The 143,979-nt window shown below is 39.9% G+C and overlaps 5 protein-coding genes across 14 annotated transcripts; 4 read left to right on the forward strand and 1 right to left on the reverse strand.

Annotated features, from left to right (window-relative positions):
- Nucleotides 1-16,249: 16,249 nt before the first annotated feature.
- On the reverse strand, nt 16,250-59,892 carry NNT (nicotinamide nucleotide transhydrogenase). 5 transcript variants are annotated; one of them, XM_052670324.1, is made up of 22 exons: nt 59,816-59,892; nt 58,857-59,051; nt 52,524-52,753; nt 50,481-50,698; nt 50,016-50,103; nt 49,246-49,334; nt 45,182-45,369; nt 44,487-44,620; nt 42,658-42,849; nt 41,353-41,506; nt 40,303-40,464; nt 39,351-39,461; nt 38,825-38,970; nt 37,946-38,141; nt 36,113-36,346; nt 34,253-34,413; nt 33,649-33,828; nt 28,183-28,342; nt 27,342-27,423; nt 19,153-19,271; nt 18,857-18,972; nt 16,250-18,069 (listed from the first exon to the last, which is right to left on the reverse strand). In XM_052670324.1, exons 2-22 carry the CDS (start codon nt 59,005-59,007, stop codon nt 17,920-17,922), a joined length of 3,261 nt encoding a protein of 1,086 aa, XP_052526284.1. In that variant the 5' UTR covers nt 59,008-59,051; nt 59,816-59,892; the 3' UTR covers nt 16,250-17,919. The 5 variants fall into 5 exon arrangements, with proteins under 5 accessions (XP_052526284.1, XP_052526285.1, XP_052526283.1 ...); XM_052670325.1 differs by lacking the exon at nt 59,816-59,892 and adding an exon at nt 59,288-59,419; XM_052670323.1 differs by lacking the exon at nt 59,816-59,892 and having other exon boundaries at nt 58,857-59,419.
- A 2,579-nt stretch (nt 59,893-62,471) lies between these two features.
- PAIP1 (poly(A) binding protein interacting protein 1) lies at nt 62,472-85,919 on the forward strand. 3 transcript variants are annotated; one of them, XR_008203207.1, is made up of 12 exons: nt 62,472-62,804; nt 63,883-64,058; nt 67,077-67,265; nt 69,807-69,919; nt 71,719-71,830; nt 74,451-74,576; nt 75,945-76,051; nt 77,093-77,210; nt 77,338-77,392; nt 78,017-78,110; nt 82,312-84,524; nt 84,661-85,919. XR_008203207.1 is itself a non-coding variant. In XM_052670372.1 (11 exons), the coding sequence occupies exons 1-11, from the start codon at nt 62,579-62,581 to the stop codon at nt 82,403-82,405; spliced, it is 1,410 nt and encodes a 469-aa protein (XP_052526332.1). In that variant the 5' UTR covers nt 62,472-62,578; the 3' UTR covers nt 82,406-85,919. The 3 variants fall into 3 exon arrangements, 2 of the variants coding, with proteins under 2 accessions (XP_052526332.1, XP_052526333.1); XM_052670372.1 differs by having other exon boundaries at nt 82,312-85,919; XM_052670373.1 differs by lacking the exon at nt 62,472-62,804 and adding an exon at nt 63,176-63,314 and having other exon boundaries at nt 82,312-85,919.
- A 1,859-nt stretch (nt 85,920-87,778) lies between these two features.
- On the forward strand, nt 87,779-100,764 carry CUNH5orf34 (chromosome unknown C5orf34 homolog). 2 transcript variants are annotated; one of them, XM_052670353.1, is made up of 12 exons: nt 87,785-88,221; nt 88,471-88,560; nt 91,166-91,809; nt 92,800-92,901; nt 94,137-94,260; nt 95,843-95,934; nt 96,139-96,208; nt 96,488-96,658; nt 97,668-97,756; nt 98,512-98,604; nt 99,405-99,445; nt 100,158-100,764. In XM_052670353.1, exons 1-12 carry the CDS (start codon nt 87,805-87,807, stop codon nt 100,340-100,342), a joined length of 2,118 nt encoding a protein of 705 aa, XP_052526313.1. In that variant the 5' UTR covers nt 87,785-87,804; the 3' UTR covers nt 100,343-100,764. The 2 variants fall into 2 exon arrangements, 1 of the variants encoding a protein (XP_052526313.1); XR_008203205.1 differs by lacking the exon at nt 97,668-97,756 and having other exon boundaries at nt 87,779-88,221; nt 100,158-100,237.
- Nucleotides 100,765-100,935: 171 nt separating this feature from the next.
- On the forward strand, nt 100,936-112,740 carry TMEM267 (transmembrane protein 267). Of its 3 annotated transcripts, none has more exons than XM_052670390.1 (5): nt 100,936-101,040; nt 101,509-101,619; nt 102,682-102,808; nt 104,806-105,190; nt 111,788-112,740. In XM_052670390.1, the coding sequence occupies exons 4-5, from the start codon at nt 104,867-104,869 to the stop codon at nt 112,121-112,123; spliced, it is 660 nt and encodes a 219-aa protein (XP_052526350.1). In that variant the 5' UTR covers nt 100,936-101,040; nt 101,509-101,619; nt 102,682-102,808; nt 104,806-104,866; the 3' UTR covers nt 112,124-112,740. The 3 variants fall into 3 exon arrangements, with proteins under 3 accessions (XP_052526350.1, XP_052526352.1, XP_052526351.1); XM_052670392.1 differs by lacking the exon at nt 100,936-101,040 and adding an exon at nt 101,147-101,261; XM_052670391.1 differs by lacking the exon at nt 100,936-101,040 and having other exon boundaries at nt 101,278-101,619.
- Nucleotides 112,741-128,452: 15,712 nt separating this feature from the next.
- CCL28 (C-C motif chemokine ligand 28) lies at nt 128,453-142,543 on the forward strand. Its single transcript, XM_052670396.1, has 3 exons — nt 128,453-128,573; nt 137,788-137,914; nt 138,669-142,543. Exons 1-3 carry the CDS (start codon nt 128,495-128,497, stop codon nt 138,817-138,819), a joined length of 357 nt encoding a protein of 118 aa, XP_052526356.1. The 5' UTR covers nt 128,453-128,494; the 3' UTR covers nt 138,820-142,543.
- Nucleotides 142,544-143,979: the final 1,436 nt, after the last annotated feature.

The following is a 143,979-nucleotide window of genomic DNA, read 5'->3' on the forward strand; positions in this document are numbered from 1 at the left end:
ACTATATGCTGACATGCTCTTAAAGGGGCAGTGTCTAAATAACTTCGGTGTGCATTCTGGGTTTAATAAAGCTTTTTAAACAAAACGTAAATTTAACACAAATTTTAAGACGTTTTTAAACTGTCTTGGTGAAAAGAGCAGTTCATATGTTAAGAGGCCCCTAATGCTGTTGCGCTTCTAAGAAATGTCTCACTCTATAAAAGCTAATGATTGAAATCAAACAGATTTTTACCAATTCTGACACACCGGCCTGCTCTTATTGCCTGAGCAGATTTCACTTTTAACATTTTACATTAATCACTCAGTGCACAGGTATTAGTTTTTATTACAGCACATACAGCCCAGTAATCAATATCCCTTTAAAGCAAAATACGTGTTTCGTCCTAACACTTAAGTTACAATTGGTAATGAAAACAATAGTATATCTTCCATTTCTACTAGCCAAAAGTCTATCTGCTTTTCCTATCGCCACCCACAACAAATGCTTCAAGAGTATTTCAAAATAGGAAACATTAACTAAATTCTTCTGTAAAATAAAAAGCTGAAATATGTTCATAAAGTGACACTTTGGTACAAGAATGTTTTGATTTGATTTTACAAATCCCATTTTATACATTTAGTTTCTACGAGGTTGTATCTTGCTTTAAAGCATAGGACAACATTTAAAAAATTGTTACAAATTCTACATGGTGTTCAGAAAACGCAGTTCATCAGAATAACAATATGCTCTTCCTACCTAACACCTAACAAGTGTTCTGCAAATTACATCTCACCTGTCACAAATACAATGTCAAAAAAAAAAAAAAAAATGCCACCAGACTCTCGTAAATGATACATCATTCCCAGTAGGAGAGGAAATGCTTTGCAACAAAAGATTTTTGAAAACAGATTTTTAAATTAAAAGGTATTGTCAATAGTAAAAACCAATCTGTAGCTGATAGCCTCCAAGGCAAGGGCGATTCAAAGCAAGTAATGCTTAATCCCCGTGATATGTAAAGTATTTTAAAGATTTGCAATTGGGAGTATCTGTGCAGTTATGAATTTCAGTAATGCTGTTTTGTTTTATTAGGAATTCTTGGTGGAGACAATGCACCTGTGTGATGTTAGTCCAAAAATAACAGCTTGTGACCACTTGCTGGGGGCCAGGGCATATCTTTCTGAGAGGATGGGTTACAGAGGGCCTGAGGTGCTTTCCTTGGTCATCTGCTGGCATCTCAGAATCTGCCTTTAGCACCTACTGCAGACAAACAAATTGGCAGGAAATGAACATTGGGCCTTTAGATGACCAGCAGAGGTAAACAAACTCCCTGCCTGGAGCTCTGCACAGCAGAGTATTAAAAAAAGAGGGGTTGCAGTCCTATAGAGTCCTAGTGCAAAACACAAAGGTCACAGTATGTGGAAGCCCTCTCCACTGCTGCACTACACCTGAGTTATTTGGACAAATGGCTAAGGGTTAGATCTCCAAGGATTTTTATGTCACTGAATCCAGCCTACCTCTGAATGGATTTATGCTTACAGGCACGTGCACGGCCAGAAAATATTCAAAACCTGGACTCATTCCAGATTGGCATATCTCCATTCAAGTCTCACAGTTAGCATTATAGATGCTTTGTGGTGTCAAATCAGTTTGGGAAATCTCCAGATGCAGTCAACAGAAAGAATAAATGCCATTACAGCACCATACTTACAAAAGGAGAAAATACAGTTCCTTCCTCTCAGCTCTGAGCATCCATCCCTTTTCTATAAGTTTATGCCAGTTAACAGTTTAAGAATAATTAAAAGCAAAACAAAAGCATAAGAAGCTATGGAGGGCCTGTATGTATAATCTGAGAAGAAAGGCTCAGATTTTTATATCAAAAAAGCAGTCTCTCATGAGATTAGACACAGTGTTTTGGAGCAGTCAAGTGATCTACTTTGGATGGAGTTGGACTGCTTTGGAATTTGGTTCTCTGTTACTAGCTCTACATCTCTAAATGACGGACAGCAGAAGAAAGACTCTAGACCAGATGTTGTGAAATACTAAGCAGTGCTTTTGGCCATTATAGCAGAGGATGATCCATAACCTTGAGCACACTCCTACCTCCATGTTTTTCTGGTAACCCCCAGATATCCCGCCAAGCTATAAGAATTACTGAAGAGGTATTATAAATCCCATTCAGGAGCTGAAGGATGTAGCATTTTTGTCTGACTGATTGATTTTTTGCTCTGTTTTGGTTTTTCCATTGCAGAGGGTTTAAAGAAGATTATATTCAATGAATGCAGTGGTGGGTAGTAAGAGAATTCTTGGCACAAGTGAAACTTGCTTTTAGTGCAGTATGCTTCTAAACACTGTTATATGGGTACTCAAAAGATTTTAAGACATTTCATTTCATGGACCTGATGGTCCCACAATCACATCAAGCCTGATCTCCTAGTTCCTGTTCTCATCTCCTCTTCTAATACCAATGCAATAAAACTTTTCCTCTGACAAGACTTGCTCCGCTCCTGTTTAGTCAAGTACTTTTCATAATGTCTGTGGGTTATCACCTAATAGTGCTTTGGCTTGCATAAGCACAGGACCATGATAAAAAGGTCACAGCTTGCATATGAGGGAAAAGAAAAACATGTAAGTGTTACTGCAGTTTTTCTAAAGTGAAGTTCTGGAAAAATTCATGTAAACTGTGCAGAGCTGTAATGTGAAAGGGGACATTTGTTTCTTCAGAAGGAATTATTATGGTGCAAGAACTGTCTTGGCAGATAAACAGAACATATTTGCCCAGTGTGTAAATAACTTTTTCTTCTATAAAACTTCAAGTGAATAAGTAACTTTTTGAAAGGCAAAAAAATCCATCTCTTTACCTTCTCTACTGATACACATACCTGTTCCTTTAAAAAAAAAAAAAAAAAAAAAAAAAAGGACATGGGAGAAAAAGGGAGAAAAAGCAGCTTTTTAATCCTACCTTTTGACCTTAGTGGTTTTGTTTGGTTTACTGATCAGCACAAGTTTCAAATGTCAAACCAAACACTATTGCTCATGAAAAGAAATCTGTTGGCAAAGGTGACTCCCCTATTGAGGTCACATTCTAGAGTTCGAAGTATGGGAAAATTGATAGTTTTTCCCCATTTTCCTAAGAGATTAGTCATATAAATATTTTCTAATTGCAGAAAACACTACACATGACTTTGTCCATTGAAATGTATTCGTTTGAGTGTCTATTGCGCAGTTTCTCTAGATGGAATGCTTTCCTTTCCCAAATTGCGTGCAAATGGGTCCATCCTTATTGGCTGACCTAGGGAGGAATGAAACCTTTCCAAACCATTGCAGCTGACAGAAATTCCTCTTCAGCTCAATACATGGGGGTTTGTGCTCTTGGAGGTGCTGCATGAAAATCTAGCATTATGTACAGTTCAGCCATGAACTTTTCATCCTTACGCAGTAGCATGCTAACCATGTTAACACTGAACATTAATGCCAAGCTGAAGCTCTTAGTTGGACCAGCTCTGTTGAGACCAGAGTCACTGTTTTCTGCTGGAAAGGGATCTTTAAGACAAACTGCACACAGTGACTGCGCGATTCTCTTATACAGTAAGCTATGGCTGTGTCACCAGCCTTAATCATTGCAAGACTTAGAGAGAGGTTGCTCTGCTCTAGGTACAGATTTTTTTCCAGATTAATGGGGAGCGTATCCACAGAACCCAGAGCTTTAGCATAGAACATAAGTGTGCCCACTGTTATACCACAAGTCACCCTGCATTTTGACACAACTCAGAAAAAAAGTCACATCTTTTCACTTATATTCTTTAGACTATCCACACTATTTCACCTAGATTTTTTTCTCTCTATTTACTTTTTAAGTTGTCAGTTGCAAAACTTCATTATTTTCTGTACAAGAAAGGAAAAAAGATTTAAATCTTATACTTTAAATCTTATCAGGATTTAAAATATACAGACCCATGTTTTCAAAGGATTGAACAAAACAAAACGACTTATTTCTCATCAAAATTCATTTTAAATGGATTTTAACATCCAGCAGGTTGGAACTACTTAGTGTTTTTTCATGATTCCCAAGCAGGTCTATCATATACTTTAAAAGAATTAATGAATATATCACCCTGCAGAACACTAATGCATGCATTATTCATTCTGCTTCAGCTTGTTTGAAATGTTTGCTTGAAGAGGAACTCTAGTAGGTACTGTTTCATTTCATCACTTACAGTGCCTGCAACCAGACTGCAGTAAAATTTACAACACTGGGCTCTTGTATGATTAATATACTACTGCCCTAAGAATCTGCTGTACGTTCAGTACCATTACACACATGGGTCTCTGTTGGATACCACTCTTCATGACTTCACATATCATGAATTTAAAGCTAGTAAATGTTTCCTTAAAGCATGTTTTTAATAGCAAATATCAGACATAGGAGGCATTCTATGAGACAGTAGAAAAGCTCCTTTAGAAGAAATGGATAGAACTCTACCTAAGAAAGCAGGCAAAAATTAATCTGGTCATGTCAGCTCATCTGCAGTTTAGACCTAGGTGCCTCAAGCATAAAAAGACCCAGAGGACTTCTTTGCCTCAGTCTCTATCAGCAAGACTGGCCTTCAGGAATCCCATGTTCCAGAGGCCAGGCTGAGAGGCTGGAGCAAGGAAGATGTATCAGGTCAGGGAATACTTGAGGAAACTGAACATTCTTAAGTCCATGGGCCTGACAGGATGCACCCATGACCGCTGAGGAATCTGGCAGACATGATTGCAAAACCACTATCTTTTCTCAATCATGACAAGAGGGAGAAGTGTCCCAAGTCTGGAGGAAAGGAAATGACACACCTTTCTTCAAGAAGGATAAGAAGGAGAAGCCTGGGAGCTACTGGACAATCAGGCTCCAATCAACAGCTAGTCGTGAAAACTGTTTCCAGGCAAATAAAGGGAAAACAGTCATCAGGACTCATCATCATGAGTTCACCAGGGGAAAACCATGCCTCATCAACACAATAGACTTCTATAGTGAAATAATCCACCTGATGGATGAACAGGGAATAGTGGACATTGTCTTCCTAACTTCAGTAAGGTTTTGACACTTCTTCCCATAAGATCCTCACAGGGAAGCTACTGAAGCATGGGTTAGATGAGTGGATAGGTGGACTGAAAACTAGGTGAACAACTGGGCCCAGAGAATAGTGGTCAATAATGAAAAGTCTAGTTGGAGGCCAGTACCACAGAGTACCGCAAGGGTCAGATTATTACAGTGCTATTTTACATATTCATTAATGATCTGGATGATGGGGCTGAGTACACTCTCAGTAAATTCATGGATGACACACAATGAGGGGAGTGGTTGACTCAGAAAAGGGCCATACTGCCATCCAGAGGAATGTGGATGTGGCCTGCTTTAGCAGAGTGGTTGGGTTGGGTGACCTCCCAACATCCATTTCAACTTCACCTGTCCTGTGACTCTGTCACTCCAAATAGAGAAGGCAAATAAGAAACCAGCATGTGAAGCCATTATACATGCCGCTGCCTAGCACTTCTCAAATATAAAATAAAATGTATATCAAATACTAGTAGAGTCATAATGGAAAGTGATGAATTGTGAATATGGCTTCCTCTGAAAAATGGGATGGAGGTCTAGCATATGCACACTTATCTTCATTCACAGACACAGGGAAAAGAACAGTCACCTTCTTTCTACAGATTCCGTTAGACCATTCGAAATTTCATGCTATGTCTCCTAGAAGAAAATTTTGCCCAGGGGCATAACAAGTTAATGGTGAATTCTTTATTTCTTTGTATTTTTCCATTCATCCCTTGTGCGATTACAAGAGTTGCATTCATATTTTTAATTAGAATATTCAGTGCCAGAAAGCAGTTACACTTCATAAGACAAAATGTTTTAGTTCTTATAACCTGTAGCACAGACCTTTAAGGGCATCATTTACGAAATTTGTCCAATATGTTTAACTATTAAAATAAAATTAGCAAAGGTATGTACCATACACTGTTTGAATTGTATGTAATTAAGCCTAAACAAGCTTAGTTGTCTCCTCAATATCTTATATTGTTTTATAATAATCAGACTGAGGCACCCTGTCCTGATTGAAAATTAATGCTGTATACAGTAATTAAAGACTGGGACTGAAAACCTCGTTAGAGTTTTAAGATACAACAAAACTGAATATATATATATTTATTTTTTTAAAAAAATATGGGATCAAAAAGCAGACATGAAATACTTGCATTGACTGAAAGAACCTTGGAACAAGATGAGAAGAAGTCTGCAGATTTGGTAAGTCATTCACCTGAGTGAGAGCAGATGCCTGACACCATATCATCCAGTGACTTCTACCTGAGTCTGAATAGAAGATGACACCAAATTATGGGGAGGGGAGAGTGGGAGAGCTAGAAGGAAAAAATATTATTTCATTTTTAAATCCACTAATGAGATACCACTTCAAAAGCTAAAAAAATTTTATAGAACACTAAATAAATGTTAAAGATATTAATTAACCATAAATAAATGAAATATATGGACTTCTCTAACGCCTTTAACATGGTTTCCCATAACATCCTTCTCTCCAAATTGGAAAGATACAGATTTGACTGGTGGACCATTCAAGGGATGACGAATTTGCAAGATTCTATCCAGAGCTCAGAAAATGGCTCAGTGTCTGGATGGAGATCAGTGATGAATGGTGTACCTCAGGGGTCAGTACTGGGAATTATGCTCTTTAATATCTTCATCAATTACATTGAATGTAGGGTTGAGTGCACCATCAGCAAGTCTGTGGATGACACCAAGCTGTGGTGTGCAGTCAACACTCCCAAGGGATGGGATGCCATCCAGAGGGACCAAGACAGGTTTGAGCAGTGGGCCTAGGTGAATCTCATGAGGTTCAACAGATCAAGTGCAAGATCTTGCATCTGGGTTGTGGCAACTACCACTACCAACTACCAACAGAAGCTGGGGGATGTAAAAAATGGAACACAGCCCCGATGGAAAGGACTTGGGGTACCAGTGGATGGCAAGCTGATTACGATCCAGCAAATTGCCCTTACAGCACAGAAAGCCAAACGTATCCTGGGCTGCATCAAAAGAAGCACGGCCAGCAAGTCAAGGGAAGTGACCTTGCCCCTCTACTCTACTGTGGTGAGACCTCACGTGGAGTATGCATCCAGATGTGGAGTCCTCAGTACAGGAGATACATAGACCTGTTGGAGCGTGTCCAGAGCCACAAAAATGATCCAAGGGATGGAACACCTCTCCTGCAAGAATGGGCTGACAGCTGGGGTTGTTCAGCCTGGAGAAGAGAAGGCTCTGAGGTGACCTGAGAGTGGACCTGAGAGTATCGAAAGAGAGGCTGTAAGAAAGGAGGGGACAGACACTTTAGCAGGGTCAGCTGTGACAGGACAAGGGAAATGGTTTCAAACTAAACTATGATAAATATCATTGCAATCCACAAACATATTAAAAATGTATTTACATACTTTGCACAGACTCCACAACTGATGTCTTTACATCACAAGTCCCAGGGAAATGGTATGTAGATGCAAAACTAAAAATGCTGTTTGTTAGAGTGGACATATAAAAACTTCTATTTTTCAGAATCAAATACTGAGAATTTTGTGGGATATAGCAAGATGTCTTTTTATTCTGAACAAGAACATTTGGTTGAAATGAATTCAGTGTTCATTTTTGTGAAGGAAGACTTTCAATTTTTTTTTCCCACATGATCAATGAAGAAAATTCTGTTTTGTTTTGTTTTTGTCATTGTTGTTGCTTTTTCTTGATGCATATCCAAAAAAAAAAAAAAAAAAAAAAAAAAAAAAAAAAACCATCTCTTTATGGATGGGAAAAATCTACACAAAATGAATTCATTAAAAGAGGTACAACTCACTTCACCAAAACCAAGATGTCACTGCATCCTGAATACCAGCAAAATTTTAAAAGCAGACAATCACACCTAAGCAGAAAATACTGCAGTTGAACAGAACATTCTGACACTATAGAAAGCCTGTCTTATTAATATTGGAACTATAATAATAGTGATATTAATATCATAAACTAGGAATACTTGATAAACATATATTGTAGCTTATATTATCTGTTTATATAGTTATTATATATTATTCATAGATTTATAAAAATAATTTTATTTTGTTATTTTAGATATTTACCAGAAAGATTAAAAATTAGCCAGGAATGGAAAAGAAGTGATGGGACATTTCTGTTAACTCAGTCTTGTGGTGCAAGTCAGTGCTAACAGCAGGGATCAGCACGGCAGTGGCAGGAATGGGACCTTCCTGTTGACTGCCTCATTACAGGAAAAGCCAACATCTACACCCTGCTTTAAGCATGGCGTAACCCAAGCAATAGCTACAAGCATCTTGCACTCCAAGACAACGAGATGCTATTAAAATAAAAAAAAAACTTATCTTAATTCTCAGATGAAAAAGCACAAAGAAAATAATAATAATTTAAAAACTATATGTCTGCAATTTGTGCTCATCTAGACAGCAATTCAGCAGGCACACACTTATTTGACATCGGAATAACTCCTTACATGTGTATATGTGGAAGAAGTGACATCTAGTGGCTGCTACAGCCAATTACTATTCAGCTCTCAAGCCTATACCTTTTCTGCCAGGTGTTCCATCATCTCAATCTTTCTCCTTTCCTTCTTCTGTTCCCCACTTAATCCAAGTGCCCATAGCAAGTCAACCAGCTTTTCTGTCTGAAGATGATTCCTTCAGGACAAAAATCAGACGGGAGAATTATACAAGGATTAGGACTGTAGATGGGAAGCCCACATCTCACTTAACTTAAAAAATTGATGTTTAGGCTTGCAGTAGCATTTGGTCACAGAGCCATTTATGATAAAGTTTATCCTAATTCTCAGAAAAGCAAAATTAAATCTGACTTTCCAAAGGTATTCTAACTAAATTTTTTACCTGACTTTGGTATACATTAAAACTGAAAATGCTGTACAGAGTACTCTCAAAAATCTCAAGTTGCTGCAGGAAGTAGATATATTTATTTATTTTCCAACAAAAATCCCAACAATACACTACTAGGCCTAAGAAAAGGAACTCAGAAGTGTTATATATTTTGCCTGAGGAAAAATTGTCTAAATATCCAACATCTCAAGGTATTTTTATACGTATAGACTGCTTTCAAATTCATTTTCATTAGCTCAAAAAGCAAGTATTTCCATACTAAATGGCTCTGCATAGATAATTTTAAATAAGGACTTAGAAAATCTCCCCCTTAATCTGCTTGATTGGAACATTTCTCAAAATAACATCACATGGGCAGAATGCATACACCAGGAAGGACTGAGCTGGGCAGATCTCCAACCTGGTAACTCTGGAATGATCCCAGGAAAATGGGATCCTACAGCAGACTCAGGAATAAGGCCTGGTCACAGTAACAGGGTCTTCCCACAGCTTGCCGCTCTTACTACTTACACCAGAACTCACTGTAAAAAAGCACAGCTCAGAAAAGAAGTGAAAGTCCCATTAGAAAGTATCTGCACAAAAAAGCATTTGTTTTTAGAACACAAAAATACTTTGCCTTTCTTTTCTAACTTGAAATAACTTGTTTACAGGGCATGCACAGCTTCCAATATTTCCTATGACTGATAGTTAGAGGAGGTGTTTTCAATTTTGCTGCAGTAATATTACTATGCACTTCATTTTAAATTCTAATCTTGTAATGTTCAAGATGTTAGGATTAAAAATAGGAAACTAGTACATACTGATACCAGATAAAAATACAAACATGCAAGGTCATAAATGCCAAAAAAAATTCCATGAAACTATAATACCACCTTAATATTTAATAATTTTAGAACCTGTGTCACTAAGAAATGTTAGAAGGTTTGCCTGACATAGCAAAGTTAAGTTTTGTAAGAAGAAATAATGTAAGATACAGTTGGGATACAATATAGCGGGGAAAAGAGCTGGACAGGCTTTCAGCCTGAAACACCATTCAAAGCTCAGAAAAAGGCCATTTAGAACTAGAAGAGAATGAGGTCTGAAGAATGTGTTTGTTTATTTCTCAGCTACATCAGTTGTCTAATAAAAGATGTCAATTCTCATTTTCAATCTGTTTTGACAGAAACAAGTCACCAAACAATAGCAACAACAAACTAACCCAAGAAGGAACGATCCTTTTGAGAAGACTATGTCATGGCTATCCCACTACACAGTCTGATTCAGTATCATTTCTTAGTGGTAATGGGAAGCCAGGGAGCTGACTTCAACGTCTCTGGAAAAACCTTTCAAAAAAAAATCCCTAAACATGCAACCAGGAGGAAGGTATACATACATATCATAACTGAGCAAAATGCATTTTTAGAGATAAGTATTAGCTGAAGTCTACTATGTAACTCACATTTATACATATATATATACGTATATATATGTATATATATACATATTTATACATGTACATGTTGCATCATTGGTATTTTCTGCAAAGAACGTAAGTCTTCAGGTATGGTAAATTTAATGTCCTAACTACAACTTCTTATCCTAATGTAAAGAATTATTAGGTAAATCTGGCTGAGAAACATCTATATATTTTGGAAATAATATATTTGCATGCAGAACATGTTGCTAAGTCTACTACCTAATGTAACTTAAAAGACAGTGGTTGTCTCTAAGTCACTGTACTGAGATAAAATGATGTAACACAATCAAACAGAAATTTAACCCAAAACACAGAATTTTAAGACCAAAGCCATAGGGTTCGTCCCTCAGTGAAATAGAAAATAATTTGCTGGTTAAAAAAGTTAAACTCACTCCTCTTGAAAACTTCCTCACTGCTCCTGTCATCAGCTGAGAATCCAAAACTTCAGAATATAAAATTCCTTATCCAGAGGGGTCATTGTAATTCATATGGGAAACCAACTGAGCACATCTGCAGGACCATCAGTGTGGGTCTTTTTATCTCATATGTTATGCTATTTGTTACACTGAGCATTATGAACTACATCCTTGTCTTCCCCATCACATCAGCTCAGTGCCATATTGTTCAGTCATTTAATAAAATCTATTTAATAACTTGAGAAATTGTAGTGTGTGTCCAAGACGAGGACTACAGAAATCCAAAAGTAATGAGTGCATTTCCCATATGAATGAAAAGTTTCTGAAGTTCCTTATTCATATCGCTTCCCAGTCAGTCACATTCACACATCTTTAATAATTTACAGCTGTATTAAGGACCAAGCGAGCAATTTTATGATTGAAATGATGTACTAGAAAGGGCAACATAGTTTAGAACCAAATGCAACAGGCAGCCTACACTCAAGGTGGGAATCCGCTTCTCTTTTCTGGTGTGGCAAAGGTAAGACTACGTTATGGCTTCCTGTAAGATAAACTCTGCAAAAAAAAAAAAAAAGCAGTATTTTTTTGGATAACTGAAATTAGATACTTCTCAATGCTAACTGTTGCAAATATCAAAGACCATTATGATTTCACACACAAAAGGAAAAGGAACAGGTATGTAAAAAAGTAACTGATCCCTACCTTTGCCACATTGCCCTGCAGAAAAACACAGTTCTGAGGTCTACAGACAAAATTCAGCATCTTCATGAGCAATGTTAACACAGTGTTCTCAGCCATATTTGGACAAGTAGGAAACCTACTGAAAGGTACCTCTGAAAGTCCAAAAATTAATGAAATTGATTTTACTTTAAGGATTCATCCGCTGCCAGATTCATGAAGACCCAAAAAGCCTCTTCTCAAACTGAGACTGAACCCCATTCTACAATTACCAAATCTCTCAGAAGCAGAAAATGTAGAACAGTGAGGCCAAATAAAATGTCTTGATAACTGTGCTATTTCACTATACTGCAGCTCAAGGTTGACTGCCATGGCCACAGTTGTATGAAGCTTCTGAATAGCAAACAGGACCAGCAGAGAAAATGTCCTGCTGAATGCAATTAAAGCCACAAATCATTTCTTTGACGAAGCGTAGATAAGCTCTGAATTCATGTAAAACTAATTTCAAGTCTAAGAAATAAATTCCCACTGACGACCAAAATAACAATGCAACATGAATACTAGAGCAATGCTAACACATTGCTCTATGTAGATTACACACCTTTGGTTCCAAAATTCAGACATAATCAGATCCCTTTATATCTTATGCCTTACCAAGTGGATCTGTGCTTTACTCAGTGGATACCTTTGGAAACAGAACATTGATGACAAACAAGGCAAATGAACTGGAGGAGTCAACTTCCTGTGCTGTGCACACACATTAACAAACCCACCACAAAGCACTTAAAAACTTCAGCTCATTGTGACAACAGTGAGCTCTGACAATGCGCAATCAGAAAACCAAATGGTTCTTCCTATCCACATCTGTAATATTTTAATAGAGAGTAGGGGCAACTGCTAGTTATTACTGCATGAGACAGCTTCAACATCTGCTTGATCTTTTTTATGTTCACTAGCTATTATTTTCCATTCTTCCATTCTGCTCAGGATTTCTTAAATTATGGGTTAGAATGACCATGTAATAGAATAACTTAATTTCATGCTGCGCTAATGTTCAACCACAATCTTCCTTTCGAAGACACTTCTTACTGGGTGTGAACCTCCTCACTCCTGTCCTCCATCTCTGCTGTTGGTTTCTTCCTTTAACAGGGAAAGGTTTGGAAATAACCCATTTCACAGGTTCTATCAGCAAGGAACAGTAAAAGCGAGTCAAAAGACACACACAGCCTCTTTCTGGTCAGATACCTAATTGCAAAACATGAGAAAGGAAGCAGCTGTCATAATCAGCCATTTAACAAGTGTTTTGTGTATTCCTTTTCAAGGCTGTTTTTAATATACAAAGAAAAGATCTGATCTTTGCAGCATGGTTACTCCTCTGACACAAAACTTATATCTGTATTCTATACAGATAAATATATTTATGCATATATTCTCTGGGCAGCTACAAAGAAAGGTGTAATATTTAAGTCATTATCATTTCTTATTTAAGATTTTTTTAAACAGACTTTTTTAAAAACCACTCCACTGGTGATATTGTTGGAAATACACACACTGCAAGTCCCATTAAGGGAGCATCTGAATTGCACTTCAGTACAGAATAGACCTCCCAGTATTTAGACCCTTCATTGTAAAATTTTCCTGCAGAACGTGGAAGCTTATGTTAAAGCATGTATGTGTCAGCAAACCAAAACACTGCAGTGTTTCTGTTTTAATAAATATATTCTTCATGAATCTGGCAGCGGATGAATCCTTAAAGTAAAATCAATTTCATTAATTTTTGGACTTTCAGAGGTACCTTTCAGTAGGTTTCCTACTTGTCCAAATAATCAAACCCTGGAACAGAAGGAAGTAAATTAAGTCACATATTTCTTTTATTACAGAATTGTAGAGCTTGGGATGGACCTCTTAAAGACCACTGAGTCCAACGCCCTGCTAAAACAGGTTCCCTAGTGCAGATTACATAGGTAAGCGTCCAGGTGGGTTCTGAATATTTACAGAGTAGACTCCACAGCTTCTTGGGGAGCCTGCTCCAGTGCTCTGCATCCTTCAGAGAAAAGAAGTTATCTCTCATGCCTCGGTTTGTGCCCACTGCCCTTGTACTGCTGCTGGGCAGCACTGAAAAGACCTTGCCCCATCACGTAACTTTGCCTCTTAGATAAGCACCAGTAACATCTCCTCTCAACCTTCTCTGGGCTGAACAGTCCCAGGTTCCTCAGCCTTTCGTCATGTGGGAGATGCTCTAGGCCCCTCATGGTCTTTGTTGTCCTTTGCTGTACTTTCTCTAGATGATCCTTGTCTTTCTTGAACTGGAATTGGATCCAGTATTCCAGATGCAGCCTCACCAGGGCAGAGTACAGGGGTAGGATCACCTCCCTCAAATTTTAGCAAACTGCTGGCAGTGTGTTACACCAGATGGTGTTACTGCCAGAGAGCCTTCAGGGGGCTGAAGAAACACGTAGATAGGCATCTCATTAAGTGCAGTCAAATAGAAAATGCGCTATTTAGGACAGAATACCCCATAAAACAGTGCAGACTACAGCTTTACTGGAAAATAGCTCTGCAGAAAACAAGCTGAACATGAACTTTGCAGCAAGGGCCAGCTGGTAAGCATATAGCCAACAGGTGAGGGAAGTGATCATTTCTGTGTACTTGGTCCTTGAGATACTGCATTTGGATTAGTGCAGCCAGTACAACAAACCAACAACATTCTGGAGTGACCCAAACCAGAAGCCACTGTGCACGCATGCCATACCTGTTTTTCTTTGTAAGAAAATGACAGCTTATCTACCAAGAAGGATGAGGGAAGAATCTTCCTGTTTTTGACAGGAGGGTGAGGAAAGGCTGACAGGTACAGTAAAAGGACTAGGCTCAGTAATGCACACAATAAAAAAAATTTAAGGTAAATAAAATGTAAGGTAAATTAAAAAAAAAAAGGAAAGGTAACAGGCTATGGAATTTCCAGAGACTTCAGTGATATTCACATCAAAGTCTGTAACAATCTTATCTAAGATTGAATCTGCTTTGACCAGAGGGTTGGACTACCTAAATTCTTCTGAAACTTCAATAGCGCAGAGACAGTTAAAACAGAAAAGTTCTGCCAAGTGAACAGTGCCCTTCATGCTTTCCTTCATTCTTGCTGCACTGCTTTGCCATGACTGATCAGAACGGATTTTCATAGTTTGCTTGATGCAGGCTAGCGTAAATAACTCTTAGGTGATAATAAGCAGCAGCAGAGGGCAAAGGAAAACAACTGAACTAGCAGTCAGATCCACATAAAGCAAAGGCCCAACTGCAAATCTTATATGTTGGTACATGCTCCCCAAGGGACACTACTCAAAGCAAAGGGAGAGATAATTTCATGAATCAACTCTAGGCTGCAGCTTCTAAAAGATACGTCAAGCTGGAAGAAATCATGAAAGCTGCACAACAGACTTGTGCAACTAAAAACTAGATTATCAGATGGCTAACATGGGTCCACATTAAACTAATGAGGTTAAACAAGGCCAAGTGCAAGGTCCTGCACCTGAGTCGAAGCCATCCCAGATACGAGTACAAACTGGGAGAAGTCATCCCTGGTCATTGAAAAGCTGGATGTGAGGCAGCAGTGTGTGAAGTACCACAGGCTGCTCAAAAGACAGGGCAGCCAGCGGGAAGAGGGAGGTGATTCCCTCTCTCTGCTCTGCACTCATGATGACCCACCTGGAGTACTGAGAAAGATGTGGACCTGCTGGGGAGGGTCCAGAGGAAGGACATGGAGACGTTCAGATGGCTGAAGCGCCTCATTCAGGTCTCCCAATACTTAAAGAGAGTTTATAAGCAGGAGGAAAATGAACCTTTTTTTACATGGGTAGATAGCAATAGGACAAGGGAGAATGGTTTAAAATGAAAATGGGAGAAATAAAGACGTCAGGGAAGTTTTTCACTGAAAGGGTGATGCAGTCCTAACAACATGCTGCCCAGAGAATCTGTGGATGCCCCATACGTGGAGGCATTCAAGGCCAGGTTGGATGGGGCCCTGGTCTCAGGAGTGGCAGCCCTGCCTACAGCAACTAGAACTGAAGGACCCAAGCCACTCCATAATCCTATTAACATTACTCATTTATAATTAATTTCAAAGTTAGATACTGAAACCAGCACAACCACCTTGATCACCCTGTTAAACTAACAATTGATATCAACTGCTGTAGGTTGTCTAAACTTCTACATTTACTAGAGTAGGTTAAAGACAAGTTTATAAGGTCAAGTGATATCATCCATACTTCATATAAATATTTTAAGAATCATCCAGATTTAAAGGGGAATATACATATGCATCTCTATAGACGTATATATATATATACACACATTACACTACATTTTTGATCTTCAGACTACCTACTTCAGAGAACACAATGAGACAGAAATGAAACAGTGATCAACAGAAAAATAACTGATTTTTTATTAGTACTTCAACAACTACCTGACTTTCCATGTTAAAGCACAGTTTTAATGATCAGACTTGTACCTCTAATCCAACTGTACATTTTTGTCTTCAAATAAAAAGGAAAAGAGAATTTTCTCCATCTCCCCACTTTTTTGTTTTAATACAAAAGCTGAATCTTGTATTAAATAGTTATAAGCAAAGACATGTTGTATACTACAGTTAGATATCTGAAGTTTAGCAAGACAAAAAAAAACCCAATGCTTTAAGATGCTAAAACTCTTCAAATTCTTTTTTCCTTAACTGTGAAAGAGACAGAGGATCGTTTCTTATTATTCCCCCCCTTCTCTTTTTTTTTTTTTTTGCATACCTTAAAGGAAAGTTGAATATAATGATATTAAGATATCACACTCTACATTCAAACAAAGCTGCTGCAATGTTTTAAGTAATGATTTAATTACAAGTACTTTCCTGCAGTGTACAACATGTTAATGCCTATGTGATAATTTTTATTTTCAAATTATACAAAAAAGATTTGCAAAAGGGTAGCTTTTACATACTGTTACATTTCTTCCTACATTACCTGTTTAAAGTCTGTGTTTTAAGTGATCTTCACATAAAAATAGAGGTAGCTACGTGGAAACACTATATTTTATATGAGGTCTCAATACATGGCATAATACAAAGATGTTTGTTCTGTCAGTACAGATGGACTAATTTCAACACTTACTTGATCGTAAGTTATTATCCCCAAATAATAATGCTTTCTACACAAGTAAAACTATTTCTATTTAGCCTTTGTCGCCATGGACAGTTGCTACATCATTATGCAAACATGATAAATGCATTTCATTAAGCAAATATTTGAGTTCCACTCAAGTACACTTAGCATAATAAAAATAAAACAGCAATCTATGTCATAATTTAATTCTTTGCTGAATTTATTGTGGGAATTTAAACAGTGCTTTAAATTGGATTAAGGAGAAGTCAAATAATCAAAACACTGGATTTTAAGTTTGGTACGTTTCTGTGCTGTCCAAACAATAGCTTATTAAAAAAAAAAAAAATCTAATAAACTCCAGCATCTTAAATATGTTTAAAAGTGCCTTCTTCAGCATCACAAAAATATTGATTAAGGAAGCATTACTAAATTTTAAAACAGTAAATACATTTAAATATCTAAGTGAATAAAAACTGAAACAGTGCAGTCCAGATTCTGTTAACAGTCTGGATATGCAATGTGTTTTGGCTGTACAGGACAGGACCGTGTATTCTCCTAAGATTTAAAAAGGCAACAACTAGAAAAGATGGAGAATCTAAGAGCTGCTGCAAATAGTTAAGCAGTGCAGGTGTATACTTCCTTGTCAGGATTGAAGATCACTCGGTAGGTCCCTGAAATCCCAGTTTTATTCTTAAAGAAGAGTAACTATTCTATGCTCCTGATTCACAGCACCCATACAATCCACAAAAAGAAACAGTTCATCTCTTTATAGCGATTTAACATAATATTAAGATTGGAATCTCAAATTATGTAAGCATTTATTTGCATCTGTTCACATCTGGCTGTAATGTTACTTTATGTTTTGATGAAATAAATAGCTATTTTTGTTCATACTGGCCAAAAGACAGCTTTAATGATAAGACAGAATGAATCTTGGCACAGTAATTTTCAGTGAATTTCCATGACAGAAGTATAGATAGCAGAAAGAAGCCAATAACCACTTAAGGATAATAAAAAGTAATTACCTTCTGCTTCCAACAGCTCAATGTTAACCTTAGAAAGCATATTTTCATTCAAATGCATTGTCTCATAGGAGATTTAGTTTGATGGGCTGATATACCCTCCTTTCATAAGGACCTGCGTCTCTCACTCAACTATATCTCCTAGGAGTCAATGCTGTCTTCTGCAAACATTGGCTGCATTATGACAGTAAGAGACACTTCCAAATCTTGTTATCCATGACTTCTGTGACAAAAATGTAGTCATTATTGTGACTTGAACAGAAACTGGTATTTAGCTCTGATATGATTCCCTGGCTTTGGCTTGCAAGGCATCACAAGTCTTCTTAGCATCTCCCAACAGCATGGCAGTATTAGGTTTGTAGAAGATTGGATTGTCCACAGCTGCATATCCAACTCCCAAAGATCTCTTCATAACAATGACCTGCATATAAGGAGATCACGTTTGACGTAGCAAAAAATATCCATCACTCTCCCCTCAAATGCAGGAAACACAAAACCAATATACTTGATATGATGATTTCTGCTACTTTTCCGGAGTACAACTCCAGATTAATTCACATATACTTTATAAAAAAAATTCTAAAAAAGTTTTAGCTATGAAATAGCAAATCAGTAAATCACTGCACTTTCAGGAAAAACAATGAACCTGTATCAACATTTACAGTTTAGGTCTCAAATTGCAACACATAGCTATGGACAAAACACAGACTAATCTATGTCTCTGACAATGAGTACTTTGTATTTCAAGAATATGTGAGGTCGAATGAGGCTGGGCAAAATTGGTGAAGTAACTGTTAGATCAATCTTAACAGACTAAGTTGTCTACTCAACCCAGCCATTCTTATTTGTATCAGTATTGAAGTTGCCATCAAATTTCCTGCAAACTTTACATAAACACCTCACGGCTGCATATGTGAGCAGAATATCATTCATTCCAACCACATCCCATGGGCAGAAGTACACTCATTGGTCTTTCTGACTGAAGTCACAGAATCTCACTAAAGCATTCACTGATCATAAAATCATGAACACTGCATCATAATTGCAGAGTACTGACATTCATTGGTCAAAACCAACAAAAATTGCAGAAAAAAAACACAAATCAGAACAGTAATAAAATCTCGTTAGCTTCTCATATAAACAATTTTTTTTTTTTTTTAATGAATCTATAGGTAGGAAGGTGCTGACATAACATGGTTATATCTCACCTGTTTGGACTTCCAGACTTCAAGAACTGGCATTCCAGCTATGATGGAGTTTGGATCTTCCTGAGCTGCTGAATTAACTGTATCATTTGCACCAATTACAAGGACCAAGTCAGTGTCTGCAGCCAGAAAAAAAAAGGTGAATAAAATTACCTGAAAGTTGAACACTGAAGCTGATGTACGTCCTGAGAAACTGTATGGCTTCACTGAGATTTTGATTTTAAAAAGCTTGTACAATGTAAAAACAAAATCAAATAAAAATTTGGAATCTACTAGAAACTTATAGCTTGCATACTAACCTGGGAAGTCTTCATTGATCTCATCCATTTCCAGAACAATATCATAGGGAACACCAGCTTCTGCTAGGAGTACATTAAGCTGTCCAGGCATACGACCTGCCACAGGATGAATGCCAAATCTAAAAGGAAAGTAAGCCCAGATCCATTAACAAAGATTGGCCACTCAGTTTTATATACTGAAATTATCACCTGTGACCTCAAAGGCCAATGAATTCTTAAAGCGTAAGCATACGTGAATCAACAGAAGGAAATGGTTAAAAGCATTTCATCTTCCAGTGGAGCAGGGAACTGAGTGGGTGGGAAAAGCAACAAGGTCATCTGATCTGACTCTTTACCTAGACAGCAGTTGCTCCTTTTCAGGAAACTCAGAAGCATGACTGACACAACAGCTAGGCAAAGAAAAAAATTACACTGAATTTCCAGTAAAACTGAAGAGACTAGGAGAACATTTTTAATCTTTTCGTCATAAGACTCTCTTAGAAATCTACCACAGCTGCAGGAACAGCTCTCTTTGGAGAGCCGGCCGCAATAGCAACAGCACACACATTTCTAAAAACAACACAGAAGGATCCAGTGGCCACAAATATCAAGAAACATTGCTGCAGGATGGAACAACAATTTAAGTTTTCCACCCAGCAGTAGCTTATAAAAAAACAAACTTGGTGGGTTTTCTTCAACTACTTCTAAAATAACAGGTCTACTTTGCCACTTTTTTTCTGGCTACAGCCACCACCCTGAGCCGCACTGCACACAGCAAGCACTTGCATTCACCTATCAAGTAGTAACACATTTATCTTGCAACTGACATCTTTTAATCTTAATGAATAAGTTTATGTGGGGCAAATCCAACCCTTGCATTAATATGCTTCCCAGGTCCCTCACATCACTAAAAAGTGAACATACTGCAAAGTGAACAGGCCACAATATAAACACCCCTCATGAAAAGGCTAAAAGACTGTAAGCCCTCCTGAAATAAAAGCATTGAAAATAGTAAACCCTTGGATTTCTGAAGATATATTTCTGAGCAGAAATCTAAGAGAGTCAGGAATGCAATAATACAGACAGATATCTTCAGAAAAATATGAGACTAATAAATCAGCTTCCCATGTCTGAAGGACTGCCTCTCATTTTTGTTTTCAGCTTCACTGTGACTGAGGTGGACAATACATGACTGGGGGTCTACAAGTCACAGTACAAATATATCCTTAAAAGGACAACTGAATGTTCCATCACATTAACACAGTGTAAAGATGAGACAATTAGAAATCCAGAAACAAAATTAAGGACGTATGATTAATCCACATAACACTACATTATACACTCAATTTTAAGCAGTCAAAGAGAAGGATAGCAGCTAGCTTAAAATGAACACTTTATTTAAAGAAAGAGAATAGACTGCAATTCAGTTGATAAACATCATGATTCCTGATGCAAAGGATAATACCTAGAATCAGAAAAAGGAGAGCACATACACTGGATAAGACACAATTAAAGCTTTGCACCAATCACTCAGTAATATAAGCCACATGTAGTTACTGCAATCAGTCCTACGCTAAAAATAATTCAATCACTTGCAATACAGTAGAACTCTTATTTTGAAGTACACTCTAAAAAAAAAAAAAAGCTATCACTTCTTTGGCAGTGAAAAGCGATTTTCCAACAAAATTCTCTTTTGTTTCTAATAAAATGATTTGAGCTTCTTTGTGAAGAAAACTGCTTTGGCAATACACTAAACAAAATATCCGTGAGGTTTCTATTAAGTACTATATACATATACAATCTTATTTCAAAGGCTAGAAAGCCAAAATTTAAGCTGCCAAGAGAATGAATTTCACCTTTGACTTTACCATTCCTGGCAAGAGGCAGAGAAAAAAAAAAAACAGCAAGGGACAAATGATCTTCGTTCAGGAAGTTATGGCACGAACGATCAGCAGTTAAAAGACTTCTGACAGACCCTGCGTAAAACCACACACTGTGTATTCACGAAGTTTGAGAAAGCCACTCATACAAATGCTTTCCGGACAAATATTGAAATTATTCCCATAAGCCTGTTCTGAAGGCCTGCTAACCAAATAGAGACAGTACTCTGCCAGTACCTCTTGAAACTGGACGTGCAAGCGTGTCAAAAAGATTCATTAGAAATAGATCCTTATCTTACGGTTTTATAACATCAAAAGACAAGATATACAGACACAGAGGAAAAAAATTAGCCAGTCCCATCATAAGTAGAATTTAGAGAAGGATGGAAAAGAAAGCTAAAACCTCTAACGTGCTGCAGAACGTCTAACAAAAGCTGCATATCTTGCTTCTGACTCACAGGATCAGCAGTTCTTCAAAGCTACCTGCTCTATGGCAAAAACATTGTCACATATGCTCTTTTCAACATTGAAAATATGAACCTTATTGTATTTAAAAATTTAAAACATGAATGACTTTATAAAGAGGTACATTGCACCGTGAAAAATCACTGAATTTCTTTGGTCTGTTTTTATTATCAGTGATACAATAATTCCCTTAGCTATTTTTTCTTCTTTTTTTTTTTTTTTTTTTTTTTTTTTTACATTCTTGACTTCTGTTTATCTGACATTAAGTTTCCAGTCTACATTTACTTTATCCAGAACAAAGATGCAAAATCCTGCTGTGTCTGACTTCAAACACTGTTCTGGTAGCTCACCGAAGCACAGATCTACTGTGAATTTTCAGTCTCAGCCCTGACTGAGGGGTTTACTTACCACTCCCGCTGTCAGATAAACTGAAGTTAGCACACACATGTATGCCAGTGATCGATTTCACACCTAGCAGTATGGGTACCAAATAAGGATATATAGCCTTTTTTCAGTCTCTTTCAGAGTCTTCAGCTTCATAAAAACAACACATCACATTGAACACAAATATATACTTTGAAGCTTTTCTTATATTTCCTTTTATTTAGACTAAAGATCTAAAACTTCTCACATGCATGGCATATTTAGAATCACAGAATCAGAATCACTCAGCTGGGAAAAGACCTTCAAGATCATCGAGTCCAACCACAATATCACCATACTACCCTAACAACCCTCTGCTAAATTATGTCCTGAGCACCACATCCAAATGGCTTTTAAACACATCCAGGGATGGTGATTCAACCACCTCCTTGAGAAGCCTATACCAGTGCTTAACAACCCTTTCTGTAAAGAAGTGTTTCCTGATATCCAACCTAAACTTACCCTGGCTCAACTTGAAGCCATTTCCCCTCATCCTGTCACCAGTGAGAAGAGACCAACCCCACTCTTGCTGTAAGCTCCTTTCAGATATTGAAAGAGAGCAACAGGTCTCCCCTCAGACTCCTTTCCCCCAGACTGAACAGCCCCAGTTCCTTCAGTCTCTCCTCATAGACCATATTCTCCAAGCCCTTCACAAGCCTTGCTGCCCTTCTTTGGACCTGCTCCAGCACCTCCGTGTCCTTTCTGTACTGAGGTGCCCCAAACTGAACACAGTACTCGAGGTGAGGCCTCACCAATACTGAGTACAGGAGCAGGATGACTTCCCTAGTCCTGCTCACCACATCATTCCTGATACAAGCCCTTCGTAGCACAGAAAGCATTTAAAATCAAAACTATTACATTCAAATTACTGAAAAACCTCAAGATGAAAACACAATTTTCTACAGTGAAAGTGACCAGATAATATTATTGTAACTAATACTGAAAGGGCAAGTGTACCTAAACCAACGTAGAAGTGTGTCAGCTACGTGAAGTCAGGATTCCTGTCATCACCATTCAGATATTCCACAGTTTGAATCTTGACATATATTACCATCTTCAGTGCAGCACGGTTTTAAGTACCAAGATATGATTCTCCCATCCCACATCATAGATGACTATGGAGATTACTAGCATCAAAGTACACTACTAGCTCAAGTAAAGCTTATATACCTCGGCTACTGGATATCCCCACAAACAGTACTTGAGAATGGACAAACTCAGAGACTCTGATGGAGTCAGGTTTGCTAAACAGAAGCTGTATTTAGCATACTTAAGTGAAGGCTAGTACCAGCTTTGTACTTTCAGCCACTAATGCTGAAAGTTGTTTAACACAGCAGGGGCAAGATCCGAATACATGGCACAGACCTCCGTTAGTGAAACAGACCCGCAGTAGGAAATAATGAACATATCTCCAAAAAGCCTCACAGACTGACAGGAAAGTGATTTCAAGCTGAGCTGATCCATTGGCATACCTAAAACATACCTACAGAAGCATGCAGCTACAGCTACATCCTTGCAGAAGCAGATCATACAGTAAGGTTTGATGGTTCTCTCTAGCTACACAGATACATTATTTGTGATAACAGATGTACTAGACAAACTTTGTTTGTCCCTCCATCAGCAGTATTAATAATTCAGAACCTGCCTGGTTAATATGTCTGAGACACAGACTGAGAACTGACATATAACCTACCCAGGGTCTTCCTAGTAAGACTATTTCTGCTTCCACGAAATTTGAGTCAGCACACACTGTTCTTAAATTGCCATTCAGCACCATGGAAGCAGTTTCTATTTCACGTATACCAGAGTTATGCAATATGTAAAGTCTGTTTAAGACAGCATCTTCACTGCTCAGTCTTTACAATTCCACCAGTTTTTCTTGCAAAGGAACAAAAGAACGGCAACTTGAAATTAAATGATTTTTGTTTATCAGTCGAATGTTATAAATAGAAATGTGCAAGTCGTACCCATCAACATTTTATTACTCAGAAACATACAGCACCATTGAGGAAAAATATATATCTGACTAGAGATCAGCAACAGACGTTACAATAAAAATTCAAAAATGCAGATTCAACACTAAATCCATCCTGACACATTTTTAAATAAGTAAGAAACCCATAAGTATTTCCATGTGTTTAAAAAAATCAGATTCTCCAGCATCACAGAACAGAAACTGAAGCTCTGTAAAACATCTACTTATAAAAAGGTTAAAAAAAAAGAAAGAAAAAACAGTATTTTAACAGCTAGCCCTAAAGAAGTCATCTGCATTTCCCAACAACTATTAAAGTTTAAAAAAAAAAAAAAAAAAAAGATACCTTAATTATGAATTAGTCTTAGAAAGACCATACAAAACAATTTTAAGAATTCTTTCACTCTGAAATTTGATTCTTTTCAGAAGCTCTATATTCAGGAAGTTAAAATACATTTATAGAAAAATTCTTAAGGATGCAATGCTGAGGAAAAAGCTAAGCTTTTTAGAATGTGTACAATTTTTAAGCATATTTTAATCAAAAAAATTAAGAAACTTTAAAAAATTAAATAGTCTGCATAGGAATTTTTTTTATAGAATATAATTTATTTATATACTAATAACAAATTATTAAGAATGTTATATTAAAAAAAAAAAAAACAGAATTTCACAAGTAGGAACCTATACACATAGCACGTAGTCAAAGAAACATGCTATGGTGGGAGCTTTCCACAATTTACTCAGTTGCAATTTAGTGGAAACAGAACTAGTTATAGAACAAGCATTTTCTCTCTAAGTTCAATGAACTTAGCCTATGAAAAGTTTTGTTGTTTTGCCCATCCATAGCAAGGAAAATCTATACTGAAGGCTCACCGATTTTCAATGTGATCCTATGTATTAATGCATTAAAGATGTGATCTACTGCAAGATCATCTCAAGTAAGCGATGATATTAGCTATGCAATGTAATGACTAGAACCATCTGAGGTTTCCAAACTCTCCTGTATTTCTAAATTTAAACCCCAGTCATAAAAGTGTTTGCATCATATTATATAATCTGCACTCTTCACCGAGTATGTTGTGACCATATGCATGGTAAATGAAAACAACAGTGCGTCTGGACCAATTGTGAGACATGATGCAAAAAAAGACCATATGACAGATGCAGTTTTTCTTGGCACAGTACGGGCACTGCAAATTGATGACAATCGTATGTCCACGCTGGCACCTTTCCACAGTGGATATGTGAGAGTGTCACTACATCTGGATGGTGAGTGTACTGGGGTCCCGAGGCACTTCAACCCTATTGCAACCAGAGGGACAGCAGCTGCACTCAATGAACACCGTGGGAGCTCCACAAAGTGATGAAAGGCCTAAATTACCACAAACTATAAATACAGATTTATTTCATTAAAATACTAGGTAACCACTACAATGATCCTTTCCTGAAACAGACTCACTTCAAGTATAAGCTGGTTAATTCAAGGATTCATTCTTGCTTTTCCCTTGCAAGGCCAACATAAGAAGGCAAAAAACCAACAATTTTCTATATCACCAAGATTAATTAAAAAAAAAAAAAAAAAAAAAAAAGAAAAGCTAGCCCACACAGGAGCTCAGAAAGGAAAGCCAAAAGCATACGACACCACCGCTGTGCTCGCCAAAAAGGTTTTTCTATGTTCTGTTTGCACACCGTTAACAGGTCTTTAAAAAATTTAATGCAGTTTGGACACACAGTTTTTGCTAAACCTAGAAACATAAGGAATTAAAGTAAGTCCTGTAAGAAGCATACAGATCAGCATGAACCCTCACTTTTCATGAATAGATGTGCAAGTACTTCTTTAAAGCTATTCTACATGCAGAATTCCAATAATCTGGATAAACACCTACAGAGTTGTTGCTAAACTCTACGACAGCTTTGTTCTTATTCTCCACAAGAAGTGCTGTAAAATACTGTGACAACCTATACAAATATTTTCAATGAAAAAACAGTGAAAGAAAAAAAAAACGCAAAAAAAAACAATATTTACTCAAGTACTGATTCCAAAGGAGTCACCAGTTAATTGAAATTAACACATGCAAATCAGAGAATGAGTTTTTCTATAACCAGCATGCACCAAAATATATTGTTTCAGGTGAAAGCTGAACTTTAACTAATTTAAAAATATTGAATTACTATAATTAGAGAATATTTTACCAGACACATTGCAAGGCAGGCATAACACTAGCTTTCCCGTATTTTCAATACTTTAAGATGCATGAGAATTTGAAGAAGCAAAGAACTTGTGGCCATACCATTACCTAAAAATGCTCTCTGCTTTTTGGAGCCACACATCAGCAGAATAAATAAATCCATGGCAATGGCCACAGCCACTTCAAAAATCCTTCCATGCTATAATCAAAGACTAATTAGTCTGATTTGCAATAACAAAAACCCAGTAAAAGTAAGTCTGAGATGCTTATGGATCTGAGATATCTGTCATGACAAAAACGCTGAGCAAGATGGGATTCCTCAGCCTGGAGAAGAGAATGCTTTTGAGGCCATCACTTTATCACAGTGATTCTGTGAAAAATTACATTACATTAAAATAGTGATAGATGTTTACAGACATTTCTATCTCCACTGGCTGCCTTCTAAACCAATTAGACTGTAGAAATCTCAGATGTGTGTGAAATTAGACACCACAGCCCTAATGCTTGGAAAAAGTCAAGGGAAATCAAGCAGTACATCCTTTGGAAGTTCTGCCGCAAAAGACAACCTGGATTGATCCTTGAGGATTCTGGAAGAACATAACAGGGTAGGTATCTACTTTTAACAGGGGGACTGTTTGCAAAACATCCTACTCCAAATACAGGTGCCACTCTTGAGCATCTGCATGACAGCCCTCATCAGTAATGACTGAATCATTAGCTATTTCAGAGCACAGACAACTGCCAGTGGAAGACAAGAAAACAGAGGCAAGTTAGACTGGATTTTTTTTTTTTTTTAACCTCAGAAAGGAGTCTACATAAACATTCCAGTACAAATTGATTATTTATTTTTTTTTTTACATCCATGTAGTTTGCTATTGCTGCTCTGTAGTAGTAAGAATTGCAAATAAGTTAGCCCAGGAAATAAAGTCCTACATTATTGGTATCAGCTTGCTGTCTGCTTGCCATCAGCTTGCTACCTGATACACTTTTCTACTAGCTGAACTAGCTAGTAGACTAGCTGAAGCAAACATCTTCTCCATATTGCAAAAGGTCTGTATTTCCTGCCAAGGATCCCTTACCATCCCCACTACAGCTCTTCAGCTAATCCCCAACAGCATAACAGTCAGAGGAGATTGAATTCCTTCAGGAAGTTCTCTTAGACTAGCTTAAGAATAACTGATGAAAGAAAAAAAAAAAAAACAAAAAAAACAATGTATATGCTTGCAGATTATTTTGAAGGAATGAAAAACCTTAATAGTTTTCATATAGAAAAGTACTTACCTAACATTTTTCCCTTGTTCTCTCAACATCTTCACTAGATCAGCTATGGGGTACTGAGCTTTTGCTGCACACAAACCGTAGCCTGAAAGAATTCCAAAGTTTTACGCTAATTTGTCATTTCAGTGTAGACAGAAAATTATAGTAAGTATACTTTCCACACAAAAATGGCTATCATAATTAAAATTTTACATATAATGCATATGAAAAAAAAATATATACATACATATACATACCTATATATGTGTGAGTGTGTGTGTGTATTTAAAATACATTCTCAAGGAAATCTGCAGTCTGAGCACTACGATTTATCTCTTCTTTTTGGGGGTACTGACCATTTACAGTACAACAACTAGGCGAGCCACATTACGTAGTAAGTTCTTTCAGCTTCACAGAAACATTCTTTGCTCAAACAGAAAGGAAGCTTTATTTCTAGCATTCTTATCATTCCAGTGCTAAAATATAATTTAACATCATAGCTGTGGCCACTCAGCTGAAGAAAGCATGTCTTGAACTACTTACTACTCACCTGACATCCCTAACAACTCCTAACAGGAAAAGCACCACTGAATCATATGCATCTATGACCTACGCAGGAGTTACACAGAACTCAGGCTTTTTTTTTTTTTTTTTTTACTTTAATTCCAGTATTTATTGGATACAACTTAGATTTAGATGTTTGTTTTCAGGTTTTTCAACAATTGCAATACAGAGTTGAGCAAGTAAGGCATAAAAAACACTGTCAGTAACTTAAGTGATATTTATTTTCAAGACAACAGGGTGTTTTGGTTTTAAGGCTTTGTTTTAACAATACAGCTTCTGGTATGAATCAAGAATGTCCCACCTGGAGTAATAATAATGCTGTTTGCTTCTTTTATCATTTCAATTGCATTGTCCACATTAATTTCTGTGTGGGTTCCAGTTATTTCCATAGGCTTTCCACCAGCTGTTGACGTGGTGCCATAGCCCCCCAGAATCACATTTGCAAGGGAACGATTCATAGCCTGAAATACAAGAGGTTTTTGATCAGCTAAAGATGAAACCCAAAAACAAAACAGAGAAGACATCCACAAAGGAAATGTCTAGAATTACTAAAGCTTTCCTGACAATAGCCTTTATGTGCCAGTTTTACTTGCTGACATCTTAAAACTTACAATAAGCTCCTTAAAATTGGCATCCAAATTAAATCAAAATTAGCCAAAGATCCGTTTTTAGCATGTAATACTACACAGATAATGACAGATAATCAGCATTTCACTATGGCAAAAAACAAAACAACAAAACTCTTTCTGTTCTTGAAGTTGATAGATATAAAAGGATACATATTTACGACAGAATTTTTATACACACACACATAGAGAGGTTCCTCCAAAAGTAATGCCTCATATATTTGCATGGAAAATAAAACAGATTACAAAAAGCACAATAGCAATATTTCATTGAGAAAAATCTCAGCTACAAAATACTATTTTTCAAAACAGTCACCAACAATAGCTATGCATTTTCACCACGGATGAACAAGAGCCTGCAGGCCATGCTCATAAAAATCAGGAATCAGGGGAGGTGACCCACAGTTTCACAGCTGTTATTATAGCACTGTTGCTAGGAAAGTGTTGCCCACACGGTGAGTCCATGTTTCACCAGCCCAAACAGATGGAAGTCATAAGGCACCAAACCTGGACTCCACAGTGGGTGCATTAGGACAGTCCAGCCAAGACTGTCAGTTTGCTCCACAATCTTCAGAGCATATTAAGCCTGACAGCATCATCATGCAAAGGCTGCCTTCTTCTCTGGCCTGACTCTAGAAGAGTGAGCCTTCAGTTTGTCAGAGTTGATGGTTTGTCCAGGTTACAGAAAATCTATTACCACCTTTTCCCTACCCCTCAGGACAGTACACATCACTTTATCTGCTAAATGCTGCATCTTTTTCTTCTATGGAGAATTTACATATTGCTATAGTGGACTGCTGCTTTGACTCCAGCTCAGAGCAGTGACACCACATTGCATCAGAAACAATGGGATCCAGGAAACTGTCACTTTCTCATATCGATTCAATAGGTTCTGACAAACATACATACAGTATTCTTTCTGTTCCTGTGTAAGCATTCATGGGATCCACTTGGCACAATTTAAGTGACATTTCAACACGTACCACCACCATTTCCAATGCACTGAAGCCAATACGCAGCACCATACACAGCTCCCTGGTCGTAACCCACTAATTATGTGGAGGATTTGATCAAGATGCTCTTCCTTTAGTAGTGTGACAGCTGTGCAGCACAACCTGGAGCATGGGTTCTTTACGTCACTGTTATCACCACTGAAACGCACCACCCACCACCTCTCTGTGCTTGCATCCACTGTTTGGTTTTCGTCAACGTTCAGCAAGTATCAATGAATGTCAATGGATGCCATTTTTTCCGTACAGAGGAATTCAGTGACACACCTTTGTGTTATATGCTCCTCCATGTCAGATGCCATTTTGTCAAACTGCCCCTCTGCTGCCATCTGTCACACAGCAACAAAATGCAAATGGAACACTGGTGGTAAGGTTCAGCTTCTACTGCTGTACCACCTGTATCTGCTTCTCTAGTGTCGTGGGCCAACATAACCAAACAGGAGGCATTACTTTTGGAGCAGCTCTCAGATATACACACACCACTTTTTTTTTTTTTTTTTTTTTTTTTTGAGTTTTTTTTTTTAAAGTTCTTAAGCAATTCAAGATGCAAGCACAGAATTCCATGTAAACCATATGACTCTTACAGGCAGTACAGAAGCAAATCACAACAGAACAAAGCTAAGTAGCCACACAAAACTAACCAAATGCTAACTCAAAACAAACTTTAATGAGCTGAAGGGCCGTTAAACTTACTCACAGAGCACCAATGGGGGAACAAGAGATCTTATAATAGGAGCTTTAAGAGAATACATCCTGAAAACTCATCTCTGAAGATACACAGCCAGGAAAAGACACTGGCTGTATGCTTTCACTGGCATGCCTCTTCGTGATTGCGGTCCCAAATACATATCTGGAAGTAGGCAAAACTTGTAACTACAGTAAACAATAGTTTAGATGCAAGAATGGAACAGGCATAAATTGCTTCTTTAATTAAACGTGTGTTGTACACTTGCTGCACTAGCTCATAAACCACAGCAAAATTTAAGAACGGATCTAGGGAGACACACATATAAGCAAGAGGAAAAACCTCACACAGAAGTATGCTTCCACTGACAGATAAAATCATGCAAGCCCACAGATTTTTGCTATAGCCTGAGAAATATTCCATTCTTTGAAATGCAGCATCTAGCAAATAAGCACAAGAAAGACGCTAGAAGAGCTTCTGTTTATTTTTACACATTATCACTGTTCCAGCTATTGCAACAATGATGCACAACAGGCCCAAACACAGGCTTTGTGAAATTAGCATTTTGTACTGGCTGCAGTTGGTAGCAGTTCATATCCTTTAAGAACACCTTTGATGCGTATCACAATATTAAACTTTTAAGCAGGAAAACAGACTAGTGTACTATAGCAGTTTTAACTGGTAAGACTGTTAAGGCAGAAGAATACACTTTTCAGATGTTGCACACCAAACTTACAAGAACAAAAGCACTTTCAATTCTTATCTAAACTAAAAGGCCACAGCAGTGCCACTCCAATTAAAAAAAAAGTTCAAATATTATTACAAGTCTGAGAAATCACATAAAGCAGGCATGAAATCAACGCACCCTTGCTTGGCTCTGAACCACAGAAGGCTTCGAAGTGAGCCAAGACCTCATTAAGCACAATTAACCAAAGTAGCAAAGACCTACTCGGCACAGGAACAGCGTTTTAAGTCTTCAGTAGCCTTATTCACATTCTTTACCACCACAGATCACACACATATAGTAACAAAGCATGGGCTTCAACATTGCAGTTATTCACAGATAACAGAACTACCAGCAAAAAAAGCCCTATGTCTGCATACAAAGAAGATAATACTGATCGGAGCTTCCTCACCAAGAAAAACCAAGCCCTTGAGATCTCTGAAAACTGCAAGTTCTTCCACATCAAACTGTACCCACATAAAGAGCAGAGCTGGAATGCATAGAGGTGCAGCACACAATGTGTAAAATTAACAGTCTGACCCTTGTCTTGCTCTGTTTCAACCCCAATTAATGGTTCCTCTTCTATCCCTAAGCATAAACACCAACTATTCCCAACAAAAACAGGGAGAAAGGTTAACTGAAACAACTGTTGTGAAAAAAGGCATGTTTGCACTAGCGTTTAAAAAGTGGTCAGAATCCACAAAAAGAGGAGCAAAGCCTTTGCTTTCTTATTCAAAAGCTGAATTCTTTGTCTTTTTTAACTCATCCTAAATATACGTACAAAGGGGGAATGGCCAGAAAAATCGATCAGTAAGATATAAGTGCAAAGATTTTAAAGGATTATAGAATAGATTTGGTGAGTTTTACCAACTCAGTCATAAGAGATTATCTGAACAAGTTTGGGATTAATGAACTACAGTTTTTTTCTTGTGTTTTTTTGTTTGTTTGTTTTGGTTTTCCTTTATAAAAACAAACAAAAAGCAACCAGAAGAGTTGTAAGAAGAAGCTTTCAGCTATTAAGATGTTTCTACAAAAACCTTCTCACTTGCACTAGGCGAGTCTCACTTCATTGCTTCATCAGCACAGGTTACAGTAGCCTAAAGCAGAAACCTTTATTGGAACTATTGGAATTCTGAAACATATTTTCCTTCTGGAATACAGCTTACGGAAGGCAGTATTACTGAATTCCTTGATTGTAACGATGCCTTTAAAAGTTATGACTTCCTTTAAGGGAAGCAAAACACAAAATAAAAATGCTGGAGATAAACAAATTATTCTGTTTATTGTGCAAAGTTATACAAACTGATTTTAATTTTTACCAGCTAATGAACTTTGGTTGTCTAAGCCTGGGTGAAGCAGCACAAGACATCTAGAATGTTATCTCAAAAACTAAATTTCCCAAAGGTTGAGAAATACACAGAGAAATACACAGAGAAAAAGCCCTCTGTCACTGAATTTTTTTTTTAATTTTTTTTTTTTTTTTTAATTAAATCCCTGGGTTTCCTAGGGAAATATGACAAAACTCTCTGCTAGCAATAAAAGACCGAAGAGAAAAAATATTGTTATAAAACGACCACACCTGGGGGAAAATACATCTCCAGTAGATCCTGTTTTCACCAGGACTTATAAAAATCTGATATTTACTTTAAAGAACATACTTTTCAAATCTGTGTTGCCCTGTAAGCAATATCTTTCAATTGATATGATCTAAACTCTTGACTGAATGCAGGTATTTAAATTTAAACAGATGTTCCATGAGCCACATAATTTTATTTCCTTTTGATAAGTAGATACAAAACATTTAGGAAAGCAAGCTTCTTTAAAATTCATATCTGGGACTGTCTACTTGATCTCTCCTCCATGAAGATGCACAAATAATATTTTATAAGCTCTTCTGAAACTATTCCTCACCCTTAACATGGTAACAGTATTGTTTTACTGGTAGAGACAGTAGTAAAAGAAGATGGCCAGGACTGACCATCAGAAAGCTTTAAGAGAGCACAACAGCAACAATTATCACACAGGAATGCAAAAGAATTGAAACAGATTTAAAAAAAAAAAAAAAAAAAAAAGAATAAAAAGAATCAGAAGATTGGTGGCTGCTGCAGTTTCCTTGCTCTGTATTGAAAAACACAAGGGGAAAAAAAATACAAGTAGAGAAAAAGGATCTGTGTGTAAATTATTCAGAAAAAAAAAAAGTCTATTAATAATAACACATCATGATTACACCAAAAATGGGAGTTCAAGTTTGCTCTGATACATGTTAGTATTCACAACAAATGAGCGTAAGCTTGCTGCCACCCAGTGCTACTTCAAAGTAACTGTTTTCTGAAGAAAGTACACTGTCCCACACTCCAGAAAACAAACTTTAAATCACTCTCTAACCACTTTTATTTATTTATTTATTTTAAGAAGGCACTATGCAAAATACCTTCTGCAGATAAAGTTAAATTTAATTTTAACAACACTGTAAAGTGACACAACTACAAAGACAAGAAAACAAGTAATCATACCTATGTGAGTTTAGATTCAAATTGCAGATGCCCAAGTTAACGCAATGGCTTTCCTTTTTAGGATTTGAATTAGGACTTTATCCAGACCAAGGGGTATTACTTCTAAGTATTTAGCACCCCTCTCTTCCAATTACTTATCTTTCTAGAAAACATTCTGAATTAGGTTTTTCAGTACCTGGAAAAAAGCACAGTTTCTGCTCAATGCTTACCACACACATGATGTAAGAGAGGATGGCCCCAGAGGATCCAATGAGTGCACCAACAATGGTCAGCAAGTTGTTGTTCAGTAGGAAGCCCTCAGCACACAAGGCCCATCCAGAATAACTGTTCAGAACTGTAATAACTACAGGCATGTCAGCACCTCCAATAGCTGCTGTTAAAGTGACACCCTGGAAAAGAAAAACAAACTAAGACTAAAGAGAACATGCAGAAAGGAGAGCCTGCCTCCAGCTTTCAAAAAAATAAATATGAAGGTACTTAATAATGAATTCATGTATTTTTCAATATAGAAGACATCTAGCTTATGCTGGAGCTCCACTGTCCTTATCTGTGTTTATTTAGGTATCTTTGCTTGCAAAATTAATGCTTCAGTTCCACGGATTTTTAAAGATGAACATTCTGAAAGTATTTTAAAATACCAGTTTGTCATATGAGTCATATGCTACTATTTACTACTGGAAGTTAACACACAGGCACTACATAAGACAACAGTGACTCAGGATGGTAAAATACAATCGTTACACAGAAACCTGCAAAGCTAAACAACAAACTGCTTGTTTTATCTGTTCTACTTTCTGTAATTCCCCAACTTACCATTATGGCTGAGAGAGCTGACACAGAACCGAGACAAGTAATCCCTGTAGTGTAGCTAGGATCAATCATGTATGGAATCATTCCGCCAAAGCTGGCAGCCAGTAAACCTGCATTCAGTGCATGTCGACCAGGCAAGAGCAGAGGCGCAGAATTCAGGATACCTGCAATCAGATGAATGCGCAGAGATCAACAAACACATGTGGCAGTCTTGTCTCTTGCCTCAGAGAAGCCTGAACAGCTCAACAAAAATAAAATAAGGGAGTGGAGGGTGCAGAGGAAGTGGAAAGAAACTAGGGAAAAGAAAAGCTGAAACTCAGACCCTGTGCTGACTCAGTATCACAACACATTCAGGCTTATTGTAGATTCTCAAATACTCCTGTTTAAACTCTTGCTGTGTTTCCTATCCTTTACTGTTTCAGAAAAAAAAAAAAAAAAAAAAAAAAAAATCAATCTTAAAATATATTTTCCTCTCAAAAATACTTTATTCTGTGGCTTTGATCTCTTTCTAGCCCCAAGCCTGTGCATGCCATACATTACAGAGCTTCCTGTGAAGCTCCTACCTAAAATTTCTTACTACAGGTATAATCAGTCTCTCCAGAGCTGTGTGCTTACAAACAAATGACCACACATAATCCTGCTTTCAATTGCTTTAAATTCACCAATATCCTCAGCTACATAGACTTCCCACAGCTTCCCACGCTGACAGAGACTTGAAAGGAAAAAAGGCTGGGGTATTTCTGTGATTCAGTTCAAAATGACAAACGTATCCTTATTTTTACCATAGTTTGTGTTTTGTTTCTCAGTTGTTTTTTAGCTTCTGTTTTTGTGACTTTTTTTTTTTTTTTCCTTTTTTTTAAATACCAAAGCAAAGACTAAAAATAACGCAAGTTACTTCTGCTTTCCATAATTACTTACCAAGTGTCTCAAGAAAAAAAGAACTGACGCATTCAGGACTAGGAAGCACCTATGACACGACCTATGACACCTAGTTTAATTGTACAGAAAAGCTTATTGTGATGATGTTGATTTATTCAGCTTGAAAATAGAAGGCAAAAAAAAAAAAAAAAAGGCAGTGAAGTCACCAAGGACATATGTACCATCAGTGGGAGCATGTGAAGACGGGACAGAGATGGAGAAGAGGAAGAATTCAGAATAAATTAGTAAGTATTCAGGATTAGCAATAGGAAGCTCTTGGCTGGAAGCTTTTAGGTACAATCATTATCCATCTCTCAAAAGCTGTGTCTTTATAAAACAAAAAATAAATATAACAAACACACACGAATCAGAAGTTAGTGTGTGTTTAATTTAAAACACTAAAACATTAAAAGGCATGGAGTATGGAATTGGCATGGTAGATAAATAGTGAAGTCTTACATTGCAAAACTACCTAACTAAATGAAGACTGCAATGCTAAGAACAAAATTTCATAAATATTACAATTGCATCCTAAATCAAGAAACATAAAATGAAATTATCCATGCAGAAAGGCAAAGTTGTGATTATATAACATTTTTAATGGCCATTCTGGATTGAAAAGAGAACTTCAAGAGAACAACAAATTACTTCAGGTACAGCTGTTTTAACACTCTGAAGTAACACTTTGTTTCCAGACAAGATGAAGTGATGAAAGCTTGTAAGAACTGGAAATTAATACAGGTAACATGCCCAAGCACTGAAAGGAAACCATTCATAAATAAAGTTGTAAACAAGCAACAATTGAATTAAAAAGAAAACAGCACATCCAACATAAATAAACAAGCTTTCTTTCCAGTTACACACTGATCTATGTCAAAGCTAAATCCAGATGGAAAAAAAAAAAAACTCTTTAACAAATACTTAGCTCTGAATGGAGAGTCTCACCTTGCAGCTTTCCATAAGCAATAAGAGAGCCACTGAAAGTCACTCCTCCAATGTACGTTCCAAGGTACGCCACAATCTTGGTAAGGTTTGCAGCTGGATCCGTAGCAAAGTGAGGATACTCAATCATGTATTCTGCTACACAGGTGAGCACAGCAGCCAAACCAACCAAACTATGAAAAGCAGCTACCAGCTGAGGCAGATCTGAAATCTGGATGCGTTTAGCAATTGTCAAACCTATTGAGAGTTAAAAACATAAGGGAACTCTTAAGAACACAATCTGTGAAGTTAGAAGTTGATGCATCACTGCACTGTGCAATAAATACACAGTAAATACACATTTGTTATCGTGAAAAAAACTACTGCTGAGTGTGACAGTTGAAAGCTGTACGCATTTACACTGCAGAGTAAGTACACTGTGTAAGCTGGAAGATGATTAAATCACATGTTCTAGATGCTTCATTAAGTACTGAGAAACTCAGTATTTTCTGAAACTCAGTATTTTCTGAAAAAAGCTCAGTTTGAAAAAGGTAATCTGGCAGCATTCAGTCAGCAACTGACTGTTCACCCACTACTTACTGCATGCTCACATTCCCTAACACAAATGACACTCTTCTGCTTTCCACAAGTCTCCCCATTCTTTATCATATCTCAGCATTAATAAATGCCCTGGGACTTGTAATTTTCTATTCAAATAATTGCAAAATAACATGAACAAGTAATAGATGTAAGATAGTGAATTGGACTTACGTAGCAATGTTTAGCCAGCAGTGTTCTACAGGTACACGCTCACAGCTGCCTCATGTCAGATCAGAGCCACAGAATCATAGGTGTTGGAAGAGACCTCCAAAGACCATGTACATCCAATCCCCCTGCTAAAGCTGTCTCCTCCCCACACTAGACAGAGCCAAGCCATGAACAACACTGGGTTTGATCTTGGAGAACAACTGTAGCAAAGGGAAAAACTACTACGCATCAGCAGCTGGGAGATTAGCTGAGAGAAGCAGCCCTGCAGATACCAGGTCAGTGCAGAAGGAGGGCAGGAAGTACTTCAGGCACGGAGCTTTACATCCCTCAAGCCAAAAGAGGCCTCCAGTGGAGCAGCATGGCCCCGTGCCCCACAGGCATCACACGGAGCAAATCTCCAACTGCAGCCACAGTGCAGCAGCAGATGTAGCCTGAAGGAGACCACAGCCTGTGAAGAGCCCACAAAGGAGTAGCCCCAGGCCAGAGCTGCAGCTTGCAGCAGAGCAGGTGGGCTGGGGGAGCTGCCACTGTGCATTGCCATGCTGGAGCAGGGCCTAATGGATAGGCCCTAAGATACGGAGCCATAGTGGGGCAGCGCTTGGAGAGCTGCAGTTTGTGGGAAGCCCATGAGGTTCTGTTCCGGATGGGTGACATCCAGTGGGAGGGAGACTGCTTGCAGCAAGAGCAAAGAGTGACCACGGGGGAATAGCAGAAATGAAGTGTTATGGGCTGACTGCAGCCCCCATTCCCTGTAGCACTCAGGAGGAGAAGTGGAGTGTTTTAGTTTTAGTTCTCACTGGTCTGCTAGCAATAGGCAATAAATTACATTAATCTCTCTGTGCTGCATCTGTTTTGCCTGTGACAATAACAGGTGAGTGATCTCTGTCCTTATCTCAGTGCTTGAGTCCTCCAGTGTATTTCCTTCTCCTGTTCTTTTGAGGAGGCGTAAGAGAGCCCTGTGGTGGAGCTCAGTTATCCATGAAAGTGAAACAACCACAGTCAGTCAATTCACCTGACCTACACAAAGTATGTTATATCTGGAGCTCATGTAAATGGCAAGTACTGTATTCATGAGAATAACATACGTACCTATGGTGCCACCAAGTGCCATTGCACCTGACATCTGAGCCAGCAATTCAGGTGAGGGTTTAAGGCCTCCTAGAGTTGCTGCTAAACCTCCTGCAACACCAATCATTCCCAAAGCATTTCCAAGACGAGCTGTTCCTTGGGTGGACAGACCAGCCAGGGCACCAACACAGCATAAGCCTGAGCCCAGATACATCATCTTTAAAACAAGAACATTGATATGCATGCATCAAGTAGAGGCACAAAGTGTATAACATTATCAGGAACTTTCTTATTACTATAAAGCATGGCAGTTTTCTATAGAACATCAGATGGCTTGTGCCTAACTGAAAGTCTTGACTGAAAATGTGTTGAAGAGATGTGATTTTGACCAATTAAAATGTGTTGTTTATTAAAATTTTCTCTGTGTCTTACAAGTTTATGTGCCCCTCTGCTTCCCTCATGAGGAAGCTGGAGGCCACCATGAGACCTCCACTCATTTTGCTCTTCTCTGGGCTGAACAAAGCAAGAGACCTCAGCCCCTCCTCTCACACCTTGCCCTCCAGACTCCTCACCATCTTCATATTCCTCCATTGGATGCTCTTTAATAGTTTTATGTCCTTGCAGTAAAGTGCTCAAAACTGTACTCAATGCTAGAGCACAGAGTAGATTTCAGTAGTCACCCAATGAATAACAAGTTACTTGCAGCTCCTGAGAAAATAATAAGCCTTTAAAATCAGTAGAATCAGTAATTAAAAGTTGATCAACTTCAGATGGGCCTTCTGAAAATATGGAACTGGTAAAAATCTGATAACTAATTTCCAATTTATATCTCTACAGAGTAAGTACTGAAGAAGATATCACACTGGGAACAGGGAGCTAAGCCTCAGGTAATCTTCTTACCTGTTCAATGCTATAGCCACCACTGAGAGCAGCTGCATAGCCTCCTACAAATACACCACCAGGAAGTAGGTACAAGTAATTGTACTCAGGAGGATCTGTGGGACGTTTGAACATATCCAGCATTCTCTGTGTAACTAGAAACCCACCTAGCCAAAAAAGAAATCAACAATTTAAAAAAAAAAAAAAAAAATCGAATCTGACACTCAGTATGTGCCAAGCTACAAGAGAAGTACTTGGTTAAATCATATTACCACACAAAGCTATTAATTTCCGAAAGTAAGTAGACTGGAAATAAAGGTGCAATCAGGGTTAGATGCTGTTGTCTTTTTTAATGTTTGGAGGGAATTCATAAAAAAAGAAGTCTGAAAGCTTGGAGGACTTGCTCTGTCTTCATACTCCATGCTGACGATAGCCTACAGTCTAGCTTACATTTCCATCCCAAGTTTACCCACTTAAAGGTAAAAAGAAACAGAAGAATTACAGGAGTGCTGCAAGTTATCCTTAAAAAAAAGGTTATAACTCATACCTGCAATATTCACTGAAGAGATAAAGGCTGAAAGAACTGCTAGACTTTGTGGAGCATTTTCAGGGAGATAGGTTCCTCCCATCAATACCAGCCCACCAACTGCAGTTAGTCCTGTTCAAAAGAATAAAAAAAAAAAACTTTACTGAAATTTATAAGATTCTATATCTATAGAAAGCTTCCCTTCGGCTGTCATATGCCAATGAACTGAAATTCTAACCCTTATTCTACATATTAGCATTTAAACAAAGACTGCCATCTTTAAATTAAACAATGATCTTAAATTAACAATGATCTTCTATTAAAAAATACAAACATATTTCTAAAAAAAATAATTAGCATGTGAACATAGTTTTGAGATACAGTGAGACAAGTGTACAGTCAGCTTCTGAGTATGGGTTCAATAAAGAAACTGCTTTCAAAGGTCGAAGTAGATCAGATTTGGGGTCTGTCACGAAGACACAGATAGCTTCTCTCCCTCTCCTTATCTGAAATATTTATAACGTCACCAATCCTACAGATCCCCATTAGAAATTTTCATTCAGCTCTAAAGTACATATTTCGAGAAGAGGAAATGAAGAAAAGCAGAAAATAAGAAAGATAAGTTATTTTCAGGGCAACACTATGGAGATAAGAAGGAAAAGAAATGTTGCATGGAAGGGGAGATTGCAGCACCCCAAGATGACTTAACAATTAAAAGTTTGTTACAACAACAGCAAAAAAAAAAAAGGACTAGAACATGACATTTGTTTTTCTTTTGAGAAAGAAAAAAGTAAGTATTTTTGGGAATTGTATATTTCAGTCATCCTTGCAATTCATATAAGTAAAGAGATGCAAAGCAGTACTATACTCTTTGGCATTTCAAAAGGCAAATCAACACACTTCTGTCTGAAGTTCACAAAGGAGTTGTTCCTATTTCAAATAGAGAACGAGTAGCTGTATGACTGCTACTTACCTGAGATGGCATTAGTCACTGACATGAGTGGAGAGTGAAGAGCAGGAGTCACACCCCATACTGTATGGTATCCCACTATTCCAGCTAGGCCAAATGTTGTCACCATTTGAGTGAAAGCATTATTAGGAGAAACAATACCAAGTCCTAACATGCTAGCCAGACCTAGAAGAGAAGCACAGTAAAACTTTTCAATAACTTTCAAATGGTTTCCTACGCGTAAACGCTGCACAACAGGAGTCCAGTCTTTAGCTAAAAGCAAAATGAAGTTCTGTGCACAGACTTCATTCAGTATATGCTGGATTATCTTCGACAAGACTCTTCAGCTTTCTTCTGAAAGAGAAAATAACAAACATAACATGGATGTTTGTGTTATCAATGCAGATGAGGATGCTGGGATAAGGTTCTACCTTAACACTCTTGTTTATCCACTGTTTCACACAAAAATAGTAATAATCATGCTGAGAGCATTACTACTCATTAGGCACAAAACATGAAGAACAGAGGTAAAATTTAAGAATAATCAATTCATTAATTACCTTACATAGAAATTCTGATGAGCACAAGATAAAGACACTTAATGACAGGAACAGCTAATATTTGCCTGTCAAGACAGTGTCCTATGCCCAATACTTAAAGGAAGACTGTTGATATTGAAGATTTACACAATACATTATAGACTAAAGAAAATAATGATATTAAAGTTTATTCTGCTGAAAAAAAAAAATATATATATAATCCCAAGCAAGAGACCTTCAGAAATTTAACTGCTTCACTGATATTTAAATAAGAAAGCAACACACACGCACACAGCATGAAGTCAATGTCGTTTGAAGTGTTAATACTTCTGGTTAAGTTTCTAGAATGTTATTCTCCTCTCAAAAAAGATAATCACACATTACTAACTTTCCACTAGATACACCAGCCAACCAAAATGCTCTCTGAGTCAATTATTAAATTCAATGAGTAAGGTGATGAGTCACTTAAAAATATTAGCCAAATCTACTCTACAATGTACTCTACAGTGATTCTCCAACTCCAGAAATTGCCTACCTGTTGTGTATACAGACGCACTAGTCATAGTTTTTCTGAAAGGTGTAATAGTAGCTGCTTTTTCTGCTTCCAGCTCCGCTACAGTCTTCGGCTTCACAGGGGCTCCTTGGGGAATGTTATTTGGTGGAGGTGCTGGAAAAATCACCTTGCCATCCTGATAACAGATATTTATAGTTAACTCTAACATACTGGATGCTCTATAGATAGAAGAGTCTACTGTTCTTAATTCCGTAACTCTGTGAAGGCTTAACGACTCAGAGCCATGACACGGAAATATTTTCCATTTTCTACATTAGAAGTTTACAAAGCTGGAGGAATAGCACATCCTGACTAAATTAACCATGCTGGTTCAAATATTTTTCAACATGCTTTAGTAATGGCGGCCATGGACGCCAGATGGACACAAAGCTTATGTCTTGAAAGCAGTAACCAAAATAAAGAGGGAAAGCTCCTTAAATGGAAAATTCTTAACCAAAATAAAATGGAGTCTAGCAAATTCTGCTACAGATCAGGACTGTAATCACAATCTGCCTAGAGCTCAGAAAGGTCACATACATATGTCTTACATTTCTTCCTGTTCTCATGTCCTTGGAAGAGCAATTATTGAAGCTGTCAGATCTAAAAGTTCTACACATCCCCTCAATGGTCTGAGAGTTGACAGCAACATAAGCTTCTTCTAAAGCAGATATTTATATGCAAGGCAAAATCTTGGTAATCTCATAAAAGAAAAGCTCAACAGAAATGGATACCTCTTACATACCTAACAGAGCTTAATGTGTTCTGCATACCATAAGGAGAGCCCGTACTAGCCCATGTGCAGTTTTTATTATTTCCTAATTGACCTGAAAGTATCCTGAATATTCTAGTTCCTCCCCTAGTTCAACCTCTACTGAGGTTCTCCTGATGTGTTTTTGTTCTTTTAATTCTGAAGTTATATGAAGAAAATACACGTATTTAAGAAAAAAAAAAGTCTTCTGGTTCTGTAGTAATGTTACAAAAATGTTTTAAATAATTGTTTGGGTTTTTTTTTTAAACCACATGAAAACAAATTTAACAGTTTTCCTATTTTCCAACAGAAGATTAGTTAGGAATCTGCTTTAACAAGAAAAGAAGCAAAGAGGTTTGTTCACAAAAAAAATACAAGAGGAATATTCAACTGAATACAAACATGACTAACTATGCTGTCCAGCAAACCACCTCTGAAGGTTATCAGTATGCATTATCTCTGAATGCATTCTAAGGAAACAGGACACATAAACAAAAATACATATTCACAAGCTAAAATAGGAACGTTTACTGACTTACCTTCATTACTACAGTGCCTCTAATTACATGATCCAGAGTACCATAATCAAACTGATCTTTTGGATCAAAGTAGAAGTTCTCTTTGTCAGGACTAATAGCCTTTAGAAGTTTGATAATATTATTGGAATACAGAGTACTGGCCTGAGTAGCCATTCTGCTCGGCAAGTCTGTGTAGCCAATGTGTGTAACACCCTGAAAGAGATTCAAGCAAAATACTAAGCACTAGTTCAGTCTCTAAAGCAGCAGTATCTCTTCCAACACAGCCTTCTGGAAATATCCATATTTTCATTTCCATATCCATAGTTCATTAGTTCACAGTTCATTTCACATATCCATAGTTCCATTTCTTCTGCATTATTTGCAAATCTAACATAATTAGTTTAACGAAAGTTATTTAGGCAATTCAATGAGATTAAATCCAACACATTAAATGCTATTAGCAACAAGCCTTCAAAGAGAGGAGGACATACTGGTAAAAGAGCTTATCTTCTCCGTACTCCTACCACTCTTTGCCTCTTAAATCAACCTGATAACAGATTAATCCTACCCAACATTTGGCATTATCTCAGTCCTTATTGAAGGCATACTGGAGGCATGCTTATAGCTAACAAAGAAGCAAAAGGAGGTTTCTCAGAGCTACTAAACTGTGCAGGAAATATGCTTAAGTTCGCATTTATGTAATTGTGCAGTGTATCCACAACTATTCAAGAGCAAACTTGAGTATATTTGGCTGTCAGGCTCTTGAGCTTTTGGAAGACATGGAGAATGGAAGCTAGCATAAATCCCTCGTGCTTAAAATACTGCTTGTGCAAGCTACAGCTAAGATTCATATGTACTTCCAAGAACTCTAGCCCTTGATGCAATGCTCTGCACATTGCTTGTAGTTCTGCACTGCTGCTCTTTTCCACAGCTCAGTGCTAGTGTACTGTACTTCTGATTAAAAGTGCCCCATATAAATTCTTCATGCAAGTATCTTTTTATTTCTATCCTACACACTATAAGTTCACTTCTTAAGCAACAACTTCAAAAGTCATAGAAAATCAAAAGCCAAATACAATGTGTTATTCATGTTATACCCATACAGGCCTGTACAGATACAGCACAAAACAGTATTATGCCTTTATATTAACAAATAACAAACTTGGAAGTGTGCTACTTTAAGCTTTAACACATGTATCTGTAAGTAGATTTCTTGCATGTACTAAACAACAAAACAGAAAAAAAACATATGAATAGAAAACATGCACTCAGAGGCAAAGAATATTGGAGCTAAACCAAAAAAAAAGTAGTTAATTCAGTTTAGGTCAAAATTACTTAATTTAATGCTACTTTTGTTTGGGTAACAAGTCGTTCGGATACTTTAAGAGAGATACATTCATGCTAGTGAGACTTCCTGAAGTTTAAATTATGTTAAGCTAAGCCAGAGACTGCACTGATATAAACACTGACAAAGTCCGAATCTGTTTAGCTGTACCAGTTACAACCTCTAGTTATACAAAGCAATGAACAAGTGCAAAAAGCTATTGCTACTGCTGTCTCTAGGTAGATGAAGACAAAGATAGTTGACCACACTCTCAGATAAGCAGAGACAAACCATTGGTCTTGGAAAACTAACTCTTCTTTACTTACCAGCCTAATTACTACTACACAACTGCATTTGTTTCTTTAAAAATCTTCAAGTTATTAAAGAAATAGATGACTCACAATCAAATGCAAGCATAAAGGACTACTTAAGTCTAGACAGCAGCTACTCGTTTTCAGCATACACTTCATCAAATAGTACAAATGTGAATTCACACAACAGAGAATGATGCACACATGATGCTCACCTTATGAACATACAGTTCTCCAGGCTTTGTTGTCTCAATGTTTCCCCCAGCTTCTGCAGCTAAATCCACAACAACTGAACCTTCTTTCATAGATTCAATCATATCTTTCTTAAACAAGACAGGAGCTTTTTTACCTGATTAGACAGGATGACAATAAAAAAAATACAGCTTTTATTTGTAAAGCTCAGGAGCAGGTTCTCCTGTGCTATCTCTATAAACTTGAAACAACATTTTTAATTAATACCTACAATGAAATGTCAGAAGATTTGTTTATATAAATATCTTGCTCCCTAGCATATAAATAAAGTAAGTACTCAGTAAACAGACAACATCTAATCCTACAATTCAAGTCAGAGGGTGGAGAGGGAGAGAAGGAAATAACACATCATAAGCTATTAAAAGACTGACATTACATAATGTAGAGCATTGAAACCTAAGCACTGTCTCACTGCATTTTAATCATAAAAGACACTGCTGCTTCAACTGGACTTGTTTCAGTGCACAGAAGCAGGTGAGATGTAGTAAACAAGAGAGTTTCATCTATTTACATTATTACTATCTACTCTCTACAAATAAGAAAACATGATGTTGTTGAGCCAAAGACTGAGTTTGTGAGAAAAAAATAGTTCCTTTAAACACAGGTATTCATCAGAGAAAAGGTACGTTCACATAGAGAATACATAAGTCTTCCATACCTGGAATAAGTGCTGTAGTGATGATAATATCAACATCTTGGCACTGTTTGGCAAAGAGTTTCATTTCAGCTTCAATAAACTCCTTAGACATTTCTTTTGCATAACCACCCTGACCCTCTCCAGATTCCTTTATGTCTACTTCCAAGGGCTCAGCACCAAGAGACTTAAACTGTTCCAGAGCTGCAGCCCTAAGAAGAAAAAATTGAGAGGGGAAAAAAAAAATGCATATATATAAAACACAAAAATGGAAATCCATTTTTAGAAGTAGCTCAATCCACGACATTTCTGATCTGTTTCAGTGCACAGAAGCAGTAGTACAGTTCAGACAAGAAATCTAAAGCTTATTCTAGGTAATTTGCATCAGTAAATTTAGATCCCTAATGATGACTCTTGGTTGAGGAATGAAGGCAGTCAAACAGGCAGGCTTTCTGTACTACCAGCAGAGTTCTCCAAAAATAGAATCAGAGCTGGGAACTTAACTGTTGACTGCATCTGTTCACTCATTTCTCTTGCCTCAATTGTACTAGCTTATAGACCAAAGTTAGATGTGTAAGATAGAATCATAGAATCACAAGGTTGGAAATGACCAATAAGATCATCTAGTCCAACCGCCTCCTCATCACCATTTGCCACCACAAGCACTCAACCACGTTATGCAGCACATCATCCAGACGCCTCTTGAACATTGCCAGGGACGGCGACTCCACCACCTCCCTGGGCAGCCATTCCAGTGCCTGACCACTCTCTGAGAGGAAAAGTTCTTCTTTATGTCTAACCTAAACCTCCTCTGATACAACTTGTGGCCCTTTCCTCGGATCCTGTTTGCTGCCTGGGAGAAGAGGCCAAACCCCTCCTCATCACAGTCTCCCTTTAGGAAGTTGTAGAGTGCAATGAGGTCTCCCCTGAGCCTCCTCTTCTCCAGACTGAACAATCCCAGCTCCCTCAGCCACTCCTCATAAGATTTGTGCTCCAGTTCCCTCACCACTTTTGTTGCCCTTCTCTGGAAACGCTCCAGGGCCTCAATGTCTTTTTTGTAGTGAGGTGCTCAAAACTGAACACAATACTCGAGGTGCGGCCTCACCAGTGCTGAGTACAGGGGGATGATCACCTCCCTGCTCCTGCTGGCCACACTATTTCTAATGCAGGCCAGGATGCCGTTGGCCCTCTTGGCTACCCTGGGCACACTGTCAGCTTATGTTCAGCTGAGCATCCACCAACACCAGGTCCCTTTCCTCTTCACACTCATCCAGCCACTTGTCCCCAAGCCTATAACACTGCATGGGGTTGTTGTGCCCAAAGTGCAGGATCCAGCACTTGGCCTTGTTGAACCTCATCCCATTCACCTCAGCCCAGCGATCTAGCTTGTCTAAATTCCTCTGAAGGGCTTCCCTACCCTCAGGCAGATCAACACCACCTCCCAGCTTGGTGTCATCTGCAAACTTGCTGAGGGTGCACTCAATCCCTCATCTAGGTCATCAATAAAGATATTGAACAAGATGGACCCCAGTACCGACCCCTGGGGGACACTACTTGAAATGGGTTGCCAGCTGGACTTAACTCCATTCACCACGACCCGTTGGGCACAGCTGTCTAGCCAGTTCCTTACCCAAAGGAGTGTATACCTGTTCAGACCACGGGTAGATAGTTTCCCCAGAAGAAGCCTGTGAGAGACCGTGTCAAAGGTTTTGATGAAGTCTAGGTGGACCACATCAACAGCCCTTCCTTCATCTACCAGACTGGTCACCCAGTCATAGAAGGAGACAAGGTTGGTCAAGCACGACCTGCCTTTCACGAACCTGTGCTGGCTGGGTCTGATCCCCTGGACACCATGCACATGACATGCAATCTCATCCAAGATGATTTGTTCCATAACTTCTCCTGGTACCGTGGTCAGGCTAACAGGCCTATAGTTCCCTGGATCCTTCTTACAGCCCTTCTTGAAGATGGGAGTCGCATCAGCAAGCCTCCAATCCTCTGGGACCTCACCAGTTAACCAGGAGCGCTGATAGATGGCCGAGAGCGGCTCGGCAATCACCCCCTCCAGCTCCCTTAGCACACGAGGGTGCAGCCCATCCGGTCCCATGGACTTGTGACAGTCCAGATGGAGGAGCTCTCTGACTGTCTCCACCTGAATTGTTGGGGGCATATTATGAGCAGCATCCCAGACTTCCAGATTGGGGCATAAAAAGCCCAGAGGATAACTGATCTGGCTATTAAGGGCAGACATGAAGAAGGCATTGAGGACCTCAGTCCTCTCCTTGTCCTCAGTGGCCACATTCCCTGCTGCATCAAGTATAGGATGAGAATTATCTTTGGTTCTTCTTTTGATGTTGATATATTTATAAAAGGATTTTTTATGTCTTTTACTGCAGTGGCCAACCTGAGTTCACATTGGGCTTTCGCCTTCCTAACTTCCTCCCTGCATACCTTAGCTACTTCTCTGTAATCTCCCCAAGTAGCCTGTCCCTTCTTCCAGAGGACAAAGACTCTTTTTCTCCCTAAGTCTCAACAGTAATTCCCGGCTCATCCACACCAGTCATCTTCCCCTACGGCTCGCCTTGGGGCACTCAGGGACAGTTTGTTCTTGTGCCTTTAAGATTTCCATCTTGAGGAGCGTCCAGGCTTCCTGGGCCCCTTTACCCTTGAGAAGCGACTCCCAAGGGACCCGTGCTACAAGTGCCCTGAACAGATCAAAGTCAGCCTTCTGAAAGTTCAAGAAGGTAGGTTTGCTGGTCACTCTTTTGACCACTCTTTCTCCCCAAGAATGGAGAATTCTACAATTCTGTGGTCACTCTGCCCAAGATGGTCCCCAGCTTTCACTTCTCCCACCACTCGTTCCCTGTTAGCAAAGACCAGGTCCAGCAGGGCACCGCCCCGATAGGTTCTCCTACCAGTTATGTAAGGAAGCAATCTTCCATGCAGTCTAGAAACCTCCTGGACTGCTTCCTCTGCACTATATTATATTTCCAACATATATCAGGGAAGTCTCCCATGAGAACAAGTGCTGGCGATCGCATGACTTCTGCAAGCTGCTCATAGAATGCCTCATCCAACTCTTCGTCCTGATTAGGCGGTCTATAACAGACCCCCAAGATGCCACCCCTACAGGCCTTCCCCCTGATCTTTACCCATAGACACTCCACTCTATCATTCCCAGCCCCAACCTCTTCAACCTTGAAACAGTCTTTAATATAAAGGGCCACACCACCACCCTCCTTTCCTCCTCTATCCCTTCTGAAGTGCTTATAGCCATCTATCACAGCACTCCAGTCATGGGAGTGGTCCCACCATGTTTCGGAAATAGCAACAAGGTCACAATTAGCCTGACTCCCAATCGCTTCCAACTCTTACTGCTTGTTGCTCATGCTGCGTGCATTGGTATAGACATTTCAGACGAGTCATCTGCCTCACCCCCAGCTCAAGCATCGTTCCCCTAGAATGCTCATTCCCCTAGAGAGGCTCATCTCTTGAGAGCCCTTCCCCCTTCATAGCTAGTTTAAAGCTCTTTCAATACGCCTCGCTAGTTCCTGCGCTAGTATTCGTTGCCCCCTTTGAGATAGGTGGGTTCCATAGACAGACAACAGGCCAGGGGCCGAGTAAACTGCCCCATGATCAAAGAACCCAAACTCTCTGGCTCGACACCAGCCTCCAAGCCAATTATTCATCACTTGTGCTTTCTGAAAGATAGGTGGCATACATTCCATAGCTCATGACTCTGTATTTAATCTGTGAAGGGGAAAATACCAAAAAGTCTGTTTTTCATAAGGAAAATTGTTTTTAAGAGTTATCCTGTACAACTGTAATTTATGTTACATTACATGATAGCCTTATCATTTCCATAAAGCAACAACTTTTGATTCATAAAGCGCTGAATGATTTAATGAGATCTTTGAAAGTTTTGATCTTTGGAGGAATAAAAAGATTAATAAACAATGTAGGAATAAAAAACATTAGGATAAGAATTGTCATTCAATGCAGAACAACTGCTTCCACTTAATACTGCTTCACAATGCTTTAACTTAGAATAGTTTTAGATTACTGTTACTTTTCTCACAAACACCCACCTGGTATCAAAACCACGAACCACTGCACCCATTGATTTAGCTGCTCCTGCAGAAGCCAGGCCAGCAACTCCTCCTCCAATGATCAAAACCTAAAATGACAACATTATCCAGATTAAAGCAAAACCTAGAAGTAGAACTGGTTAGAAAAGAAGCAACAATGTGCCACTTTCATAACAGCAGATAAACTCCGTTATACGCAGTCATTTCAAGGATTTACCTTAAGACATAGAACCAAGAATTGCTTCAGTAAAGTTGCCCTGTAAATGTTAAGTTTAAAAGATTTAACTCCTAGCTTCAGTTATCTGGGAGTCAACTCATTTGTGGCTAATAATTCATGTAACTAGATGGTTTCCCCCATTCCTCCTCTAAGTTTTTTAATTTAATGTATCTTCATCCCACAGTCTACCTACAATTCCAATGAAACTGGAATTTGAGCAAAGACTTCAGCACACCAAACATCTCAACATCTCTGATTACTCCTACCTGCATACTTGCCTTTTCCAATCTGTCAAAAAAAAAAAACAAAACAAAACATGTATATCTAGTCTGAAGTTCAAAACTAAGCAAACGTGAATAAAATTTGAATTATTCTATTCTTTCCCCACAAAAAACCCACTATAATCAATCAGCAAAAACCTAAATGGAAATAGTAACACAGGTTTTCTGAAGTTTCTACAGTTAGTCTCAATGAAAGAAAAAAGACTCTCACAATTTTCAGCAGTGGTTAACTGTGTTCACAAACATCATACTAGTACAGCATCTGCACATACCTTGGCTGGAGGAACTTTACCAGCAGCTGTGATCTGACCCGTGAAAAACCGACCAAAGTGATTTGCTGCCAGTACAACAGCTTTGTAACTGTTGAATAAGGAAGAACACATTTCAGTATTTTCTCAGGCTAACTACAGTTCCATTCACAACAGCCATCAAAAGGACACACATTTGCCTACAGCATGCACAGAATGAAGAAAATTTACTACTTTGCAGAAAGCTCACTTAAGCAAGCAAGCACACATTCAGAAAAAAGATGATCTAACTCTTTGGATATACACAGCTCAGTGCAAAGTGCTTAACCTTGCTATTTCTTTCATCACATCTGCTTTTATATCCGTCCTGGAATGGGTGACTGGACACCAAGTTAACATCAGCAGAGTTACCTGAAAATACACATCATTCTGCAATTATGTCTTCTATTAACAACAGTAACAACAACAACAAAATAAAACGTTTCATACCCAGCAATGTTCGCCATGGAGCTAAGTGCATCGTATCCCTGAGCAATGGTGACCCGTGGAACTTGATCCATAGCCAAGACAGTAGTTCTTTTTTCTGCAAGTTTTTTCAGGAGGTCTGGATTTTGTGCTGGGTAGATAAAACTAATCAGGGTAGGTGCTGTCTTAAAAAGGTCTGCCTCGTGTACACCTAAGGCTGGATTATGCATAGGAGCTCTCACCTAAAAAAAAAAAAGAGAGAAGTTTCCAAACTAACCAGTGCACAATTCACTTCTTTTCTTCTAGCTTGCAGTTTGTTCATCCCTGTCCACAATGTACACAAGGAGGGAAGTGTATCAAAGACTGTTCACACAACTAATCTGAGTAACTGTACTTATTAGCTGCAGTACATTTAGTGGGAACATTAGAATTTAATGAGGTTTGACAAAGCAATCCCAAATATGAGTACCAACTCATTGACTACAGCACTGCAGAGAAGGACTTGCAGGTCCTAATGAACTCAAAGCTGGACATGAGCCAGCACTGTGCTCTTGTAGGCATGGATACAGCAGGCCTTCTGGGCAGAATCAAAGGAGGGATGGGCAGCAGAGACAGCTGCCCAACTCTCCTTCTGCTCTGTTCTTGTGAGGCTCCATCTGAAGTCCTGCATCCAATTCTCAGACCCACAGTATAGGAACGATGCAGAGCAGTTAGAGTGGGTCCAGAGGGGAGCCACAAAGATTATCAGAGGGCTGGAGCATCTCTCCTACAAAGGCAGGTTGATGGAGTTGGGCATTTTGAGCTTAGAGAAGAGAAGGCTCCAGGGAGACCTCACTGCAACCTTACAGCACTTGAGGGGAGTTTACAAGCAGGAGCAGACTGATTTTTCACACAGTCTGATAGGAACAAGACAATGAAAAATGGCTATAAACTAAAAGAGGAGAGACTTAGATTAGATGTTAGGAAGACATTTTTTACTCAGAGGGTGATGAGGTGCTAAACTGGTTGCCCAGAGAAGCTGCGTGTGCCCCATGTGTGGAGTTCAAGGCCAGGCTGCGGCCCTGGGCAACCTGATCAGGTGAGTGGCAGCCCTGCCTGTGGCAGGGGGTTGGAACTAGATGACCTTGAAGATCCCCCCAACCTAAGCCATTCTGTGACTTATTAGAATTAGCTCCAGGCAAATGGATGATAGAGCAACAACAGTCAGGACATACTTTCAAAAACCAATGCACCCATTGCTTCTAACCAGCAATTACACGCAGCTGTTATAAAAACAGCCATTTTCAAACAAAATGTCTAAATATAGGTTTTAATTAAGCTCAACCGGCTATTCTGAGCTGGTCACTAACATATCAGATATAGGAAATTTCAAGCGTGAAGTCCAGCAGATAATTACCTTGATCTGTTTATATTTAATTACCACTTACGTTTAATTTACCACTTTTCTTATAAACAAACCTACTTAAGATAGCTGTTCACAAACTGTGAGAAACACCATATTCATTCCTGACAGTACAACTTCGAATACAACTTTAAAGAAAGCCTCAATGTGATTAAGATCTATTTTTTCTCTCAGGACTCTGCAAAGCCTAACACATCTGAAGCAACTTCACTTGTAGCAGTCGTCCTTGACACTCTAGTTAGAAATGCTTCTAAAATACACTGCTTCTGAGTGATTGTTGGACTTAGACACCCGCATCTGCAAAATTCTAAGCAACTCTCTTTGAAGAGTAATTTGGAGTTATATGTTGATAATCTCAGTGCAGAAGTATTTTAGAGCATGAATCTTGTCCGATTAGTATGTTGAACTAGTAAACCTTTCTATATAAAACACAAATTCTCCAAGTTAAAACTTGGTAAGAAATTTTTCAGTGCTGCTGTTTACCAATTTTGTATCGTAACTGTACAAGCAAGATATAGAGGCAGAATTAAATTAGAATAAATAAATAAATAAAATGAAAAGATTTTGAAGGAATTTATATACTGAGCTTTCAGAAGTCCATTAGAAAGGTTTGACCTGTGAGTTTCACAATACAAATGCAAGAAATATACAAACAAAGCACTTACTTTTACAATCACATCAGAGGCCAAGACTTCCTTCGTCCCCTGGATTTTTGCTCCAACTTCTCTGTAATGATCATCAGAAAATTTGGAGGCTTCTCCAGCACCAGACTCCACCACAACATTGAAGCCCTGCTTAATCAAGGCTTGAACTCCAGCCGGCGACAGAGCCACTCTCTTCTCATTCTCAAAAATTTCCTTGGGTACACCTACAGTCAGCTGTTTGTAAGGGATTCCTTTGAGAGTGGATAGGATAAGATAAGATAGCGTCAGCTGCACAGAAAATAACTGAATAGCTATTAATGGCATTCTTCACTATTGTACAGAGACATGCAGACACATCACACGTAGTCCATCTCCTCAGGGATGGCAAAAAAGAATTACTGTTTTCTAGTGGTGCAGTTTACATTTCCTCAAATAAAACTGACTTTCTAGACATCCTTTTTATTTCAGGCACCAGCAAGTAAGTACAATCCACCCAGTGCTAACAACAGTTTACTGTGGTTCAAAACCATCAGACTTCATACAGTTCTACAGTTACAGAACATGTGTTATCCCGGTGATCATTCATTCTAACCGGGCTAAGACAATGTGACTACAGAGGGTTTTAGAGGGTTTTTAACTTCACTGTGGAGAGGTAAATAAATGAGTTAAAGCAGCTGAAATACATTCTAATTTAACTTTTTTTTACACGTATACCAAAACCATCTTTCAGTTGTCTTCAGTCATTATTTAAAATGTGACAAACGTAACACAAAAGATCATTGAAAGGCTGATGTACAACTCTAAAAGTTGCTACAGAAAATTAAAAATGTGAATTTAGCACTAGCTTAAGAACCATGGAATAACAGCCAACTGGTTTGTTCAACTGCACTTCTCTTCAATGTTATCTCCTCCTTTAATGCTCTTGCAAGTTTTACTAAATATGATCAGAAAATTGCAGAAGCTTGCATCTGTTGCTTCTAGCTTAAGGTTTCAAACTGCAAACATCTACCTTTGTTCATGAACAATCTGTACTCTCCCGCCTGACAGCTAAACTCTTCAGATTCCCATCGTGGTTTATATGGCTTATATACATTATTCATAACTACAGTCTCAGGCAGGATAATCAGATATCACACTGCCGCATGTTTGTGTTAGATAGTATGCACCCAGGTCCTGTTTGTAACAGCTTTCACAAATATCTCAGAGAATTTAAACCTAGGTTTATACAAAACAGGCCTACAGTGAATACGCATTAATGAAAAGTAGCTCCAGCAACCTAAGTAGGCACTCATACTAGAAGTCAAATGTGCAAGACTCAAATTACAAATACACTTTTAAATTGGCCACCAATACTCTGCATGTTATCACATCAGTTGTACCAGACTAGTAAGTAACATGTTGCAAGTTTTAGTAAGGCTTGCTTTTTGCTTTTTTGTTTGAGATTGAAACAACCAAAACAAAATCAAAACCACTTCATGCTATGAGAACATTGAGGAAATTAATTATTTTGATGTTTCTGATATGTCACTGATGGGTTTAGAATAATTAGGACTGCAAAGGCTGAAAGTGTAATATAAAAATTTCAGTTGTTAAAAATCCTCTCGATAGTACAGTTTGTAACATTTTGAAAATACTAAATGATCTAAGAAAGAATTTTTAGCAATTATCTGTACTTCTCATCCATTAGGAAAAAGAAAGTTAATAAATCAATATAATCAATAAGACTACACCATGGAAGACAACCATACAACGAGCTGCTTTACTTCCCTTTTTTTTTTTTTTTTTTTTTTTTAAAACCAATAACTGCCTCACTGGCCGCTTGAAAGATACAGTAACCTTGAATGACAGTTCAACTATGAATGACTAGTAATAATTATGAATGACAGTTGCTGTCATTCATACAAATTATTCTTGCCTCTGAAGAGAACTTTTCCCTCATCTTTTTTCCTCAGTATTCAACAATTAAACGCCCTGCTCATGATTTTCACTAAATCATCTCAATGAAAGTAAACTCTCGTCTTTTAAAAGCAGAAGTGAAACTATTGGAATTTACTGAAATAACAAAAAAAATAATGATTTCAGAAAATAAATAGCTCCAGGACTGAAGGCAAAAAGCTTTTCATGAAGCCCTGAGAATATATGAACTAAAACGCTACCTTCCTGTTCACCTGTTTTAAGTTTTGCAGTGAACAAATATGCATGGAGGAAGAAATAAATAACAGCATACAGAGAACAGAAGGATGGTTATAAATTTAAAGACACACAAACATTCAGTAAAAGCTTATACACTTCTCAAAAATGTGTGTACGTATTTTCTTAGCTGCTAAGACTCAAGGCTGAATGAGAAGTGATACTTACATTCTATTTTTGTTCACTTGTATTTATGTGGAATAGCAGAGCAGAAAAGCAAATGGCTCAGAAGGATGGGACACAAATACATACTATGAGACAAATGTGTTTCCTCATTTCCTTCTTTAACATTATGATGGGTTGCATCCAATAAACACAGGTAAAGATTTTTCACATTTGCACCCTCTCCATTAAGAAGAACAACCACAGACCAGCACTGAAGACTACATCCTCCTCCAGGCCTTTCAGAGACAAACATTCAATAAGTGCCATTCTTCTGTCCTATTTTCTACTCTGTCTCACTACCAAATATCTAGCAACCAGAACAATGAACCAACCAGACATCAGTTTGCTTTCTCTAGAGAAGGAATAGGATACTTTTCAAGGAGATTCCTCTGATCTACTACATCATTGAACAACAAAAATGAGCAGACATCTACAACTGCAAAGCAAAGATCTGTGCTAAAACTTCAGGTGAGGGTATGATGAATAAAGTATCTGAAGGAATCTCAACTATCAACACAAAACACAGATTTGAATTTAGCAGTTTCATTTAAGTCATCAGTTCCAAAAGGCTGAAGTCTGCAATTTATAAACTTAGGATCTTGATTTAGTTTTCACCTCAAGAAATTACTTCTGTTAGCTTTGTTGCAGATTAAAGCTGAATGAATGAAGCTTCCAAGTTTCCAGGCCTCTACATGAGATAACCTTTTTAAGAGCCATTTAAAATATGTTTTAATAACTTACTGCTTTATGACACCCTTAACATTTTCCATAGGCAAATGGAGTTACAGATTCCTTGACCAATTTTTGACTTGTATGAAAATTATAAATTTGTTGTTAATTGAGTAAGAGATGCACATACTTTTTTCGATAAGAAGAATCTATGCAAAAAGGATGTTGCCAATTGCAAAAGTAGAATCATTAACTTTCACAGGCCTTAGAAACTTAGTATCCCATATATGTGTTGGAATTTAAGAAAATCAACAAGAATAAAGTAATTTTAAGTAAGTTGCTCTTATTACTATACCTTTTCATCCTCTTAATAAAATCTCCATTGAGTAAAGAGAAGAGGTGCAAAGCACAGATTCAACTTTGGGTAAATAAAATCTAGATCTCCAAGTTTCAAAAGGCAAACAATTAAGATGAATTATAAAAGAATCTTCTCCACTTAGATTATTCCATATCCAAATCAAGTGTTAAAAGAAGATCCTAAATTAAAACTATCAAGAAAGTTCAGAATATTTTGTGAAGAAAATGAAAAAAAAATCCTTTTTTTTTTTTTTTTTTTTTTAAATCTTCATAACCTGATTTCAGGAAGTAGCATGTAAGAAAACAGGATCAAAAAATACCAGAGACTGTCCCAGAGAAAAGAGAAAGGAGAAATAAGCTACATTTTCTGAGATAGCAAAATGAAACCTGCCTAAATGCTAAATTTATTCCCCCGTCAGCTTTAAACAAAGCATCTCACCTGTTCTGAAGACGAGGACAAATTCCGAAGAACAGCAATATGATGTAGGCAAAAAAAAAAAAAGAATGATACAGAAGATTAAACAAACACTTGAGCCCTGCTCTTACACAAGTATCGAGACTTTTTAAAAAATGCTAGGAGAATGTATGTGGTTTATGAATAATGTGTACCTTATCTACAGAATTAATAATGAACTGTTGTGGTTAAAAAGATACTCAAGACTTAGAAAAAAATAGAAAATTTTAAGAAGGAAACATCGAAATTGAAAGGACATCAATAATCCCAAGATAGATAGAGTGAAACCAATCTGGAAGTGCAAGAAATATGAGAGCCAGTTACTCCATAAGCACCTATTACCAGGGTTTGGAAAAGTTCTGCATCTGTTTCTGAAGCATCTGATGCTGGCAACTGGAATACTTGCTTACTCCTGCATTAAAATCCCTATGTTTCCGAGAAAGAAAGAAGATAGTAGCAAAGTAAATAATAATGAGACATATCCATGCTCCAAAGTCTACTATTCAACTGACTCCACATCTCCTCATTGCAAAGGCAGCTGTTACTCCTGTACATAAGATATCGGGGACAAAATGAAAGCATACCTGAGAAACTGGAATGAATAGCTACAGGCTCAACAAGAATTACAGTTTGCTATTCTTTTACAAGAAATTAACCTACTTAATATTACGTCAATTTTCCCAAGTGTCAGTTTAAGCAAACGTAATTTCTAAAATTAAGAAAAAATGTAGCTACTTCATATGCTATCGGAGTTTGTTTCAAAAGCATGTAGAAGTTTACACAGGCTACATTACTGCTAGTCATTTGTCATTCAATTACTGTTTTATCCTTGATTTGCCCTCTACTGAATGACAAATCTCATGTTACCAAAATGAAACATAAGGACAGCTTAATTATCAACCAGAAGACTTATCAACCCTCATAATTCTCAGCATTGAACAACTGCATTGAAATATTATAAACAGTACACAATGAAGCTTCTACAAGAGGTCAAAAATGACAGCACTGAGTGTTTAAAGATATTACACCATTAGATTTCTCACTCCATTTTGTGAAATCAGTTCCTAAAAACTAGAGAATAACCCCATAGACACACTCAAAAAAACTGAAGAGATATTTCAATTTCACAATCAAATTTGTTGTTAAAGCCATCCCAAAACAAGAGCTCCTTCCTGGGACGTTTGAGAAAGAACTCTGAACTTCATTCCCTACATCCCAGGTTAATATGCTCAACCAAGAGACAATTTACAATGATAAGATGGACAGACACCTCTCACATTTAAATACTGAATTGGAAGAAGAGGGGTGTGGGAGAAGCATTACACATTAATGGGATATAATCCTATGTTCTGATCAGTTTTGATAGATTCCAGATTGCTACACTGTCAGTCAGATGGAAAAAAAAATTACCACACAACTTTAATAAAAAGGTATGCAATACTGACTATCAGGAGCTGACAGAATAAACAAACAATCTTCTCTCAACACATTTTTTTCAGAAGCCCCAAACGCCATGTCACTTATTTGAAAGGACTCCAAACACAACACCCACTGTCAGAATTGGCAGATACCTGAGTTCTATGGCATGAGATCTATGGTATGGTTCTTACACCCTTCGCTGTCAAAACAGAAAACACCTCTACTTTTCTGTGCCTCCAAAAGACCTGATAATGCAGCACCTATGGTGCACTGCATGCACAATCAGCCTAGCTCTCCACCTTATCTGCTTCAGACTGAGGACCCTGGACTAGCACTGAAGAAAGGTCCCCACTGTCTTTCAGGGATACATGACCTGTACAAGATAATGGTCAAAAATACCATTAAAGCTGTCTTACATAACCTCCAGTCTTCTGCTTATCAGACTACATATAGGATAGGACAGAGAAGAAAAAAAAAGAAGAAATAGATTTTCATACACCACGCTCACTTCAAAAACTAGAACCAAGGACTCCCCAATCCTACCCTCCTTCTTTTCTTTTTCTGAGAACATCTGAACTTGTCCATTACCAACACTAAGTTGAATTTATTTAATCTATTTAAACATACCAACAAACCCTAACCATAAAGATGCAGTCCAGAAATTCCTCAGAGTGCTGCAACATAAAGCAGTTTCATGGAAAAAACAAGTCATGATTTTTCTTAAGACTTTATATGTACATGCAGCTATGCTTTCAGATGCTCCCTTTGTGAGGGATGTATTTCCCCCTACATTCACACAAAGAGCCACACTACCAAAACTCATGAGGAACTCAGGCTGGTAATAAAGAAATACATTCATTTAATTGTGCTTGAGAGAAACATTGTGTCAGCAGAAGTTCTGACCACCTACCTCTGACGAGTATTTGAATCCACTGCACTCAAAATAAAGACAAATACCTTGGATATAAAGCCTTGTAAACTAGCATAAAATTGAACTGCCAGCCACTAGCATGGCTTAAGTGTGTCCTTATTAAGGTTTTTCTGCGCTAACATATCTAAATGAATTTTAAGACAAGGGATTATTTGCAACAGCCATTTACCTGGCTTCAGGGCTGCCTGGGACCAGAGTGCCTGGTGGGTTCCAAACATTCGCAAACACGGCATCTTTGTGGAGTGTACCTTGGGTGGAAGCACAGCACCAAGAGCAGGCACTGAGCACCCAGTGACAGCAACGCGCAGAAGGCTCGCCATGTCGCCCCGACCTCCCAGCCGACTCCTTGCCACGTATGGAATCCCTGCTGCGCACGGGGAAACAAAGCGACAGTTAATAATGACAGGAGGCAGAAGGTATGTAAACTCAGCAGCTGAAGTCCGAAGGACTGCCGCCCGCCATAAAGCAGTCATTTTTCTCTACCTTTTCTTGCCAGCTGGAACACAAAATCAACTTTTTCGAAGTGAGGTAACAGAGTAAAGCTGGGGAGGAGGAAGCGAGTAAAACTATCGAGCTAAACAAGGACACGACAGAACTGACCTTGCAAGCTGACCCACACGTTGGCATGCCGCGGCTTAGGACCGCATTCTCTTCAGACCATCGCTCTAAACAAGGAGCTCCGACCGCCCCCGGGACCCAGACCGAGCCGGGCCGCCGCCCGAGCCCCCGAAGGGCCGCAGCCCCCCGCGCAGGAGCCGCGCCCGACCCGGACAGGGCCGTGAACAGCGCTTCGCTCCCAGACCCACCGCGCGCCCTTGCAAAGGCAGCGAATCAGCCAAGTCAGCGTCCCGCCGCCTCAGTGGCACCTCCCGCCGACATTTTATACCCGGCGGCCCCCGGCTGACCTCGGCCCAGCCGCTCGCTCCGCGCCGCAGTCCCGGCTCCCGCGCAGGGCGCGCCCCCAGCCCGCCAGTCACGGCCTTCCTCCCGATCTCCTCCCGCTCCCGCTGCCCTTCCTCGACTACGGGAGCGCACCGCCTCCTCCCACACCGCCCACGCTCCTCGCGGGAACGAAGCGGAGGTCTCGCGGCGCCGTTCCCGGCCTCAGCTCCTCCGCTCCGCACCCACCGGCCGTGCCGCCGGCGCCGGCCCCGCCGCGGCACTGACCGACCTTGGGGTGAGGCGGCGCAGCGGGCCCGGAGAAGGCGGAGCGGGGGTCGGGGGGACGACCCGGAAGGAGCGAGGGGAACGCGGGAGCCAGTCACGCGGTGGACCCGGCCTCGCGCGCGGACGGGGCGTGTGTCACGTGACCGCGCTGAAGTCGGGCGCGGGGCGGCGGTGAGGCGTTCAAGGGCGCGCGCGCCGCGCCGCGCCCCGCCCCGCCCCGCCCCGCCCCGCCCGGCGCTGAGGAGAAGCCTGCAGGACGTGGCGGTGGCCCCGGGGTGGCCGTTGGGCCGGCTGTTTATAAACACGTTTCTGTGAAAAAAATCCTTTTAGAGCTCATCTTACGTGCTGCTGCGCCCTCTGTGTCTTGGGCCCTGCTGACCGCGGCGGCGGCGAGGTACCTCACGGGTGTCACTTCCTGGGGATCACTGTCATGCCAGTTATTGAAGCCAGTCCTTCTTTAAAACCAAAGAGCGAGTGCCCCATCTTCTCCCTAATTAGAAATAACGTCAAAAAAAAAGAAAAACAAAAAAACAGCAGGTCCGTGCAGACCTGCGGAGCTCCGTGTGAGGCTGCCACGGCGCGGCTGGGCGCTCCAGGACAGGGAGTTGCAACGCGGTTGGTGCGCCCAGCCTGGGACACGCAGGTGGAACTGTGGGCACTGCTTAAAGAGGCTGACGATTACGGGTAGTATCCGGAAATTACAGTTTTGGCTTTCATTATTATCAGTTTTGTTTTTTAGTTTTCTGGGGGTTTTTTTAAGATTCCTGCTTTGGGATGAAAACTTGGATTCCCACTCACTCTGACGCAGATTTTGGTTGTGTCTGTAAAGGAAAGATGAATCTGAGATTACATTTTGCTCTGCAGTGTAAGTAGCTGTCAAACACTCCTTATAGTAAAGTGAAGGGAATGTCTGTTAAGTGTAAAGAACTCACGTTTGTGACCAAAGGTAAAAAGTTGTCTGGCATAGTAATGATAACCCAAGGAGCTTAATTCCTCATGGATACACATCTTAATTCATGAGATTTGCTTTACTGAAAGATGGGTGCATTGAACAGTGGTGGTGCCTGTACTATTATGTTTCTTAAAGCCTCTGCATTCTGAAACCAAAGATTGAGAGTCTGACTTCTCTTTTCACATTGATCTAAGCTTTTCTCTCTTCCCAGATTTCCAACTGTGACCAGAAGTCACACACAGACCTTAAAACTAGGACTGAAAAACAAACAGAAAAAGAAAACAAAACAAAACAAAACAAAAAAAAAAAAAAAAAAAAAAAAAAAAGCACTGAATAAACTTAGTTATTTTAGTAGCTTTTTTTTTTTTCTTGAAAAGTTTGGCAATTCTGCTCACGTCTGCTTTTGTCAGTTATTTACAAAAGTGAAGTCTAATGCTTTGAAAAATCAAAACTTCCAATACTTGTTCTGGTTTCAGTTGTTCAGTTTAGATTGATTTCTTTGTCAGACTTCACTTTCAGCAGTAGTTGCATAGGGTCAGCTTTTCCATGTACCCAATTAATTGTAAATGTGTCACCTTCACTATCTGGCCAAGTTTGTCTTGACAAAAATCAGTCCAGTACATACCTTGGGGAAATAATATATCTTAACTGTGCTTTATACTCTATAACCTACATTCAAAATAGTAAGGTGTAACAATAAACAGGGACATACCGTCTGAGATGTCACAGTAATTATATTTTGAAAACGGGACAGTGCTATTTTGATTTCCTACAGGTTTTCATACGGGCTCACATATTTTCCATCTTTATGAATCATCACCTGAGCTGGAACCAGCATGTGAACCTTTGGATTGGGCTTTGGAAACACCAGGTGGGAAGGTCAGGGTCAGGCTGTTCTGGGAACCAAACTACAAACACTGCTGGGCTGCCAGCGGCGGCATGTGCTGGACAGCCCAGTGCAACTGCTCTCCCTGAGTGCAAAAATCACAGAGCAAACACAGCAGAATTCTGAACAAAAATAGGGGTGTGTGAATTGAATCATTTGCAGTTAGTGAGATAATATAAGAAAAATGCATTACATAGCCTGTCTTGTAGAGTGAGTTCTTGCTGGCATTGAAGGCTGTAAAACTAAACTTGTTTGTTGTCACATCTGATGTAGAAATTATACACAGAAATTCACCATTCACCAACACGGTTTTATTGTCACACTGGAGGCCTAACTGTTGGCTAAATTCTACCTTCCAGTTCAGCCTGCAGCTTTTCCCCACGCCGCAATTTTCGAGGAAAACAGCCATCTGTGCAGGTGGTGGCGTGACGCTTCAAATGAGGCGCCTGCAGGTGCGGTTTGCTATCGTACTGCCTCCCGCTGCGCTGTCATAGAAATCGATAATTTCTGAATCGAGATTTCCGGAGCGCTGCTGGAGCGCCCCGTGCGAGCCGCTACGACAGTAAACCCGCACTTGTCGGCCGGCGGCGGTCAGCCTCGCGCTGGGCCGGCTGCCCGCCCCACGCCAGAGCGCTGTGCCGGGCGAGGCGGCCGGCCGCCAGGCGGCGCCATTCTCGGCGCGCTGCTACTTGCTGCGGGGCGGCGCCGCGGCGGCGCTGGGGTCGCTATGGCGACGTGCGGCCTGCTGGCGGCCGGCAGAGGGCGCTGCGGGCGGGGTGAAACTGAAAGTGGAGGGCTTGGGCCGCGGCTAGGCGGGACCCGGCGCCGCGCCGCTCCGGCTCGCATCCCCGCCCCGTTCGAAGCGCTTGAGCGTCCCGGGCCGAGTATGGCCGAGAATTTCGACCGAGCTCCCGGTGCCGGTCGAGGTCGGGGCCGCGGAGGTAGCGTTCTCGCCGGCGCGTCGGAGAGCAGCGGCGGGGCCTGCCCCGGAGGCGGTGGTTCGCACGGCCCCGGCGCGGTCGATCAGCAGCAGAACAAAACGAGCGGCTTCCTCCCCCAGCAGGAGCCCCTGCGGCCTCCGAGGACGGCGCCGCTGGGCACTGGAAGCGCAGGTACCGGGCCGCCGCGCCGCGCGACGGGCCCCCGCCCCCGACCTCGGCGCCGCGGGAGCCGGGAGCCAAGCCCTGGCGGGCCGCACTCGCCCCTCTTCCCCGTCCCGCCGAGACCGGGGCTTCCCCCGCCCCGCTGCTCGGCCCGGCTCGGCCAGCAGAACGGCGCGGCCTGAGCTGAGGGCCTGCTTTCCGCGGCCCGAGCTCCTGGCGAGTCCGGGCCGGGAGGGGGCCTGTCCCTGCACCTCTCGGCCCCTGTCGCGTTTCTGGGTTGTGGGCCTGCACCCGGGGAAAGGCGTAATGCTGCATCGTAGTCTGCACGACGCCCCCTGCCCCCCTTTTGTGCGCGCACATCTGTGCGTGCGTGTTATCCGTCTATTAATCCGACCGCAGATGGTCTCATCCTTCCTTGCATCGAAGAAGTCTGAACTCCGGCCTACAGGTTTGAGAAAACATAAACCCAAGGCAAATGCAGTCCGAGGCATTGTTGATTGGTTAACTTTTAAGGTCCAGGTATCAGATTTCCTTTTCAATAAACTTGGGAGCTATTCTAATTTGCACATCTGGAAATGAGCAAAAATATGGTTTTAAAAAATATGATTTTTATGCGTTTGTTTTGTTTTGTTTTTGCAAATTATTTATAAGAAGGACATAATAGCTTTGAGGAATGTGCTAAAAATTAGTGTTGTCTGCTGTTTATTGATCTTTGAAATCTTTCTTTTTCATTTAGAAGCTTTGAAAAATCCACTAGGAAAGCAGACATACCAGAAGTAGATTTACTGGTTTCTTGTTAGCGCTCAGAAAATGTGTTTGCGAGGGAGGGGGTCGTCCCTCTTTTTATTTGCTTTTCTTTTTTTGTCACTGTCACGTGAAATCAGAGTGTAATGTGAAAAGGCATCAGTTTCCAAAATTGAAAACTTAACCTATTTTTCAGAAAAGCAATAAAAATATCTAAGTAAGATTAAGTATGCTTGCAAGTATGTACTCCAAGTATATTCAAGGTTGAAAAAGTTGCATATTATGTGGGAGCACACAGCAATCAAGCAATGTCTGAGAGAAGCTGTTAATGAAACCTTTCCAGAGCACCTGCAACAGACAAGAATCCCGTCTGGATCACGAGTTTCAGTTCCTACTGCTGGACCAGAAATGGCAAAACCTCAGGTGGCTGTGACTCCTGTGGCAATGTCAAAGTTGTCAGTTAAAGCACCTGAGTTTTATCCATCAGGATACAACCCAAACTTCAATCAGAACTTGGCAGTAAGTGTTAATCTTCTGTTCTTAGCTTATTGCAATTTACTTCTATGCCTTCTTGATATCTTCAAGGCTACATTTGCCTAAAAAAATTCCAGAAATTCAGATGATAACCTCCGGAGTCAAGGTAGTGATAGTGATGGTGGGTATTGTGGTGTACATGAGTTAGTGTGGGGTGTTTTTCTGAAGTTTGCAGTAGATAACCACATTCCTTGTTGATTACACCAGACATTGACTCCAGAAACATCTGAATAAGCTATCTTTGTGGAGTCTGCATTGCATTTATGTCTACAGTGTTTTTTAAGTAAAAGCTTGCTTGTGCTTTTATGCAGATTTCTCAAGTGTTTGAAGCAGAGATGAAGGCTTAATTTAAACTTTAAAAATATACGAAAACAGTGATGTGATAATAAGCAACTACACTGAGACTAGATTTTGAGTAACTAATAGGAAAAAAAAACTTACGTTGGATACTAAGCATGGAGTTAGGTGTTTTCAATTCTTTTTTTTCTTATGAGCAAAATCATGTTGCTTGATATTACCTGCTTTGCCAGCTTACTGAATAAAGTGGCTCCCCTGGATAGTACAAGCTTATGGCCAATATACAACTGTAAGCAAAAAGCCAACACAGCGCTCTTCACTTAATGGCTGAGACAAGGGAAAGAGTATTACATTGCCCCAGTACATTGCATATTTTCTGTGAATACTACATTTCAGTTTCAGGACCCAAAAATAAATGCCATTTAAATTGTCATGCATTTGCATGTGTATAATTGCAAACTCCTGGGGCCGGCAGTGTTGCTTTTCAGCTATTCTGCAAAAGCATGTAGGCATGTGGGAGCTCCTCATTGCTGTGTTGTGGGAATATATTATAAGTGATCCAGCTTTTAATAAAAATAACTTCAAAATCCTAGCAGAACCTAGACTGCTTATTTGAATATGTTTGATATGTTGCAGGAACCCTAATCAGTGTATACTGTGCATGGAATAGTGATCTTTTGTACTGAATTAACTTCATAAACTGAGTTAATCTGCAGTAACATGTAAGTTTAGAGCACCTTGTTTCTGCGCAGGTTTTACTCACGAGTTTTAAAATTGAAATCAAAACAAAGTTTTGAGAAACTTTGATTTCTTTGAACTAGAATTAATACAATTCAAATTACAAATCACCTTTGTAATGTTCCCAGGAGTTTCTAGACCTGAAAATTCACATTCCTCTTATAAAGTACACAGTGCTTTTGCTATTATGTGTTAACTTAAGAATAATCTGTTGATTTCTTGTGTTTTAGTAAATTATGGTAATAGCTATGTGTGTCTATATAAAATTCAGTCATTCTGTTTGTCTCCAGTTAGGTGATGCTTCTGTGCCCCTTCACCTCATACAAACAACTCAAATATGCGATCTTGTACATGCAACATTTCTTATACTTAATTTTTCACTAACTTTGTTGTAAGCTTGATATATGTATATAATCTGAAGGAGAAAAGGCTTATTCCTAAAAAGTCTGAAGAGAAATCAAAACAATGATAAATTGTAATTGTCTGAATGGAAATGTTGTGAATACATGTTACGTATGGGAAAACGGCATTTGGCCTACTAGTTGAAACAGCCTGAGAGCAGGTTTGGCTAATGGATCTTCCCTATCGACTTCCTGATTTTTAAAGTTATGTAAATCAGAGGGTTATTTGCCGTCTGCCTAGCTTGTGCATTGTTAGTTCTTTAAGTTTATGAACTGACTCCTAATAGAAGAGAGGCAAACTGCTGATTTTTGGATTAGTTGCGCATCCTTTTTCATTGTGAATAATAACATAAAGGGAAGGAATTAGACTGAGAAATCACTGAAATTAATGGAAAGCTTCTATTTGACTTTCAGGGCTTTGAAGCATAAATTTGTAATGAATGTGTAAATAAGTGTACAGCCTTCTGTTTGCCTTCTTGGTTATTTAAAAATAACCAAGAGGAATTTGCTTTATTTTCATTTAGTTGATATAGTATGTGGTGCTGTATTCTCTGTTAAACCTTAAAGTCTGCCAGTAAGAAATGTGACTTACATCTAGAAGTTACTGAACTAAATCTGTTCAGTTTTTAAAGTATATGTTATTACTAGTGAGTTACATCACAAAATACATTCTTCCTATGCTGTTCCTCTCATGTACTTGCACTGTAATCATTCGTAACTGTATTAAAATGCTGCATTCATTTTTTAGCGAACAAAATTAGCAGTCTTCTGTTTCATCACTGAGAGCATAAACATTGGTTAAGTATTATTGTGCTTGCTCCTTCTTTCTTTAGGGAGCAGGTGTGTTTACTGTCTGCTTTTTAACTCAGTAACTGCAAATTAATGCAATACCACTTAAGAAGACATGAAACAGAACTATTTATCTTTGATCCGTTGCCAAAAAAAATGCAGCTTAACTAGCTTTAGAAAATCAGTTTTCCTGGCCTAAGTTTATGCATAGGAATACTATACTGTATTTATTATATTTCTGCATTTTCTCCCTCTCTTGCTTATTTTGGAGCACAGTGGCACTCTCTGTAAGTGCAAAATATTTTGTTTCCAATTTCCAGTTACTTTTCCTTCTACAGTTCATTTATCTGCAGCACAGTATGTGTACACAGGAAGAAAGGTTTTGAGGTCTCAATTAGGTAGTTTCTATTCTTAGAAGGTATACTGACTCCTTAGCTTGTTGATCTTACATCCATTATAGCAAACCGTGTAATTTGGTTGTTCTTTGTTTTGTGTTATTCCTTATGTCTTTTTTTAGTCTGTTGGCATGCTTGTCTGAGAGACCCTAGTCTCTGTAAAAGCATGTTACTTAGTTCTTCTCATAGCACTACTGAAGCTTTCTGAAGTACTGAGGTTTATACTCTCTAAAAATGTTTGTGAACCAGGTAGTAAGAACTGCTATCACTCATGCCCAGCATCAGGAGTTACTGGTAACTAAGGGCTGTATGGTTGCTTCTGGAGTTGGCAAGTGTAACAACTCTAGGTTCATATTAAATATTATGTTTTTTCATTGCTATAGGATTCTTCCTTTGAAGATGGATATGGTGGCTATCTGACTTTGGCAGAATATGTACAAGGCTTCCTAAACCATCTCACTGAGCAACCAGGTTGTTTTGAAACTGAAATAGAACAGTTTGCTGAAACGCTGAATGGCTGGGTCGTTACAGATGAAGCTTTGCAAGAGCTTGTTGATCTCATCTATCAGCAGGTAGCCTGTGTATTCTACTTGATATCATGGATTGGATGCCTTTTGTTACTTAGTGTCCAAGATATGCATAAATTTGTTATGTAATTGTATCTGTAGCATTTTAATGGTTTTCAGTCTCTCTTTGGCCTGCGACATGCAGTGCAAGATTTTGCTGGATATGCTGTAATGATAGCTCAAGTGTAGGATGTTTGACTCATTGATAAATTTACAGTTTCTCAGTTGCCTTTATGGTGTATCCTAATCTTCCAGGTTACATGCTAAATTGCAGTTGCGGCACTTAATTAAAGGAGTCATCTTTGCTGTATTTGCATAGCAGGTATCAAAGTAACTCTTAAGCCATGTATGAGTAAAGTGTTTTGATTCTTTCCTGCAGAATATATTCATAGAATCATAGAATGGTCTGGGTCGAAAAGGACCGCAAAGATCATCTAGTTTCAGCCCCCCTGTTATGTGCTAATGTGGGTTGCCAACACCAGACCAGACTGCCAGAGCCACATCCAGCCTGGCCTTGAATGCTTCCAGGGATGGGGCATTCACAACCTCCTTGGGCAACCTGTTCCAGTGTGTCATCACTGTCTGAAAAATTTCATTCTAATATCTAACCTAGATCTCCCATTTCCAGTTTAAAAGCATTCCCCTTTTCATATCACTGTCAATCCATGTCAACAGTTGTTCCCCCTCTGTTTATACGCTCCCTTCAAGTACTGGAATGCACAATGAGTTCTCCCTGGAGCCTTCTCCAAGTTAAACAAGCCCAGTTCCCTCAACCTTTCCTCACAGGAGAGCTGCTCCATCCCTCTGATCATCTTAGTGGCCCTCCTCTGGACTCGCTCCAAGAGCTCCACGTCTTTCCTGTACGGGGGGCCCCAAGCCTGTATGCAGTACTGCAGATGAGGCCTCACAAGAGCTGAGTAGAGGGGGACAATTAATATTGTTCATAATGCTTAGATACTTTTAATTCCTTGAAATTTTAACTAACTAGTCACCTCTGTATATATCACTCTTCAGGAAATATGTTTTTACTCACAGGCTTTGATTTCACTGTTGATCTAATAGTAACTAGGTCCAGTCCCATAATTCCCAGGCCATGGAAATGAGGACACAGACCTTAAACTGAACTCTGCACTAATTGGGGAAGCCATTGGAGAGAACAGTTGAATCAGTTGAATCCAATCAAATGAACTGTTGTTCCTGTCATTTGGGATTGCTACAGAGAATGCAGTCACACTTGGGCTTGCTATTAATTACACTGGATGTCTCCCACCTTGCTGAGTTGATTGCTTTCAAACACTTGAAGAACATGAGCAACTCTTATATTCCTCATCTAAGTGCAGATACTTGCAGAATTTTTATCTGAAATACTATGGACTATGTAGAGGCTGCATGACTGGTTGGTTCTCATACAGGACTCAGTCTTGAGTTTCTTACTATCATACAGTTTCTTATTATACAACTGCCAAATGAGTGCTGTGTTTGGCAGTGTCTTTTTCTCATCCTTTATTTGAGTACCTGGAGGACAGTGAATAAACAACAGAAGTATTCAGTATAATTTTACTGAAAGAAAAAAAAGAAAAACAGAATTCATCTAAATAGCAAACATTTGTATACATTAAATAAACTGACTCACATTTAATGCAAATCTCTAATTTTGTCACCTCATCTCCTAGTTTAAGAGGCCTGGTATTGTAGTTGGCTGTTGCTTCGTCAGCTGAAAATTGGAGTGTAACAATCTGCAACATAAGTTTATGCGGGAAGTGAAATTCATCTCAGTGGTTTTTTATTGTATGTTTCAATACTAGTCCAGCTTATCACAAAATTCTTACTACATTGCCAAAGTGCATTTGTAAGTATCTGCTTCAGTGATACTAAATTAAATCCAGTTGAGAAGATCTGTAGATAGTAGGTCTATTTAAGAAAAAGGCTAAAATGAAGGAGGAGGAAAAAAACAAAGAAATCCTGTGATGTTCTCCCTTCTTTTGAGGGTCAGGTATCTCGCAATCTATAAAGATTAATCATCTACTTCCCTCTGTTCTTCCTAATTCATTTACGTATATAACATTCCTTGTCATGTTGTACTCTTTCCCTAAGCATACTCTACTGCCAAATGTAGATTCTGGAACAGATAGCTCTGAAACTGCATCTGTGTGGGATTATTTTTGTTTAATCAGTCCTTGCTCTTTGAAAAAGTGCATGTCCCTGAAGAAGTCTTAATGCACTCTTTGGATTTATTTTACCTTTTTTTATGAACAGTTTGTAAGTAAGTTTTAGACACTTTTAGACACTAAGGGATAGGTTACAGTGGAAAAGTAGAGTTGAATACTCGAGGCAAAAAGCTACAGAATCACCTATAGTGAATATTTGTGTTCTGAAATGCGCATAGCAGAGTGTTGAAAATTAATGTGCCAAATAATAATTAATCTTCTACTTCTCAGTGGTCCAACTGTTGTTAAACAGCATTTTCTAAAATTATTTTAAAGGTATTTCCTCACAACCTAATCATTACCTGTACAAATAATTGTTTATTCACTTTTATTTTGAAAGGCCACATCTGTCCCAAACTTTTCCTACATGGGAGCAAGGTTATGTAACTATTTATCTCACTGTCTAACCATTAGTCCACAAAGTGGGAACTTCCGACAGTTGTTACTTAAAAGGTGAGCATCAGTGTGTCCTTTTAACATCTATTACTTCCTGTGGCTGGATTGTGTGTCGTCGTCTTTTGTATGTAACTGTTAAGTTAGCATCCAAAGAAGTATGTATTCAAAACAGAAGGATTTTAAATTGAGAGCTATTACGGCAGAGGTGCATACTGGATATTGAATATATGCACATTTTATTGTTTTAATACAAAAACAGGATTCAGTTCAGGCTCTATAGTCTCTTCTGAACTCAGTACCAAATTATAGAGTGAATTTGAAAGCTAGTCAACTTCAAAAGTATCCTAAAAATTCACATAGTATACTGACTTTCTTTGTCCTGTCCTTGTTCTTTGACTCTTACTGGGACTTGTGTTTTTTTTTTTCTTGAATTACTTATGTGGCTGAACTTGCTGTGTAAAGATTTTTCACTGATCGTCTAAGTTGCTTTTGCTGTGTTCATTGATCAGCCAAATCACTTTATCACACCAAATAGATGCATAAAATGCAGAACGATCCACAATTTTCAGAAATGTGGGGGATTACAGTTCAGTGATTAGACTTCGTAGATCGCATGATGCAACATCTTTTAAATGACTGTGTCTCCTTTAAAGTCTTAGCGTATGACATTTGAAGGATTAATACATTTTACTTCAGGAGTGTTTAAAAACAATCCTTTTTTCTTTAAGGACTTTTGGCTTTTTAAGCATAAGGCTTACTTTAAAAGTTTCACTTAGTACGTGGATACTTACAAGCAAAAGCATGGTAAGCTTAAAAGATCATCAAAATGAATTTTTGGAATCGGAAACAGTACCTTATGGAAAAGCTGAAAATACTCTGTTGTTGTCCTTGTTGCAAAGGAAATAAGCTTTTCTCCTTCGTAGTGACACTACAAATCATCATTTTTATCTTGTCTTTTAATTGAACAGTTGGAATTGTTTCTTGAATGAATGAAGGAAATCCCTAGCAATAGTGATTATTGGTTTTAAAACCAACCCAGTGATAAAATTAGCATCCTAAAAATGCAAATTTGAGGTTCCTTATGCTTTTGCATCTACTATGTGTGAAATTGGGATGGAGTGAGGATAAAAAGGCTAACTACATGAATACATTTTCTCAGTCCAAATTTGTACGTAAGATGTGATATCTCAACTCCTAAAATTGTTTGGATTTCTCAAACATTTCCCAGTCCATTTCTTAATCTCAGTGTGTAGATATTGAGAATATGTTTGAGATTGTCTTGTTTTCCTTTCATTCTGAACTGGTTTCAAACTGCTGTGTAAAATAGCACAACCCTTGACACGCTGGTTGAAGACTAAAATACTGTGTCACTGCCATATTACCTCTAGTTATAAATGCTGTTAAATGTATTCAGCTTACACTGCCAGTTATAACTAAGTTATGCGTAGCTGTCATTTAAAATTGTGGCATAAAGAATTTATCAAGTGTAAAGACATACGTGGCGATGTGAGCTCTACCTAAAATGGGAAGAAGCATTTCAGTACCTCCTGTATTTCTGTTAACATTTAGATACCTGTGTTAAACTTGCATTCATATTGTATTAGGTGTATTTTTGTCTTCAATATCTCAGTGTTTGAAACCACAGTCATGTCATCATATTTATTTACTGAGGACAAAAAGCACTTTGCCTTTGTGAAGTCCTCTCATTTCCTTCACAGATCATGCTTTCCAAGATTCAACATGGAACAGTTTTAACACAGTTCACAAGTTCTTAGCACTGTACTAGATCAGTAGCATATTGTATGTGTTGGGATGCTTACAGACGATAGCTATATGATTTTGTTTAATGTTTTCAGGTGTCGAGCAGAGTTTGAAAATAGAGATGAAGCTGCAAAAGGAGATGAAGCTACTCAAAAACAATTTCATGCCTTTGTATTGTTCTTAGGTGAACTTTACCTTAACCTAGAGGTAGGAAGAAAGTTATTTTTCACATGGTTCTTCATTAATTTTGTTGTGTCTAAGCAAATACTGAAATGAAAGGCATCATTTGAGGTATGGTTTGTGTTGGCTTTCGTTGCTTCTTTATGTAGAAGTGAATAAGCCAAAACATTTAGAACATTTTATCTGACAAAGAAACAAGCAAAAATGGACAGGATCATTAAAAGAAAAAAGCATATAAAGATGCCTTTTTTAAAAAAAGCATAAGAGTTCATTAAAAGAACCAATGACAGACTACCTTTCCTAAAACTTGCCTGGTCATACCCACTTTTTTTTTGGAAAAATTGTAGTGAAGATTTTTGATATTTTCCTTCCTCTTGCAAAACCCTCAGATGTTAAAATCTATCAAAAGCAGATTTGGCCACTAGCTGGAGCTACTAAATGCTTGAAGAAGGGATGGGAGATTTCAAAATAAGCAATTAGAAATTGAGACCTTTAATGGGATTTCTTTTTAAGGTTTGAATCCTTGGCTTATACATGAAACACCTAGCCTTTTCTTTAGACCCGTTTTTTCTATCTGTAGTGCATACATTCCATTTTTTTGTACAAGATAACCTTACTTGACTCTTATACCTGTGAGTTCAGCAGTCACCAACTTTTGTAATATGCTTGACAGTTTTGTAGGTTTTTTTACTGGAGTATTTCAAAGATATAATCTAATGAGATAAAAATGTTCTTCTATCATGAGAAAAGAAAGCAATTCTCCAACTCTTCCATTTTTGTACATAAGTGGGCTTTGAAATGTACTTTTTGGTTTCTGGAAGTAAAAAAGGAATCTTTACAGGAAGTATGAGGGAAGAAGGAGCTGTCCAGTTTTGTGGAGTTACCCCTCTTAATTTCAAACACTTTTCTACAATTTTAAAATACATGAAGAATGCCTTACAGAAGTAAGTTATTACAGCTGTAGGAAGAACCTGAGATTCACAGAGTCACAGAATCACAGAATTGTAGGGGTTGGAAGGGACCTCCAGAGATCATCGTGTCCAACCCCCTGCCAAAGCAGGTTCCCTACACCAGGTTCCCTACACCAGGTCGGCATCCAGGCAGGTCTGGAACATCTCCAGAGAAGGAGACTCCACCACCTCCCTGGGCAGCCTGTTCCAGTGCTCCGTCACCTCACTGTAAAGAAGTTCTTGCGCACATTTGTGCAGAACTTCCTATGCTGCAGTTTCCAGCCGTTTCCCCTTGTCCTGTCTCCACTCACCACTGAAAAGAGTCCGGCCTCACCATTCTGCCCCCCACACCTCAGATATTTATAGACCTGGATCAGGTCCCCTCTCAGTCTCCTTTTCTCAAGGCTGAACAGACCCAGTTCACTCAGCCTTTCCTCATAGGAGAGATGCTCCAGGCCCCTCACCATCTTTGTGGCCCTCCGCTGGACTCTTTCCAAGAGATCCCTGTCTTTTTTGTACTGGGGAGCCCAGAACTGGATGCAGTACTCCAGATGAGGCCTTACCAGGGCAGAGTAGAGGGGGAGGATCACCTCCTTCGACCTGCTGGCCATGCTCTTTTTAATGCACTCCAGTAAGCCATTGGCCTTTTTGGCCACAAGGGCACACTGCTGGCTCATGGCCAACCTGTCATCCACCAGCACACCCAGGTTCCTCTCCACAGAGCTGCCCTCCAGCAGCTCATCCCCCAACCTGTACTGGTGCATGGAATTATTCCTCCCCAGATGCAAGACTCTACACTTGCTTTTGTTAAACCTCATCTGGTTTTTTTCTGCCCAGCTCTCCAGTCTGTCCAGGTCTTGCTGAATGGCAGCACGGCCTTCAGGCATGTCAGCCAATCCTCCCAACTTTGTATCATCAGCAAACTTGCTGAGGGTGGCCACTATCCCCTCATCAAGGTCATTGATGAAGATGTTGAACAAGACCAGACCCAGCACAGACCCCTGAGGAACACTGCTAGTTACAGGCCTCCAACCGGACTCTGCACCACCAATGACGACCCTCTGTGCTCTGCCAGTCAGCCTGTTCTCAACCCATCTCACTGTCCACTCACCTATCCCACACTTCCTCAGCTTTGCTATAAGGATGTTGTGGGGGACAGTATCAAATGCCTTGCTGAAATCAAGGTAGACTACATCCACTGCTCTCCCCCCATCCACCCAGCCAGAGACAACATCATAGAAGGCTACCAGGTTGGTCAAGCACGACCTCCCCCTGGTGAACCCATGCTGACTACTCCTGATAACCTCCTCTTCTTCCAGTTGTCTGGAGATGACATCCAATACAAGCTGTCCCATCACCTTTCCAGGGACAGAGGTGAGGCTGACTGGCCTACTCCAAGAGTTTGGGATGATACAGACTATTTGCCAGGCATCTTGCATTTTTTCTCAGCAATTTAGTAACAAAAAAGAGAAAGCTAGAAATGCATTCTTATGCTTAGGTTAGATTTGTAAGAATATCTTTCAGCCTGTGTTCTAAAATAGTTGCGCTAGTTGGTGAATTCTTCCAGCTGAAGAGTTAAACTGCAATTAATTACCAAGTAATTAACTATGTTAATCACGCAGAATTTAGGAGAGAAAATATAACTAAATTAATTTCTGAAGCTTAAGTTTTTTAAGTATGTTATTAATGTCTTGCAGATTAAGGGAACAAAGGGACAGGTAACACGAGCAGAAATTCTTCAAGAAGGCCTTCGAGAATTACTAAATGCGCTTTTCTCTAACCCTGTGGACAGTAATTTGATATGTGCTGTGAAGCTGCTGAAGGTGAGAGTAGTTTTAAATGAAAAAAAAAAAGGAATTTCACAAGTGAGGACAAAATTCATCTGCACTGTTTCTTTATGTAACTGTGTGTGCATCATACTGTAGTTGAAATACAAATATTAGAATGCTTTGATTTTTCTTCATCTGGGGTAAGTAAAAAACAGAGTACATCAGTACATATAATGGGAAGCAAAGAGAATGACATCTGGTCATCTATGGTTCCTGCTGCTGAATCCGAGTGGGGGCTGGAGTGGAGAGGGGAAAAGATAGGAGAAAAAAAAAAAACATGAAAGTGAAAGAAAAGTCAAGAGAAAACCTATTTCTTCATGCCAGAGGCCAAATGTATTCCTTGGTAACAGATTTGAGATCTAGGCTAGCAGAAGTATCATATCACAATTTGTTTTACAGACCAGTGATGTGATATAGAGAGATTTGTAATCATGGGTAAGTAGAAGTTCAGAATTGGTTGGGTGAAAGGAGAAGGTTAGTTTCCTATTCAGCATAAACATCAGTGGAGTTAAGCAAGTGTAGTTTTTGGGTATCCTTGCTGTGATGTTTTTCCATGCCCTGTGAATGCTTGAGCTGAATGCCTCAAAAGAGAAATGAGCATTGCATGAAGTCAGTGGATTGAGCTTCTATAATGCATAGAGTGAATGCAGCATGTTTTATGGAAGTCTTTGCTTCCTTTTTTTAAGTGCTTGAAGGTTGGGAAGAGAAAATGGAGTGGTTTTGGATAAGTGGAAGAATATTACTTTTAAAATCCCCGATAGATAAGGAAATGTTTGCTTAAAGCATTTTATTTCTGAGATAATAGATGTATCTCAGCTTTGAGAGTGATGAGGGAAACAAAACTGCAATAGAGGAAATGTGTACGGGCTTTTATGCTTTACATTGTCAGTTACATAAAATGAGAGGAAATCTGTATGGGCTTTTATGGCTTACATTGTCAGTAACATGGAGTGCACTTTTTTCATTAATACCATTATAAGCTTGAGCAAATAAAAGAAAGCTATATACTATTCAAAAGTATTAAAATGCAGGACCATATACAAGAGCAATAGAATTGAAGCAAAAGGGTAAGCAATCCCTTCAGGTCTTTTGCCACTTTTGTTGTGGGAGAAAACAGTAATCAATTTCAATAAATTGTAGGGTTTGGGGCATGCTTTCTGTTTTAAAAATACTGAGAAGATCTATCACTTTCGTTTTCTTGGGGGGGAGGGGGGGGGTTGTTTGTTTTTTTCAGCAAAATGTTCTATCATATATCAAATCCTACTTTATTATCTGAATGTTACAGAACTTATTATATTGACAGTTTCTTAAAGTTTTCTGTAATTTGCCTTTTAAAAAGTTGTACTCATCCCTTGTCTTTAGTTGACAGGCTCAGTTTTAGAAGATGCTTGGAAAGAAAAAGGAAAGGATGATATGACTGAAGTGATTCAGAGAATTGAAAATGTTGTATTGGATGCAAACTGTAGCAGGTGAAAAGATAAATTTGTTCCTTGTTCTGTTTGCTTCACTAAACAGAAAAGCTTGAAAATCCTCAGGAGTACTGAACATGTCCAAAACATGCCTTCACTACAAAACTTTTGTTCACTAAAATTGAGGTCCTTTTGGGTAACTTTGTATCTAGTATGTAGTATTTTTCAACTGATAGTCTTGGGATTTTTTTTGTTTTTATTCTCTATCTGAATAGATGTGGTTAACAACATTTATTCTCTCTCTTAAGTGCTTTAGGCTTTAAAAGCAAGTATCAGTGTAATGATGATAATATCTCCTTGTTCATACTTTTAAACCAGAATTTAAGCCTTAAATATGGTATTTAAATCACTGTAATTGAAGGTGCAAAATGGAATACAGTTGTATGGGTTTTTTTTTTCCTTTTTGAACATACCTTTTTGGCAAGGAATTACTACAAGCTGCAGAAAGTAGAGGAAACAACTGAAGATACTTTCTTTCCTCTCTCAGTAAGAACTCTTCTCTGTGAAATTTCTTCAAAGAAGAAAGCAACTTCTTTTATTTTAGGGAAGTAAGGAGAGGTGATAATATATTGAAGACCTTAATTTTGCCCCATTGAGTACAGAATTTCAGTTTGAAGTAGGGAGCTAAATTCAGAAGCATAAACTGGATGTTTGAATATCACCCACCCTCCTCTCTGTTCTCCCTACTATACTAACCTTTTACAAGAAGATGTGTTACTCTAGTTGTGCTGCAGATTTGTTATATTGAGAAAAACTATAGCAGTTTCTATATAACATGGACTCCCTACATCAACACAGAGGAAGTGGAGAGAGTGAGTATCTCTTAACTGACACACAGAGCATTCAGATTTGCCAGGGGAGGCGGAGCGGGGAATGGGGGAAAGACTCAAAGTTACCTGTAGGTTGGAACAAATTTTTGGTTATTTTTGGAGCTTATTCTGTGAGGTATCCATCTAGCATTCGTAGGATAACAGATGCCAATTTCCTTGCTTAGCAAGAGAACATTCTAACTTCTATGGTGTTCCTGTTTGGTATTACCAGAGATGTGAAGCATATGCTTCTGAAACTAGTAGAACTGCGATCAAGTAACTGGGGTAGAGTTCTTGGAACTTCTTCGCATACAGAAGCTACCCCTGAAAATGACCCAAACTATTTTATGGTAAGAATGTACTTCAGTTCCTTAATTTATATGAATTTAATTTGATTCATAGACATCTGTATCGCTAAAAACTTGAAACAACTGCTTCTTTGAATGTATGTGATTTTCTCTGTAACTTTATCCTTAGAATGAGCCAACATTTTACACTTCTGATGGCATTCCTTTCACTGCAGCAGATCCAGGTACATCCTGTTTAACGTATACTTTCTTTAATAAGTTGTAATTAATTGTAATGTTGCCTAAGTACACATGAAGTTCTTTGTAAAACATCTGAAACTCTTGAAATTTAAAAGACAAAATTATGTATGAATTTCTGGCTTTGAATTGTGCAAAACATCCCTTACTCAGGATTTAGAAAATGAAGATATTTGAAATTAAGGATATGTATTTTAGTTCAAAGTATTCCTCAGCACTTGGTCTCTTTTCAAGGCCAGGAAACTTAGTTTTATACACTGTTAGAATCATGGAATCATTGCTGGATTGGAAAAGATCTTCTAGATCATCAGTTCACTAAAATATGACCCTTACTGCCTAGCATTTGTTTTGTAACATCTGGATGCAGCATAGTATGGTGTCATTTGAGATGAAGGTATCTGTGATTACCTTTACAGTTCTGTGGGATGATGGATATTATTCTTGGAGTTTGGCTGATGTCTTGAAAAAACGCTGTACTATTTTTTTTTTCCTACTGTTTCATTCCATTTATGGTTTCATTAAATAACCTACTTTCAAACTGTGTAGATAATTGTTAATTTAGGGGACTAATCTCACTGTATACATCTCCGTCTGGTTTTTTACTATGTCAGATTACCAAGAAGAATACCAAGAGCTGCTTGAAAGAGAGGACTGGTTCCCAGATTATGAAGAGAATGGAACAGATTTATCTGGAGCTGGAGATCTGTATGTATACTTCTAGAATAACTTCCTTAAAGATAACTTTCTAGATAGTAGTTGTTCTTACTGCAAACTTAAGAATGCCATCTTGACAAAAATTAAATAATAACTATTGCTCAAACCTACAGTAGAAGTTAAATATTTGTTATGGTATATGTTGGATTATAATCACACAAGTTCAAAACAAGTATTTATCCTTCTGAATATTGTAATGAAGTTTCAGTTATTTCTGAACAGGTGCAAAGTTTGTGTTTTTTTCAGCATTAAAAAAAGTGAAGCACCTGAGCTTCAAGCATTGTGAGGCAGCCTGAGTTGGCATATACTGAGTTGTGTGTATGTCATAGCCAGAGATTATGACAATAGTCAGCCTTTCACAGGGTAGGTTGCTAGGTTTTTCTCTTAAGCATAAATTGTATTCCCCAGTATTGTATATTCTCTTAAGCATAAATATTGTATATTCTCTTAAGCATAAATTGTATTCCCCCATGGCTGTTAAGTATTTTTGTAAAACACAAAAAGCAACCTCATAGCAAAGGAGGAAGCAGTAGATGAGAATATAGTCTGATTTTCCGATATTGGTTTATAAGAACCTAATTGGAAGCCACTAGAAAGAACAGGGTCTAAAATAGAGTTTAGAGAACAGGGTCTAAAGGTTGAGCTTTGTGATCATATTGTTGAAAGAAATTTGAATCTAGAAAGTATTGTCAGTGCTGGCTTCATGTTTGATAAGAGCTCTGGCCTAGATCAATATTTTTCTTAGTAAATTAAAAGACTTGGATGGAAGCTAGCTAAAGGTACTTGCAGAAATTATGGGTGAACATAAATTAGAGATGCCATCAGAAAACAACAGGCTAATATTGAAGTAAAAATATCTATTTGAACAGATTGTGCTTGTAAGATCAAATTAAATGCAAAATGAAGACAGATAGCACTTTAAAACAAAAAAAAGTGTATCTGAATGTGGAAGACTGTCTCAGCCTTTATGAGAACTGACTTCAGAACATTCTTTGCTGAAAGCTTAAGAAAAGCTTATGCAATTGTATAGTATTGATCTTCTGTCAGCTATTTCTTGCAGCTTTCATGCAGTAAATGGGGTCTCTGTGCATCTACACTACACGAGAAACAGGACTGATTATTTAAGGCAGTGCTCAAGAAATTATTTTTTTTATATATTTCCCTGACAGTTACCATGATTTTGTGTGAAACCTAACATTTCTGGCCCTAGTACAGATAAGAGGCCAGGCTGGATGTGGCTCTGGGCAGCCTGGTCTGGTGGTTTCGCCAACCAAACAGCAGGGGGTTGAAACTAGATGGTCTTTGTGATTCCTTTTCAACTCAGGCCATTCTATGATTCTAGGAGGATATGTGATTGCCTTCGTTGGAACTCATGCACAGAAGATAATAACTTCAAACAATTGCACACTTACTGAGAGTCATTAGCTGCTGACTTTTTAAGAATTACATTCCCATTCTATCATACACAGAATGACTTGGGTCGGAAGGGACCTTAAACTAGTTCCAATTCCTCTGCCTTAGGCAGGGTTGCCATCCAGTACCTCCAGCTGCCCAGGGTCCCAACCAACCTGGCCGTTAACTCCTCCAGGGATGGAGCATTCAAAACTTCTCTGGCAGCCTGTTCCAGGGCCTCACCACCCTCCAAGTAAAGGATTTTCTTATACTGTCTAATGTAAATCTCTATCATTTTAGTTTAAAACCATCTCCTCTTGTTCTGCCACCATCAAAGCTTGTAAAAAGTTGGTCTTCCTCCTGTTTATATGCTCCCTTTTGAGCAATATGGTCTCCCTGAAGCTGCCTATCCTTCAAGCTGAACAAGTCCACCTGCCTTAACTTTTTTTATAGGACAGGTACTCCAGCCATCTGATCATCCTTATGGCCTCCTCTGGATGTGCTCCAACAGCTCCACATACTTCTTGTTCTGAGGGCCCCAGGCCTGAACATAGTACTGTGGGTGGGGCCTCACAAGGGCAGACTGGAAGGGGATAATCACCTCCCTCTGCTGACCTCTCTTTTCACAGAATCTCTTTCATAGAACCACTAGGTTGGAAAAGACCACTAAGATCATCTAGTCCAATAATCATTCCCTCACCATCATGCCTGTTAAAACATGTCCCCCAGTAGCAACAGCTACCCTGCTTTTGAAAACCTCCAGGGACAGCAGAAGGTTGGGAAGACTTCCTGGGAAGCCAGTTCCACTGCCTGAGCACTCAGAAGAATTCTTTCCCAGGCCCTAATATCTTTCTTGTAGTTAGGAGCCCAAAACTGAATGCAGTACTCAAGGTGTAGCCTCACTATTGCCAAGTACAGAGAAATGATCACCTCCTTACTCCTGACTACTGTATTTCCATTCATAATAATCAGTATTGCAGAGAGGATGCCATTGGCCACCTGGGCACACTGCCGGCTCATGTTCTGCTGTCTGCTGATTAATACTCCCAGGACCTTTTCCTCTGCAGTCTTCCAGCCACTCTGCTCTGAGCCTGTTGTCATGCATGGTATTGTTGTGACCAAAGAGTAGGACCTGGAAATTGATCTTGTTGAACCTCACACAGTTGGCCTCAGCTCATCAGTCCAGCCTTTCAAGATCCCTCTGTAGGTCTTTGTAAGTGCAGGCACATTAATACTTCCTTACAACTTGGTGTTATCTGCAAATTACTTGAGGGCTCACTCAAGCTCCTCAATGCAGCTCAGGATACAGCTGGCTTTCCAGCTGCAAGCATGCAATGCTGGTTTGTATCCCTTTTTCTGTCCTCTAGAACCCCCAAGCCTGTCTCTGCAGGGCTACTATCAGTTAGTTCTTCTTCCAGGCTGTACATGTCTGGGATTGCCCTGACCCAAGTGCAACGCTTGGCACTCAGCTGCATCAAACTCTACTTCTCAAGCTTGTCAAGGTCCTTTTGAATGACAGCTATTCCTTAAGGAACATTTGGATGTTGTGTTCAGGGATATGGTTTAGTGAGTACTACTGGTGATAGGTGGATGGTTGGACTGCATGATCTCGTAGGTCTTTTCCAACCTTGGTGTTTCTGTGATTCATCTGCAGACTCGCACAGAAACCCACTGTGTGTGTAACTGATCAAGATGCTGAAGAGCACCACTCCCAAGGAGTTAACTGAGGGAGACCACTCATTTCTGGCCTCCACCTGGAGAGCCATTGAGCACAGCCTTCTGGCTATGACCGTCCCATCAGTTCATTTTCCACTGGATAACCTACCATTCAAATCCATCTCTTCCCAATTTAGAGATAAGGGTATCTTGTAGGACCATGTCAAATGCCTTACAGAAGTCTAGGGAGGCAGTGTCAGTTGCCCTTGCTTTGTCAGCTGATGCTGTGATTATAGAAGGCCACCACATTGATCAGGCATGATCTGCCCTTGATGAAGCTGTGCTGGCTGTCTCAGGTCACCTCCTCAGCTCACATGTACCTTCACGTATCTTCCAGGAGACTGTGTTCCATGGTCTTTCTGCTAGCTGTGGGGAGTAGAAAGCTGTTAAGTGAACCCCATCTGTTTTCAGTGCTGTTTCGAAACTCTGTGGTAGTCTTCACTCTCTGCAATACTTATTACTATTAACGGAATCCAGACTTTCTCTGACCTAAGTATAACAGGTCTTTCCTGAAGAAGAAAAAAAAACGGGCAGGATATGATTTAATAAAAGGTACTATAATACAAATACAAAAGAGATGAATTGATGAATTGATGAATGCCTTCTTATGTGTATTAGCAATTTGGAGTATAGGTTTTCCATATAATAACTTCTTCCAGCTCATGTGCAAACATGATAATTGATGCAGTGTTTGAACTAGGACGTTGACTAACTGAAGGTGATGCTAATTAACCTTTTTTCAAAAAGATTAGCACAAATTCATTGTGAAATTTTGGAAGAAAGTTGTTTTACATTGTATTATCCACTTTGTCTGTCATCCAAGATACTTCTTTAACCTAGTAGGAACATGATATGATCTAAAATGGTGTCAAACACTGTAATGATTTGTACCTGTGCTACTTAGAGGTTTTTACTCTCCATGCCATTGCTTTTTTTTCCTCTTCATCCCCTTTTAATTAATGTTACAGTTAACAACTACTGTAAAGGTCTGTTTTGTTCTTGACGTCTATATGAATATTTCACCAACATACTGTTGCTGAAACTGTTTACTTAAGTTTACTTTTGGTGTTGTGTTTTTTTATAGATACTTTGATGACATTGATGATGAGATGGATCCAGAAATTGAAGAAGCGTATGAAAAATTCTGTCTAGAATCTGAACATGGGAGAAAACAGTGAGAAGTTACACATAAATATTAAATATGTTTGCTAAAGCAGTTTAGGTATGGTTAGAGTGTAAGGGGATGCATAAATTGAAACATTTGTACCAAAATAAGGAAGTTAAGTTTCTCCAACAATTGAAGATACAGTTTCCCTTTTGTTAAACAGAATCTGCCAAAAATTGTAATCACATGCCCTGTATCTTAAAATGTTGTGTATATATCATAGTTTATTTTATGTACAGGTATACGGACAATGTTTTGGCTGCAATAAAAATTCAACTTAAAAATATCGTAATGGAAATTAAATTTTAACTAAAGCGGAACTGTCCCATGAAATTTCTCTTGTGGGAGAAAGGAAAGAACAATTTGATCTTTTAATTGCTTGCTTCTAATATGCAGTAGAACTCTCCCATCTCTTTTATCACATGCAAGCTATCCTTTTTTTGTTGTTTTTGTTTGTTTTGTTGCTTTTTTTATTGCTAAGGAGAGTATGATCCAAATACAGATTATCTCTGTAGATTTCAATCATGGAATCATGAGAAGTAGTTTGTGAAGATTTTGTGTCTTGTGGGTTGTTTTGTGGGGATATCTATATATAATCATATATATATATACACACTTCTTTTTTTTTTTTTTTTTTTTTTTTTTTTGCTTTGTTTCTTCCCTCTTTCCTCTACCCTTTTGTGTGAAGTCTGGACACATTAACATGAAATATGGGGATATTGTGAAAAACTAAGCTGTATTTTATAAGTCAGGTGCTTTCAAGATCTGTGGTTCAGATAAGCTTATTTCTAACTTTTACGAGCAAAAACTATCCTTTAAATATTCTTTAAATTTGCCGTGTTCTTCAAGACTACATGAATAGTTATGGTTGAACCAGTGCTCCTCAAGAGTATGTGCAGTGCTCGATATATTTTTGAATGTATCTAACATGTCTAACCTTCTGGCAACACTTGTAATTTTCTCCATCCTTCTAATTATTTTATATAAGTTGTCTTAATTTTGTAGTTTGAGTATGTTCATGTATTTCATAAATGTTAACGTTCTGAAACTGACTGCTCTTTTTTGACTCAATATAATCATGTTAGTCTATAAATTCCATTGTTGCTCTTGTTGCCAAACTCAGTTGTACTGTTTCTTGTTATCTGTTTCTGGTTAGACTAAGTAGAATCCCTTACTACACAAATACACACACACAAAAAAAAAAAAAAAAAAAAAAATCCTAAACAGTAGCTACTGTAAAGAACTTGTTGTTGTAAATATGCATGTAAATAATTCTGTTAATATTTCACTGTAATACGTTTGGTTAAATGACTTGTGCGTCTGCTAATACAGTGAGCACTGTTTTCTGGGTGTTTATTGAACATTCATTTAGGTTGGAGTTTTGGAAAATAAAATTTAACTAGCTTTGTTTCCTTTGTTATATTTTCACTGTTTTGCCTTTTTGCTTAAAAAAAGAAAAAAAATTTTTGATTCCTCTGTATTTCTCCTACCTGCAAAAGTCCTCTTTTTCTTTAAAGTAGCTGCTGCAGAGAGGATGCAAAATTTATAGAAGGATAGTAGCGGTCAGCAGATCTGTATTAACATTTCAGAGTCTTTAGATGAAAACCCAAGAAGCAGAAACGTGTAAATTAAATTATTTTCAGATGAAGATACTTAACACGTGCATTCTCTGACATTAGATTGTGCGTAATTTTCTTTAAAAATTTCAATTCACATGTAGGTCAGTCTTCTTACGACTTTACAAGCAGATTTCTTGTGTAAAACATATTTCTGAAAATGGAAATTCTCAGTAGCATGACAAAGGAAGAGGGATTTGCAAAATTCATTACAGTAAATTAAGAGCTTCTTCAGGGGACTCTGCCTTACATGTTCAAATGTGCACCTCTTGAGCAGCATGTTTTTATGAAAACCAGGATACATACACTATCTGTACAAGCTGATGTACGTGTCTCACATGTAATTAAGAAAATACCCTAAGTCATCTTGTATAAAAATGTGAATTAGGAACTGTATATTTTAGGCAATCCAGATCAATACTTACAAAATAGGCTTTTTCTGTTTTTCCAGGAAAAATAATGAGAGCTGAATATTGGGACTTTCATTCAAGGTAGTGGAGATTCTACGTACACAAGGTTTGTGAGAGCTTTAGAACAGCTTTACTACAGTAAGGAAAAACTGGCTTTAAGTCTCCTTTACTCAGTAAGGAAGACAATATTGTGTTTACCATGAGAATACAACAGTCTTTCGTGCTTATCTTAAATCTCACAGGAGTCTAATACAAATTACTGACAATGGAATGAGATGTAAGGGTGCAGAAGAAGGAAATGGGCTTTGCTTTGCAACAGTCACCATTTGCTGCTTATCTGACCAGTTTTTAACAGCCAGCAGCTCTTCTATGTATCATAGAGGTGAGCCTCCAGATGTTTAAGGATGATTTCACCTATGCTTCAACATTTACAAATTAGTAGTGTACTGTGTAAAAGTGCTTTTTATCTATAAGCTTCTAAACATCAACTTGCAGGTGAACAATTCTTTAAAGAGATGCTTTCTTTGTGGCACAGTGCTAAGCCAACGAAGTTAATGGTAGCATGGAAACTTGAAGAGAGAAGCAAAGCCAACTTTTTACGTACAGTTCCAACAAGAAATGTTCATGGAATCTGAATTGTTCTTGTGACCAACTGATTAACTTCACGCCACAAAAAGTATGCACAATATATGCACAACTCTTGGCAAAGAGTGATTTTTGTGATTGAGAGAAAGCGTTTAGTACTAGATCTCACATTGCTTAAAGTCATTTAACGCAGGGCTGCAGGACACGTTGCTTTGCATGCCATCTGCTGTGAATAAGTTTCATATTCAGAAACTTTCTCAGCAATTTCTTTCTGCTAAGAACTTTTGCTATTGGTCTACTTTAATTAGGAAAATATCACTAAGCTTTTGAATTTTGCTTTTAAGAGTAATTGTAGTGCTACAGAAAGAAGTCTGGATCAAGTAGGACAGGTGCCTATGATTATGCACAGTTAGGATTATTTTCAAGTGACATCCATTGTGGCACTGAGCTTCACTGTCACTTGTTCTGCATTGTTAGTTATTTTTATTTCTCTTGGGACTGGTATTTCCATATCATCATGTTCTGCCTTTCTCTCCTTCCTACACAGAACTCACTCACTGAATTAGTAATAACTCAAATTTGCAACTTTGCTTCTCTTTGACACAATTATAGTTCAAATCATCTCAGCCATAGATCCTTCCAGTTGATACAGATTTTCAAAAATGATGTTCCAGCCAAAAATCAAGAATGATACTGCATATTTGTACTTCCTGAATTGCTGATGCCATGTCTACCTACTTCAGTCTGCTTGACGCACTTCCACAGTTACCAAGTTTTGAGTTGTGACCCTAGCACTGTAGTTGCCAGCAAAAAACTACGCCAGCATAAATTCTCCAATATTTTAAAATATAAGAGATGTACCATTACTTGTATTTTTAACAGATAAAACCTGAATAAAGACTAACCAAAACTAGAATATGCATTTCTGAACTATAATCCAGTTCTATCAAATTTTACACTTGTTTGCTTTAAATCAACTATCTTCCCACTTTTAGTTTGAAACTATTTCCCCTTGTCCTGTCATAGAATCATAGAATCACTCATGTTGGAAAAGACTTTAAAGATTGATTCCAGCCATGACCTCACCATATTACCCTAACTAACAACCCTCTGCTAAATCATGTCTTGAGGACCACATCCAAATGGTTTTTAAACACATCCAGGGATGGTGATTCAACCACCTCCCTCGGAGCCCATTCCAGTGCTTAACAACCCTTTCTGTAAAGAAGTGTTTCCTGATATCCAACCTAAACTTACCCTGGTGCAACTTGAGGCCATTTCCCCTCATCCTGTCACCTGTCACCAGTGAGAAGAGACTAACCTCACTCTTGCTGTAAGCTCCTTTCAGGTATTAGAAGAGAGCAATAAGGTCTCCCCTCAGCCTCCTTATCCCCAGACTGAACAGCCCCAGTTCCTTCAGTCTCTCCTTGTAGGCCATATTCTCCAAGCCCTTCACAAGCCTTGTTGCTCTTCTTTGGACCTGCTCCAGCACTTCAGTGTTCCTTCTGTACTGAGCTGCCCCAAACTGAACACAGTACTCGAGGTGAGGCCTCACCTGAAGTACTGCTGAGTACAGAAGCAGGATGACTTCCCTAGTCCTGCTCACCACACCACTCCTGATACAAGCCAGGATGCCATGGGCCTTCTTGGCCACGTGGGCACACTGCTGGCTCATATTCAGCCGACTGTCCATCAGTACACCAAGGTCCTTTTCCATCAGGCACCTTTCCAGCCACTCCTCCCCAAGCCTGGGGTTGTTGTGACCAAATTGCAGGACCAAAACTTGGCCCTACTGAAATACATACAGTTAACCTTGGCCCATTGATCCAGTCTATCCAAGTCCCTCTGTAGTGCCTTTCCACCCTCAGCAGACCAACACTGCCTCCCAACTTGGTGCTGTCTGCAAATTTACTGAGGGTGCACTCAATCCCCTCATCAAGATCATTAACAAAGATGTTAAATAGAAGTGGCCCCAGTACCGAGCACCTGGGGGATGCTGCTCATAACCGCTGCTAGCTGGATTTAACTCCATTGAGCTCTTTGGGCCTGGCCATCCAGCCAGTGTTTCACCCAGCAGAGGGTACGCCCATCCAAATTATGGGCAACCAGCTTCTCCACGAGAATGCTGTGGGGGACAGTGTCAAAGGCTTTACTGAAGTCCAGGTAGACCACACTGACAGCCTTACCTTCATCCACTAAGTACATAAAATGCAATCAGGTTTGTCAGACAAGATCTACCATTTGTAAACCCATGCTGACTGGGTCTGATCCCCTGGTTGACCTTTAATTGGTCCACGATGGCTCCCAAGAGCCATCCATTCCATAACCTTCCCGGCCACCAACATGAAACTGATAGGTCTGCAGCTACCAGGATTGCCTTTATGGCCCTTTGTGGAGATGGACGTCGCATTTGCCAGTCACCAGTCCGCCAGGACATCTCCAGTTAATAACAGACCAACAGTCTGCCCCCTTCTTTCCCATAGCTCCTCCTTAGATACTGAAAGGCCGCTCTCAGGTCATCTCACAGCCTTTTCTCCAGTCTGAACAGCTCCAGCTCTCAGCCCATCCTTACCGGGGAGCTGTTCCATCCCTGGGATATTTTTGTGACCCCCCTCTGTGTGCGCTCCAACAGGCCCATGACTCTCCCGTACTCCCACGTAGGCTGGGCATCCGTTTTTATTTCTGTATTTTAACCAGAAGCCACTGCTTTACATGGCAGTAATTTCCTTTTCAGGAGCTGTTTTCATTCACGCCACTCCTGAGCACTTCTCACTCAAGTATGAAGGAATCATTACTTAGTGATGTCCTGTCCTGCGCAGCCTGAGTGCAGACACGAGCAGGGAGACTGCAGCAGACGCGGCGCACCATCAAATCGTGAGAAAATACAAACAAAAGTCACAAGGACCTTTTCACTCCGCACACCGGAGCCGCCGTGGCAGCAGCCCGCCATGCCGCAGGGCGCGCCGGGGGGGGGCAGGCAGGGCCCTGCTCGGCAGCCCGCCTCGCCGCCCGCCTCCTGGGCCATGGCCGCGGAACGGCTGATGGTGCTGTACGAGGACGACTCCGTGGAGGTGCACTACGCGGACGGGGCCCGCCTGCTGCTGTCCCCCTGCGGCTCCGAGTACCTGTACGAAGAGGCGCTCCCTGCCGCCGCCCACCCCCTGCAGCCGGCGGAGAGCACCCGCCAGCGGGTCGCCTTCGTCCTCAGCGCCTACAGGGTACGTGGCGGCCGGGGGCCTGCGGACCCCGGGGAGGGCTGGGCGGGTAAAAAAAGAAGTCCGCCGGCTACGAGGCAGCGAGTGCCTGCCGAGGAGCCCACGTTCCTGCGGTGCGAACCCTGCCGGCCCTGCGAGCGCCGCTTCCAACTCTGCTCCGGAACAGCAGCGCCTGCGCCCCGCTGAACGGCTTTGGCTGCCTCGGAAAGCGTGTGATGCTACGGTTTTATTTTTGTTTCCTTGTTTAACTAGGAGCAAATTCTGCGAGCTCTCGACTTCCGGAACACGTTTTCTTCTCGGCCGTATTTACCCTCTCGTATTATATCTCCAGAAAGAAAAAGAGTAAGTTCTGCGCACATAACGCCTGCACACGGACCTTCCCCAGCTGCGGCGAGCGGTGCCGGCGCGGCTCCGTACGCCCCTGTGGGCGCGGGCCTCCACGGCCTCAGTGCAGGCTGCGCCTTGCCTTGCTGACTTGGTTGCAATACAGACGTTTTAAGTTACAGATGTAAATTTTAGTTGATCCTTTGCCCATAGTCCTGCATATCTTTTATAGCTGAACAGCACAGATTTTAATTATAATTATAATTAAATATTTCATGAACTATCTATCTTACATATTGTTAACTTTCCTTTCATGAAAAATTACCCAGGTTAAATCCACTGAAATACCATTTTCTGAAGGGCTGTGAGCTGCACCATCCTATCATAACTCCCTGTCAGTCCTTACCTCTCCTTCCAGATGCGCTGTGCTCATACTGATGCTCCATGGTGTGCAGCAATGGGTGACCTCCCACCTTCCCCAGGCTCAGCTTCTCGTAGAAGATGAGTGACTTTCCACTGAGTTTCTAATTACTCATGCTTCAGGATGCAGAGGATAGCTTCCCAGAGCCACATCTGCCTTATTTGTTGCTGTGCTTTTTTTCTTTTGGTTTAGTTTCTGCTGTTTTTCTTCAGGCAAGAGTAGTATTTTTGTAGTTCGTGAGATAGCTCTTCCTCAGAATGAGACCACTGATTTATCATCAGTTACTGTTCTGTATTGAACATGTACTGTTCTACTAGTGCATGTCTTCAAGGCCTTTGCTGTTTCCCACACTTGGGCTGTACAGAATAATAAGAGATAGCATTTACCAGCTGCTACATACTCACAGCAAAATCTCATAACAAGGAGTTACCTACATTGGCCAGCTGAGGTCTTGTGAGAGTAAGCATGAAGTAGCTGGCTAAAGGCCTGTGGCTTTTATGGACAGTACTGTTTTCACTGGGCTGCATCCACAGTTACCTTGTTTTACTTCACTTGTGCTTAAATTCAAAACAGTATAGCTCAGTTAGGCCATGGTTTTGTATGTAAAGTTAGGATTTCTTTCTCATTTATACTGCATTACACTTAGCTCCAAATAATTTTTACCTGCAGCCTTATTGAGCAGTTTCCTGATTTTCTGAGGGCAGATCCTTTCGCAGTTCTTTTCAACCAGTTTTCATCATTAGCATCCAAAATACCTTCAGTGTACTTTGTCACCTTGCTAGTGCACTCATGTTGCCATGTTTCATGTTTAATGAATTCTGTACTTTTCCAGTGCTGGGCTGATGTATGCTCCTGACATGATTTGAGTATTGAGGCTTAACCCTGCTGGCAGCTCAGCACCATGCAGCCATTTACTGGCTGCTCTCCAGAATGAGGATGAGGGAGGGGGAAAGGTAAAACTCACTATTAGAGATAAAGACAGCTTGATAGGAAAGAAAATGGTTACAGGGAATTAAAAAATGCACAAAGCAAGTGGTGCATAATGCAGCTAATGGCTGCCTGCTGACTGATGCCCACCAGCCCCCAAGCAGAGGGCCCTGTCTCTGGCTCCCTCCCAGCTCCTTTTACACCCCTAACCCTTCGCTAGCCAGACAATGTGAGAAGCTGAAACATTGTTGGCTCTGTATAAGCACTGTTCAACAGCAACACACTCAGGTGTGATCAGTTGTATTCTTATCCTAAATCCAAAACACAACACCACACCAGCTACTGGGAAAAAAAGTTAGCTCTATCCCAGCCAAAACCAGGATGGTGAAGTGAGGCAGAGCTAATTAAATTGGAATAAAACATATGATTAGGAGCATGAATATTCTTCCGCTGAAGTATTTTTCTGAATTTATTTGAGCGAGTCTCTGCTTCTTTTTTAGTTCAGGAGCCTGAACTTTAACAAATAAAATCGGGCTGGATGTTTTCTGTGCAGTGATCAGTTGTAAAGACAACACAAAGGAAAATGGGTCCTTTTAGGGGATAGCCTGCATATGAAAAGTACTCTGGACAGAATTTTCCGTTTTCAGAATGTAATTACTGTATTTTCTAAGTTGTATCTAATATACATATATACATGTATAGCACAAGGACATATACTGTGAAAATGTTTCACATTTATTTTGTACAAAACTACTAACTGAGGCAGCAAGCTGCACTAGGATATCACTGGAGTAAGATGAGAATATTTTTTGAGGCTTCTCAAATGCTGTATTGTAAGATTCTAGAATCTTCATTATATTTCAAGTACTTGTTCAGAAGTACATTCTATCCACATCTCAGCAATAACTGTGTCGTAACTTCAGTATTTCTTAAGAAGCATTTCTTAAGAGGTCTTATTTTCTTAAGAGCATTTCTGTTTCTTTGAAATAGAAATACCTGCTGTCAGTGGGTAGTTGTACCTGGTCAGTCAGTCATTAATTTTCATAGATTGCATGAATAGACATTAAATTACAAGCTTTTTGTTAGATAGTATCCTGTTGAAACAGCAGAAGATGATACGAAGTACAGATATTCTGAGTTCATATGTACAAATAAATACAGAGTAAAATTTATTGCCAAACATTAACTTGCAGAAGGACTGGATAATTCTTCCACTGTAATTTCTGCCAAGTAATGTCACTGTACCTTACAGCTCATTCCAGTCCTTTATCTCAGATTATTTTCAGTGATGTCTCAGAAGTTAGATGGCCTGACCCTGTTACTGCTGATCTGACAAGATGCATAAGGAATGGCAGTGTGAAGATCTCGTCAGTAGACGGTTATGCCCACCTTTATCTGCCTGAATTGCAGCAAGAATTTACTGTGGAGTTCTTATGTAAAGTCAGCCAACCATTTGCAGCATCCTCACACTTCTCTCCAAAGAACAGCAACTATAAAACCAAAGATCAGTATGGAAAATCAAAAAATTCTGTTCCAGAAGTGTCATCAAAACAAATGAGACTTGATAATAAAAACAATGAAGATGGTCATGCTGAAGATAAACACAGAGAAGCAACCAAATCAAACAGCCAGAGGGACAGAGATGGAGTTCCTTTGTTTTATACAAATTGTTCTTCTGAATACACATGGGTTACACAGCGTTGGTCAGTTTCCTCATGCCCAGAAGAATGGAAATACCCTCTGTCATTGGCATTGATGTGCTACAGCTTACATACTGTTAAGAACGCATTAAAGACATGTGAGGAAAAAAACCACACATCTGCAGGAGCAGATGTTTCACAAGACCCCAAAACATACGAAGCAGTATCTCGTCTGCCTGCAGCTTTGCCGATCAGCTGCAGAGCACCACATTTACATAGGTAACTGTATAATCAACAAGGATACAGGTGTATAATCGACAAGTATACAGAGAAGTTAGGCTGGTCTTTTAGAGAGCGTGTAGCTGGAAAGACTATCATGTTGGAAAGGGATAATCAGAAATGAATGGAAAAGCTGTTCCATCTCCTGGGCTCACAGAAGAAGTCTCCAAGAGGAACAATCTCCAGAGAGAGATCCTTCCTCAGTGGCAGTCAGCCCTTACATGGGGCGCAGGAGAGGTGCAGCCAGGCTGCACCCCTTCCGGTCACACAGCTGAACTGCCTTCGTCTGTGCTCCCATGGCTGACTCAGTGCTTGCTGAAGGTGATCAATTTGAGGTTCAGGCCATGATCCAAGAGTTCCCATACACTGACTTTTACTGTTTGTCTTAACTATATTACGTATATACATACGTTTCCAATTCTACAAGAATGGACTTCAACCTTTAGCAAAACAACTGATTTCTAGCTATAAGAAATAAAAAATACAGCACTGTACTGTGTTTTTTTTAGGAACTTCTCAAGATATGATATCTGTCAAACCAACATTCTTATCCTTCAGTAATGACTAAAGAGTAATCAGTCCAGAGGGAAAAATACATTTTCTGACCTGCTTTGTAAATGAAAATGAGAGTACTGAAAACAGCACCATATTGTTTGAAGTTTTTTGCTTGTTTGCTTTTTCTCATTTTTGAGAAGGTAATTCTTCTAAAGTAAGCCAGTGAAATAGATTCTCTGTCAGCTCTGCTAAAAATAATTGAAAATTTCATTGTAGGCTCAAGAAATTGAATTCAATAGCTAACATGCACAACTAGGAACTAGAAGGCATTTAAAGTATGTGGCCTATTTTCTTCTGAATAGATGTGCACATATCTGTTTTAATCTAGAAATATGTTCCTATTTAGGATACAGAAATTATTACCAGAAAAAAAAAAAAAAAAAAAAAAAAAAAAAAAGTTAAATTTTACTGCAGTCTTTACTGTATTTTTTACAGGTGGAGTTTCTGTGACTTCTTTCTACAAAACAATCAAGATTCTGAAAAGTTTTCATACCCTCAGCTAATTCAAATTGTGTGGTGCAAGGGTGTTTTTTATAGGTAAGAAGGGAGTCCTCTTTCTCATCCTCACTTGTATGGGAATTAAACTTTAGGACGTCATACTTCATTCCTTTGCAATTTTGTGATAAATGGTGTGCTGTCTTTATGTAAGGTTCTGTTCATTTCTGCTGTTTGTACACTGGGCTTCAAATTTGCTTCGCATTTCCCAGTACAGTATAGTTCCAGGTCTGAAAGTAGGTATGCCTAAAACGAAGAGTTTGAAATAATGTTTGTGGCTTCTAAAGAAGTGATCTAATTTCTTAGAGGCTTAAATGGACAGCTGTAACTGCCACAGGCTTCACTGGCAATTGCAGTGCTTGATTTCTGTGCAAATTACAGCACTCATCTCAAAGCTGAAATCTTCACATTTTATAAACTGTTGTTTTGGTGACTGTGCAACTCCTGTGTTGTAGGGAGCTGAATTCTACTGAGTTCTACATTTTCCTATAAATGAGTTTGTCCGTGAGGTTTTGATTTTGTTGTTTGTTTTTTAAATAAGAATTTTTGTAAAATAAGCTTTTTAAATCTGCTCTACAAACTTTAAAATGCTATAGTTACTATCAAAATTTAGAAATCTTCAAAGCTTTGATCTTTCTCCCCATGCCTTTTTTTTCCCTCATTCTAATTCCTCAATTTTGATCTCATAAAAAAAAAGTTGTTTATCAGCTTTTCCAGTACGTTAATTCATTTCCTTGTAAGTCTTACATCTCCCTTTAATGCTTCCATTCCAATCCAGGCATACGACCACACTGTTAACTGAATCATTAAATGAGTATTAAGGCTCCAGAATATCATATAATCACAAGAAAAAGACAGGTGATCTTAGTAAAAAAAAAAATAGGTGCAATGTAAATGAAGATTTCAGGCCATTTGGAAAGCATTTGGTCACACAGTTTTTTTTCCTGCATACGCTAGTTAGAACATGTCCAGCAGAAAGAACATTCCTTCTCTCTTCAGCATTGCTATATTTTTGGGCCAGTGGCATGGACATTGAACAACTCCTGTGAGATACCTCAACCCAAAAAGCTCTGTTTAGTTTTTCGAACACGCTAATCCTGTACCAACCTCCAGCCCACGAAAATAGAGCCTGGTAATGCTCATCACCTGTCTAATATAACTTTACTGTTTGGGAAAGAATAGAAAAATGTTCTAATATTTTTGAAGTTTACTAACCTATAACTTCTGTTGATGGAGTATTTTAAGAACTTGTTAAAAGCCTAGTTTTTCTCTTTTAGATTGGTTCATGGCAGAAGAAACATCACAGAAATTTATCCTGGCGATGAATCACTTTTCAAGTCAGAAGGAGATTTTTTGGGAAACTACTTTGTACATTATACAATTCAGAAAGGAATAAAAAAGGTAGAAATAAAACTGTTCAAAAATGTGTTCTGAATTCCTTCAATTTAGTGTCTTTGCTTTAAGACATTTGGACATGCAATCTGTAGTGAAAACTGCATTGTTGTTCAGATGATTGCTGTATAAATGGATCAAGCAATCTGTCATGAAAATAATTAGATTATTCCTTTTGTTACAGAATGTATTTTCCATAGGTTGTAGGCAGAATAAGAAAAATATCTAACATTGTAATACTTATTTCACAAGCTCAAGTAAGTATTGTAATGAGATTCTATAATATCCACTTTTCACTAATATCAGTGAGTTTGCTTTTTAGCCTAATATTGATTAGAGTTTAATCTTTTTAAAATTGAAATATTTTAAGCGTGTTCTTTCTTGCAGTAGTGTGCTATTTGGAGTCATACACTTTTTGGTTCTGTTCAGTTCTTGCCAAAGACCAGCTGTTCCATGTTGGAGAAATGATTTTGCCTCTCTATGGTTTGTCCTGATTATCTGTTGTTAAGTTTTCCAGAGTAGGTGCTCTGAGGTACTTATGCAATTCTTGATGTAATTTATTGCACATAGCTGCAAAGATACTTAGAAATGTACTAAACTGCTGTTTTCATATTGGAATTCCTGTGCTGGAGAAAAACGGGTAGTACTTAAATCCAGTCAGCAGCTGAGATATTCTAATGGATGTTTGGGCAAATGAAGCAGTCTGCATGGTGAGGCTGTATCTTTATGAAGGCACAGGTTTAACATTCTACCATCCTGAAATGTTACAATCCGGCAGTTAGATTTATTTGGAAAAAATACATATATTTTAAGAGCAATATCCAAGTCTGAGCATCATGCTAAGGAGAATTCTTTGAAAATAAGAGAGAACTGTGGCACTTCACTGAAGAAGATGCCTGTAAATCCGTCTACGTGTGGTGGCATGTGGTCCTCTTTCTAGTAGGGTCAGAAAACATTTGAAAATTGAGAAGGAGATGCAACAATCCTTTAATCTCTTCTGATCCATAACATAATATCTGCTGTCCAGTAATAGCCATGCTTACTGGTATAGCCTTAGATTAGGTGAAAGGGAAACAGAACAAAAAAAAAAATAGAGTGTTGATTAGTATGTTATGAGTGACCAAAAAATTTCTATAAGCATAGTAGCAGAAATCTTTCATTGTTTTCATTTATAAATTTCTTTAGCATGGCTTTTATTCCACTTCTCTTTCTTAACTTCATCATTTTTTTCCTCTGTTTATTAAATATAAATGCAAGTTTAATTTTTTTTCTTCTGCCTTTAGGCTCGGGTATTTGTATTTTTAAAGCAATATTAAGGATTAATGTTGAATTATTTGAAGCTAGCCTCTAACTTGTAGTAAAACTTAGTTACTTAGCAATTAATAGTAATGACAGTCTGCTGCTTCTCTGATAAAAGAAGTCCTTAGTCCCTACTGAGTGCATGGAAACAGTGGATGTGTCTTTTTACAGAACTAGACTTAAAGGATCCTGCTGGTTTGCAGTCTTTTTTTATCTTTCAAGCTTATAAATACTCTTTCCATGCTACAGTGCCTTTATAAATAAGAAATGTTCCTTCTGCTCTTTAATACAGAGAGAAGAAAAGATGTATTGGGTAAATAGTCTACCTCCTGATCTACCAGGAAGTCAGTACTCTATATCTTCCATTATTACTGAAGCAACCAAGTAAGTTATTTTTCTCATTTATTTTTGATACATTAATTCGTCTGACTTTGAGAGGACAGTAATTGAAATTACATCTATTATGTACTTAAGTAATTAAACAGATTCATTGTAGCAAAGAAAACATCTGTAACTTACAGAATGTGGAGGACATACTACAGTAAGAACAAAAGGCTTAATATTTTATGTTGACTTTTTCTTCCTCAGAATGCTTCAGTACTGCTACAAGACTAAACTATCATTAATTCATAACTATCATCTCTGCTGCTGGAAAATGGTACGTAGCTGAAGATTTATAAATCTTTCTGTGTTACAAAGATGACTGTATGGGGTACGGGACCTAGTCTAGAGGGAATGGTGATCAGATCCTACAAAGAAAGCTGAAGAGATTTGGGAACCAGAAGCATGCATGATTTGTGTTGATGAAGCAGAAAGAAATTAACTGACAGAGATGCACGTTGTCTAGTAAAACATGAAAATCTCAGAAAGATACAAACAGCTTTAATGATGTAAGTGACCCTTCCTCATTATTTTTAATGTTTTTGTTTGGCTCGAGGTACCTGAGACAGATGGACGAGAAACTTTGCCAGTTTTGCTGGATGAGAAGGTTATTCCTGGCATAGGAAGACTTCTTGTATATTCAGACCATAAAGTCCATGCTGTTTTCTGGGATGGTGTCTCCTTGAATATGGTCTGGGATTTCAGCTCTTGCTATACAAAGATTCAGGTAACTCAAGGGATAGAGAAATAACTATTCTTAAAAATCTTCATTAAAAATGGTAATTATGAAACAAATGAGAGAAAAAAAAAAAAAAGAAGAAAAAAGATGTGATGTGAATGCAATACAAGCTGGGGTCTTTTCAGAGTCATAATTCCACACAGTTTTCTACTATGGCTTACTCTCAAGCTGATACAGAAACTGTGTGGAGATGCCACCATGTATTGTAGGCAGGTTACTCAGATACTGAGGAGGAAAAATATTTTAGGGCACGGCTCATGCCTAAGAAATAAGTGAAACTTTATCCTTTTGAGAGGTTGCTCAAATTGGTGAAAGAAGGGAGTGGTATTTTTTTCCTTTGTTGTTGTTATTTCAGATAATTTATGATTGCATAAATAGATAGTGAAAAAATACTTTGTGGATATGGGTCTAAATATTTTTTCTTAAAATTTTAGATTTATTTAGTATTGCAGTAAAAAGATTATGTTGACTTGTGCACTACAGAGTGCTGAAATACAGAATGGCGCTACAGAGAAAATTATGTCACAGTAAAATTCAAAGTTGGCTGCTAAGACTTTTGGCTTCCATGTGTTTTCTTTTTCTCTGAGATGACTAACCACAAAAAAAGCTGTTAAAGTGCCTGAGGATATAAACAAAATAAATACAATACTCAGCTTGCCAAAAGAGTAATAGCTGTATGATGTGATTGAGCTGAAGTCTTTACACTCAGTTGTGATGAAAGTAGGAAGAAAAGAAAACAATACAGACCTGGAAACATTCCTGCAGATATTCAGAAATAAATGACTCTGAAACAGCACAAAAAACAGTGTCAGATCATGGCAGGTTTTTCTTCTACTTCCCCTATGTTTGTGATAACAGACTGTAAGAAATTGTATCCTTCTCAAAAAGCACACTTCAAATGTTTAAAGTGTTCACATATAGTTTATCACTAAAACAGCAAATGGTATTACTGTCCTTTACTTACTCAGACAGCAGCAAAATAATTTTCTTTCCTAAGGTAAATGAAGATGTAGGCTGGTGTAAATTAACTACTCCTGATGGGGCACAGCAGCTAATCCAAATAAGGCATCCTGGAATCTATGAAAGGTATAAGTAATTTAAACAATTTGAAGTGAAATACTAAAAAGTTTTAAGCAAACACTTTTATATAACGAAATGGTAGTTACTGGAAGTACATGGGGGGGAGGACATGCCCAAATACGTAATGATAGGTAATGCATAACTGGCAGAGATTTGAGACTTGTATGACTCAGGATTACTGCATATGGTCATTCCAGTATAATTGCTATAGAAGTGTAATGTCTTTTAAAAAAAGGAAGCCTTAAGCTAGAGCTGCAGCTTGGCACTTAAATCAGAGGGTAAGCAAAATTTAAAAATCTTTGTGCTGTATGAAGCTGGCATATAGAGCTGAAGTAGTGCTTTACCCAGTTTTTGCTTTATTACTGATACTGACCTCCACCTGCATGGTCCTTTTTCTAATCCACTTGCTCTATTCACAGCCTCATCATGGGAATCATCAGAACCTTACTGCACTGCATTTTAGCAAGCTGATATCCACACACAAATTAACGCTTGTATACTGTTCATTACAAATCAGATGGCTCTGTTATAATTTTCTATAACTGCACAGATTTAAATGTTAAGGATATTCTTGGCACAAAAAAAAAAAAAAAAAGGCAAAGAATCAGAGAAAAAGCTAGATTTTCTCAGTCATGTTTTTTTCTTTCAAACACAGATTTATTTCTTTGCACTTTTTACAGGGCGGGGTGATGTAGCTTGAACTAGGAGAGTTTGCATTTCTCATCTAAATAACTACTTTTTGTCAAATTTCATGTTAACAGGTACATCAGAACAGTAATAGGATGGTGCAGCAGCTTGAATGAAAGCAAGGAGACTCTTGAATTTACTACACACACTCTAACTGAAGAAAATTGGTACTCATTTTTATGCTAAATAAATGACTATAAATAACACTAAGAATAAAACTCAATAAGACTACAAACACTGAATTTTATAGACTGCATTTCCTAAGAACCAGAAATGAAAACTGTAAATCCATTTATTTTGTGTAGTTTCATATTTTTCATTCAATATTTAAAATGTACAGAAAGTTGAGTTCTAGACAGAAGTAGATAGAGTTCCATGGTGTTTCTTCCTGCCTTACTTAAAAGTCAGAATGGTGATTGCTCTGCCAAAGAAAGAATCATGTTACCAAAATAATATCTTACAAAGTGAAAATGAGATTCCAGACTGAGAAGGGCAGTTCTTTTAACAGAACACTGAGCTGTCCGAAGTAAGATGTAGAACTTTTATAAGACATCTGGATCTTTTGCAAACATATTTGTCCTTTACAATATATGCTAATGGCCAAAGGACTACTGGCATAATATGCAACAATATTCGTGTAATTAGAAATGTGATAACTGAAACACTTGTTATGCTTATTAGAGCAGATAAAGTAGCTGATAAAATAAGTGTGTATATCTATATATATGTTTGTACATACATACAGGAAGGAGCCTGTTTACTGAACTGAGCCCTGATTTTTGGAATTAATGATTAGTATTAGTGATTGATACGAATTAAAAAACGTGGGGTTTTTTGTTTTTTTTCCACTTGAAATTCTCTATTTTTTCAATATTTCTGAGAAACTACTCAGATCGGATGTACAAACACATGGTTGAGAAGCTTTTTAGATAATATTGTAAATAATAACCTTTCTTTTCTTGGACAGGTCTGCCGATGCTGAGCTTGAAAAAATACAGAGATTCAACTGTATCCTTTTGAAAGCTATGAACATTCATACTCATATGAAATTCATCTCTATATTCAGAGCTGCCTTTTTAGAGCATCAGAGGCTCTCTGTTCTGTTCTCGCCTCCTTTTATTGCTTTACTTGCTTCCTAAAATTACCTTTTGAAGTTGCATTTCTCATTTATCTTGACCAATTTTTGTACAACAGCACTGGAAACAAAAATAGTAACACAGTACAACATGAAAGTAAAAAACAAAAGCGTTAACCAAAAATCCAGTAATGGGTATTACATCCATTTGGATAAAATCATCTGCTAATCTGTTCCTGGGGGATCAATGATGCATTTGCCTCTTGGTGTGCTGCAGTGAGGTGTCATCCTGTTTATCAGCTACCGGAGAATTGCCCAGGCAGCCAAAAAAGCATGCAGTGGTTAATTTGCTGAAAGCCATTGTGTACTTCTCTTTATGGCAGTGGTTTACTTTACTACCGTGAAAGTTAATCCTGTGAAACTCCCTTCTGACATCAAAAGTTTTATTTTTAAAGCAGCTCAGGTAAACAGAGGCCTTAGATAATGGTCTTCTCTAGAATTGTTGTGGATGTTTTAATTTTTCTAGTTTTGTCTAACTACTGTGGTATAAAATGTGAGCCTCTCTAATGCAGAATGATGGTTAAAATACAGAAAAGCATTTTTTGTCAGTATTGGTGGAAGACTATTTTTCTTAACTACTGCTAGTTTTATTGGATAATAGCAATGTTCTGGAAGGGACATCTGCTGCAAGAAGCAATCTGTCTGTCAAAAGAACAGAAAGTGGGAGTGATCCTGAGGAAATCAGCGAAGGACACGTTTTGGAGGCTCTGCAAAATACCTCTAGAATAATTCAAGATATTGAATCTCTTCTTGCTAGTGCTGGGAAGTGAAGGCCTTTGCTGTGTGCCTATGCAGGCACTGTCCCAGCTGTCCCAACAGGCCTGGGTGTGTGAGGGGAAGGACGGGGCTGTGGCAGATTACAGTATGGCCTGACCTGCCCTATGTGATATGGTGTGGATAGGTGAGAATGGGCTGAGCGATGGGGCACAGTAATTGTGGCAGGGCTGGTCTGGCAGCGCTAGTTTTAATTGTAGGAGTGTACTGAATGTCCACTGGAATCGTGTATCTTCACTGTGGGACCAACTTGTTTCAGGTTGCTCAAATGATGGCGGGCGAGGAAGGGCAGTTTTCACAGTAAAAGCATGCTTTTGTTCAGAAGTTTGTACCAAGTAGTTAAGGATTGAATAGAGTAAAAAGTTGTCCAAACGGTTCCTATTTATCGTTTTCTAATAAAATACGTATCCAAAAAGTGCTCAGCCCGTCTTTGTGCGCGGCCACCCGTCCCAAGTGATAAAGCATCAGCCGGTCACCGTAGTTTCGTCGTGCGGCGCTGTACTACCCTCAGCTGGAATTGGGAACGCAACGCCGTCCGTGCCGCCGCGGAACACGAGCTGCAGGCGGGGAGCGGCTGCTCTCGAACCGCGCTCCCGGCGTGCTCCGCGGCCACGCATGCCTCCTCGCTCCGCGCCTCTTCGCGCGGCGGAGGCGAGTGGGGGCGGTGCGAGTCGCGGCGCCCGCCGCTGCTCAGGTGGGTGCCGGGGGCGGCCGGGACCGGGCGTCCCTCGCTGCGCGCGGAGCCACGAGCCACGCCGCGCCGGCCGCCGGCTCCGCGGCACGTCGGACTTCCCTCGCCACCCGCCGCGGGGCCGGGGCTCGCTGCGCCCCGTGCGGGAGGGGGCCCGCAGCCCGGTGTCGCGGATGCGGCGGCGGAGGGCGGGGCTGCGACCGTAGCGTTCGGACGGGAGCCGGGTGAGGGCCGGGTTCCGCCGCCGGGACCGCGACTCAAGGCGGGCGGTCTGCGTTCCTCTTGGCGTCTGTTCTGCTGTTGCCCGCCGGACGGCTGCATCCGTACCTCTGGGTGGCGGAGGGCGAGGCGCGGGGCGCGATGCCGAAGCGCGGAGTGCTGTTGTTTCTGTTGTTTCTGTTGTTTCTGTGGTGGTTTTAATTCCAGAGGTGTGCTGACGCTTTGTCCGCTTTTCTCTTCGGCCTCCTCCAGCCTGGGAGCCCGGCGTGCGTCGGAGGAGCGGACCGTTGTGCCCTAGCGGGCGGCTGGCTGCTCACAGCTGCTTCTGCGGGACACAGCACGGCTCAGCTCCTGTCTTCAACGGTAATTATACGTCGTGAAGCTTTTTGTATAAATTAGCGTCAAATCGTGTTTTCAGGCAGACTGTAGTATTAAAAGTGGCCTTCTGACTTCTTGTACAAAAGAAACAGTAGAGTTCTATTCATTCCTGTCGTGCGTACCTATCCATGTATCCAGCAACGTCTTGCTAAATCAGAGCAGAAATTTTGGAGGGTGATAGTATTTCCAAATGCTGCTTTTGGCCATTGGATTATTTTGCTTTTATAGCGTGAGCTGAAAGGCATCTTTGAGTCAGATTTTTCCCCAGATGCATCTTTTGCAGCTTTAGTGTGAATATCTACTTCTGTCGGTAACTTACAGTGATAGCAATGCATTTATTATTTTCTATTGTAATTTCCTTAAAGGAAATTAAATTTACAGTCAGTATCTCATTTTGGCTGAATAGGCAGAGGTTATGATGAATGCTTTATCGCCTGTAGGAGAGTGAGAAGTGACAGCTCTGAACAACATTGTGTAACAGCTGTTCATGGGCTTTATGCAGACCCAGCATGCCTCCAGCATGCTAACTGCTGAGCACCCCCAGCCTTCAGTGGGAAGTTAGCTTCCTAAGTATTCTGGTGATGTACCTCCATTTCCCACTTTCTGCTTTAAGAAGTGCGTACACTCCATAACTGTGCTTTCTGAAATTTACAGAACATAAGATTTTTATTGCCATGTTTTGTGAAGTCCAAAAACCATTCTGTCTTCAGGCAAAAGAGATTTCTAGTTAAATATTAGATATATAATTTCGGAGATAATTTTGATTGAACAGAATTTTGCTTTTTCCAGTTAGATCTTGCTGCTGGCCTGCAGAATATTTATACTTCTGTACCTAGGATGTGGCTTGATTTTTTTTTCCATGGGGAGCAGTCGTTTTCATTTGTAAGAGGTGGCAGAGACTGTTACGAAAGTTTTGCTACAGACATACTTGGCTATGGGTAATCTGAAGGGAAAGCTTGTTTTGTATTTTTGACTATTGTTCTATTATAGAGTTTGCAATGCTTTGTGCAGCATTGATGCTTTTAGTGCCTGGTTTCTTTTACTTAGGCATGGAAGAAAGTGGTCTTAACTGCACTGGACACAGCTGGATACAGCAACTCATCCCTACTGACTGCACAGACCACATATTCTACTGAAATAAGCAACTGCAACAATGTGTTCTCCTAGGCCCGAGGTGAATTTGGTTCTCAATACTGACATGATTTTTATGGATATGTTGCTGCAACAGTTCTTCCCAAACTGGTTTCCTAGAGAAGTTTCGTGACAGTGATAATCCAGTTTGACATGATGGCTATGTAAAATGAACTTTTTTAGGTATTGCTCTTTGTTTCTTCAAACGGAATTTATACAGAAATGTACAGAATATTATAAATCCCTCTCCAAAAAATGGCAGTTCCAGTGTTTGAGGAAATATTTTGTGCCTGCATGTTTATTCAGAAGAGGCACAGCACAGTCATGGTTAACAAGCTCTAAGCTCCACCTGCTTTTTTACATGTTATGCAAAGCCCATGTATTATTCATATGTCCTTTGCTTTTTTTAACCTTTTCCAAATAAATGGCTTGGTGTGCTTTTTTTCTACGAAGATCAATGTCAGTCATGCCTTATGAATAATTCTACAATAAACACGCATGTAAATAAGCCAGAAAAAATGTTTTACATTTTCTGGGGCTTATGACTGATAATGTGTTTAAAATCATAAAACACTGTATTTTAACACTGTTAGAAATATGCATTTTTCAATTCATTTTTAAAGGAGGTCTGATGCCTTCAGGAGAAGCCTTTTTAGAATAAAAATTCACCTGGTGTAGCAAGAAGATGAGCAAGATTCCATGTGTCTCTGAGAAATAGCAGCCTATTAGGATGTGTGCTTTGAAACTGTGCTCAGTCTGCCCAGAAATACAGAAGAGCATAATAGATGGTTGGAATTGATGCTGTGCTCTAAAATCTCCTCTTGCTGCTTTTTTAACACAGCAAAGCTACAGAGTGTATGTTTTATGGGACGATAGTTTTTTTTCCAAGTGCTTGCTTTTTTTAATATTCTCACAGAAATAAGTACTCTGTTTTTATTATCCAGATATCTTGTACTCGTGTCTTTGCAGGTAGATTTGTTGGTAAATTGTCTTTTGGACCTTAGAATCCCCTTGAAATTTCTTGTGAGGCATCAAGAAGTCATTTAAGGGCAGGGACTTTTGAGAAATAGCCTTGTGCGATTCAAAACAGAGTTTCATAAGAATTACAGAGCATAAATATTATTTAAGGACTTTTGAATGATTATTATTACTACAAGCAGTGCCTGTGTTTTCACATTAGAAAGGTCAGCTTTTGAAAAATAACGTTACTGGGATTAGTTTGCTTTCTATTTTTATTTTTTCTATTTAAAGAACTGATATAAAGTTAATACAGGAAATTGTAGGTGATGCCTGGAAGTAACAGCTGTTGTGAAAAGCATATGTAGTTTTGTTTTGTAAGAGATCAATTTGGGTTACCTCAGGTTGATTGAATAGTGCTGCCTTTTGTTTATGATAGTTATTATTAGTTGTTTTTTTTGTTGTTGGTTTTTTTTTTTAAGTTATTTTAGTTATTCTGGTTTTCTTAATGCTTTTTCTAATTGCCAGTGTCCAAGACAAAGAAGAACTAGCTCAGAAAAGGGCATTGTGGTGATAATAAATATCTTTACAGAGTATATAAATGACAATAGTGGTTTAGGATACTAGTTCAGAAAGTCAGTTTTAACACCTGTGGCACGGAGGGATTAGAGATTGTTGAGCATCAGTATTAGGAATCCTGAAAACTGAATCTTCTTCTCTGTTGCTATAATGGAAGATATTCAATTTGATGAGTAACTTTGAATGTAAAAGCAGGAGGAATCTTGAAATATATTCATTGTCATATCATAGATATGACTCAAATTATTTTGTGAAACTGAAGATTTCAGAAAGCAATTAGAGCTACCTCTGTTACCAAGCTGCATGTTCTGAGTGGAACAGGACAAGCATTTTAATTTAGATCTGCTACATAGATTGGGTTAACTGAAACCAAAGGTTCTCTAGAAATGTTAAACGTGAACATGGGATTTGTTTTCTTATGCTCATTTTAGCTGAGGTGGCAAATGCTTTGTGCTATTGGCTTTTTTTTTCTCTTTAATACTGTGTTCTTTCTGACATTTACAGAACTGAAGATACATAGGACAATGCACAGTGTATACCCTGGTGACATTTTGCGTGCTGTCACATGGTTTTTGCCATGGCATCTGAGACTGAAAAGGCCCATGCTCTTCTCCAGACTTTCAGCGCAGCTTCAGTTATTTCTAGTCTAGGTTTGGGAGTATTCTGCTTTGCAGCAGACAGACTTCTGCAGGTTTCCTTCATTCAGCAGAATGACTGGCTCCGAGCCTTCTCTGATAATGCAGTGCACGGCATACTGGGCATGTGGTCCTGGGCCATAGTGGTTGGACTCAGGAAGAAAAGTGACTTCACTGAAGTTACGCTGGCCGGCTTCCTTGCCTCTGTCATTGACGTGGACCACTTCTTACTTGCTGGCTCCCTGTCGTTAAAGGTGAGTGAGCGGCTTGGTGAATGCATATTTTCTTTATTGCTGTTTACTTTACTGTTCTGCTGCATCCTGAACAAAAAAGCCTTCAGTGATGATACAGTCTGGTAATCTTTTAAAAGATATATGGGAATTTTTATTTTTATATAATTGATGCTGATTTTAGAACAAAGAAACGCCAAGTTCTGCCCTTTAAAAGCCTCTGAAACAAAGAAGTTCCGAAAGCCTCTTGAAGACAGTATCCTATTGGTGTCACATAGGTGTTTTGTTATCTGAGTTAAGCAGGTAAGAGCTGCCATACATGCTCTGTGTGTAAAGTGGATTATTCCATTTCATTTTACAGTATGAAGTAGAAATCTGGAAAGTAGCTTGTCCATCTGCTAAGCTGTCCTTTACCAGCTGTGGAATAGGAGCTTTCAGTATGCATCTTGTTCTGAATCTTCTGAAAATGTTTTTCAGTGAGGGTTATGAAATGCTGGAGCAGGTTGCCTAAGGAGGTGGAGAGTGCCCTGTCCCTGGAGACATCCAAGGCCGTGCAGGACACGGCTCTCAGTAAACCAGTCTAGCTGAGGATGTCTCTATTCATTGCAGGGGAGTTGGCCTAGATGACCTTTAAAAGTCCCTTCCAAAAATGATTCTATGATTCTATGTTCTGTTTCATTCAACTAGTCATACTGAGAAGTGGTGTATTTGGTTTTAGTCATCTCTAAACATTTTTCCCATCCCCAACAGTGCACTGAGTTTGGCCTTAAATATAGTTGATTGTAAAAGAGAATCAAGCAAATGTCAAACTTGTTAATAAAAGGGAGAAAAATGAATTGATTCCTACTAGTGAGTATGTGTGACCTTCATTCATTTGGAGAACTGCCTTTTAGGACACAGTTTCTCAACAGAATTAGTATTCTCAGGTGTGCATTATCAAATTTTCCAGTTGTTCTCCAGCGTTTTGTGTCCTGTTCTATTCCCTGATCTTATGTGCTTCAGGGACGTATTCCCAGCTTTTTGAGAAAACATCAGTCTGATCTGCATGTTCTCTGAATGCTGGCACAGCCCAACATCTCCAGCAGCTCCTGCTCTGACCACACCTTTCAGCACTGCCCTCTGGATCTCCTAGCGCAGCCAGACACTGCTTGCCCACAGCAGGCTCATATTCCTTGTAGATGAAGCCTTGCCACTCTGCTGCTTGTTACAAGGAATTGGTTGTACTCAGCAGCACAAGTCCTTACCCTGAGCTGATGTTTCTAGCATGGGTATTGGTACATGTTACTTTGCACAGGAGTCTAAACACTTTTCCAGTCAGCCAGTGGAAAGGTTGTTTGACTGTCTTGCCTTCTTTTTTTTCTTCTTCTTAGCTTGGAGTAGAATTAAATTATTCTTATGGATGACAGAGGAAATAACACACAGCAAGTAGAAGCAGAAGAGGAAGGAAAGGGATGGAAGAAAGACTGCTGTTCTTTTTAATCCCTTAATTAGAGAACAAAAGTCTGAAATGGTTTACCTTTTCTTCTTTTTAATATGCAGAAGACACGTGTATGCAAGAAGCAGTATTGGTTATAGTTGGGATGTAAAAATTAGATTTCTACTGGAAAAACAGTGTTGGTTTTTTTTTTTTGTTTGCATACAGTATCGGTATTTGTTTTAAGACTTTTTCTTGTTGGTGAGTTTGGTAGATGTTTTAACGTGATCAGTTTTCCCTTTCTCTTTGACAAAGAAGGGGTTTTCACAGAATTCCAGAATGACTGAGGTGGTAAGCTGCCCTTGGGTCTGTGTGGCCATCTCTGAACTGGTTCCCTGCTCCATCAGGGCCATTCCAGATCAAGTTCCCAAGACAGTGTTCAGGTGGCTTTTGAAGATCTCCAAGGAAGAGACTGCATGGCCTCTGGGCAATTTGTGTCAGTGATCTGTCACCACCACAGCAAAGAAGTGCTTCCTGATATGCTGATGGAACCTCCCTGTGTTCCATTTTGCGCCTGTTGCCTCTTGTCCTGTCACTGAACACCACTGAGAAGACACTGGCTCCATCCTTCTTGTGTCCTTCTTTCAGATAGTTGCAGAACTTGTTGAGATCTGCTTCCCATCAACCTCTTCTTCTCCAGACTGAACAGTTCCAGCTCTCTCAGCCTTTCCTCATCTCAGAGGGAGTTTCTTCTTTTATTACCGTTATGGCCTTTCGCAGTCTCTGTAGCTCCATCTTTCCTTGTACCAGGGAGCCCAGAGCTGGATACAGTAACTCCAGAGGTGGCTTTAGCAGCACTGAAGAGAGGGGAAGCATCACCTCCCTTGATGTGCTGGGAATGCTCCTTCTGCAGCCCAAGACACCATGAGCTTTCTTTGCGATGAGGACAAACTGCTTGCTGGTGTTCAACGCAGCATCTACAAGGACCCCAGGCCTTTTTCTGCACAGCTGCTGTCTGCATTGTTGGCCCTCAGCATATACTGCTTTCTTATTTTAAAGTCAGTAAGCACAAGTAATGTGTGATTTTAGACTAATTATTAAGAAATATTTTTTTAAAATATTCATGCTGCTTTTTCTGGTAGTTGAGATTAGCACTAATATTTTTTACTAATGACCACTAGGTGACACTCTCCACCAGTGATGGTTTAGAAAACAGAATCATATCATGGAATGGAGAGGTAACCTGTTTTATTACTGCCTTCAGTGAGGCAGGTGGAAATCTGTTCACACTTAATGTGATGGAGAATATTTATATATCCCAAAGTAAATTAGTGAAATCTTATGAGTTAATTGAAAAAATATAGGAAGAAATTTCCAAACAGCTAGCTTTTTTTTTCTAATATTCAGCTTAAATTACCAACATTGGATAGTTATATCTTGTTGGTTTTTTTTTTAAGGCCTTTTTGGGAAAGATGTCTGGTTGCTTTGCTCTTTCCAAATTTCTTTTTAAATCACAAAAACACAAAAGCACTGCAGACAGAAGGATAGCCCTTGAGTAGCCACAGTTGCATAGCTGAAAATAAGAAAGCAAGATGACCAAAGGCCTTGTCATAATCACTTGCACACTTAGCTCTTTCTTCCTGCATAGGTTAATTAGGCTAATAAAGGATGCTTTACCTATAAGCTATACCCTGTCTAAAGTCTCCTTACAGTAACAGTTTGATCTTACAGCTTCAAAAACATTTGCACTTTGCAGCGGGTTTCTTAACTAAGCAACTCACAAAACAAAGCTAATGCACCCAGATTTTCTAAGTCTTCTGCCATTTATTTGGCCTCCTTTGAATTGCTAAATTGTCTGCCTAAATTATCTTTAAAGGATCCTGTCCCAAACTATATACAGAATTTTCCAAAAACAGCTTAGATTTGAGTCAGGTAGTCTAGATTAATTCTTTTCACTATCACTTGCAGTTCTGTCTTTTTAAAAATAAAAAATCTGTTACAAGTTTTAAGTCTTCTTATACATCCAGCAGTCTTTTTAGTTAGTGATCTGATGTCATCCTCATAAACTTTTCTGCCTGACCAGCTAAACTTGATTTTTAATATGTGATTTTTCTTTCTGCAGCTTAATATCATACTACTTTCTGTTTTGTGTTGTAATTCAGACTGTTGCCTGTGCAGCTCATTACTTCACGGAACGCCTTTTTACTGTTTGAGTGTTAGTTCCAGTCCCACTCTCCCTCCTCATATTTCTGGATCGAGAGCAACTGATTTATGAGACTACAGCATTTATTGCTTAAGCAACACATAACCAAGGAACTAATAAATTAACAAATCTAGTTAAGTAACCACACCACTATTACTGATTTATAACAGTAATATCTTTTACCTTGTTATACGCCATTTATTTTAAAGCTCTTAATCATCATAATTAAATCTGATGATTGGTTACTTTTTTTCAAGTGATTCTTGTAAGCAGCACAAGGCAGTATTAGCATCTACTGTGAGTTGCTACCATCAGCTTCCTCCTCTTGTTCCTGCTGACACTGCTTGTTGGGTGATCTGTTTGGCTATTGTTTCATCATTTTTTCTGGAGTACTTAGGGTAAACAGTCACCTGTGTATTTATATGATTTATACTCAATACACTGATAAATACTTGTGTACCAAGTAACATTTGGTATGACCTTTTGCCCACATTGTCTTTGGTAATAAGTGTGAAGCCTACAAAGACTTCCTAGAATTTGTACTCCAGCATATTCCAGGTAGTTTTCACTCTGTAATCACACACAAAGGTACAAAAGTCTGAGAATTACTGAACCTGCCATCGTGTTCAGCTTTGCTGGTAAACTAGGGTGATATTATGGGTTAAATGTGATACAGGCATGACGTGCATGAGAAGTCTCCACCAGTCCTGTAGTTCAAATACTCGTGTTGCAGAATAGATGTGTGGAAATTGCTAGCTTGCTAATTAAAAATTACCAGCTTGTGAAAGTGTAGAAAATGCAGCTAGTGACACACAGGCTTTTGTACTGGCAAACATGCATAACAGATGTTTATTAAGCCACTGCTGACTCAGTCCAGGCTGCAGTGGAGCATTTCTGAAGAATAATGTTTGCACACACACAGTTTTAGATTGAATTTACAAATATGGACTCAATACTGATGACCTCGGGCTTCTGAAGAATCACAGAATATGAGTGCTGAAGCCCATGTCGTTAGATAAATTCATTGCTATCCTCATGAGCATTAAAGTAGAGTTTCGTTGGGTTGTTCCACGTGTGCTTTGAGTCTCCTGTCTCCACCTCACTGTGGTTGTGAGAGGGACTGGGGGAGCCAGACTTCAAGGAAGATTTTGCAACTAGCTGAACGTTAGATATATGAAAAAGGTCATTTATATTATGAATAGATCCTATTTGCAACTGCAGCCCAGTCTCTCTCATGGCAAACAACTGTCTCAATCTGGCAAACTAAATTGACTGGTAGGAGAAAAAGTATAGTAGCTTATATTGCCAAAGAGAACATTTCTCTCTCTCCTGGGCCTAGCAAGTTAGGGGTATTAATGTAAAATCATAGAATCACAAAATGGAATGGGTTGAGTTGGAATGGACCTTAAAAAAAATCCAGTTCCAGCCCCCTTCCATGGGCATGGCTGCCGCCTACCAGCTCCAGCTGCCCAGGGCTCCATCCAGCTTGTCTTTGAACATCTCCAGAGTTGGGACATGTACAGCTTCTGTGGGCAGCCTATGCCTCACATCCTTCTGAGCAAAGTTTTCTCTTCACATCTAACCTGAATCTCTTTCAGTTAAAAAATGTTTCGCCTTGTCCTCTGACTATCTGCCTATGGAAAAAGTCAGTCTTCCTCCTGCCTTGAAGCTCCCTTTAAGTGTTGGAGGGCTGCAGTGAGGTCACCCCAGGGCCTTCTCCAGGCTCAATAAGCTCAGCTCCCTCTCAGCTCCCTCAGCCTTTCTTCATAGGAGAAGAACAACGAAAGAGATAACGGACTGTTCTTCTCTGAGAATTTCAGCTACAGCATTTTGGGAGCCTAAAGACTGTACTGCAATTACAAAATAGGGGTTTTTAGTCAGTAACAAAAATCTGACTGTCTTTATAGGATAGATGACAGTTTCCCCATCACAAGATTGTTGCACTTTAATCCCCTAAGCGGTCTGCTTGCATGAAACAAAAATAAATCTGTAGAAAACATACCCATTGTACCAACTTAAAGAATTTGGGCCTACACCCCCCCTATAATTAAAAGGTTGAGATGTTTTTTGTTGTTCCGCTTTGTATTTGTGAAGTTTTTAGTCCTGTCATCAGTCTTTCAGTAAAATGTTATCATTTCCCTTGTACTTACATAATGAATCAACTTACTCGTTTCTGAAATACAGAATTTTTTTGTGTCCTTTGAGTTTGTGGAAGTGATTATAACTGTTGCTAATAAGTACATCCATAGTGTTTTCTCAGGTACGTTTTTAATTGATAACTATCATTTCTTAAATCTGATATCTTCAGTAGTGTGTTATCTCACTAGCTGGATATCATCTTAATTAAAACCCCAAATCAGGCTTTCTCCTGAATTAACATTAAACAAACTGTTAATTAAAATCAGAAATGATTCACATAATAGATTCTGATTGTTCCATTTCTCTGCTTATGAAGAATGCTACGTCAAGGCAAATGAAATACATATAACTTCAGTATTTTTTATTATATTGGAAACTGTGTCTCTGTTAGATATAGTCAAACTAGAACTTTACAGGTAGTAAATTAAATGTAATACAGGATGTGTTTTTGAAAATAAATACCAATAGATCACATTAAATATTTCAAGCCCATTGTATGGTTGTCTTCCTTTTTATTATCTTAAGTATATATAATCAGTACAGTGCAGCCTACTATATAGGTTCCAGTATGCCCTGTGACTAAATGACAAATTGCATATTTTATACCTCTCCCTTCCTGTTTCCATTAGTATATTGCTTAGCAGGATGTGTGATCCAGACAACAGAGAAAAGCTTGTCCCAGCACCTTCAGCCCTGCTGCTTGCTTGACTGTTCATGTTGTTGATTTTGATCAACCACAGTGGAAAGGAATGATACGTTTTTCTTTGCACTTCCACTTAGCCATATGGCATTACACATGTAAACGCACATGAAATCTTTCTTGTCATGACTGTAGCCATTGCAATCACATTCTTCTTTTCTGCAGGCTGCTCTGAGTCTTCCCCGGAGACCATTCCTTCATTGTTCTACTGTGATTCCTGTTGTGGCTCTGACATTAAAGCTTATTATGCACCTTTTTAGGCTTAAGGACTCATGGTGCTTTCTTCCTTGGATGTTGTTTATATCCTGGACTTCTCATCACATCCGTGATGGGATTCGTCACGGCCTCTGGATCTGCCCATTTGGAAAAACTCCTCCTTTGCCATACTGGCTCTATGTGGCAATTACAGCGTCTTTACCTCATCTATGCTCATTTGTTATGTATTTAACGGGAACTAGAGAATTAATGTCTATAAAACATGGAATCCACATTGATGTATAAGGATGATGTATCTTAGTCTTCTGTAACACACTTGAAACAGGCCGTGCTTGTCACTGGAATGGTTTCCTTATGTTTCCTGCAAGTTCCAAGTCAGGCATTTGAAGCCAGTAGAGCTCCTATGTCAGTTCCTTGTGATCACAGTAACTTGTTCCATAGATGGCATTAACATTTCGTATCTGTACATTCCCCTTGTAAATTACCTGGTCTTCCATTACTATTCATATATAGCTAGCTTCTAATGAAGTACTGATTAATGAAGTACTTAATATCACTGTAGTAATTACATTATATTTTGCTGGTGCCATTCATTTGATCACCATACATTCTGGATTTGGAGTCTGCCTACATTTCATCTAGATAGCATTTGTATTGTACTTTAAAAATGAAAAGTTATAAATAGATGCTAAGTACTTGAATTTGGTAATTTATCACACTTCTGAAAAACACCATTAGGCTTTTGAAGTAAGTTATTTGTTTTCCTGCTGGGCTCTGGTATTCAGCAGTTTTAAAAGAAATGCTATTTGTATTTCAGAACATGAAGCTGTGGGTCTACATTAATTTGAACACTATTATAATACAATGTTTATAATAAATTCTGTTCCAGTGTTGTTACTTGACCCAGTTTGCAGACAGTTACTGGCTGCTAATAATTAGAAAGGGAGAGGACAGTGGTTACATTATTATATGTGTCAACTGAAGTGCTTAATTTAAAATATATTAATTATGAATACTTAAATTGGAGGTAGGGAATTTAAGCAAATATTTAAGGCGTATGTAGGGGAAACTTGCTTATTATAGTAAAACGTAAGCTTTAAGGAAGATTCTGGAAGTTGCAAGAAAATAAAAATCGCTTCAAATTTTGACTAAAGACTTTACTACTTTACTAATATACTGCATTTTCCCTTAGGTGCAGTATCAACCTTACTGCAAAGTAAAATGCATTATTGTTACAGCAAAATAGAACTTTCCTCATAAATAAGTTTCTTAAAGAAAAATATGCGTATGTTGCAGATTGGTAACAGTAGCTATGGTTATGCAGCAGGGTCATAAGTTGACACTGTGAGCTATTCCAAGTAAAAGTGTTTTTCTAACAGAATTTTTCAGAAAATGTCTCAAAGTAGAAAGTTGTTTGGAAGGAATTGGGAGCCCTGGTGGATGAAAAGCTGAACATAATCAGCAGTGTGTCCTTGCTACCCAGATGGCCAGCAGTACTCTGGGCTGCTTCAAAAGAGGGGTGGACAGCAGGGACAGGAAGGTGATTCCCTCCCCCCCCAGCTCTGCTCTGGAGAGGCCTCACCTGGAGTACGTCATGTAGTCTGGGGCCCCCAGAAGAGAGATTTGGAGCTGTTGGAGCAGGTCCTGGGCAGGGCCACAGAGATGATCAGGGGGCTGAAATTCTTCCTATGAAGAAAGGCTGAGGGAGCTGTGCTTGTTTAGCTTGGAGAAGACAGGGCTCTTGGAGGCCTCAATCATAGAGGTATAGAATGGCTTGGATTAGAAGGGACCTCAAAGATCATGCAGTTCCAGTCCCTGCTGTGGGGAGGGTTGCCACCCACCAGATCAAGCTGCCCAGCCCCCCATCCACCTTGGCCTTCCATGCCTCCGCAGGGTTGGGGCATCTGCAGCTTCTCTGTGCAGCCCGTGCCAGTGCTTCAGCACCCGCTGAGTAAAGAGTTTTGCCCTTACATCTGATCTAAATATACCTTATTTTAGTTAAAACCATTCCCCCTTGGTTATCACTATCTGCCTGTGTTAAAAGTCAATTTAACTCCTGTCTATAGAATCCCTTTAAGTACTGGAAGGCCAGAAGGAGGTCTGTTCTTTGGTGTCACTGGTTTTGACTTGGGTATTTGGTTGCACCAACTTTACAGGATTGTCCTTTTCCAATTCTGAACCATCACCTCTCATCTTTCCATCCCCAGAGCTTTGTTGCATAAGGGACACTGGGGGGAGGGAGACAACGACTCCTGCTCCCAGCAGACAGGAGGTTTCAGTTTCCTTTCTCGTGCATGTTTTTGCTGTTTGTCTCCTTAAAGTTGGAAGCCAGCTTACCTTCCTTTTGCAGGGACTTAAGACAGGGTTGTCTGTGTCACTGAACAACACCATACATCAGTCTGTCTCTGATTCACAGAAACTATGCTGCCTGGTGATTTCCTCACACAACCTGGCCACTTCCTCTGAAAGTTCGTCGAGCTGGGCACACTTGCAGCTGTGACATTTCCTTCCCTCAGGCTCTAGAAGGACTCTGGATTCTGGAGTTTGCCACAGCTGGAAGTCTGTGCAGCTCTGTCTTTCCTTGGAGCTCTGTCTGGGTCCATGCGTCAGCCCAGAGAAGCTGTGGCCCTCCAGCCTGTGCTTCTGCCTGAGCTCAACCACTGTGGCAGGTGGTCACCACGTTTGTTTCAACGGAGCGCAGCTCCCTGCTGCTCTCAGAAGAGACAGGGAGCGGGCTGCTGCTGGGCTGTGGACACACTTCCTGCGTGAACTGCCACACCATGCCCTCTGTGCCCCTTCAGGGAACTGCTGTCCTCATTGAGGCCTTCAGTACTGCAAGGGAGTACAGAAAAGTTGGGGAGAGACTTGCCAGCAAGTGTAATGATAGAACAAGGAGTAAAGGCTTTTAGCTGAAAGAAGGTAGATTTAGACTAGAAACAAGAAACAGATCTTCTGCTACATGGGCGTTGTGGTGCTGGCTCAGCTGCCCAGAGAGCTGTGGGTGCCCCATGCCTGGAGGTGCTCGAGGTCGGGGTGCCTGGGGCCCTAGGGAAGCCTGAGCTGGTGGGGGGCAGCCCTGCTCATGGCAGGAGTTTGAAATGGGTGGGCTTTAAGGTCCCTTCCAACCCAAACTAGTCTGTCATTCTATGATTCCAGAAATATCTATTAAAAGTGGGTTTAGTTTGGTTTTCACTGAACTTCATTGCCCACTAAGGAGATGGATCTTCATTATTATAATTAAGTTAGTGATCAAGAGGTGGTGTAAGGGAATATTTTTATGGAAGAGCTCAGGTGGGCTGGCATGTGCTGAACTTACCAAAAGGTACAACGATCAGGTGATGTGTTTATGTTTAGCATTACTTAACTTATACTGGGTTTATATTAGGACAAAGTACTAAAAATTAAAGAAAAAAAAAAAGAGAAGAAAGAGCTGATGGCTAGCTACCAGAGACCTTGTAAGACTACAGAGTTCTAAAGGCTCTCTGGAGTGCGCTCAGCTTTGTATGGAAAGTGTTACACCATTTTAAAATGTGCCTTCCTTCAAGAAGAGCAGTTGCTGCCCTGTTTGTTTTTCTCAAGCTGGAAATCTATGCTTACAGAAATTTGTGTGACTGTACAGTAGACCTGATTAGCCTATGTTCTGCAATTAATAAAGATGGTGGGCTTTTTGTTTGTTTGTTGTTTGTTTGTTTCTTGGATAGAAGAATGCAAAAGCAGGACAACCTTTAAGGGATTATTGTCACTGTGGATCTCTGTCCTGCTTAGTGTGTGAAAGTTTCCCAGAAACAGTGTCAGCAGTGTCTGGCATTACAGCTCTCAAAGCAGGAACTGAATATCTGTCCTTTATCCAAAGGTGTGGTGATTTAGTGGAGGAGAAGTGCTGCATGCTCATTTACTTCTGAACTCCATTTTAAACTTCAGGCTGTGAAACACAAGTAATGAGTATCTTTTCTGCCAGAAGTGATCATTTCAATGCTGTAGAACAAACATCTTCTGTGTTCCTGATTCCTGGTCTTATTTGTGGTTTATCCATGTTTGCTGCAAAGTGTATACAGGCATAAAGTAGAGAATTACACTTTCTCATTTCTAAATTACAGCTATACTGACTGATGCTGTACTGTGAGATGCTTGATTCTCACTTGAAATGATTTATCATTCTTGCTATGCTGAAAGAGCTGATGACATGTAGATCATAAGTGATTTAAAAGTACATGTTTTGCTTTTCTGAATTTCTAGCAGATTTTTTAACAGTTATTTTCAGCTGCATTCCAAAACAGTTTTTCTAATCGTGCTCTTACACCATTTCAACTGCAGCAATACATGAGTGCCACATAGAGAAATGAGTTCAGGACAGTACAGAGCACTTGTCACGTGTGACCTCTTTCCCTCTGCTCTAAACAGACAAGTCAGTCTCCTGCCTTTTTCTCAGGCCATGGACAGCTTGTTAAGGTGAGCTGACTTGTAGTTTGTGGGCAGCCAGATTTGAGCAGGAAAGAGAAATATTTGTTTCAGTCCCTAGGGCACCTCCTTACTACAAATGAATTTCGGCATTTTCTTACGTATTTTGCATTTCAGCTGTACTGATTTCTCAGCTCAACACTGATAACCACCAAAGGTAGCAAAACTATGGCAAAAACAAATCAGCTCTAAGAATGCATCCTAATGAATTTCTTTTTGACCGCATACAGTATAAATGAAGTACAAAAATTATGTGAATTATACCAAAAAGTTCTTACCAAACTCAAGGTAGTAATTTCATTTGCGATATGCATTACATATCACTAAATTATTGTTCATTTGTTGCACTAATCTGAACTATTTCCACATGTTAGGAAGTTGTACTTTTAAAGTTTAATAAAGCGGTAGTGCTGATTTCTTTTCCTGCTCTACTGAGTATCTATCACAAAAAGTAGGTACAAACCAGTGCCAAGTTTAAAATGTGTGAATGTTTCTTCTCCCCAGTGCCCAAGAAACAAGATGGCTCTTAATTTCCTGGTGGCCTTCTCAGACAAAATGAACATGTTTCTGATCAGGCTACATTCTGGTTGAAAATCTAATCTTTATTTACACAGAACTGCTGATACAGTTTTTCTGCAGTAAAGTATGTTGTATTAATGACCATGTACCTCCAATCAGTTACTGATAAGTGAATTCCTCATGGAATCATAGATGCCATGCTCCAAGGAATGTTCAAATTAAATCAAAACATTTATTTATTTATTTATTTATTTATTTATTTATTTATTTGAGGATGGAAAATGGAAAATGCAAATGGAAATAAAGTCCGAGAAGGAGACATGGAGGGAAAGGGGCTAAAATTCAATCTGAAGGAAATAACAATCACAGAATTGTTTGAGTTGAAAGGGAGCTTTAATGGTCATCTAGTCCAACTGCAATGAACAGGGACATCTACAGCTAGATCGGGGTGCTCAGAGTCCTGTCTAGCCTGATCTTGAATGTCTCCAGGGACAGGGTGTCTACCATCTCCCTGGGCAACCTGTTCCAGCATCTCAACACCCTTATTGAAGTAAACCTCTTTCTTACATCCAATTTAAGCCCTCCCTCTTTTAGTTTGCTCATCCTATCACAACAGACCCTGCTATCCCCTTCCTTCTTCTGCCCCGCTCTTTAGATTCTGAAAGGCCACTCTCAGGTCACCTTGCATCCTTCTCTTCTCCAGGCTGAACAGCCACAGCTCTCTCAGCCTGTCCTCGTAAGGGAGAGTCTTCCATCCCTCAGATCGTTTTTGTGGCCCTCCTCTGGACACACTCCAACAGGTCCATGTCTCTCCTACCGTACTGAAGACTCCGCATCTGGACACAGCATTCCAAAATGTTAGCATGCTGTTAATTTTGAATGTATACGTGGATGTGCTACATCAGCTGCTATCAAAATTGAAGTAGGTGATGAAATACATTTGAAGAGTACATTTCATGTTAACTAGTTCAACTGATCTAAATTATGTCAGTTACGTAAATTTAGCCACAGTGGAAGAAATCTGGTACTGTGAGTATATGTGAGACTGTGTCATAACACAGGCTTTGATCAGCAGTAATTCAAGCCCACAAGTTGAGTTTTGTTTTCTGCTGCAGGCAGACCTTGTGCTGGAACAAAGGAAGTACTGTGAGATAGTATTTATTACAAAAAGAAAAAAAGGAAAAAAGAAGAAAACAGGAGTAAGATTTTCCTCAAAATATTGAATTTGTACCTTTGGATCTTATAATTCCTCAAATTCCATGTTATCTACACTGAGTTGTAAATTGGAATGTTGCACTGAGAATTGCTTTATTTTGCTTATACCTTGTAACATTAAAGATAAGCAGTGCTTGCATTTGTATGTTATACTACTACTTGGCAAAACGTTTAATCCTATTTTAAGGAAATGTTCAGAATATTGAGAACTAATTAAAATAAATGATGCTATATTCCTTTCAACAAAAGTTTTAAATCTATTTGTTTGCAAAAATAGATATGTTTAACCAAAACCAACTGGCAGAAAACATCTGTAGCAGTAGATCTGCATAAGCAGCCTGCTTCTGTAAGTCAGACTATACGCTCTGCTGCTATTTACATCACAGACACTGTTTCTTTGCCCAATAAATGTTGTCAGTGCACCTGGGGCATTCCCCATGCTGCCAAGGTTGTGATCTTATTTCAGTTTTAGTCATTTTTCCCCCTGGGAACTTCAAAGCATTCAGCAGAGATTCCTGAACAGGTATGTTTCACAGGGTGGTTTCTTAGATCTCCTCTCTGTTCCTTCACAACAAATCTCAAAGAGAGCCCAAAAGGTTAGTGGCTGAGAGTTCTGATAGAGGAGCAGTGCGAAAGACAGAAGACCAAGGCAGCTGACATAACAAGGCCATCAGTTATTTACAACATCCGTGAAGGTTGGGGTCACTCTGTCCTTTACTTCAGCAGACTCACTCTGCCTATTCTCAAGATGTATGCAGGATGTGCAGCTGCTGTCCCTGCGCACGCAGTGCACAGAAGGAGCGGGCAGCATTAACAAAGGGGAACCCTGGCTTTGGTATGTGGTGTGGGGTTATGTACTTCAGCACTTCCTGAGTGCAAAAACTGTCATCTGCTATACAGAAAATTCTGTCCTCCGGAAAAAAGGAGAAGATTCCCTATGAGGCATGATATCCCTGTGATTTCATCTCAGATAAGAAAACCAGCCTGACTGTGACTCAGTTTAAAGGAAATGACACTCTCACTGCTTTATTTCAAGAAGATTAATGTTGGCACATTTCTTTGGTTCCCTGATGTCTGGGTTGGCAAAAAAATGCAGTGTCTTTGTAGTCATCAAGAACACTGGCATTCCCTCTCCTTCCAATGAACAAATGGCTGCAAAAAAAGTTGAACAATGTTTTTTTGTCTTCAGCAGCTGTTTACAAACGTGCTATCAGTTGTGTACAAAAGGTATTTTGTTGAAGGTAGAAAATGCCTCAAACTCAGCACCTTCTGAGTATTCAATGAGAATCTGCCCAAAGTGATTATGCAGAAGACCATAGGTGCATCTCCCATGGAAGACAGTGACATGATGGAACAGGATATAAAAAAAACATCCAAAATATCAAGGACAGAGTCACCTTGTGTACTTTTCTTATACCTGTCTGTTCTACCTCTCTGGCTTGCTGAGGACTGCCCTTTAGAGAGTGTTTGCATTGCCAGATAGTGTACACACAGTGCTCCCATGAAGGATGAAAGGTTTCAAGTGCATAGGTGAAGGTGAGTGAGGCGATGATAGCAGAGTGCCCTGCTAGCGACCTCCTGCTGCTGCTGCTGCTGCACCACGCAGTGTGGGGACACATCTCAGAAGGAGCAGCACTGATTGAGGTAGGGAGTGCTGTTTCTCTGGCACGAAAGGAGTTTACTCGTGCAAGGACAGCATGCCAGTTTCCCTGGCAGAAGTGACCTTATTGATGAAGATGAAAGCTTGAGCTTTCAGTTCAGGTTCTAGCTGATCTGGCGCACTGACATAATTACGTCTGGAAAAGCAACAAATAGAGATTTTCCCTGTGTAATGAGAACAGTTTCCAATAAAATTTTCCATGTTTGTATACAGGAGAAAATGCATTACCAATCTGTCTGCTGCCTGACAGCCACTTCTTTTGAGGGCATGAGTGACAGTGGCTCACAGTGTTAGTCATACCTCCTCTGTTAGGTACTGCTTGCTCTCCAAATACAAACAGCTGAACAGAAGTGTCCTGGGATGTGCATAAAGAACATTTTAATGCTATCAGAAGTTGCATACCTTCTTAATTTATCACAGTAAAACTGAGAGTAAAACTTCTTCCCGAAACGTGCTCTTTTCTCTCTCGATTCCTGTTTCCATGAGTCATCTGCACTTAGCTCAGCTACCCTGATCTTCCAATGCTTTACATGCATTAGTAATCTCACTAGGAGCTTACTTAATCTTCAGATAAATAAATAAATAAATAAATAAATAACAATTGAAACATACATTAAAAGGTGTAGCATTGCTTAAAAAAAAAAAAAAAAAAAAGAGAGAGAGAGAAAATGGGCCAGATAATCACAGAATCACCCGGGTTGGAAGGGACCTCAAGGATCACGTAGTTCCAACCCCCCTGCCCAGCAGGGCCACCAAACGTACACATTCAGATCAGGTTGCCCAGGACCCCGTCCAACCTGGCCTTGAACACATCCAAGGACGGGGCATCCACAACCTCCCTGGGCAGCCCGTTCCAGGGCCTAACCACTCTCCTTGTGAAGAACTTCCCCCTAACATCCAACCTAAATCTTCCCTCCCTCAACTTGGATCCATAAGATAAGTGTGCTCAAAGATAAAATCTTCGAAGTGGAAGAAGTAGAGCTAGATGGGGAAAGCTGGGATGAAATGCAGTTTTCTAAGAAAAAACATGGTTCTAGAGAGGAGCTCATTTCAAACTCAGTGTTTCCAGGCAGGGAATTGCATGGTTAAACAGTCAATCACTCACTTCCTGCTAGCTGGCCCAAAATGATGAAACAGTCCAGGGCTTAAGAGCTACAAAAAGAGAGCTGCTATTGCAAACAGTTTTCCAGAGCCAGGAAACAGGTAATGCCAGGAACTAAGGTAATAAATTCACTTGCCAAAGTAAATGTCCTTGCTGCCCCACATTGGTAAATACAAATGTGCGATAGTGTTGTCCCATCCAGGTACCCAGTGGACAGGAACCGCTGGACAGTGTGAGGGCAGGCGGTGACAGAGGCGATGACAGTGGGGGTGAGAGATGTCCTCTGGAGAGCAGTCAGCTGCATATCCACCTGGGGAACGTGTCAGGGTGCCCATCCCCAGCATGCAACTTGCAGCAGCATGTCCGAGGGAGGACTGGATGGAGCACAAACAAGGAATATGTGGTGACTGCATTCCTTTTAGTGGAATTTTTTACATATGTATATATATATATATATATATATAAATAAAAATCTTGAAAAAATCAAACCAAACTCAGCAAACAAAACTCTTCCTGGTATAAGTGAATAAGAGCTGCAGGTGCATTATTATGTAGAGCAGGAAGATTCCAATCAGATGTGTGGGCTGTTGCGTAACAACTACAAATAACACAGCCCCTTACCAAGTGATCTCACCAACTACACAGTCCGTTCTACATCTGGTAGGTAACAAGTAACATTTCAACATCTTCATCAGTGACAGACAATGGCATCAAGTGCACCCTCAGCAGGTTTGCAGACGACACCAAGCTGAGTGGTGCAATCAATACATTGGAAGGAAGGGAAGCCACCCAGAGGGACCTGGACAGGCTGGAGAAGTGGGCCCATGAAAACTTAATAAAGTTCAGTAAGCCAAGTACAGAGTGCTGCACTTGGCTAGGGGCAATCCCAGGTATTTATACAAACTGATCTCCTTGAGAGCAGCCCTGTGGAGAAGGACTTGGGGGTCCTGGTGGATGAGATGTTGGACATGAGACAGCAGTGTGCGCTTGCAGCCCAGAAGGCCAACTGTGTTCTGGGCTGCATTGAAAGAGGAGTGGGCAGCAGGGAGAGGGAGGTGGTTGTCGCCCTCTACTCAGCTCTTGTGAGGCCCAATCTGCAGGACTGATGCCCCATGTCAGTACTGATGCAGTTGTGGATGCCCCATCCTTGGAGGCATTCAAGGCCAGGCTGGATGTGGCTCTGGGCAGCCTGGTCTGGTGGTTGGCAACCGTGCACATAGCAGGGGGTTGAAGCTCGATGATCATTGTGGTTTTTTTCAATGCAGGCCATTCTATGATTCTACAAAATTATTTATTTATTGTCTTGTTTAAGAAACAGGCCTACAGGACTTTTTTTTCCCCCCAAAATTTTGGTAATTCCCATTCTCCTTGGACTTGTGAAACTCATGAAACTCATGGAAGAAGCTGCCCAGGGAGGCGATGGAGTCACTGTCCCTGGAGATGTCCAAGGCACTGAGTGACATGGTTAGTGGGCATGGTGGTGATGGGCTGACAGTTGGACTAGATGATCTTATAGGTCTTTTCCAACCGTAATGATTCTTCAATTTTATCAGATCTTACAGAATGAGTTGCCAAAAATTGCCCCACACAGATCATGGTGTTGTAGACAAGGATAGCTCAGTACCTAGCTCAGTACCTAGCTCACACATCTTTTCACTGCCCAGAATTTTGGTCTGTCTGCCTTCCATCATTTGATGAAGTATTCTTCTCTGTAAAAAGCTGTGCATGGTCTCCAGAGAGACCTAGAGAGGCTGTGCAGTGGGCCCAGGTGACCCTCATGATGTTCAACAAAAGCAAAGTCTTGCTCCAGGGTCACGGCAACCCCCACTGTCGGTAGAAGCTGGGTGACGTAAGAATCACAGAATTTCAGTAGGTGGAAGAGACCTCAGGAGATACTGAGTCCAAAGCTCCTGCTAAAGCAGGTACCCTACAGTATGTCACAGAGGTAGATCCAACTGGGTCTTCAGTATCTCTATAGGAGACTCCACCTCTCTGGGCAACTTTCTCAAGTGCTTCATCATCCTTACCGTAAAGCAGTTCTTCCGCATGTCAGCACAGAACTTCCTATCTATGTTCAAGTTTTAGGTTATTACTCCTTGTCCTATCTCTATGCACTGCTGAGAAGAGTCTGGCCTCATCTATTTGCCTCCCACCTCCCTTTAGATATTTATAAACATTTGTCAGATCCACAAAAATGATCCAAGGGATGAAGTAGTTCTCCTATGAGGACAGGCTGTTCAGTATGGAGAAGAAGACAATTCTCTTGAGAGAAGACCTGAGAGCAGCCTGTCAGTATTTAAAGAAGGTCTGTAAGAAGGAAGGAGCAGACACTGTAGCAGGGTGTGCTGTGACAGCACAAGGAGAAATGGTTTCAAACTAAAAGAAGGAAGATTTAGATTGGATTTAAGGAAGAAGTTTATTACAATAAGGGTGATGAGGCATTGGAACAGGTTGCCAGAGATGGTGGATGCCATGTCCCTGGAAACATTAAAGGTCAGGCTGGATGGGGCTCTGAGCACCCCAATCTAGCTGCAGGTGTCCCTGTTCATTGCAGCTGGATGACCGTTAAGGCTCCCTTCCAACTCAAACAATTCTGTGATTCTTTGATGCTATGATTCTGTGATTCTATTCCCAGTGAAGCAGACAGCTGATATCACAACACAAACCCTGCTACAGTACTGCCCATGCATTCCTGTATAACACATTGTTGAGTTTCACCCTGAATTTCTTTTGTGTCCTTTTAGAAAGAAGGAATGGAAAGTCACAAAGGTGTGGGGAGGATATGTTTTGGGTGAGCTCTCCTCAGAGAAGGAGGGCTAGTGACCATGGGCACGAGTTCACCATGGCAGCAGGAAGGTCCCAGTGCTAGCTGTATGCTGGAGAGGTAACACAGAGCACGATGATCATAGAATCATAGAATGGCCTGGGTTGAAAAGGACCACAAAGATCATCGAGTTTCAATTCCCTGTTATGTGCAGGGTCACCAATCACCAGACCAGGCTGCCCAGAGCCACATCCAGCCTGGCCTTGAATGCCTACAGGGATGGGGCATCCACAATCTCCTTGGGCAACCTGTTCCAGTGCATCACCACTCTCTGTGAAAAACTTCCTCCTCATATATAAACTAAACTTTCCCTGACCAATCCCCCTTGTTCTATCACAATCCACCCATGTAAACAGTCCTTCCCCATCCTGTTTATACACTCCCTTCAAGTACTGGAAGGCCACAATGAGGAAAAGGCACCCTGGAGCCTTTTCTTCTCCAAGTTAAACAAGCCCAGTTCCCTCAACCTTTCCTCGCAGGAGAGGTGCTCCATCCCTCTGATCATCTTAATGGCCCTGCTCTGGACTTGTTCCAAGAACTCCTTGTCTTTCTTGTGCTGGGGGCCCCAGGCCTGGATGCAGTACTGCAGGTGGGGCCTCAAAAGAGCTGAGTAGAGGGGGACAATCACCTCCCTCTCCCTGCTGGCCACTTTTTTTTTTTAATGCAGCCCAGTACACAGTTGGCGCTCCAGGCTCCGAGGGCACACTGCTTATGTCCAGCTTCTCATCCACCAGGACTCCCAAGTCCTCCTCAGGGCTGCTCTCAAGGAGATCAGTTTGTATAAATATCTGGGATTGCCTCGACCCAATTGCAGCACCTTGCACTTGGCCTTGTTGAACTCATTAGGTTTTGATGATATACAAGGGAAAATTTAATTTCCCAGAACAAACAGTGGCTGAAAGAGATCAGGGTTCAACTGTTCATGGTCAGCAATGACTTCAGCAGCCACACCGACAGGCAGGGGGCTTGGTCAGGAGGGAGGGGGATCACAGTCTTTTCCAAAGGCAGGTGCCCGGCACTGACCTGCACCTAGGATGAAAATTACAAAAACAAAGCAAAGTTCAGTAGAGACACTTCCAGGTATAATGCCTAATAGTGCCAGAGCCCCAAGTGCCAGCCCACAGCAGAGGATGGGATACCTCAGCTCTGCACAGAAAGGAGGACCAGGGCCGGGGCAGCATTACCATCAGGGACATTTACCTGGAGCAGGAGATATGGCTGCTAGCTGAGGAAAGGGGTTGTCGCAGTCTGCACTGCGTTGGTCTGGCCTCGCCTTGAGCACTGTGTGCAGGTTTGAGGAACACAGAACCAAAAAAATGTTCTAAAGTTAGAGAGAAGCCCACAGGATCTATCAGTAAGCCAAAAACAAAGGTTTGAATTACATCTTACTGAACATAGCTGCAGTCCAAAGTTGTTTTAACATGATTTATCCCAATTTCACAAACTGAGTTACTGGCTTTACTCTTCATCAGATATCAGCCCCTCTGCTGAGAGTTCAGCGGCAGACTGAAGGCTGCTGAGTCCTGGTTTTCCCTCCAGTGTTGCAGAGGGCTTGGGATTTGGAGTTGGGCAGTGTTGGTGTTGCAGGGCACGAGGTGCTGCTTCCTGTGCCACACCATCACTGCTGTGATGGAGGCTGAGGGGGCAAAGAGTGGGCTAGAAAGGGCAGATTGCTTGAGTGACTGGAGAAAGGTGTAAGACATTACGCTTTGCTCACAAGTACAAGTTAGAACCTAAGAAGTGACCAAACCAAGAATTAGCTTTATTTCTCAAGGCAGAAGAATGACTGCCTTCTGCCTCCAGGTTAGCAGTTTCATTTCAGCTTTGAATTCAATCCAGGCCAATATGTCAATAAACCCCTCCACTTTACTTCAGCTATAATTGCAGCTAATGCCACTGTTAACTATGTCAGTGCAATTCTGGGAAAAGATTTTCTACCAGGTCTAACCTGGTATTTATTTGTGTGCTGGATGGTTGTCTGTGTAAGTGGAATCATAGCAAAATATTTGCTATTGTTTTCTGGCTTTATTATTATTATTTTGAATTTCCCGATGTCATAAAATGGAGTTGTTTCTTCAGCTTACCTTTTGCCTTTTTTCTACTAGGTTTCATATTGTAAATTACTGGCACATAAAGTGGCACATAAAGTTGTAAAACACGAGCTAAAGTTGTGCGATGTGACTGCAGAGGAAAGCTTTATTGAGGATACTGCAGCTGGGCTTGTTCAACCGGGAAAAGGCTCTGGGGAGAACTCATTGCAGGTGACAGGACACAGTGAAATGGCTTTAAACTAAAAAAGAGAGATTTGGGTTAGATGTCAGGGAAATTTTTCACTGAAAGGGCAGTGAGGCACTGGCACTGCTGCCCAGAGAAGCTGTGGATATCCCATCCCTGGCTATATTTAAGGTCAAGCTGGATGGGGCCCTGGGCAGCCTGAGCAGACAGGTGGTAGCCCTGCCCAGAGCAGGCACTGGAACCAGGTTATCTCTGGGATCTTTCCAATGCAAGCAATTACATGATTCTAAGATTCTGTGAACCTGCACCAGCCTTTTAAAGCTGCATCTGGAGATCCCATGCAGAGCATGTGTCAGAGTGAATGCCTTGGCTGTCCTTGAGGATATGTAACCCAGCGCTGCAGCGCCGAGCAGCTGGAACACAGAAGCTAATACGTATTGACTGAGGCAGTTTATTTAACATATTGCCTCAGTAACACCTGTCTCATTGTGTTTCTTTTTATTCAGCTTGTTCCTCTTCATGCTACCTTGAAGTGCATTCATGCTGTTAACAGTCTCATCATTACCTAAGCTCAGGTATGAATGAACCGTGGGCTACTTTAGCTTCTGCAGTGGCAGTTGAGTTTTTTAACAGATTTTTCATTGTAATTAATTACTGACAATGAGTCAGCCTGTTGATTTCAATGCAAATGACTTCCTTGAAATTGTGCTCCAAGTAGCACATGTAATCTTCCCCTCTTGACATAGCTGGTTCTCATCTGAATGCACAGTGCTCTGCAGGCACCTTGCTCTCTTGCCCCCGTAGATAAGAGCATCAAGAAGGAACCAAGAGCGACAAAGTTAAACCATGATAGCCCATCAGTTTGATTGCACCATATTAATTTATTATTAGGCTGAATTGTGAAACTGGTGTTGGGAAGTTTCAAGTGCAGATTAAAGTCTCTGAGGCTGGCAGTTCCTTATACCTTGTGATCTGGGATTTCGGAAGCTAAGAACCGCTGCAGTAAGCACTGCTGTGCTGTGGTGAGACGGAGCAAAGGTGAGCCTGGCTGGGAGCCTAGGGCCTTCTGGGCTAGTTTTGCTGTTCAGCCCCAGGAGGTCGCAGTGGCAGTGGTGCAGTGTGGCTGCAGTGGTTACAGCCCCCCGTTCGGAGGCGAGCACTGGAAGATTGGAACCTGTGAACTGTGTCAAGCGGAGGAGAAAACTTTCCCTGACTTTCCCGTTGCCTGCATGATCCAGGAAAAGCCTTTCTTGACACTGCTCACAGGAGCACCCCCAAACACTGTTTTATTTTTCCCCACGGAAAGCCATGCCCACGGAAGGTCAGACTGAGGCACGGAAAATTACTGAAATGGGCTGCAGAGATAAAAATTGGGAAAGAATGGAGGATGTACACCAGCTGCGGTTCCTTTCTTGCCGTCTTTCCCCAAACTACTCCAGAACCCCAGTGAGTCAGAAGGGCTAGGGCACAGGCAGTGCAGCCCTGGGAATGCACACATTGAAGGCACAGCTGTCCAACTCAAGCCTGGCACAAGGCTTCTCCAGCTTGCGCCTCTCTGAATCACAGAATAGTTGTGTTGGAAGGGACCTTAAAGAACATCTATTTCCACCTCTCTGCCACAGGCAGGTCTGCCAACCACCAGCTCAGGCTGCCCATGTTCCCATCCAACCTGGCTTTGAATGCCTCCAGGGATCAGGCTTTTCTGTGCAACCTGTGCCAGGGCCTACCATTCCCCCTTGTCCTATCATTATCAGACTGTGTAGAACGTTGACTTCCTTCATGTTTACACACTCCCTTTAAGTGCTGGAATGCCACAGATAGGCCATTATGGAGCCTTCTCTTCTCCAAGCTAAACAAGCCCAACTCCCTCATCGTCCTTCACAAGAGAATTGTTCCAGGTCTTTGAGTACCTCTGTGGCCTTCTCTGAACCTGATCTAACACCTCCACGTCTTTCTTGCTCTGGGGGCCCCTGTACGCAGTACTGCAGGGGGGGCCTCATGAGGGCAGAGCATAAGGGATGGTCACCTTCCTCTCCCTGCTGGCCACCCTGCTTCTGCTCAGCCCACGGTACAATTGGCCTTCCAGCCATAAGCACACTGCTGGCTCAGTGTGACTCCAGCTTTTCATCCACCAGGACTCCAGAATCCTCTGCAGATTGCTCTCAATGGGTTCTCCCACTCTGTACATATATCTGGGACTGTCCTGACCCATGTGCAGCACCTTTCACTTGGCTGTGTTGAACCTCATCAGATTCACATCGGCCCACCTTTTAAGCTTGTTTCTGCTGCAGCCAGCTGTCCACAGTGCTGCACACACTGTTACATAGACACAGTATCTAACAGCAAAGGTGCTTTCTTGTTTTGTGTTTTTTTGTTTTGTTTTGTTTTTTTAATTCTGCAAGTGTTTGTTCTGGAGACGTTTCCATCCTCTGCTGCTGGAGAACAACCCTAGCAAGGGGAGCACGGAGGGCCCAAGGCAAGCATGAGGCTACAGACAGCAGGGATACAGGTAGTAGGTAGTGCTGCTGCACAGCAGGGCCAGCATCGAGCTGCTGCAGGGTGGGGCCCTGGCAGCCACACTCCCTGGCAGACAGGAGCCACAGGACATTTCCTGAAACACCTGCACCTGCCTGCAGTGTACCCATGGCCCCGGGAGGAATGGATGTGAGCTTTGTCACTGTGTTGGCTGTGCTGGCGGCTGCAGTGAGCCTTACATCCCCAAGTAAGTACCATTGCACTTACCTACTTCTGTGATTTAATTTCCTAAAAGAGGACGAGGGTATTCCCAAAGGGTGTCTGCCTGGAGCTGTGTCTGCTTCAGTCTTTGCAGCTCTGTCTGGGATCAGAGCTGTTAGCTTAGAGGTCTGTGGCATGAGAAGTTCTAAAAGCGAAACTCGGCTCTCCCACCCACAGAGAGCCGCCGGTATCAGTTTCACCTGAGTGTTTCCTTCATGTTTCCCTAAAAGTACAGGAACTCTGTGATTCTGTATAATGGCTTAAGAAGGAAAAGCCATGTGGGTGATTTGTCACAGGGAATACAGTCAGGAACGCTGCAGCTGAGAGCTTTAATTGCTGAAGGTGTAGTACCTTGGAGCAGTGATTTCCAGAGAACACTTAACAAAGATTTTCTGTTTGTTTAAAGGGATCTCTCCAGTTCAGCTGCAGTCCTTTCCAAACTTCTTGAGAGGGGATGTGTCATAAAAAAACTCGATCCTTTCTTTCTAAAGTTTGATTGTCACAGATGACAAAGATCTCAATATGACAAACTCCATGTAACCTATTTCTCATACTCAGAAGAGGGTTTTCACAACTTTGCATTCACTGTGCGTCTTGAGGGTTCATGAGATCTCATAATGCTTGCTTTTGTTTTCTTGTATGTCTATTGAAATACATTTCAAAACAGTTATGCAGTTTTGTGTTTGAGTCCTATTGTTTGTAATTTTCCGTGGTAAAATAAGGTATGTTGTTGGAAAAGATAACTCACATTCTGGAGAACTCAGTCTTTGCAGTGCACCTTTCTCAATTCTCACTGGCTGCATTAGGAGCAGGAATTACTGACTTCACAATGCATGGACAAGATCTACCTTAATTTTTTAATCCTTTAAAATGGCCACAGTACCTGCTGGCCTGCACAGGCTGCATGAGTTTTTTCCATTCATTTTATGATCTGGACACTCAGCCAGGTCTTGCACAACAGCAACGGAGTGCACATACACAGGTCAAAGGAAGGGTTTTCTTGGAGCATGTTCCTTCACTATCTGGCACAGGGAAAATTCCTTCATCCTCTAGTTTTCTGTATATGCAAACATGCTCCGTGCTTAACAGCAACATACAACAGTGGAACCTGCAATAAAAACAGGCAGAGCTGCATGTGTATGGGCCCAGGCACATTTTCTCACTTGGAGCTGGCAGATGGATCAGGCTGCTGAGGCTGCTTTGCATGCATCTATTTATTTCAGTGGTGTGGTGCAGGTACACAAACATTTTGGGTGATGTGTACAGACCTGGAATAGTTGTTTGTGGTTCATTGTCAACAGTTCATGGCTGTGCAGTAATAGCTGTTGAACTGAGGCCAGGAAGGCCACCTGGAGGCCAATCACACCTGCCATGGATAGAACTGTGGCCCTGCCAGGCAGTGCCAGAATGAGTGGCACTGATTCTTTTGTAGAATTGTGGCAGGATTTTTATTAGGATTGTGGCAAAATTTTTATTTTATTAATGTAATTTAATTACATTTTAAAGATTCTGCTTTCCCTCTTCCTTGTCTCGTTTGCAGTTGTGTGAGTTATCTTTGTGCATTCCTGTGCTGTCAGAATAGAATAAGGGTATGGTAAAGCACATTTTATCTCACTTCCAGCTGTTAAGCAACCTCCACATTTTCACAGAGGACAATGCTACGTTTGCCAAGGGTTCTAGCATCCTGTCTTGTTCACCTGTCAGCCAGGATCAGAGCCATCTCCATAGCAAAGGAGGTACTGATGTGCTTTGGGTTAAGCTGAAAAGACCTTATTTGAGGTACTGAACTCTTGAAACAGCCCAACGTTTGGTTGAGATGAGGGAAACTTTTTCTGGTAGCTTCATGAACAAACAAGCACTAAAAGATCTGCCTTACTTTTGGTTAAACCTTGACTTACACCAGGACCAGGTCCAATTCGATGGCCAAATGGAAGCTGTTATTGTATTCCCAGGACCAGCTTTGGTGCCACCTAGCCGCCTGCTGGCTTGGTGCCATGGAAATAGTACTGCATGGATGGTACTACTATAGTACTATGTCTGGATGTGATGTGGGTATGAAAGAGGCTGTCATCAATTCTGGCCATGCCAGGGGTCTCCAGCATCTTCCTGCAGAAGAGTAGGAGCTGGAGCAGGAGCATGAGGAAGCAGCCAGCCAGCACAGAGATCAGGATAGCATACATTAGTAGCCTCCTTGCCCTGAGTGCACCACTCTCACTGCCAGCCCTCATGCGTTAACATTTAGATGTGTCCCTGCTTGAGGAGAGATCCTGTCATGCAGCCCAATGCCATGCAGAAGAGCTCAAGGAGCTCTTGGGCTTCTCAGTAGTTGATGGGTAGGATGACTGACTAATATTCATACTTTGTTTTTAGGTGCATGCTCGATAGGCATTCAGCTGTTGAACTGGGTGTATTCTATCCCTTCTTTCAGTTCTCCAGTTTTAGACAGATTTGTGGTTGTTAATCTGTTTTATAGAGTGTTATCGCTACTGTTGCTTGTTGTCTTCCTGTGAAAGACCTTGTGTACAAGGCCAGGCTGAAGGAGGAGGTTGGGAGAAAGAAAGAAGTGGGGAAGCAAATTATCACAGGAGTAGTATCCCTGTGGCAGTGGTAAGGGGTCTGGAGGTGTTCAGGAAATGTAGATGCAGCACTTAGGGACATGGTTTAGTGGGCAACGGTTGGTGGGTTGATGGTTGGACTGGATGATTTTAAAGGTCTTTTCCAACCTTAATGATTATGTGAATTTATGAAGTTACCTACAGAAATGTCTTTACAGGCACTAGAGCATTCTCATACCTATCATGCTCTGACTAAGCAAGGCTTTAATCCAGATAATCAGTGTGAGGGGTTTTTTTTGTTTTTTTTGTTTTTTTTGTCTGTTTTTGTTTGTTTGTTTGTTTTGTGGTTGTTCTTTTTTGTTTGTTTGTTTGTTTGTTTGTTTTGTGGATATATAAAGCCTACTTTGCAACCACAAAAGAATTCCCTTAGGATACACTAATGACTGCTACTAATAATTCCAGGAGTTGTGCAGTCAATGCAAAGCTACATCAATTCACAACAAATTTGAGGCATATTAGCAGCAGATTCAGCATAGATACAGAAAGTGCCCCAGGTTTATGGATTTCACCATGCAAGACAAGCTATCTGACTGACCACATGGTATGCTGAAAGAATCCATGCTGCTTAATACCCATATGTATCTTTGCTGCACCCTTTTAGTCCACTCCTAAATTTAAGAACTACCTACCTTCTGTTTAGTTACACAGGAGAAAATCTTCACATGTCTTCTCACTCAGCAGCCCATGGGTTACTGCACAGTTTACAATCAAGGGCTCTGCTAGCAGCACTGGTGGGCTCATCCATGCTGCCAGCAGGATTCAGGGCTGAACAAAGGCTTGGTCAAAATACTAACTGCTGGCATGAAACCTACCAGGAGGAGAGTTGCAAAAGGTCTAAAGTGGGTAGGTTGGATACAGGAGCAGAGACCAGAAATGATTTTCTTACTGTTCCCACCTACAGCCCTTTTCTTTTTCCTGTTGTACTTGATTAAAGGAAGCAAAAGTGAAATCAAGCAAATTTGCAACAAAGTACAGGGTTGGGGAATGTACTGACTCCATCACTCTATTTCCAGCTGATTTCCTCTCTTTTTTTTTTTTCTCTAGCTGATTCCCCTCAGCTAAAATATATGGCAAATACATGTTCTGCTGTGTTCTGCAGGACAAGTCTATTTGAGACAATGATTGCTATGTTTCTCCTTCAGTGTCTACACACATTTAAATATTAATCTATCTATTTGCCTAAAAAAGCTACAGCCAGGGGCCAGCAGAATAACCATTTGCTACCCCTGCAGGATTAGTAAGAGGGCTTTTCATCAGGCATCTTCCATAAATGGGAGGGAAGGAGGGACAGAAGAAAGGAAGGAAGGAAGGAAGCTTCAGCAAAGACTTGATACTGATGAACAGAAGTGTAAAGACAGATAAAACGAAGGTCTTGTTCCATCAAAGCCACCATCGTATTCTCTGTGGTTCATTCTCTAGCAATCAACAGCAATTCAATTAAAACCCACTGAATATCACAGACTTTGAAGATCTCTTCCATCAAGGAGAAACACTTCTCTAAAAGAGCAGGTGAAAGCAGTCATCTGTAGTTGCCAACTGCTGTTGATCCTTTCAGCCTTAAGAAAGTAACTATAGTGCTACCAAGTCTGATAGGCTTGAAAGAAAACAGACCACTGTGGAAAGCTGAAATTAAGTTTTCATGCTGCATTCTCTGAAAAGCAAGGACTTTTTCGAAGTAATTCAGAATTTCAGACATTTTCTCTCTTATTTTCTTTTTTATTTTAAGGAAAAATCAAGGTTTTTTTTTTTTTTCCTCTGTTCAAATGTGCTAAACACATTATTTTCACTCAAAAGGCAAAGCTTTCCTTTTTTTCCACTTCATCTGAAATTGGAAAAGCTATACACAGCATATTAAATAAATCCAGTATAATGTAAAGATGAGTGACAATGTATGCCATAAGGCACAGTGACAGAGTACCCACCTGAAAAGGACATCATACCTAGGCATCTTTAAGAGAGAAACTGGAGTGAGCGAAGGTGTTTTCCAGTTACTTGTGCTTGCCCTCAGTTGTGCTGCTTAACTCGCTCCAGTGGACATTTCTGCAAGATCAAAGGATTGAGATGCTGCAGAAAATAGGAAACAAAATATTTTAAAAGCAATAATTTATTTTCCTGGTGAGTGTTGCTGAGGAACAAACACCAAAGCTGCTGAATAGCAGCAGAGTGATCCCTGCACGGACCTGTCTCAAGATTCATCACTAATCTTGGTCTTGCCATCCAGCAACACAGAAAGTTCCTTTAGATGTCTGAGTAAGAAAGCTCTATACCAGATAGCAGGTCTATACAGTTCTGGTAAGCAGCTGTGGATTTCTGATTGTGTTGCCTAGGCATAGAGACAAGTGAAACGGGCAGCACTGGGAAAAATCTCCATGGAGTTGGAAGGGCAAATAAAAGGCCAGGCCAGCTTCCAGGTGGAAAACTGCAGTTCTTTGCTTCTAACCATTGTGAAGACCAGCTAACAAGCCTGATCTAATTGCTAATGCCCACACATATTTCTGGTATTGTGTTGGGCTGAATTCATTAGCTTTATTTATTATCACCTCGTTCCCACCCACTTACAGGTTCAGAGCACAGTTATAGTAATAATGGACCAGGCAGCGGAGCTGTAGTGCAGCCAGCACTGCGGGAGAGGATGTCCCTGCTTCTAGGGTGCAGGGGAATTCCCTGAGCCGCTGCCCTGAGCGTTCTTCCTGTTTAGCAGAAGGTAAACGTACCCTGACTCAGAATGACTCATTTTCGAAGTCATCGTGTCTCTGCCAGCACAAGATTGCAGATGACGTTTACATGTCTGATGGAATAGCTCTGATAATGTGTATTTATCTGCAATTCAGAGATGGATACTTAGTGTCTATTTGGCATACTGTAACTGCAGATCATCCACAGAACAACAACAATACATATATAATATTTTATTTAAAAGTAAATCTTATTTTTCAGTCAAAAAAAAACAAGTTAGTGCAAACTGGAATTTCTCAAGGCAAGCACCCATACAAATCCTAAGCACATACCTCCACAGAAAGTTAACTGTCACGTTCTTAGCCTCTGTGAGAGGTGGACATAAGCACTCCCTCATTCATATTTTACAAAACAATTTCATTCTGCTTCCTGGTGATGTATTCATCAGCTTCACATGCAGTTTGTTGTGTGCTTTCACATTTAAAGGCACAGGTTTTTTTGCATAGTTGCATTAGTTGGAGGGATTTAATGCTCCAGTTCAAAGATTGACTGAGCATCGGGTAATTCAGTTCATTCTAAAATTGCTACTCTGGCTACATAAGTGATTGTTAAAGATGCAATACAAACACCTTTCTGCAGTTTTCAAGTGTCTTGTAAAAGGGTGATGTCATGGACAGGGAGATATTCACAAGCTCATCTGAAGACATCAAGAACTTTGCTTTAATTTTTTTCATACGAGTTTACATAGACATAAAATTAATATAATAAAACTAATATAGATTTAAATTAATATAAAAATAAATTCTTAATTTTCAGTTACACAGTGTGCAAAGGCCAGTGCAATACAGTCCAGATCTGTGGAACAAAACAAGTGATACTTCTAAGCACACAAAGCATACAAATGTGGACAAGAGATGATGACCATGAAGCAGAGAAAACAGCTGAACATGAGGCCAGGAGATAGCTGGCTCACCCTCAGACCTTCCATAGTGCCCCACACACTGTAAGCAGCTGTCAGTGCTGGCCTTGCTGAGGGACTCAATTTGCCAGACCCCGCAGAAGCAGAGGAGTAGAGCTCAGAGAGTGTTCAGGATACAATTATCCTTTCCTGAGCTTTTTTCCTATAACCCTTTTGCAAGCACTGGCAACAACAAATGTTCACACCTCAATCACCCACAAAAAATTTAAATGTGATGGTGTTCAGTGAACTGAATTTCCATCTGCAAATACAAATTAATTGGCTACACACACAGTGTGCTATTAAAGCGAGAAGAGAAAGGGACATCAGGGAAATAATGGAGGTAACACAAAATTTAATTCATTCTTCTGTACCACATGATTATGTATAATCCTTCTCTGCAGGTTGCTGAAAAGGCAACTGCTTCACTCTCCTCTGTGACTCCCTGGGCTGTCATCTACCACACCGGGTACAAAACCTCCTGAAAGCTGTGGCACATAGCATGGCTGGTCTTTGGTGACTCCAGCTACACTGCCAGCTGCTCCAGCCCAGTGTTGCGCCTCTGCTGGCATCTTCTGTTATCTCAGCTCTCATCCAGAGTTCTATAAGAACCAGTGCATACAATCTTCTTTATTACAAGAAATGTTTTGAGGAGATTTTTAATCTCCTACTTACAGGAACAACTCAAAATATATTTTCCTGCTTATTCTTGCCTTGCTCCATCACTCTTGCACTCCAATGGTAAATGGTTACTTAAGAACAGCATGATTTACAGGCCAAGAAAAAAAAAATTCCAACTCCCCACTGCACCCACACTGTTGATTCGTTGACTGGGACAGAGAAGTCCTTGTGCTCACCTTGAAGCATGGGTTTGATCACAAGACTATCACAACCTAGATAAATCCCTAGTGCAGAAAAAAAATCAAACACCAAAACATTACTACTTGCCACCAAAGATTCTCGAATTATGGATGTGACTTGGAAATTATTTTTTTTACAGTGGTATTTATAAAGCAGGAAAACTGCAAATCACTCTCTAGCAGAGACGCATTCAGTCATGAACCCACAAGTTCTGGAGGGGCTGAAGGGGTGGAGAAATAAACAAAAAACCAGTAACAGCATTAATAATTTCTAAGACATAAGATAATGGGGATGATTCCACTTTACAAGGCAGAGCTTTTAAGCTACATTCCCGAAAACTTCATGTGTCAGTGATCTTCCATTCCCAGAAAGTAGGGAGGAGGAGTTGCTCTTCCTGTGAGAGAGCAGCAAGAAGGCGCAGAGCTCTGTCTAAGAATAGATGATAAGCCAACAGAGAGCTTATGCTTTGGATTAGTGGGAGGCCGACATGGGTGACACTGTAGTGAATACCTGTTGTAGACCTCCCAGTCAGCAAAAAGTAGATGAGGTCTTCTTCAAACAACTGGAAAAAGCCTCAGGTTCACAGCCCCTTTTCTAGATGGAGTTCTTTAACCATTCCTGATACCTGCCGGAAAGATAAGACAGAGGTGCTCAAGCAACCTATAAGAAATTAGTGTAATCTGAGTGCATTGATGACAATTTCCAAGGAACTCAGCTATACCAGGTATTTACAAAAAAAAAAAGAACTCACCAAAGACAGAAAAACTGGAGGCAGACTGCACTGATATGAGATGGTAAGGTTCAGAATACTAGGAGGAGAGGAGGAGACAAGAAGAAGAACCATACTCCTAGATTTCAGGAGATGAGATATCCTCTGCTACAGAGACCTGCTTGAAAGAATCCCACAAAACATGATCTGAGAGAGAAAAGTGGTTGAGGTGAGCTGACTGATATTCAAGAATCTCCCCCTCCAGGCTAAAAGAAGGTCCATCCCAATAAACCAAAAGCCAAGCAGAGGCCTATAAGGATGAGCACAATGTAAAGGAGCACAGGTATAAAAAGGATGTATACAAGGGGAGGAATCAGGGGCAAATGATGAGGAAGGAGAAGAGAATCATGCAGGAATAGGGACCAAAGACCAGTGCTGGCCTGGGTCTAACTCTAACAAGGGTTATAACATGCAACAAGAAAGAATTCAAAAGTACTTAAATAGCAAAATGAAGATAAAGGAAAACATAGGCCTACTACTGAATGAGGGCAGGGCTATAGATGTTAAATGACATGGAAAAGACCAAGATACTCCGTACCTTCTTTTCCTCATTTTTTATGATCGAACTGGCCTTCAGAAATCCAGGCCTCTGCAACCAGAGGGAAACACAGGAGTCCTGAAGAGTTATCCTCAGTGGAGGAGTATCAGGCTAGAGAGCCCACTTAAAACAAACGGATGTGAGGCCCTGTGGACTGACAGGGGGCGTCACTGGTGAGTGCTGAGGGAGCTGGCTGATAGCAGTGCAAGGCCACTGTCGATTGTCTTTGAACAGTCATAATGACTAGGAGAAGTTCTTGAACACTGAAAGAGAGAAAATATCTTTCCTTTCTTCAAGAAGGTCAAGAATGATGATCCAAGGAATTAGAGGCTGGTCAAAGTCACCTCAGTCCCTCAGAAAGGGATGGAAAAAATCTTCCAGGAAAGTATTTCTGAAAGGAGGATCTCAGCAGTGTGCATAAATGCCTGACAAGAGGGAAAGAAGGCAAAGGAGCCAAATTTTTCCAAGTCAAAACAAGAGGCAATGGTTACAAATTAAAACACAAATTAAATCTGAACAAAATAAATCATTTTATTACTGTGAGGACAGTCAAAGACTGGAACAGGTTTTCAGAGAAACTGTGGAGTCTCCTACCTGTGGAGATACTCAAAACAACTGGGTACGGTCCTGGGCAATTTGCCTTAGTTGTTGCTGCTTGAGCAGGGAAGTTGGGCCAGATGACCTCAAGAGATCCCTTACAACTTCAACTATTCTGTGATACAGTCCAGCTATGAGTTGTCCCTTCATATCTATGCAATTTCTAACTTTGTTATTACTTTCTAGCTTTATTTCCTGAGGCCTTCAACTGTTGCACGAAAATCTCAGAAGAAATTCCTAAAGGAATTCTCCGAAGAGTGGAGAGATTTGAAGTCCAGAAACATGATGGCCTGTGCCACCTACATGCTGTTATGTAAGAGTTGCTTTGTGTGCTTCACTGTGAAAGGGGTACTATGAAGTTAAAGCTATTAGACATCATCAAAACCAATAGAATCTTTGATGGATAGCAAAAATTTAATGAAAAACAAGATTGTGAGTGGTTTAAGATTTGCCTGCCCTTGTGCTATTTGAATTCAAGACTGCTAACATTCAATTTCCACTTCAACAATAATATTACTATTCAGTCTGTAATAACTTTGACACTTGCTTTACTTTTAGAACTGAAAAAGAACTATGCATTTTCATTCTCCATTTTATTTTTCCAATTCTTGATTATATTAATTACCTCAGATTTACACATAAGCTGTTTATAATTAATTTACTTTTTTTTTTGCTAGTACAGTATCACAGTGTTTATGTAAAAATGATAAATTTGAAACACATCCTGGACATGTTTATTTCTAGACATTTACATTTGCTGGATAATCATCACAGTAGTAATAGTAAAGTCTTCTACTTATTTTTTGGCAATGAAAATGTACTGGTTTGCACTGTGGTTCTCTTCAGAGCCACTGAAATGGGAACATTCTTTTTTCAGATTTTGAAAGATACTATAATTATGAAAACCTTAGATACCAACATTTACTGTATCTGACACCAGACAGAACCAAAGTGATGATAAGATTAAGCATTTTGATGATGATTTTATATTTGAATGATAAGTATAATAGATTTTTGTTGTTTTGTTTTGTTTACGCTTTTCCTCTAACTGATTTTTGCTCTGTCAGCCTCCATATAGAAGGCAGAAAGTTCTGTGTAAGCCCACGGATTAAAAGACTTAAAAAATGGATGAAGAAGAATAAACACAAGATCCCCAGAAAAAGACATCATGGAAGAAAACAGAGAAGAACCAAAACATTGAAAAAAAGAAGAGAATAAACAGTAACAAGAAGCAAGCCCCATAATGAAGGTACCTGTGGTATACAGAACTGTGAACAAAGTTACCAGACTGCATCAAGGATGGATGATTACACCATTAAAATGACCTTTCAAATATCTATGTGCTAGATGAACCATCACCTGTAAACAGGAATAATGTTGGGCCAACTACAAACAAAACAGCAAAATGGTGTTCCTGAAAGTGTCTTGTAGCAAGTGCTCTGCTGTCCCTCCAAATCTATGGATGCACTTAAATCCTCCCCTCTCCAACTCTGTTTTTATTGCTACCTCCCTTGATTTTTACTTGACGTGCCAATATTCCTTCTCAGTGCTCCATTCATCTAAGCTCCTTTTTTGTCCCTACTGGCATCTTTTTTTTTCTGCAATACCTTTGTGCTGTTGCCTCTTTTGTTTCTACTCTTTCAGTCATTAACTATGATTTTTTTTCTTAACTAGTCTTACAGATACCTTTCCAGATACTACTCTATGATGGCCTACACATTCTTTGCCTATTCCAAACACTTCCTGCTCTCAGCCATTGTTATCACTGAAAACACTATCCAAAGCAATGCAGTAAAGATAATCCCTATTGCTTTTGTTCATTTCATTCCCTCTTCTTTACTGCATTTGATAAATTAGTTCCTCAGAGTTATCTCTAGTATTTGTGTTTTTTTCATGTCTAACTTCATACTGCAAACATGGGAGAATGCTTGGCAAATGACAGTAGATAGAACAATCTGTAAATCCTCTAAATAAAGTAAAGATGAACATCTATATCAAGGTTACTAGAGAATGAATAGCATATGTCCACAGATACATATCTGATGAAAGGAACTCTTTCCAAAACAGATAAAAGACAACAAGAAGCATAATTATAATCTCTGATGAGCCAACAGTGTCCTAACAGAGATGAGGCAACTCTTCTTTCAGTTTCTGGGGAATACTGCGTACTGGCACAGCTCCACCCTGCTGCCAGGAGTAGGAGAACATTCTGATCATACACAGGAGTTCTTCATCCCCACTGCCTTGTGCTGCACGATGGGGTGGCCTGGATGATACAAACTGAAATGATGCTTGATTTAGCCATTTCATTTCTGTCCTGATGCTGCTCTAAGTGCATGTCGTATGTACACAGCACATGTGTATTAGAATCCAAACCTAATGGGGCCAGGTCAGCAGACTGTCATGAATACTAAATTGCTGCAAACATATTACACTGTTTTGTCAATTTCTTTTCTTCCTCGTGCTCTAATGATTCCAAATTTTACCTTCATTCTTCTCTCTTGAGTAACAGATTTCCAGGAGGGCTGATGACAATGTCTCAGCTCCTCATATTCTTTCCATCAACACAACCAGTGGTTTTAGTACATGTGGGCTTTACCTAAGTATGGACTAAAGTACTGTCTGTACTCTAATTTCCGTGACTGTTCTATCATAGATATTCAGCATATTCAGAAAAACAGCAAATTGGGATATAACTGTAGTTCTGTAGTTTTTGATAACTGAAATTGCTGCAGTGCCACAGATATTTTAAGACCCAGAGAGATATGCAACTTAAATGCAATTACAATTCTTGCCTTTATCAAGCTACTTTAAAAGACAGACTTTGATAGTTTTGTTTATATCTTTCAGTTCTTTGGAGTGTTCATTATCTCATATAAGGTTCTTATGGATACTTTAGATCAAATAGAGAGATTACGAGAAGGTAGAAGTCATCTCCAAGCTGACAAGTGTATTTTGGCTGGGTTCCTTTGCATTCTTTTGGAAAAAAATTAAAAACTGAAATTAGGAATAATTTCTACAAATCATTCAATGTAAAAAGCTTTCCATAACATTGGTATATAAAATATCAAGGCAACACTTTAAAGATCCACTCTCTGGTAGAGTAGGTTTATTCCTGAACCCTGACACACAAATATGACAAAGAACCATCCAGCTAGCAAACCTTCAGTTAGGAGATGTCACACCCTCTGTACTTGAGTGTTATTTTTGACCTTTGCTATTTTGTACTTGGCAACAAAATAAAATCAATTTTTTTTTTCCAGTAAAGTCATCTCAACGTTGTGTTTTGCAGAACATGTCACTACAGCACATGACTTTGTCTTCCCAAAAATGCTAGTTTAAGCTATCTTTTCAATTAATTCAGGTACCCAAAGATGCAGCCAGTTGCTTCTGAATGCACTGAATATTTTAGTGACTTAGAAGTCTGGTTTCCATTGAATTCCATTCAAAATGGGCTTATGATTCATTTAATATTCTTGGAAATTCCAAGTTTTAAGAAACATCCTTAGTATCTGGCTGTTCATTTATTTTATGTAATTAAACTAACATAACAGGCTGTCTCTCTAGGAAGCTTAAGAAAAAAAGCTACCACAAGAATGACTGCCTAAGAATTTCCAGAAGTAACAGAAGTAAAGAAGTTGTTGGGAGACAGCTTTTGAGACAAAACCAGAACCCTAAATTTGATACACTGACTTAAAACCAGGAGGAGAATCACCAGAGAACACACATGCTTCCTTCCTTGGGAGGTCCTACTTCTGCATAAGTGAAAAATGGTAAGAGAGACTCAACTCCAAACTCCTGTCAAAATACACTCGAATGATGAATGGAAGGAAAAAGAAGCGTTTGTCCTCTCCCTGCCAACATCCTTGCATGTTGCTGCTACGTGGTTCTTCTGAGTTATTGTAGGTTTCTTTGGTAATACAGCATCTTTACTAAATGACTTCTCGTTTGTTAGGTTTCCCATTCTGTGGCTACTATGACAGTGTGCAGCATTCATTCTGGCGTGTTACTCCGAACACACCAAAAGCAGTCTCTATTACAGTCTCTATTGAAAATATCACTGTTTCTTCGGTCATAAAAGGAGAATGACTTGCATTCTCACCAGCAGGGGTGAAAACGGTGGCAATCACATGTCTGGAGAATAATTTGGTAGATGAGTATAATTAATTACCTAAGAGATCTAGAACAAGTTCCACCAACAACTCTACTATTCTTACTGCAATCTCTTTGAGAAATCCATATAAAATGACTGTAGCCAATTCCACTGCAAGAGCAGATCCTTTCTTGCAGAGATAATAGCAGTGTTTTATAAGAATTACCATACATACACCCAATGATAGGATAATCAGATCTGAAGCCTCGTAAAGCTGAAGAAAAAGAATAATACTATTGACAACAGTTATAGAAGAAATTGTACTGATTAAATTAGAAGTAGTAATAAACCTTAGGCTATTAAATGCTGCCAAAAGCTACTAAGTTAGTCATCAAACCAGTCTGCAAGAGGAGGTCATCTGAACTTGATGTAAATTTAAATCTGCACTTTGATCCAGAAACATCCTTAGGAGACAAATACATTGCTTTTACCAGTATAGATTAAACATGGTCCCTGAATTTAACGTTTTTGAAATTATTTTTAAAAGGACTGAATTACATCTACAGATTCTGTTTTAAAATTGTGAAAATCCAGCAACTGGCTTTCTCTTATCGTTTGTAAGGTGTAATCTTGAAATGTGCTTTTTTACAGTCACAGTAGGAGAACGTGGTTATAATTCTGTTGGCTTCAGGTAGCTGATCTTTTTATTTTTGCTGCAAATACATTCTTTTAGATCAATAGTAATGATGTTGTGCATGTCTACGTCATTCTATTTTCTACAATATGGAAAGTAAATACAAAAGATGGTGGAAAGTCATTCATAATCCTGCATCATGGAAAAGAAGGCAGTAATACGGATTATCTAAACAAACTACGTAGTCATTTTGGCACTTTTTCTTGATTAGATATGTATAGATTTAATAAAATTCACAAGATTGCTATTTACACCTGCATATGTTGTTGACAACACACAAAAACAATTTATCAACAATTTTATCAAATAAAAAAAGATAACTAAAAAAAAACCCAAGCAACAACAAGCTTGCAGGCAAGCACAGTTAAGCTGTCAGGAAGCAGTGCAGAAAGGCTGCCCTTAAAGGGCAGAAGGGCCAGGAGCTGAGTGTGACAAGGAGAGTGGGGCACTGGCCTTGCTGGCAAAGGCACGCTATCATAGCACCCAAACAGAAGAGCGGGGCAGAGCCAGTGGCAGCAAGTGGGTCAGCCAGGAGTCCAGATTTCCAGATGAGTCTGCTGTGGTGTGGTGGGTTTAAGGGCCAACTCAGAAGTCAAGCCAAGGGGTCAGAAGCAGTAAGGGATGTAGCAGCTCTGGAATGAAGGGGAAAGGTTAAGTAAGAAGGCTTCTCACAGCTCCCTGCCACATACCTCTTCTCTTGGCAGTCCCTTACAAGGGTACGAGCTGTTGGAGCCGGCCTTGCACAGCAGCTAAACTAAGGTGGTGGGGAAGGTTTGCAAAGCCCCTGGGTGTTCTTGCAGTCCTGACGTACAATCTTGCCAATTCAACACTATGTCTTGCTCCATGGCTCCAAAGAACCATGCGAGGGAACATTCTGCCGCTGAGGTACATGATAGGCTGGCATTAGCAACCCATTTTGAACAAGGAAACATTGAACTTTCTGACACTACTTCTGTTTGGTCTATGGCCATGTAAAGTACAGTGTGTTCATACGACATAATTACATCATGGCCCATCAGGTTTGCATTTTGTCACCGTGTTCTTTCAGGTTTGCAGATGGTACTGGATTGTACACCAACTGACGCAAGTTTGTCAGAAAACTGCAGAGTAACAAGTGCAAACAAAACTCAGTTTCTCAGTAGTATTTCTCAATTCTTGCACTGTGAAGATTTGTGACAAATCTCTGTTTCTACATGATGATTACAGAACAGTTACAAGACCCAAAGAAACAAGACAGGCGCTAAGGCTCTCCATGAGATCTTTCCCCGTGCTTTCACAGAGTTTCCACCTGCCCGTGTGATGGCAGAAATCACTGGGCCGGGTGATGCGATGTGTCAGGAAAGCCAGGTACTGCCTTCTGCTCGTTGCAGCAATCACCAGCTGCCAAGGGAGTGTACTCCCTCGTTGTTTTACAACCAGCGTGTCCAGGTCTTAAAATCGGTATGCGACTTTTATCGAGCCATTTCCCATTTGCAACACTCGTACTCGCAGAGCCGGCAGGGAGGAGGCCTGCGGGGACTTGCGCTGCGAGGGGCAGCAATGAAACCCCCGCGCGGCCCCGCGCACCGGCCGGCTGCGACCGCCGCCTCAG

Source organism: Tympanuchus pallidicinctus, unplaced genomic scaffold (genome assembly GCF_026119805.1).
Source record: "Tympanuchus pallidicinctus isolate F22 unplaced genomic scaffold, pur_lepc_1.0 scaffold9, whole genome shotgun sequence".
In the NCBI taxonomy this organism is placed as follows: Eukaryota; Metazoa; Chordata; class Aves; order Galliformes; family Phasianidae; genus Tympanuchus; species Tympanuchus pallidicinctus.

Bases quoted from the DNA above. Each gene is read 5' to 3' on its own strand.
- NNT (XM_052670323.1), bottom strand. From the start codon at position 59,160: ATGACTGCTTTATGGCGGGCGGCAGTCCTTCGGACTTCAGCTGCTGAG. The intron at 42,850-44,486 runs GTGAGCATCATG...AATCTCTTTCAG, and splicing joins GAGAACTGTATGTTCATAAG to GGTGTTACACACATTGGCTA. The intron at 18,070-18,856 runs GTGAGATATAAC...CCTTATATGCAG, and splicing joins AAGTCTGGAAGTCCAAACAG to GTCATTGTTATGAAGAGATC.
- PAIP1 (XM_052670372.1), top strand. From the start codon at position 62,579: ATGGCCGAGAATTTCGACCGAGCTCCCGGTGCCGGTCGAGGTCGGGGC. The intron at 76,052-77,092 runs GTGAAAAGATAA...TGGTATTACCAG, and splicing joins TTGGATGCAAACTGTAGCAG to AGATGTGAAGCATATGCTTC. The intron at 78,111-82,311 runs GTATGTATACTT...GTTTTTTTATAG, and splicing joins TTATCTGGAGCTGGAGATCT to ATACTTTGATGACATTGATG.
- CUNH5orf34 (XM_052670353.1), top strand. From the start codon at position 87,805: ATGTCCTGTCCTGCGCAGCCTGAGTGCAGACACGAGCAGGGAGACTGC. The intron at 88,222-88,470 runs GTACGTGGCGGC...TTGTTTAACTAG, and splicing joins TCGTCCTCAGCGCCTACAGG to GAGCAAATTCTGCGAGCTCT. The intron at 98,605-99,404 runs GTACTCATTTTT...TTTCTTGGACAG, and splicing joins ACTCTAACTGAAGAAAATTG to GTCTGCCGATGCTGAGCTTG.
- TMEM267 (XM_052670390.1), top strand. From the start codon at position 104,867: ATGGTTTTTGCCATGGCATCTGAGACTGAAAAGGCCCATGCTCTTCTC. The intron at 105,191-111,787 runs GTGAGTGAGCGG...TCTTTTCTGCAG, and splicing joins CTGGCTCCCTGTCGTTAAAG to GCTGCTCTGAGTCTTCCCCG.
- CCL28 (XM_052670396.1), top strand. From the start codon at position 128,495: ATGGCCCCGGGAGGAATGGATGTGAGCTTTGTCACTGTGTTGGCTGTG. The intron at 128,574-137,787 runs GTAAGTACCATT...ATTACTTTCTAG, and splicing joins AGTGAGCCTTACATCCCCAA to CTTTATTTCCTGAGGCCTTC. The intron at 137,915-138,668 runs GTAAGAGTTGCT...TTGCTCTGTCAG, and splicing joins TGCCACCTACATGCTGTTAT to CCTCCATATAGAAGGCAGAA.